General features: G+C 39.8%; 1 protein-coding gene and 1 long non-coding RNA gene across 7 annotated transcripts; one reads left to right on the top strand and one right to left on the bottom strand.

The window, feature by feature from the left end:
* Window positions 1–12,326: 12,326 nt before the first annotated feature.
* On the bottom strand, window positions 12,327–116,877 carry FRMD6 (FERM domain containing 6). Of its 6 annotated transcripts, XM_039320965.1 has the most exons (16): window positions 116,404–116,628; window positions 93,175–93,327; window positions 79,747–80,061; window positions 35,264–35,514; window positions 32,632–32,722; window positions 31,401–31,480; window positions 28,973–29,049; window positions 26,729–26,915; window positions 21,786–21,941; window positions 20,286–20,351; window positions 18,823–18,891; window positions 18,467–18,641; window positions 17,963–18,301; window positions 15,788–15,922; window positions 14,808–14,899; window positions 12,327–13,622 (listed from the first exon to the last, which is right to left on the bottom strand). In XM_039320965.1, the coding sequence occupies exons 4-16, from the start codon at window positions 35,360–35,362 to the stop codon at window positions 13,338–13,340; spliced, it is 1,851 nt and encodes a 616-aa protein (XP_039176899.1). In that variant the 5' UTR covers window positions 35,363–35,514; window positions 79,747–80,061; window positions 93,175–93,327; window positions 116,404–116,628; the 3' UTR covers window positions 12,327–13,337. The 6 variants fall into 6 exon arrangements, with proteins under 6 accessions (XP_039176899.1, XP_039176909.1, XP_039176918.1 ...); XM_039320975.1 differs by lacking the exons at window positions 79,747–80,061; window positions 93,175–93,327 and adding an exon at window positions 116,739–116,877 and having other exon boundaries at window positions 116,404–116,569; XM_039320984.1 differs by lacking the exon at window positions 93,175–93,327.
* Window positions 48,942–58,492, top strand: LOC120297872. Its single transcript, XR_005553911.1, has 3 exons — window positions 48,942–49,079; window positions 50,232–50,385; window positions 58,358–58,492. It is a non-coding gene; the product is annotated as an uncharacterized LOC120297872 (long non-coding RNA).
* Window positions 116,878–144,179: the final 27,302 nt, after the last annotated feature.

Here is a 144,179-nt window from a genome sequence, read left to right on the forward strand (position 1 = left end):
CACCTTCATTCCTGATAAATTCTTTCAATCCCACCATTCGGTCAGAACTGAAGAAGCTTCTTGGATGAGAAGGGAAATGTCTTCAGGAGGAAAAAAAACCCACAGAAAGTTCAGCTGCCTTTTGAAAAAGCACCTTTGGGATAACTCCGTGACAGGATTCCTGCTCAGGGCACTGCTGCTAGAGACTCATTCTGGGCAGAACATGTATTTTAAAAGACATAGTTTACACATAGTGTATAACAACAACAACAACAACAACAACTCAGGACATGGCTATCAAACATCAAAAACATCTGCCAGACTATCCCACCTCCTTTACATGGATGATCTGAAGCTGTATGGAAAAACATCATCTGAAATAGAATTGCTGCTCAATACTGTCCGTATATATAGCCAAGATATTGCAATGGAGTTTGGCTTAGATAAATTTGCCACACTTACTATCAAACAAGGAAAAATAGTGAAAACTGAAGGAATCAAGATGCCCCACGAAAATAACATTAAGAGTCTGGATGAGGAAGATTACTACAAATACTTGGGTATCCTTCAAGCTGACAACATCAAGCACACTCAAGTCAAGAAAAAGATTAGAGGTGAATACATCAAGAGAGTGAAGAAGATCTTAAAATCCAAACTCAATGGAGGACATACCATAAAGGCAATCAACACCTGGGCAATCCCAGTCATTAGGTACACAGCTGGAATAGTGGACTGGACTCAAGCAGAACTAAAAGCAATGGATAGGCAGACCAGAAAAATAATGACAATGAATCATGCCCTTCATCCACGCAGTGACATTGATAGACTTTATCTACCAAGGCAAATAGGTGGGCGTGGAATGCTACAAGTACATCAGCTGGTTGAAGAAGAAAAAATGGCTTTGGAAGAATATCTGAAGAACAATGATGAAGATGCACTGAAATTAGTATACCAGGAAGGCTTACTGACTACTGGAGAGACCAAACTGGCCTACAAGAAAGGCCAAATGAAGAACAGAATAGAGGCATGGGAAGACAAAGCACTACATGGCCAATACGTGAAAAAAAAATAGCTGGGAAAGCAGATAATAATAAGACCTGGCAATGGCTAAGAGCAGGAAAATTGAAGAAAGAGACCGAGGGACTAATTCTGGCTGCACAAGATCAAGCCTTAAGGCCAAATGCATACAAAGTCAAAATTGAGAAGACAGCACCAGACAGTAAGTGCCGCCTATGCAAAGAAGCTGAAGAAACAGTGGACCACTTGGTAAGCTGTTGCAAGAAGATTGCACAGACTGATTACAAGCAGCGGCATGACAAAGTAGCAACAATGGTGCATTGGAAGATCTGCAAAAAATATAATTTGCCTGTAAGCAAAAACTGGTGGGAGCATAAAATAGAGAAAGTCATAGAAAATGATAAAATTAAACTGCTCTGGGACTTCAGAATTCAAACAGACAAGCACCTGCAACATAACAGCCCAGACTTAACAATTGTCGATAAGAAAGACAAAAAAGTCTGGATAGTGTACGTGGAGACAGCAGAATAGACGAGAAAGAACTGGAGAAGATAACAAAATACAAAGACCTACAAATAGAAATAGAAAGACTGTGGCAAAAGCAAGCAAGGGTAGTACCAATAGTAATAGGCTCCTTAGGTGCAATCCCAAAACAACTGGAGCACCAATTGAACACCATTGGCATTGACAAATTCGCTATTAGTCAATTGCAAAAGGCGGCCTTATTAGGAACTGCTTCCATCCTGCGACGATATCTGTAATACCATCAAACATCCACATCTGCCTATTCCAGGTCCTGGGTAAGGACTCGATAGGCAGACAAAATGCCAAATCCAGTCTGAACATCTGGCTGACTATGCGATGATCGATAATAATAAAGTTGGAAGGGACCTTGGAGGTCATCGAGTCCAACCCCCTGCTCAGGCAGGAAACCCTACACCCGTGGTGGCAAACCTATGGCACGCGGGCCACAGGTGGCACGCAGAGTCCTCTCTGTGGGCACGTGCACTGTCGCCCCAGTCCTAGGCCTTCAGCTGGACTTTATAAAACCTTTTCGCTTTAGGCCTCCGCCACCATGTACAAAAAACCCCAAAAAAGTTCAATCAATCAATCAATTTCAACTTCTCATGGTAAAAAAAAAATCTCACAAAGTTGGAATTGATTGATTGAACTTTTTAATCCCACCCAGTCTGCCATTACCACCACAGCCACGCCCACCAAATGGGCCACGCCCACCCAATGGACCACACTCACCTCATGGGCCATGCCCACCCGGCACCCAACGATACATAAGTGGGTTTTGGGTTGCAGTTTGGGCACTTGGTCTCTAAAAGTTTCGCCATCACTGCCCTACACCATTTCGGACAAATGGCCGTCCAGTCTCTTTTTAAAAACTTCCAGTTTTGGAGCGTTCACCACTTCTGGAGGCAGGTTGTTCCACTGGTTAATTGTTGTCTGCTTTGAACTTAGTGAGATGCATGAATTCAGGTTTGTGGCTTTTTTTTGCTGTATGAACTCAGGCCTTGCAACGTCCGGACCCAACTAATTTATTAAACTTTTAAGAAGGTTCTCCTAAGATCAACTTGTATTTGGATGGGAAATTACTATGAAATGCCAGAGCAGTAGCTATGTTGGAAAGTAAAATGAAACCTAACAAACAAACACATTCTTGGAAAAAGGACACTTGGTAGAAATTTCATGGAGGTGGCCATAAAATAACCACCAATTCAAAACTATTCAAGGGCAGCTTAATCTTTTAAAAACCCAATTCCTTGCTTACATTTCCATCTAGTGATTGAAATTGAAATTGCAAAACATCAACTATCCAAAAGAGATTATAATAAAGGGTCAAATCAGAGAGGTACAGGTTTATAAACCTTGCCTCTTTGGCTAAAAAGAGGTCCTCTTTAACTCACATAATGAACCAGGCAGCCCTGAGGTTGGAGCAGAATATGCTGCAAAATAATGCTGTTGTTACTGTTGCAGCAGCTTCTCCCCACGTACCTGCCTCATTCTCAGATGGGATGGGAATCCTGGTGAACATATTGTATACCTTATGTGGATTATACATCTCCTGGACACCTGTGGATGTTCTCAGGTATAATTGGACTCATAGAAGTCACAAAATGGGCAACTTCCCAACAGCTTGGACTTGGACAACTAACACCCACGTTTCTTAGCCCTACTGAAGGTTAGCTTTGGCGATTTAGTCAAAGAAAGGACCACCAACTGTGAAAATTCATCACCTCTGAGTGGGTAAATGCTCCGTCTATGGACATACTACTCTGATTCAGTTGTTAGTTCAGGATATGGACTGGAATAAAATAGATTTAATTGATCAAATTAAAGAGGGACTTTATCTGATCAAAACCCGGCTCTTTAGAAAAGGCTGTCATGCTGGGAAAGGTGGAAGGAAAGAGAAGAAGAGGTTGGCCAGCATCAAGGTGGTTGAACTGAGTTATAGTGGTGATGAGTGCTCCATTGGGACACTTGAAAGAGCAGGCTAGGGATAGATCATCATGGGAAAAAATCCTTCTATGTGGTCACTAGGAGTTGAAAACAACTTGATGGCACAAAATCAATCAGCCAAAATCAATTTCAGAACTCACCAAGGACCCCTCATCTCAACCCTGAGCCACAAATATTTTCCTCTTATCAATAGCTGCTTCTTTCTCCCTTACCTGTCAAATATTTGGACTATGCTGATGTTTTTGAAAAGGTAGAACCAGGGATTCTTTCTCCATCCTCACAGATTCTGTGACTGTATTATCCATTCCTGGAGCTGAAATTCCTGCAAAATGCCACTACCTTGTGTCAAATATAGAGCTGGCTGGCCTGAAAGGCTTACAGATGAGAACTTACAAAAAGTTTTTATCCGTCTTCCTTCTTTTCCCCACCATGCCTTCTAACATTCTTATTTAGAGGGATGACTTCAGTATGCAGTTCATGATTAGTTCTCCTATATTAGAGATCAATAACACTTTCCGTTCAATTCTAAATTCTTGGAATTCTAATTTATAAAAGTAGATCTCAGGAGAAGTTACTATCCTAATACAAATGAAAACAGCACAAATATTTAATTGCTTTTGATAACTCATGGATAATAATCAGTAATAGCTTTTGGACAGATTCAGGCTCTATCACTCTCTATACAATTTATGAATGGTATTTTTATGATCATTTTTTGTTTTATTTGGACAATATGTTTATTTATTGTGTGCTACAGAAAACATTCAGACGTTCCACATTTTGGAGACTCTAGTTCAGGGGTGTCAAACTCAATTTCATTGAGGGCCGCATCAGCATTGCAGTTGCCCTGGGGGGGGGGGCGGGTGGGTGTGGCAGGGTGGGTGCAGCCTACTGGGTGGGCATGGATGGAGTGGATGTGGCCTATTGGGTGTGCATTGCCAGCTCTACATCGTTCGCATCAAGGGTACCTGTGGGGGCCTGGGCAGGAGTGGGACAGATCTGAGGGTCTCTGGCAGAATGGGGTGGGACCAGGGCAAGCGCCAAGGCATGGTCTATTTCTTCATTCCTCACAAAGGGTGACACCTCCCCAGCATGTACCCAGGGGGGCGGGGCCAATGTGGCAGGGGCTGGTTCCTTGCTGTTTCTAGACAGCCTTGTGGAGCTAAGACTGAATGCGTTTCAGCATAGATGTACATTGGCTCCCAGCCAGCCTGGGCCAGGGCCAAGGCAGTGGGGGCCGTTCCCTCACTGTTTCCAGGATGGCTTCGCGGGCCTCATGAAACCATTTCGCGGTCCGCATCCGGCCCCCGGGCCTTGTGTTTGATATGTCTGCTCTAGTTTTTAAATTAAATTGGATATAATTTGATCCAATTAAATGCTTCTGATCACCCTAGATTCCATTAAAGTGCAACCTATTATTTCCTTGCATCATCAGGGACATCTGGTATTCTCTGGGCTTTGCCAATTTTTATCGTAATTTACTTGTTTCTAATTTGGTTGCCCTAAACCAGGGATAGGCAACCTTGGCTCTTTTATGACTTGTGGACTTCAACTCCCAGAATTCCTGGGAGTTGAAGTCCACGAGTTATAAAAGAGCCAAGATTGCCTACCCCTGCCCTAAACATAAGTCTGACTCTTCTTATAAAGAAGTTCCCCTTAGGTGGGAATTGGACATCCAATAAGCTCGTCTTCTAGTCAAACAGGCTTTGTTTCCAATATCCAGATCTCACTGGCCCTTTTGTTAGTGGCAATTTTAAAATGCAATCCGAAGTTGGAGAACTACGCAAGGTGGCAAATAAGAGAGTTGTGTTAGATTTTTATGACTGTTTTTGCTACGGTTAAGTGAACCATTACAGTTGTTAAATGAATCACATGATTCTTAGTCAAATCCAGCTTCCCCCCAATTGACTTTGCTTGTCAGAAGTTGGCTAGGAAGGTTGCAAACGACAGTCACACGACCCGGAGACACTGCAACATCGTAAATGCAGGCCAGTTGCCAAGTATCTGAATTTTGATCATGTGACTTTGGGGATGCTGTGATGGTTGCAAGTGCAAGGACTGGTTGTAAGTCACTTTTATCAGTACTGCTGTAACTTTGAACGGTCGCTAAACAAATGGTTGTAAGTCAAGTATTACCTGTATATTTCTTTCCTAGTCACTCTTTCCAACTACAATATGAAGTTTTAAACAAGCTGATTTTGGCCTTTCAGCGATGGCACCCTCTCCTCAAATGTGCAGAATATTTGTTAAAAGTCCAGGCTGGCCACAAGGATTTGAAACGTTTCCAAACTTCTCAGATTCACATTGCACCAAACCCATTTTGCAATTCTTGTACAGTTGCTAATAGTTTGAATTCTGGTAAAAAGAAAATGAAAGATTTGCAGAGATAAAAATAGATATGAAAGAAAATGATCTGTAGGACGATTAGTTGGAGATGTAAAATAAATTAATGACAAAATGAAAATTTTGGAAAATAAGCCAGAAATCAAAAACAAGAGATGGAGAAAGTTTTGGCATTATTGAAACTAAGAGGAAAAGAATTTAGAAAAATTCCAGAAGATCATGGGGAAAACACTGTTATCGAGAAAACCAAGTCCCTAACTTTTGGATTGGGATAAAGATGACAAAGGGGCAGAGATTGATAAAGTTCATGGGATTAATACACAACTTGAAAAATTAAAGACATGTTCCCAGGGTCCGATATAAAGTAGCCCACTATACATATGTGTGAATGAATGCATGAATGAATTTTACTTCTAAATAGCCGAGATTCTGACTGACCAAGTGCCTGGCCAGAATAGTTCATAAATGTACATTATACTTTTGAAGCATCATCCTCAATCTTTTGTGAAAGGCCCACACTGACCAAGGAAACTATGGTTCCAGAAGTCCAGGCTATAGAGGGTAGAGAGCAGGAGTGTCAAACTGCCGGTCCACAGGCCAGTTGCATCATATGGAGACCGTGCCCACCCCAGCTCCGGCAATGTAAAAAACGTGATACGTTGTGACACATCACATGACACGGTGAGTTTGACACCTATGGTATAGATTAGAGAATTTCTTTGGAAGACTGGGGAGATTTTTTACATGTAAGGGAGGAGGGAAGCATATTCAGACTTGCACGATTCTGTTATTTTAGCTGTTTCAATTAAAAACAGCTTTAGACCCATAAGACATTTCTTCTTTAGTTTGGTCTACCTGATAGCACTAGCATCAGGAGGCTGCACAATGTTTTCCATGCTCTCTTCTCCAATTTCCCTTCACACAGATTCATGACTGCCTAAGAGGCAACTTCTGTACAGCATTGAAATGATTTTCCTTAACCATCAGGGTTCATAAGTACTGGTAATTCAATTGAAATGAAGACCAGAAGAGCGTCAGCAATGTAAACTGTGACTTTTATTGTCATTTCTTAGAACTGTACCACAAAAGGCGCACCACAAACTTTCTGCATAACAAAATACATTGGCTGCATTCCTTAGAGCTTGTTCAATTGCTTGCATTCCACTTTCCAAGAGGAAAGGCCTTTCATAGAAAGGAGTAAGTCATTCACTTGTGCTGTGGAATAGCTGCTGCCAGAAGATGAACTAGCAGCAACCATGATGGAAGCCAAAGACACCCCATACCCGCTAAAGTGTTCCCAGAAATGCAAAAGTATACAGTTTTATATAGAAAAATACAACACCATACAGCTCTGTTGGACAACATCTGCAACATTAAGAGCTTCTTTGAACTTCCTTGCGTTTAAACCACACTTGGCAAGAGTTCCTTCTGACATGTGTTGATCAAGAAGAATTGCTAGCTTCTCTGGCTGTAAGCCACAGCACACCATCAATGAAGTGGTGGATACCCCTTTTCAAGATGGTGTTCATACTTTCTCAATTGCCCACAAACCCATTCACATTGGGGCTACCCAGATATTGAAACCAATATTGGAATCAACAATACCTTTTAAGCAGAGTTACTTCAACCTTCCTTAACCTGGACATCTTTCACATATGTAGACCTTAGCTTCAAAACTTCTCAGCCAGTCATGCCCGCTGAGGAATTCTGAGTGGTAATCCATATATCTGAAGGATATATCGATTTAGGAAAGTCAGAATCCTTTGTGAATGAATGGAAGCAACCTCTTTATGGAGAAGAGGAAAAAGCACTGGAACTGGAAAAAGATTCTATTCTTTTGCAATAGTGGCGAATATCTGTAGCTCAGGTGTAGGATGAGGGTTTGTTTCCGAATGTTTCATTACCAGGCTAGATAACATCTTCAGCAGTGTTTAGTGGATGTCTGTGTCAGGGTGATGGACCAGGTGTAAGTCATCAGAGAGAGGCTGTACCTCCCCATCACAAGCCTCTCTCTGATGACTCACACCTGGCCCATCACAAGACCTTCACTTGACACTCCCACACCTGAAGCCCTTATATAAGTAGAACACTGACACAGACATCCCCTAAACCAGGGGTAGGCAACCTTGGCTCTTTTATGACTCATGGACTTAGACTCCCAGAATTCCTGAGCCAAGGTTGCCTACCCCTGCCCTAAACAATGCTGAAGATATTACCTAGCCTGGTAACGAAACGTTCAGAAACCAACCCTCAAGCTCCAAGAACGAACCTTCACCCGCAGATTCTATACTGTTGCTTATGAATATTTCTTGATAGCCATATTTGCTCAGCCTTTCCAGTTGACATAACTAGGGATGCTGCCAAGATTAGTTATTAGAAGCAGAGATGGGCGAAACATTGAATTACTAATTTACCAATTCTTTTTTCCATGGCTTAAATTTTCCTAAGTTTAAATTCAGCCTCCGAAGTGTCTGTCAACCAACAAGGAACTCCCGTGTGTACCGTGGAACTCACCAAATACAGTATATTTTTTTTAAAACCAACTTCCTCAGTTTTGTGAATCTGAGGAAAATGTTTTTGGTATATTTCCCAAACAATATGGACTCATGTGATTCTTTTTCACCAGTGCTCTTCTGCAGTCTAGTCAGATACTTTCACTGCAGTATTTCAATTACTACTGTTATATTATAAGCAATTAAATTTTACTTTGGTGATTTGGGGAGCTGCTCCCATCTCTGCTGCTTCTAAACCTGAAACAGACTTATTTCAATATAACGTATTGTTTTGAGTGATACTGTTCTTTAATCCATCCCAGAAAGTTTCACTCCATAAAACCTCTTTCATCCCACTGAACAATGACACTGGGGTGGTTCCCCCTCCCCCCTGCACACACACCACAAAGCAGTGACAATATGGGCCTCACTTTTGTGCAACACATCAGGCTTCTGGATGAGAACATCTTTAAAATCAGATACAAACACGAGACAAAAAAGGAAAATGTGCTGAAGCAGACAACTCAAGACTCAAATAAGTAGTATATGGCAGAAGTTTAAGGCAACCCAAGGAATGATAAATATGGTTTTAATACCATGTTCTCCTACCCAGCCAGCCTCATTTATCTGTTCACATGGGTCTTTATTTGATTTCAGACTATTATTTCACAATGCAAGTAGATTTGTGGAACACCAAATCTTAGACTGATATTACCTGGTATTTACAATAGGCAATTTTTTGGTGGTATACAACAGGTGAACTTCTAATAGCAATTCATAATCCAAGAATTGTGCTGGATTTGTTTGGGCTGGGACAGCTGGAAGCTTTTTTTAGTTTATCCAGTGTTATACATTTTATTATTGCTGTGCATGAAGCAAATTTTGGGTAGACTTGGGAGACTGATCAATCTCTCTGCATATACCTATGTGGCATTGTGAAAGGGGAGAACCCTTCTGAATTTATGTCAGGCAGCTGGAGAAATTCAGACTGTGAAACTGGGTCTCATCCTTTCTGACAAATATCTTCTTAAGAAAAGCCTTCTTTGCACATATATGGATGAGTCACTCCTGTCAGTGCTCCAGATGATGCAATAAACAGCTTAGCAAGTAGAACGGACAATATAACACATGGCAATATCACATTCCTTCAAGCTTGCATCATCCAACAGACCCAACATGACCTGCCAGATGGGAGAAAAGGTTTATCAAAATAAAGACCCATGGCACGGTGCTTCAGTGAAGGTAGACAATTACTAAGCTGTGTCAACCCACTGGAATTTATGAAGAGAAAAATATCAGTGCATTGGCACTGTAATTTGTACTGCTATCCAAAGGAAGCAGCAACAAGTTCACCAAAGATGTAAATATCTCAGTGCCCACATGCTGGCTACATTTTATCATCATCATCATTTGACAGCTGATTTATACAATCCTTACTGACCCAACAAAATACCCATAATTTGATTTTGGCATCACCTGACACCCCCCCTAAGTAAAATATTGTACTAATTTTTTAAAAATAAAAATATCCTTTGTGTATGTGTGCAAAGAGATACGTATATTTATATATATATATGTGTGTGTGTGTGTGTGTGTGTGTAATGTGTGTATGTTTTCAGTTAGAAAAATACCACATATCAAAATATGGCAATACTATGGCTATAATTACAAAATCTCACAAATATATATATATTTTTAAGGCAATATGCTATGAATCTTTTTACTTTGTTTGTGAATGCACTTCTCCCAATAGTGGCTGAAAATTACTGTGCCACTAGAACAATTCCTGATAAAGGAGAAAATCTGCCCCTTTCCCATCACAAAGAAGTCCATGGCTGCTGTCTTCTGAGACAGGAAGTTCTCCTCCTGAAAGTGCTGCAAATATGTCAGGAGGAGAATTTATCCACAAGTCATGCAAAATCTCCAGGTACCCTGGGACCAGAGATCAGAAAAGTTAGCCATCTAGAACACTGACAAGCATCGGGGTCTTCCAGAGAACTATACTATGGTCTAGGGCAGTGGTTCTCAACCTGTGGGTCGGGACCCCATTTGGGGTCAAACGACCATTTCACGGGGGTCGCCAAACAACACAGTCCGCTATTTTTCCCTCCCTTTTCCTTAGCTGTGCTACTCCCTTTTATTCTATTGGCTTTTGAAAGCCAATAGAAGAGACTCTCTTGAATAGAGTCTAATTTTATTGGCTTTCAAAAGCCAATAGGAATTGTCCAGGCTGTCTCTGCCCTGCTGAGCCCGCCAAAAGTCCCATTCTGCAAACGGTGCTGCACCAGTTGAGTAGTCCTCGACTTATGACCAGTTGAGTAGTCCTCGACTTATGACCGGTTGGGGGTTGCGGCATTAAAAAGGTTGAGAACCACTGCTCTAGTAGAAAATGTCACACACCAGCAAATGCTTTGCATGGCATGTTGCCAGCATAGGAAGACCTGGCTACTTCTATGTCCTAAAGATAAAATCTCCCTTGGGTTGAGCTCTAGGCTTAGTGATGCCACAGAAGCATCTGTATTATTTTCATGGGAACAAGCTGAAAGTGGTCTGCCATTGTGATTAGGGATGTTTTTGTATCTTCCCGGCCTATAGAATTTCTGCTGGGCTCCTTCTCAAATACAAACCAGGTCCCATGTTAACTAGTTTCAATCAAGGCTGATTAACTGCTGCCACAGAGTGGCCTACTGCAGGTGGTATTTGCATATTTCGTTTCATAGGAGACTGCAAAATAATTACGTGCAGATACATGGATAGTAAAATAAGCATTTGCTGTATGCATATATCCTAGTCTATTAAGTGCAAATCTTATGGACCTAACCAATGGCTGAAGGGACCCCTAAAGCACAACGGTAAAGAGGTAAGGAGGCAAAGATGGACTTCAAAACTCCTGGTGGAGATTGAAATCCTCAATTCTCTTGGGGAAGGAATGGAAAAAAATGTGTTGGTTATTGAGTCACACGTTTCTGATAGTCTGACACCCTGAAGAAGCAATATGTAAATATTTCTATTTTTTCCAATCTACTAAAAACAGGCAATTACTCATAATTCATTTTTAAGTTATAAATACTACACTGGATTTTTTTTTTTTTGCTAAGAGTACAGGGTGGTTGGATTCATATGTTGCTCTTAATTGGTAGCTGAATCAACCTACTCCTGGATTTGCAAAAAGCTGCTACAAACTAAATAAGGGATTCAGTTGTGAAATATGCTAACAAATAATAACAAATAATCAAGGTTAAAATTAACCAAGCTTTTGCACATTGTGCAGTTACTAGAAATAGTGTTGCGCAAGACCAGTCACAGTGCTGCAGGGAAAATGTATTGGATAGCATTCTCCTATCTCTGTTCTATGGATATTCCTTCCTTCTCCTCAGTGTGCTTAGACCAGGAGTAGGCAACCTTGGCTTTTTTATGACTCATGGACTTCAACTCCCAGAATTCCTGAGCCAGCCATGCTGACGGAAAAGGGAGAGGTTTCCAAGATGAGCCATGCTGGCTCAGGAATTCTGGGAGTTGAAGTCCAGGAGTCATAAAAGAGCCAAGGTTGCCTACCCCTGGCTTAGACAATGGAAGAGTTGACAGTCTTATAATGGAGCCGCCTAAAAAAGATCCCACTGTGATCTCCTCTTTGGAGATAGGAGGATGGCAGCTAAACGGAGCTTTTGTTACAATCTATGGCAGACATAAAATCAGAGCATTCCTCTTGAAAGCCACACTTGTTCATTGATCTAACACTGAAACAAGATAGAAATCTTTCCCCTTTCCAGAAAGGGGAAGAGGGACATTTCATGATACATGGAAGCAAAAGTTAAGTTTAAAAAAAAAATGGAGCAGGGAAGCCACGTTTGCAATGCAGAAACAACTCTCTCCTCTTATTATGTTCAATAGCAACAAAACAAAACAAAAAAACCAAAAAAGAAGCTGTTTTAACCATATGTAAAATGTGCATTTGCACGATTGTCTATACATGCAGTTTGAAAGAAAGGAAGCATTAATTTCTCTTTTCGAAAAGCACAGAAATCAAAACCAAAATAAAACATAATTTTATATTTTCAAAAATACATTAAACATATACTCTTTTCTGCAATGTGCATATTTTTATATTCACTCTCTCTCACACATGCTCTCTCTCTCTCTCTCTCTCTCTCTCTCTCTCTCTCTCTCTCTCTCTCTCTCTCTCTGAACTTAAGGTACTTTTGGTCAGCAAATCCTATTGCTACATCCTCATTTTTTTCCCTTTTGAAACAACAAAGATTCCAGAAAGTTTTCCAAACCATCTAACATCTGTTTGGGGATTTTTTTGTTGTTGTTCATTTGCTTGTTTTGGTTCAGGTTTTTTTTTTTTTGTAAACTTTACAAATAGCGCAAAAATATTCCATTTGGATCAAAAGTTTACATACTTTTTTTTGTGAGGGGGGAGATCACAAGATGGATTCATTGCATCTCAAGTTGCTTTCATCCTCTGAGCAACTTTTCTACACAGATATCCTTTGGGCTAGTTATTGCTTATAGCTCTGTCTTTGATGTCACCCACTTTGGAGGGTGCATTTCTTTGGCTTGACATGGCACAACCAATGGGAATGGAGAAGAACAACTAACGCGATTATTCTCACAAGGGGAAAAACTAAACTGCAAAGGTGATGCAAAAATCTATGGTATGCATAGCGCAGAAGAGCTCCCATGAAGCAAATTAAAAAAAAAAATACAAGAGATACGTCTATATTCAAAGTAAACATTGTGCATCCTTCTTGTGAAACAAAATGTTCTCCAAGTTGGCTGCTTTCAAAAGAAGAGACCAGGTCTTCTAAATCCAACTGATTTTTAACCCAATCAAATTCTGCCTCCCGGCAAACATTGATGCTGAAGAGCCCGCAAATAGGACAAGCTTTTATAAAAGTGCAACAGTTTACAAGGCCTTGATTTTTTTTTTTTAGTATCCTGGGAAAACCATTGAGCAGGGAAATTCCTGTTTGGCACACTAGTTTTTGGAACTGGAAACACTGTGTTGTCTTGCTATAGCACCCAATGTCAGCATCAGACAACAAATTCTGGAACATCTTCATGGGCAAGGTCCAAGGAAAAGTATTTGCTGGCTCTTTTGACGGGAAAAGCGTTTTGGATATTGATGCACTGCTGAGCTAAACAGCCGTTGCAATACAGACCCTCTTCAGCCAATCCATGGCCACACCCAAACGTATAACTCTGTGCTGTCTCTTGGCATAAGCTTGCCAGGCGCAAGAAGTCTTTTTGGTAGAGCCGAATGTCATCCAGACTTAGGCTGTGGCGATCAGTGGAGGTCCTTGGCTTCTGACAGATGCTCTGTAGAAAACAAGGAAAGTTTTAATTTGCCCTTCCTTATTCTGAGTCCCTCAAGTTGTATGGAACAACTCGCTTTATCTCTGTCTGGTAGGTTCTTTAAATACAATTTGATATTGATCAAAATATCCTGAGATTTTGTTGTTGCTGCTGTTGATGGCTCTTCAGTCTGACTGGGAAAAGAATGATCTTTCCCCAAATTTAGCCTCTTCTCTCAGGAGAGTAGGAACTTGAGAAGACACACAGGCTGAGTTCAAACAATACATTAAATTGTAAACATGGGCTGACAAAGCACAATCACTGTAATCACATCACATGTTGGTTTCAACATGTTGAAACTTAGGTATTGCATACAAAATTGTACATATTAACGCTCATCTGTAAATGACTTTTTTTTTTAGCTTTAATCATAATGTAATGTGTGCAAACAACCCCTTTAAACTTAATGTTAACTGCTCTAAACTCAATTGTAAAAAAATAAATTTGTGTAACGGAATTCTCAAAGTCTGGACTATCTTATCTGATTCAGTAATCTCAGCTATTAACTTTCACAGCTTTAATTCTAACTTAACTTCTGTGGACCTCACTCCATATGTATGGGGGTGTGCATAAGTGCACTGGTGTGCCCATTGTCCCTGTCCCATTTTGATTTTCTTATTTTCTTTGTTTGAATTCGTCAAACAATTTTTTGTTTGATGAATAAAAATAAGTAACAAACCTTATTTTGTGGGTGAGTCCTTCACACAACATACTAAGATAAAAACCATATTACTATAAGACACTGATCCACCAACAACTGAATTACATTTTAGCCTAGACTGACATATTGTGCAAACTCAGCCAAACAATTTTCATTGAGATTTTTGGATTATCCCAAAGCTTAAAGTGCCTGATAAGGTGCTTGTCAAGCAATAATCCGGTGTATTTGTTTTACTTCTCCTTTTTTTGCCTACAGTTAAGGTATTGTATTGCAAACAGACAAAAGTAGAAGACAGCATTAAAACATCATTGTGATGCTTGAAATGTAACAGACAAATGAAAACATATGGAAGGGATTTTTCTACCATTCCCAAAACAGTGGTTTTGTTTCCATTCCTTTTTATGACTAGCTGCCATTACAATGCTATATTCTGTCATGGACATCCACCCATTCAGTCTGATTTGGTTTTTCCCATCTATTTCACAAACCTGTGGCAATGAATCAATGCTCTGGCCACGAAGTTTTACCACTGTCTCTGAAGAGCTGGAAGTAGACGAATTCACTTCTTTGACAACTAATCCTGAGTTAGGTGACAAAAAAATAAAAACCAAAAGAGGTGAGATGTTTTCCTGATTCAATCAGCATGTAGTTTTCATGGTATTGTAAGTATTGCACAGAATACAGTACATTTAAAGTGTACTTTTGGCATTGGATTGCATTGTAAAATCATATGACTCTGTTATCTTTTAACTGGCCTTTACAGAATTCTAAATACGTCAATAATGAGTCAATGAAATAAACACAATTTTCCTTAACCAGGTGCTCTCCATATGTGCAGACTTCAATTCCCATGCTAACTAGGGATTATGGAAGCATTTTTCTGGAGGATCCTGTACAAGGAAGGCTGTCCTTGTTTAATGAAGAGAAGGACAAGGGGTGGCATGATTGCAGTGTTCCAATATCTCAGGGGTTGCCACAAAGAAGAGGGAGTCAAGCTATTCTCCAAAGCACCTGAAGGCAGGACAAGAAGCAATGGATGGAACAACCTGCCTCCAGAAGCTGTGAATGCTCCAACACTGGAAGTTTTTAAGAAGAGATTGGACAATCATTTGTCTGAAATGGTATGGGGTTCTCTGCCTGAGCAGGGGGTTGGCCTAGATGACCTCCAGGGTCCCTTCCAACTCTGTTATTCTGTCACCCTGAAAATTATTTGAGCGAAGATGGTCAAAATTCATCCTGATATGGCACAGTTTGGTATATAAAATACAAGATGTTAAAAATTAAGTCTGATACACCTACTCTGCTGGAAACTGCTAACGTGAAATGAATGGTTACTTCTTTATTTATCATTAAATAATTGATATGTTGCATGTATTGTATATATCTACATTTCTTTGAACCTTTTGTAATAGTAATAAAAATATTAGGGTTATTCTTTTGTTCCTTACAATAAACTCAGGTATATTACCTGAATGTCCATTAAACTTCCGGGCCATCAGCATGTCCTCTGTGATGTAAATGCAAACATCAGGATTGACGTCATCCATAGATGTTTCGCTTGTTGGCTCAAGATCTCGAGGATCATCAACAAGCATCTCTATTTCTGAAACAAAGAGAGAATAAATGCCAGGTGAGAGGAGGAGCTGGAACAGCTACATTGACAAGACTGTGGGTACAACAAAGCATCATCTCATCTTTACAATAGCTATAGATGAATTTGAGAGATCCAGACAAAGCAACACTACTTTTTTTCCTAATGGTTTAGGCCCCAAAAATCTAAAGGGGGAGTACAAGACATAGGGTGCCTTTTCTTTTGTTCCCAGAATGAAAAGCAGCTGCGGAGGCAGCAATCAAATGCAGAGAAATAACAGAGGAAGCTGATGCACATCCCCCTTTTCCTTCTAGGCTCTTTGTCCCACCAGCTGCAGGACAGGATGAAATCCACATGGAAAGGATTAGCACGGGCCATTTCTTCACTCGTGATAACTTCCTTCTGGCTTCCACCAAACTTCAATAAAAATAAAAAAGGAAGAAAACCTGACACCTACTGGGAGAATGCTGGCATGTTTTGTTCATCTTGTATTTTCCCACTCTTTAATCTTGAGAATACAGCCTGTGTTATTTTTAGTAATAGGAAATACTAAAGAGATAATGACATAGAAGCCAAAGCAGAAGAAGGATGCAGGCCATTGGTTCCTCTAGCTGAGCACTGTCTCTACCAGCAGTTTTCAAATCTTTTCAGGCAGTGGAAATTGATAGTTAAAAATGCCACAAAACTCTAATCAAGAGGCAAAGCTCTAGATAAAAATTGACTGTGTTCAAAAATAAACCCCATCAAGTTCTTATGCATCCATAGGTTCTTGCAGAACACAGTTTGAAAAAAAACCTGGTGTATATCAGTCCCGCAAAGATTGGTGGTTCCTTATAGATGTGTTGGACTAATATCCAGAATCCCTTTGGCATCCTGAGAAATTATGTGAGTTGATACCCAGCATATCAGAAAACTGGTTATGCTAATTGGCAGTGGGTCTCCAGAAACTCAAGCAGAGAAAAGCCATTCCCAAGGCTGTTGCAAAATTGCTTTTCAAACTTGATATTTTGAATTCATTGTTTTAAATTTTTCATTGTCTTTATTGAACTACAATTAACAAACATCAAATAATTTTGGTCACCATGATATTGGGACTCTAGAAAGATGTTGAGACTCTAGAAAGATAACAGAGAAGAGCAACAAAGATGATCAGGGGACTGGAGACTAAAACATATAAAGAACGGTTGCTGGAATTGGGTGTGTCTAGTTCAATGAAGAGAAGGATGAGGGGTGACATGATAGCCATGTTCCAATATCTCAGGGGCTGCCACAAAGAAGAGGCAGTCAAGCTGTTCTCCAAAGCTCCTGAAGGCAGGACAAGAAGCAATGGATGGAAATTAATCAAAGAGAGAAGCAACCTAGAACTAGGGAGAAATTTCCTGACAGTTAGAACAATTAATCAGTGGAACAACCTGCCTCCAGAAGCTGTGAATGCTCCAACACTGGAAGTTTTTAAGAAGAGACTGGACAACCATTTGTCTGAAATGGTATAGGTTTCCTGCCTGAGCAGGGGGTTGGAGTAGAAAACCTCCAAGGTCCCTTCCAACTCTATATCATCATCATCATCATCATCTCCAAAATGCATAAAGAAAAAAATATAAAATATATATTTCTAAATCAATAGATGATATAGAAAATACAAAAACATCTACATTATCAACCTTGTGAACTCTAAAGCTTCCTCCTTCCATTATGTATTCAAGATGGACAGTGAATAATATGTAAGGGTGTAGGTCTATACATATGTTGTATATAGTATGTTTTAAATGTGTGTTATATATGTGTACACTTTGAGAGGAAGCAACTAAATTTCATTTTTAATGTGTGCCATTGTGCCCACAGGGAAAAAATGACAATAAAGGTTATCTAATCTAATCTAATCTAAAAAGTAAATAAATAGGCAGTACTGTACATGAACAAATTTATCATCCATGTAAAGTATTACTATATTCCATATTCTGGAACTTGAATCCCAATTCAGGAAGCAAACAAACCAACAAACCCAAACTCTACATTTACTGGCCAAAGAATGAACCAAATATGGACAGTTACCATCCTCCTGAGAGGAGTCCTCCTCCAGGCGTTCCTTCTCACTGCTTTCTACTCCAGAGGTATGAGAACTACCATGACTGGTCATAGAGCTGCAAGCTCTCAGCTGGCGATGGACAGCAGCCACCATGAAGTCCTCCTCAGCCCCCCGGTCCCTGGGCTTTGGATCAGTCTCAATTCCAGAGGTGTGGGAGCTGCTATGGCTCGCAGTTGAGTGGCGGGAGAGACGCTTGTGCTTCACACTGCCTGAACTACTTCCGCTGGCTCGGGAACGCTTTTCCAGTTGATCCATATCAAGGTCCAGGGCATCGCTGATGTAGGACTCACGATATTGTTTTTTCTCTGGAAGAATTATACATGAAAGGTAACCCACCCATACTTAACCTATGCACCTGAACTGTTGGCTCAGAACGATGAAGCCTATGTATAGCTTCATGTACAGTGGGTGCTATCATGAAGTCAAGAAATGAATATATTGTTTCAAATTGGCAGAGATGGGATCGCTACCTTCATTCTCCTCTAGCTTCCTGATCTGGCGTAGGAGTGGTTGCAGGTTCATGTAAAGGCGATGGCTATTGCTCAGGAGTTGCAGGAGATGCTGAGATCGCAAAGGACAGCCAGTGTAGTAGGTGAGCTTGCGAGCAGATGGCAGGCCATCAGGCAGAATCTCAAATCTCTTGCCCTGCAAAGACAAGAGACATGAAGTTCACCAAAGGACAGAGGCGTCAGTTTAGCCTGGCTTTGTAGGGCTTTTCTTGAAGTTCTGTCTCTGGTTATCTCCATCTCACCGTGTTTGTCATATTATATATGGTATCAAAATGCCTTCACTAAGGAGGATCCAACTTTGGTATTTTCCTACTCACCACAAATACAAGTTTTCCTACGTTTGTCCAAGGGAAGTCATACAACAGTTGTCTTTCACTGTTTATATTCTGAAAGAGTGAAGGGAAAAAAGGTAACCTGATTATGCTCCACTTATCTTAGAAAGTATACAGCTGAAGCAATGTGCCCTGCTCACTGAATTCAGCCACCATTTTTCATTTCATAAGTCAAAAAGAAAATAGATTCATGAGGTTTTCAAATGATTTGCTTGACATGATGCTTGTCACATTGCATATGAGGTACTGCTTGTGCTGATTAGATTGGACTGGCTGATTAGATTTGGCAGATAACTTTTTTTTCCTGTTAAGAGCTGCATTATCCTAGGGATAGACAGCCAGTTTGGTATAGCGGTTAAGCTAGAAACTGGGAGATTTTGAGTTCTAGTCCTTCCTTAGGCAAAAAGCCATCTATAGTAGGTGATCTTGAGCCAACATCTGGAATGTTTGCCCACTCAGTTACCAGCAGGGTATAAAATAATGCAGAAAGCCACATTCATTCAGTTTGTATTTTTTATTTCTTTTTGGAATAAAAAAATATTTAGCATAAATACTCTTTTCCAATTTTCCTCTAAAACAGCAATTCCCAGCTCTTCAGGTAAGTTGGTTAAGAGTAAGGCACTAGTTCAAAGTCATCCAGTGAGCTTCCATAAATGGGGTGGATTTGAACCTTGTACTTCACCATCTTAACCAGAATATCATACTGGTATATGCTTCAGGTTAGGTTTGCATATGAGCTACAGAATTTCAACAATGGAATTATGACTCTTTTATTTCTTGTTAAATTTGTTTGCTGCCCATCTTGCCCTGGGGCTACTAAAAAGATGAGTGGAGGGGCATCAGGAAGCACGGCGGAGGGGGGGGGGAAAGGTGGGCTTTACTCTATTTATTTACATTATTTACTCAAAATGTTTAATTCACTTAGATAATAAGCTCTGCAGAATTGGGTTCAGAGAACAGTATTTTTAACAACGACAACAAAAAATCCTTCTATTGAATAGGATGTAGCACGCTGGAGCACTTTTCCAGTGCTCACTTTGCAAAAACTAGGCCGAGAAACATCTTCCTGCTCTGATACGCTGTTGCAAAAAAAGAAAAAAGAAAAGATTCAGCTCAACAGCAGGAGGATGCAACATTTTCCAGATGAAAGCTTTGAGTATGTATGGAATGCATGGTGTGGCGGACAGGACCCCCAGAATTATTTCATTTCATTTTAAAATTAAACCCAATATTGTTCTTGGGTCAGACATTTAATACTTTCAGAGTTTTAAAAAAAAGTAAATTTGGAGGTTACTGGGTCCACATCTAAGGCTTTGAGGAATTACGTAAGACCTTGGGACCACAGCTTGTGCACCTCTGCCAGAATCCTGGAAAAGAAATGGCCTCAATCATGTCTGGACAGGTAACTGAATGGTCTGTACCAATAAGTCAGTTATGGAAACATGTACCTGGAATATCTGGATTCCCTTTGTGGTAAGCCCAAGAGAGAGGGAAGCCTCAATTTCTTTCTTGTCCTACAAGAGAGAAAATACACTTGCATTATTTTCTCACATAATACAGTTGGCTGACATATCAATGACAACCTAGCTGTACACATATTCACTAGCTGATTGAGGAAAGAAGCATTCCTATATCAAGACCCAAATGAAAGGAAGATTTGAGGGTGGTTTTTTTTAGCACTGCAAGAATTGGTTGGACCACAACCATATAATCCTCAGAAAGACCAGGATGAAGATGCAGGAGTATAACTCACAACTTCATTCTCTTTCAGCATCATCCCTTTGGCACCTCCAAAATTATTTTGGAGTAGGTGAGATCAGCATTTTGAGCTTGAAGGGTTTTCTTACTTTTATTTTGCTTTGGAGGAGTATTTGGAGGGAAGGCTTAGCTTTCCAACAAAATAGCTAGATGACACATACGGCAGCATCTCCTGCTTGCTTCCTACAAACCACTAGCATTTGGAAGTACACATCTTTGCAAATAAAAGCTCCATTTAACAATTACAGCTGTATTTCAATATACCCTAAACACAATTCAATGAATGCCAGTTGAGCAATGAATGTATCATTCTAAATGGGGTAATTTTGGTTTCTTAAAAGACTGCACTGTGTAATTCAGTATCTAGAAAATATCAGTATTTTTTCAATATCTAAAAAAATATCCACTCCCAGCATACACTATGTCATTATAAACAATCAGAGACTGTTTCCAATCCTGGCTCTAATATTTGGGATGTGCACAGGTAAAGAAATCCATAGTGGAGCCCTTGAATTTGTAAAAGTCAGGTCCTACAGAGAATTTCATCCCAATGACCTTGAACAGTTCCAGCAAAGTGGGACTTATGCTGCTATTGGGCAATGCATTTCAATTATTTGAAAAATATTCAGCAAGCTAACGTATCACTCTCTGAATCAGGTTCTGGATAGCATTATCTTCTTAAATGCAAGATGGGAAATTAATTCTGGTCCGTTCCTATTGTTAAGTCATCTTTCCTCTGAGCTGTGCACATTACTCAACTCACTGAATAATCCACACTCCCATTGTCATTTTGAAAAACATTTCAAACATTTGCTTGCAAAGCAATTACTAAAGGATCATGATTACATCCAACAAAGTTAGTGCCAGTCCAGGTAACATCCTCCTGAATCTCAGCTGCCAGGCAGCACAATGCTCACAACTTAAGAATTCACCGCACATCTTTATCACCAGTTTTTGAAAAGAAGCTATTAAAAAAACTGTAGCTTCTTGACTTGCAATTTAAAATGTGCCTCCAAGCCTACCCTCAAAAGAATTTTATTTTATTTTATTTTTATGATGTGAAAGATTTGTAAGATAGGTAAATGGTTAAAAATTACAACTGGGAGGCATCATCCCGTTAAAAAGGTGAGAAACTGCTAAACAGTGGTCACTTTACCCAAAGATTTTTTTGCGGTAGCCTCATTCCATACCTTGTACAATCTATAATAATGGACAGCTACATCATCCAACCGAACAGCTTCCTTGATGTACTTAAGGTGGGCTTCAGAGGCAGTCAGAGCACATTGGTCTTTGTGCATGATGGGGATGTGTTTCAGGATGTAATCCTTCCCTCTCTTGGCCACCACCTGTCAGGAAGAAAATTACATATTAATTATTAGGATATGGGTTCATAATCTCAGGCACTTAGCTGTTCAACTATCTATTTAGTCAATTTATATGACTCTGGGTGACAGTATTAAAAAAGTAAAAGAAATGTGTACAAAGATTAAAATACACAGCAGCCAAAGAAACCCACAACAATCATTAGCACAGCCAGGAGACATCCCCCTTTGCACACTGATTGCAACCTTCCCTGCTCCAGATGACTTGGAGGCAATGAAAATGGTGCTTATGCATTTCCTGGGACATTTTAGGCATTAAAAGATTGTTCTATTTCAGAATAACCAAGGGGTGAAGAATATAAAAACAACTCTGTTGAATCAGGCTAAGGCTTGCCTTAATTCACCATTTTGTTTCTTAAAGTGGCCAACCTCTGTGAGTTTGAAAGTGGGAGATGAGACTATGCACACCATCCACCACCGTTTCCCTTCAAGTAATATTTGATAGTATGCAGCCCTTAGCCCAGATGTAACAGTGGGTCTACAAGACTAATAGATCTATCCTCTACAGCTGTCTGTACTAACGGACGCCTATGGCTTTCAAAAACAAAGCAAAGGAGAGGAGATATTAAAATACTCCAGGGAAGGTGGCTCAAAATGGAAACAGCGAGTCAACACTGTTGAGAGGTTATTATCTTCTTACCTGGCAAGTTTACACCAACAGTTGCCTTGGGAGTTGGCAGAACTTGAAAAGAGGTCAGTTCACCTACTAGGAAAGCTATCAAACCATGTTTCCATTGCACAATAGGAAGGTTTCACCACAAGCATTTGGTGCATGAAGCTGCCTTATGCTAATGTGCTACCTTGCCATAAATCAGTCTTTCTCAACCTCAGCACCTTTAAGATAGGTGGACTTCAACTCCCAGAATTTCCCAGCCACCACTGGGGCCATAATTCCAGGAAACCTGCCAGCCCAGGCAAATAACTGCTGCTATGAATTCTGAGCCTGTAGCCCCAACATATCTGCAGAGCAGAAGGCTGCATCTGCAAAAAGCAGGAGACATCCTTCCAGCATATGCCATGTTTTTTTCATAGAGACCCCAGAGATATTATGTTTTGCATTTAATAGCTCATTTGCTACCACGGGATACATCACCTCTCTAAGTAATTGTTAAACTATTCTTACTGTTATCAACTTTCCAGGAAATTAATATATTATTCCATAACATGCATCTTGGAATAACAGAGAAAAGATTTGACTTTCTTCTCTTTGTATAGTTTCTAAAAGTTGCATTTTAGATTTCCCCTCCGATAATTGTCCTGCAGTGAAATTACTCCTTCCTCTTTCTGCTACCTAAAAAAGGGATCAAAAATTTGGGATGCAACTATGAAGTCATTTTAGCATTGATTAATAGTATTTTCACCTTGTGGAAGGAATGATGGGCTCGGCTGCTGTTTTTGTTAGGTACAAACTAGCAATATTGTTTTGTTTGATAACTTTCTAAATTTTATCACAGAACATCCTAAGAGGTTTGTTTTTTTTTTTTTTTTTGCATCATCCTATCAAAGAATTTGGTGAAAGTGACCTTTGCATGGCTCTGGGTCTGCTGCATCAGTCAAATCATTCACCAAGGTATCAACAGCCTGGTGCTATATTTGAGTTTTAGAGATGCCTGTAGGTGGCAACTTAGCAGATTTGATCTAATACAGTGGTTAGAACACTGGACTGAGAAGATGAAGGTTTAAATTTACTCCAATCACAAAAATTGGGTCAGTTATAATCTTTTGGCTTAACTTACTTCACAGGGTTGCTGTGAAAATAACATTGGATTATGTAATGTATGTATTTTGTTGTGAGTCATAGAATAAAAGATAGGATATAAATTTTAAAAATGTATCTGGTCTCTACAAAGAAATGCATATGATGATTATCCAGATAGATTTGTCTACAAGATGGTAAATTCAAGGATGATGATAAGAAGCTGGGCCATATTTGGAAAGTTGGCTCCTTCCCCCTTAAGGCAGGCAATCTGAAGGCAATAAAAACAGTTAACTGACTCCTTCTCTGCCTCTTCCACCCATGTTGCTATACTGCTATACAGGCATGAATGTCTCTGTTATGCGTTCCCCATGACATCACCCTCTCTTTATAACTAGAATCTATTCTAGGGATGCCCACAGCTGCTGCATCTACCACTACCAAACATTCCAGCTGAAGCATTGGCTGCCACAATCACTTAGTACCACAAGGCACAGCCAGGGAAGATATTTTCACATGCTCACAAACTCCTGTTACCCCATCACTACTCTTTAACTCCAAGCAGGTACTCTCATTTCATGGGCGCCAATTTTCTCTTCTTCACTTACTATCCCCTGCCTAGCTCATACATTATCCCAGAAACATGGGTAACCACAGGTTACCTCTCCTTCCTGAAACTATGAATGATTTCTCTGATATGGTTACAGTTAACCAACTTAAAAAAGACAGCCCAATCTCTAAACCAGAGGTCCCCAACCTTTTGGGCACCAGGAACCGGTTCCGTGGAGAGAGGTTTTTCCGCGCACTGGAGGGGGTGTGGTTTTGCGTGCTGCTTGCATTCTGCAGATGGGGCTTTGCTTGTTTGTGCGGACCTGTTGCTGGCATGCCACGACCCAGTACCAGTCCATGGACTGGGGGTTGGGGACCCCTGCTCTAAACTACCTGCTTCCCTGGGGACAAATATCCACATGAAGTAAATTATGATCCAGAGCAAAGAATCATATGCATAAATAAAAACATCTTGCCTCTGAAGCAAGGGTAGCACATGAGGTTCCACTACCTGACAAAGAAGGGGATCTACCTCTCTCTTACACATCACAGCTTCCATATCCTCTCTCCAACATATAGCACCATCAATATCTCCCTGTGATGATTTTCATTATTTTGGAAGCGTGTCCCAGATACAGCATTCCAAATGAAGTTATTTTTATTGTGAAGATAAAATTAAAAGAGGAGATTTTGTTTGGAATACCTGGCACATTCAAACTCCTTGTCAAGCTAAACCCAAAAATGACATAGAACAATACAGCCAGAGTTCTGTTTGCTTACAGACAATACAAAATTTTTTGCTAAACTAAACCCTTACTAATGGATATACTCTGGGAGATTCTATGGAGTAGCTATTCTAACTGTCTCCTATCCAGGTCTGGGCTATGGTGGTTCTTGTCTCATCCTCCTCCTTCCAGGGAAATTGCTGCTTCACTGTAGTCCATCAAAGCACCCACCCACCCTCTGCAGGCACCATTTCTCACACTATTTTTGATTCAGAGGAGTTACTTCCAGAAACTGGTGGGTGCTACCTGGAACTGCAGCCCAGAGGAGGTTCCATGTGGCCCAGAGGAGAAACAGAATATTCCAGAGACTGCAGCCGCTGAATGGCTGTTGTCCCTACAGATGTTTTTGACAAAGGCTTCACAGAAGACTTATGCATGCAGAGCACATGTTTTTTTTTCATATACAGACAGCCTTTGTTTAATAATGGTAACTGGGACTCACGACTCCATTGTTAAGCAATGCAGTTGTAAAGCATGTCACACGACTGCAGTTGCAGCAATCTTATCAATGTTAGGTGAATTCCGCAAGGTTGCTGTGTCTCACGTGATCGCCATTTGCGACTGCCTGCTGGCTTTCCCACTGACTTTGCTTGTCGGAAGCTGGCAGTGAAGACTGCAAATAGTGATCATGTGACCACAGGATGCTGTGGCCATTGTAACTGCGAGCTGGTTGCCAAGTGTCCAAATCATAATCACGTGATTGTGGGGATGCTGCAAGGATTACAACTACCAAGACTTGCCATATGTCCCCCTCACTTAGCATTGTCATCACTTTGAATGGTTGCTGAATGAGCAGTCATTCAACAAGGACTACCATAGAATATTCCATCTGAATCCCTGACATTTTTATTCAAAAGGATACAGGAGTAGGTGATGGTGAAAGTCCCTTCCTATAAATTTGGAGAACTGTTATTATGCTACCAAACCAAACTTGATTACATGGACAGGTGCTCTGATGTAAGGCACATTGCACCTTATTCCTCCCTCTTATGACAACTTCTTCAGTAAGTAAGGTCCAAAATATTAGACTTATAATTTTCAAATTGTACCCTCACAAAAGCAAAGTTCTTTTATTATCACTGAGTTTCCCTTGTAAAGTACTGTTTTAAGGACGCTCTCATTTTCTTTATAACATCTCTTAATTCACAGAGATCCAACAGGCCTCAACAATCAGCTTGTTTTAGAATTTTTTGCAACATACCACCAGTTACTGGAAAAAGCCAGGAAGCCCTAAAGCCAATTTTACAACGTAACACCTCAACCTTATCTATAGCTTCTGAGTTCTTGTCCAGCTGATTTGAAAACCATACAAGCTCTTATTAATATTGGTCAACTGGAACAAACTCCTTTGGTATTTCTGTCCTTTGCACAGTTGCTATCACAATTGCTTCAAATGGCTAAGCACATCGACAGCAAAGTTGACCAAACAGCCATATTTTCTTTTCCATTACAAACACTAAGCAGGGAGACTCAGTGGCCAAATTTCTGCAAAAACCAACTTGGCTCTGGCAAAGCTGAAAAAGTCTACTGTGATCTTCTACATTTTATCCAGCTACTGGGGACACTGTCCAACTCTGTACCGAAACAGCATCTGCTGCCTGAAATGTTTCCGGAAATGGCCAACCCTGCCCCCCTACAGGCTTCGTTTGTGTTTCAACATTCAGAGTAAACGAAAAACATGCCCTTGAAGACAAGAAGGTGGTCTTCGAAGGCGTCCTTACCCATGCAGGAAAGTATGCCTCAGGTTCAAAGTATTTCCCAAAATGCTTGTTCCTTTTGAAATTGCCCAGGTCAGCCTGCAATGCAAAGGCTGCTAGGAGGAAATAGGCCTCTTCGCGCAGCATGCACTGAGAACGTAGGACTTGTTTCCTCAGATGCCAGTAATAATAGTAGCATGCAGTTCGGTCACTGGACAAAGGTGAGAAGATGAAAAAATAAATAAATACAAGAAGAAAAAAATGAGGAAATGTTTCAGAACATGGAGCAAATCAGCAAGAAAACCAGAGATAAGGAGCACACTGTATGAGTAGTGCTGGTCTCAATTGGCAGTTTTTAGATCAGAGGTGTCAAACTGTCAGCCCGCGGGCCAGACATATCATGCTGAAATCACAAAGAGCATTTTAACACTTAATTTTAGCTGGTTTAAGGCTTTATCAAAAGTTTGGAAGAATAATATACTGTATATGCCGGCGTATTAGGCGACCCGGCGTATAAGACGACCCCTGTCTTTATCGCTGGGTCACCTTCCTAGAACGTCGTCTTATACGCTGGAAACTACCAGTATTTCCGGCGTATAAGATGACTCGGCGTATAAGACGACCCCCGTCTTTGGCGCCGAGTTTAGCGCTTCTGGAGGTCGTCTTATACGCCGGCATATACCGTACCATCAAAATACTTTAAGCCTAAGGTGGGTAGAGGAGTTGGGGACCAAAACATCAAGAAGGCCACTGCAACGACACCACTGAGCTCACCATTTTGACTTTTATGTGCACCCTTTGGGGTAGGCCAGGTCAGGAAATGGACACCATAAGAAATAGTGGTTTTGTGTTATATCAATATTTTTATCGATAATATTTATTGACAATATTTCTCGGATCTGGCCACTTTAAGACATGTGGACCTCAACTCCCAGAATTCCCAGCCAGCATGTCGAAGTCCAAGGTTGAGAAACATTGATAATAGAATCTTGAAGTCTGGCAGTGTTTGCCCTTCCATCCCTCTTAAACCAAAGAGAGTCAAGGTGTTTCTTTCTTAGGCCTTCCTATTTTCCCAGGCTAAGCTTATGTTTTTCTGAAGGTAGCTGCACATTTTTTTCAAGGCCATCTCAGCTCTCCCCTACATGTTGACTCCTTGCTATGGAAGCCCCTGCTGATGTGAATTTCTTCTTGCCATCACTTCATTGCTCTAACATTTATCTTGCTGCTGCTTATTCATCTTATTACCTCTCAGACCGTTTTATTACTTTATCAAATTTAGGTAAGCCTTGAGAGGGCTTTCATCTTCAATGACAGCCTGCAGATATTTTAAAAAGTTAAATAGGACAAGTTATCTTGATGAAAAAAAATCATGCCAATCTCAAAGAGACCCATTGCTGAAGATCTGGTAATATGTCAGTGCAACTTTTCCTAGTCTATGGCCTCTGTATATTTATTGGGATTACATCTTTCCAGATTTCCTGGTAGAAAGCTGAATGAAGTGATCAATAAGCTAAAATATTATTTAACATGTGGACAATTCTGAGCCCCAATATTTATTTTTTTGCAATCCTCTAGTACAAAAGTGTGTATAGTCCAGGCCATGGTTTTCCCAGTTGCAATGTATGGCTGTGAAAGTTGGACCATAAGAAAGGCTGAGCGCAAAAGAATTGAGGCCTTTGAACTATGGTGCTGGAGAAGACTCCTGCGAGTCCCTTGGACTGCAAAGCATTCAAACCGGTCAGTCCTAGAAGAGATCAACCCCGACTGCTCTTTAGAAGGCCAGATCCTGAAGTTGAAACTCAAATACTTTGGCCACTTAATGAGAAGGAAGGACTCACTGGAGAAGAGCCTAATGCTGGGAAAGATTGAGGGCAATAGAAGAAGAGGACGACAGAGAATGAGATGGCTGGATGGAGTCACTGAAGCAGTAGGTGTGAACTTAAATGGACTTCAGAAGATGGTAGAGGACAGGAAGACCTGGAGGAACGTTGTCCATGGGGTCGCGATTGGTCGGACACGACTTCGCAATTAACAACAACAACAACAAGTACAGGGGTAGGCAACCTTGGTTCTTTTATGACTCGTAGACTTCAACTCCCAGAATTCCTGAGACAGCATGGCTGGCTCAGGAATTCTGGGTGTTGAAGTCCACGAGTCATAAAAGAGCCAAGGTTGCCCATCCCTGCTCTAGTATAAAGGCTTTGAACAGAACTCTCTGATGAATACACATTCTCTCCACTCTTCGTAATTTGGCTTCCTGAAACTTACCTGATCAAGCGACCATTCTCCACATAATACTGCACTCGAAAGTGAATGACCATTGGGGGACCAAACTGGTCTATACCCTGCAATAAATAGCAAATATAAATGTCAGTTTCCAGACTGAGCAAAGGGAGGGCCATAAAAAGACCTCTGCTGGATCAGTCCAAAAGTATATCTAGTCCACTTTCTATTCCTGCAGGGGCTGCTGAGATGGCCCTTTGCAACAACCTCTTGCTTGTGTCCAGCCTTTAAAGAATATCTCCTCTAATAACCAACAGTCAGCTACATCCCTAATGATGAGTAATCTTTATCCAGAAACCTGAGATCCTATTTTTTCTAATTATTCTGTCTGTTTTTATAAGGAGCACCAGCTGGAGGCACACTATGATAGAGAAACAGAGCTGGCTAAATTGCAATCTTCTTTGCCAAGGAAATTGGCAGAAGTGTGCAGGAACACACTGTTTACAACATTTTGTCCATCAATTAGCAATTGGAATGAGACCTTAACCCAAATTTTAGATTATTCTCCACCCCAAGTGATGCCTGAGCTTCACTCTTTGGTCTTTTGTCTGGATACAGCAAAGGAAAGTGACTTGAGGGAGGGCGTGTAGGTCAAATCTCACAGGACTCCAAATGTTAATTTCATGAGATATTCCCCATACTACTTTTAATTTATCTTGGGGCAAGCTCAAATCTTTCTGGGATCTCATTTCATAAATGAGAGCCGAGATCTCTGAAGCGTCTGGCACAACTGACTGATTTATAGGTTATGTTCTTTACTGTGTCATTTGTTTTGGAGTGCATGATGTTACTACATTTTTATGGTAACTGGACTTGAGTCAGTTTTATGAGTGAGATGGGAAATCAGACTGAGAAATAAATAAATTGTGGAATTAGAGAACAGGGAACTTTTGGTTAATATTTCATTTCTTAGAAAATTGCCTATCAACTTGAGATTACTTGGCTTCTATTTATTTAGCATCTTATTTGAGCTGAAAAAAGGAAATAAAAGTGTCTTTAAAATGGCTCTTATATTAAAGCTGCTGGCTGTTTCATTGTAAGACCAGTGGGCCCAGTGGGGCCCCAATGCAATGCCCAGAAGTAACAATGTGTCTTCAAGACACGCTCTTGGAGTCCTTTAGGCTTCAAGCCATAACAACTTTCATTAGGATCCTTACTATGTCCAGAAGGGGCAGGACTTACTAAAAGATGTCAAAGATCACAATTTTAAAAATTAGCATAGGCTAATTTATTTGGTTTAATTTAGTCTACTGCTTAAAGTAGTATTCTAGGCCATGATGATATAGTGGTTAGCATGCAGTCCTGCAGGCTACTTCTGCTGACTGCCGGCTGCCTGCAGTTTGGCAGTTCGATTCTCACCGGCTCAAGATTGACTCAGCCTTCCACCCTTCCGAGGATGGTAAAATGAGGACCCAGATTGTTGGGGGCCATATGCTGACTCTATAAACCTCTTAGAGAGAGCTGTAAAACACTATGAAGCGGTATATAAGTCTAAGTGCTATAGCTATATAATAAATTTTGGGGTGGATATTCTTGTCTGCTTTTTTGTTGCCTTCTGTGCCATCATTATGGTTTTCCTTTTGTGAAGAGGCAATTTTCTCAAATTTCACCTTTGCTCACTGGCCAAAGAGCTTGAGCTCCTCTGAGCTAATTCAAATCATTTTGAAGGAGACTGTGATGGAGTTGAATTTAATGAAGGTGGCTGATAAAAATGCTCCAAGGATGCCCCTTCCTGAACAAATCCCTTCCTAATTGCTGCTCATTCTCTTGCTGAATCATTGAAAGTTGGGTGGCATAAAAACTTAAATCCTCCTCCTCCTCCTCACCACTACTAGGCATGTAGAGATTTTGTAGTTTTTGCAATTTTCTCAATTCTCTGACTGCTTCCAAAGACATTGCAGATATATGAGCAACACTAGGAACCACACATCTATAATGGCCCAGCGGTTGATACAATCTCACTAAGGTCACAGATGTCCAAGGATACTGGCTTTTACTTTTAATACATATAATTAGGACCCTGTTGATGGGCTTGTGATGAAAGAGTATATTCATACACACAATAAATTGATCCCCATTGTAGCTAAGAACATTCAGTATTTTGGACTTTGAGTTCATGCAGAAATTGCCTTTAGAAATTGAACCGCAACTTGTGTTTCTCTCTCAAATGTTCACTGTGGGAGAACCATCACTGTGAAGTAACCCCAATGCTGCACTTGTGTATCAGATAATTGACAATGTTAGGCGGCCCTTCTGCTAATGCCTCACATACAACATATGGTGGGGTGAATAAGGCTAGAGTGCATAAAACTACTAGCCACAGCAATGGCAAAAAAAGGCAAGTTTGTGGTGTAAATAGGCAATTGTTCCGTACTTCAATCCTCCTGACCACAAACCAGAGTGGCACTCCTACCTTACTCGCTTCTTTCTTCCATTCTTTTGGGCAGTACTTGTAGAGCTTCTGGGATAATTCCATATATACATGCTCATTATCTGCCACAGAAAGGGACAAGAAGATTGCATTTTGTATGCAGGCTGAGCAAAGCGTTTTCTGACATTCTTTTAAAAACAGTAACAATGATGCACTTATGACTAAGGAAAGCCAAACTTATAAAAGCTGCTTTTGTGGACCAGCTGAAGCATTTCTACTGAGAGAAAAAAAAAAGATAGAATTTCCTCATGAGCTTTCCTTCAGGAAATTGACATTTTAAAAAACGGCATTCAATAATTTATTCTTCTAGCACAACTTGTCCATTTTTTTAAAATGTTGCAAAAATTGCATATTTGCATATCTATTGCAAACACTATAGCAAGGCTAATGACATTCTTTTGTTTGCTTAAGAAAGTTTGATTTCTTAAGGAGAATCCTGATAGCTCAATGTTTCTATACTTTTACTCTGATACGTCTATGGTAAAGGTCCAAGTAGCAAATTATTACCTATTATCTATTCAAGGACTCTAGTATTTTATTTTATTTTTAGAAACAATTATAGTTTTTGCAAGGTATGTCAACTTTAAGTTGTAGCTTCAGCCCATTGCTTCAGTTTATAATCAAAAATATTGATCAAGTTTGCATATTTGGTTGGCATAGTTTACTTAATTTATTAAATAATGAAGACTTGTTTTGGTTCATGTAATGCACTGAGATTTTAAACCAAATGGTTAGATTCTTACAGTGGTTAAGCCAAAATCAAACAAACTATGATACATCTTAGTGAGACTATGTATCTAGCCTCTGATACTTAGTCCAGGCAGTCACTTATCTGGTAACTGCCTGGACTAATCCCTGCAATTTTCTTGGCAAGATTTCAGAAATGGTTTCCCATTGCCTCCTTCCTAGGGTAGAGAGAGTGACTGGCTCAATGTTATCCTGCTACATTTGTGCTTATGCTAGGACTAGATTTCTGGATTTGTAGCCTGGTAGCTTAATCACTACATCAAGCTGGCTCTATGATACTGATTTATTGTTATGTTATACTTGAAAGTATTACTTTATAATTCTTCATCAATTCGATTTTTCTGCAGCAAACAAATATCGAACAATATCAAACCTGTGCAAAAAGCAGAGGTTTAACAAAGATCAATGACCCAAACACAAAGTTAGTAGAGAATTACAGAAATAGCATTGTTTCATTTAGACTTACTTTGTATCACACTGAGCCCAAACAGATGCCCATCCTTCAGCCTTAGCAGGTCACAAACTTGGATAAGTAACTCATGGCACAATATTTTAACCTACAGAATGCAAAGGAAAGGGGAAATAGTTCAATCTGTAATTACTTTAGCAAGAATTTCAGGGGAAATTGCAAGGAAAGTTATTGTGCCATTACTCTTATTTTTATTAAGGAACTACAACGATCAACATAAAACAAGAACTACTCAGGTAGGTAAAATACCACAAACTCAGCTTACCGTATTTTCCAGCGTATAAGGCGACTCGGCGTCGATTTCCATGCCTAGAAAGTCATCTTATATGCCAAAAACTACTGTAATTTCCAGCATATCAGGCAACTCGGCGTAAAAGACGACCCCCAACTTCGGTGCCAATTTCCACGCTTTAGAAAGTCGTCTTATACGCCGGAAAATATGGTATTCAAAGACCTAGCAAGCTATGGCCAAAGCAGGCTGAATTATTTATATAACAAATTACATAAAAGCAAGAGTCCCCTAGGCTTTCACAGCTTGCTAACTTTTGCTGACTTCATCTGACAAAATGCTACTCATTAGAATTTATCTAATCTTTCTTCTTTTTTAACTGATAACAAATAAAAACTAGCAAAATCCATCACACTGAGAAGTCCTCAAATCTTATCTTTTGCTATTTTGTATGCTTAATTTAAGAATTTGGACTTAAATTGAGATTTAATTGTGAGGAGCTAGGGAAAAAGAAGGCACCTGCTTACATGTATCAATTTGGTGCCAATTTTGATAAAAGAAGGTAAATAAAATACGCCACTGTGACATTATCTCATTTCCAGCAGGTCTCTCTTGATCCTGCAAGATCTTGTCAGGAAGGCACTAAGCCAAACTTAGTAACAAGAAGGGAAAAAAGAGCAGTGTAAGCATCTCTTAAAAAACAAACAAAAATATACAGAAGAAGAGGATGGAGAGTGGTCCAATTAGGTTAAAAAAACATAGGATAAAACTCTAATTCCTAAAAACTCACTGAACTGAAGAATAATTTGGCCAGGAAATGTAGACATTTTTATATAGCAAAAATGGAGAATACTTATTGCTTAGGATGGAATTTCTTGGTTTCTGGTGTTCTCTGATCTTGGTGTTCTTCTGGCAGATATTTTATTCTCAGATTAGGTGAATGTTACACAGTCTAAGAATAAAGCATCTGCCAAAAGAAAAGTGAATTAGAAGAACATCAAGAACCCAAAATTTTACGCAACACCAAACAATCACGATATTAAACTCAAAGCCTCCTATTTCCAAAAACAAATCTGTTCTTATTGCTGAGCTGGGATAAACAACTTCTGGAAGAGAAATGGAGATATGGTAAGATAACAGCTGCTTTCTTTTTTCTTTTTAGTTGACAGAGTGTTTTAAGGACAGCAATGAGACCATGAAGAGCTAGAAAAGTACTCTTATTTTCAAAAGGCAATTTGTGGAAGTCAGCAATGTCAGGAGCATTTGTGGAAGATGAGTTTCAGCCATCCTAAAATGTTTGCACTGGCTAAACAATTTGGGTGATGGATAGATTTATCATTTGCCTTCTTAGAGGTAAATCAGATTTTTTTTTTCATCAGATAAAGCAATGCTGGATACCTTCAGCTTGACTGAAGAGCATCCTGGGGGCAGAGGGGAGAAGGGATTAAAAAAAAAAAAGGAAAGCCAGTTTAACCCTTTTTCTCCCCACAAATTTATCAATACAAAACTGTACATTAACTCCATTTGCGGTTCTTCCCAAACATAAATGATGCATTTTATTTCTTAAACAGAAATCAAGGGATGGGTATTAAAAGCAACAAAAAAGCTAGAAAGAAAAGAATGACAGAAGTATGGCTTAAGAGCAAGACTTAATATTGCTGCAGTTTCACAAAAATACAGATACAGGAAGTCCTCAACTTACAACAGTTCATTTAGTGACTGTTCAAAGTTACAACAGCACTGGAAAAAGTAAAAGCAAACGAGAGCTGGAGGCACAATGTTTTGGGTCTCGAGAGAAGCATGCTGGAGATAGTAAGATGAATCAAAGTAGCATTAAGTGCAAAACTGACAAAACTGTGAGCAGCCTCCAGAACTCTCAAAGACTGGCTTTCAGGTAGTCCTTGCCTTACAACTATTTGTTTAGCAACCATTCAAACTTATAATGGGGCTGAAAAAAGTGACTTACAACAGTCCTCACACTTATGACTGTGCAGCATCCCCATGGCCATGTGATCAAAATGTCAGTGCTTGGAAACTGGCATGTATATTCAGGATGGTTGCAGCATCCCAGGGTTTTTGCAACCTTCCCAAACAGCTTCCAACAAGCAAAATCAATGGGGAAACTGGAATTATTTAACAACTGCATGATTCACTTAACAACTGCAGAAATTTGCTTAACCACCACCATAAAAATATTGTAAAATTAGGTAAGAATCACTTAGCCTAGCAATGGAGATTGTGCTATGGGTCCCAATTGTGCTTATTAGTCAAGAACTACCTGCATTAAGATTGGAACATAAATCACCAAATTACCATGATGCAGTTTTCTGCTCTTACATAGGTTGTGTGTTTAAAGAAAAATAGATATTCAGACACTCCCATGGGTGACAGTTCACTCACATTGATAATGATGTTGAGGGAATCGTCATTGGGGAGGAAAATACAGACACTTCGTCGGTCCTGCATGATTCTGTTATTGTGGAAGTTCAGTTTGTTCATTGTGTTCCAGCCCCTCTCTGTAAATGGATGAGTGAGCCACTCTGAGACTGTGCAGGACACTCAGGGGCACAGCTGTCAATAGAGAGGTTCTCTTTGTCACCCACGGCAGAGCAGGTAGGACAACCCGGCATTTCTCCCCACAGGCACCATGGCTGGAAAGGAAGAGAAACAGAGAAGACGTTAGACCCTGCATAGCACAAGGAAGGGATAGAACGATTTTGCCCACTTCGACAAACTAAAGGATGCAATGATCAAGCTAAGATCTGCTCCCTCTTGTATGATGCAGCTCCATTCACTTTGCATCAATGTCCCCAAACTATCGTTGCAATCCCCTCCATCATTAAATAGGTATTCCAAATAACATAGGGCTGTCTACACTTGCACTAGGTCAGGGGTGGGGAACTATGGCCCTGTTATGACTTGTGGACCAACTCGCAGAATTCCTGAGCTAGCCATAGGCCTGATGAAGAAAGATGATAGTGTCAGGAAGGCACTGACAGGACTCTAAGCTCAGTTATCCTTGTAGTGAACTTGTCAAAAGAAATTTTCCCAACATGGTGATTTCTGAGCACTTCTTCCCATGGTTTGTTAGACTTCACTTGCCTTAATTTCTTGCTAGCATGGCAATTTGACTATGCTGGTGATGGGGAAGAGGGTGGGGATGGGAGCTGAAGTCTCAACAAATCTAGGTTGGAAAATAAGATCAAAAGTGTGGTAAATCCTAGATTATTTGCTCATTCTGAACAGATTAGAACAAGTATGCTCCAAACCAGTTGCTTTGATATTTCTATAATTCTTTTATTAATATTAAGGACGACACTTCAATTGTCAACATTACTTCTCCCCTTTCTTTGAAAATTATTTTCTGGAAGAAATTTAAAGCCAAGATTATTATGAGCCTTTTGGATTCAGATACTTAAAGAGCTTAGTCAGCCAGCTATTCACTACCAAAACTAAGTATGATAAGCATTAAACTACTGACTTCATCTGAAATAACAGGAAGCCCACAATTATGTGGGTAGACAGCTTATGTGATTTTGAAATCTGCCTTCTCTAACTTGGCACTCTGGGTGGCAGGGGATTGAAAATCAAAGTTTGGGGTCCAACAGATCCATGGAGCACTAGGTTGGAGAAAACTGTCAGAGCCTCCAAAAGAAATCACTGACCTACACCAGAAAATGGGAAGAGACATTCCCTTTGCACTCACCAGGCTTCACAACATGAATTTTAGAGTTGTCACAACATTGCAAGGTATCCCAATGTATAAGCTATCTTGAATCATGTCTATATGGGCTCTTGACTTTTAGTTAAAGCTTTGCTATAGATGGCAGGTTTCTAATCTCATCGTTCTTGTGCTGAACCTTGTCCAACAGATTAATCTGCAAGATCATTTACTCTACAATTTTATTTCTTATTACATTTGACTTCTTTAAAAGGCAGGTTCAGATGCTACAGTCAATCCCAAAATGCATGAAGAGGATAGCAGAATCATAAGGATCCTGACCGTAACTTCCTAACATCAGGATCTGAAAGTGAGAATGACTCAGGATCAATAAATTCCGATGTGAGAATCAACTCCAAAATAAAACAATATTTGTAATACATCTCCAAAATGCCCCAAAGTTTATTTACAGTATGAGCCAAAAAACTATGTTGCCAGTGTTTAGGTCTAAAGTTGCAGGCCTTTAAAGGCCAAAGACTTCCAGACAAGGTATTGTTGCGTTGCCAGTTGCTTTGTAAGTTGTGAATCAGCACTGAAGCATCCCTCTTGCTGAAACCTTGTTGTTTTCTTACATGTTTCAAATCTTTTTGTTGCAATAGAGATTGCTATCTGAATTGTTAAACAATAGAGATTGCTATCTGAGTTGTTAAACAACCATTTCACTAAGATGTGTCACAGCACATGAGCTTTCATGGATCTCAGTTCACTTCATTTAATATGTATTTTGATCACTTGCTGCTAACTCTAACTATAGCACTACAGATTGCTTCTTTGATTCTGACCTAATGCAAAGGCAAATCAGAATTATTAGCAATATCAATCACATGCGAGTATCTTGCTGTCTGCTGTTGTCTGTCCCCTTAGCACTTGATGGCCATGGCAGCTACACCCTTCATTGGCCATATATTAGGCCGGTACTAGAAAGGGCTCCTTATGCTACAGCAGTGGTTCTCAACCTTTTTATACGGTGACCCCCGGTCACACGGACGCGGCGCGCATGCGCGGCCCCCTGAGGAGGAAAAATGGCGGATCGCGTTGTTTGGCGACCCCCGTAAAATGGTCGTTCGACCCCAAATAGGGTCATGACCCATAGGTTGAGAACCGCTGTGCTACAGGTAACAATATTTAGATCAGGGGTGGGCAATTAATTTTCCCAAGCAGCCACATGAGAAACTGAGACTGTTGTGGAGAGCAGAACTAATAGGGCTATGAAGGTGCATAGGCATGCACTCATAGAGGTGCAGTAATTTTTTTAAAAAATACCAGTTGCCTTCAAAATAAAAGCAATGTAGTTGTATTACAAGCATGGTATACACTTACTTACCTTTGATTTCTAATTTCTGATTGACTTCATATGGGCCAGATAGGGACAGCAAAAGGCCACATGTGGTCGGGGGCCATAAAATGCCCAGGTCTGATCTAGTTCCTTATTCACTCAGATTCTCCACTGCAATAGAGGGGGTTCCCTCTACAGAACTTCTGTTGCATGTCAACTATATAATTCTCTGGTACTTACCATTTTGCCAATGGGGAAGCCTAACACTGAATCCCTATAATATGTTTATTCCTAACTTCCTTTGTGGATTTGGGCCTCCTGAACTATTTTGTAAAGCCCCAATAACAGAAATATTTTTGAACTATGAATTAAATAGTAGGATGAGAAAAGATTGCTTTGATGGAAACATTACCTAGGCAAAAGAGATGCAACTTTTTTAAAGACCAGAACAATGAGCTAAGAGACTCAGGGCAGATGCCTCCCTAACGGGAGAATAAGAAAGTGGAGGGGCAGGGTATAACATAATCAGACTCGCAAGATTGTTATAGCCAATCTCAATAGATATTTTTGCTTTCCTGTGGAGCCTTATTTCCTGGTCTTGTCTATCTAGTGAGGGCGACAGCTAAGATATAAGTCAAATCAGCTGGCTGGCCCAATTAGGGATTTGAAAACTTATAGTAAGTATACATAGACCAACCTTCTTCCTCCAATTTAGCACTCTCCAAATTGCAGACTGTTTTGAGCATTGCTGATGATATAATTGGTGTGCTAGATCGCGCAAGAATGAGATCAGGTGAGCTTACAGTGATGACATAGTAGGGGTTCCTACAAATACCGTAACAAGCAGGAAAAGGTATGGTGCAGGCATTGGGGAGGTTTCTGTGTAGAATTGGATCATGCCTTCAAGTGAGGTTATGTCATAGGTTCTTTTAATTTATACCCACTTTGGTGGATCAAGACAGAAAAAAGCTAACACACATATAGTCCACATGCTCACATACTATTACTATTCATTCTTCTCCATTCTTCCCCACTGCTACTGTTACTCCATCAACTACTTCTTATGAGTATTCCTAGAGAAAAATCTCTTCCTCCTCTCTTTCTCCCCCCCATCCCCTCAGCTGTTTTGCAGCAAAGCTTTTATAGTTAACCTTGTCATGCAGCCTCTGGGGAGAGGGCTTAAAGAGAAGGGCGGCAAGCAAGCACAGGTATTGGCAATTTTCTTTTTAGGCAGCCTACTCTCTCACAGGCTGCTTCTGGTGTATCAATTACTTACTCTCCAATACCAACCCTTCATGAGCTTCTGGACCAGGGGTGTCAAACTGCTGGCCCGTGGGCCGGTTTCATCATACCGGAGCCGCGCCCACCCCATTGCCGGCAATGGCGAAAAAGCTCCGATATGTTGCGCGATGTCACGTGATATCGCGAGTTTGACATGTCTGTTCTAGACCTTGTCCTCGGGTTGGTGTTACAATTTCCAAGAATATTAGTCTTGCCCTGGGAAAGGAGTCTGGTGCAGCTTGTGAGTTCAATGCCTCCAGGGTGACCGTAGGCTTGTTACAAATAATTGCAGCCCTAACATATGTGAGAGGGTACACATTGGACCTGAACTTTATTCAGAGCAGATGAGACATGATCTGAAAATAGAAGATTTTAACATCTGCCCCTGTCTATCGTCAGCTTATTTCCTCATTTAACTGCACATCATGGACCTTTATAAGGTGGGTAGACTTATTCAGATAGTCTGCCCCAGTTTATTTTATTTTCTATCTATCAAATTTCTACATTGCCCATTTCACCTAAGTGACTCTTACTGGATGGATCCAGAGGGTTTCTAGAAAATTCTCAAGAAGTTCCCTGACAGTTTGATGGTCAGTTCTGTCACTTTGTCTCATCAATGGAGCAGAGACAGCCAGAGGGTCGAGGAGAGGATTCCAGCCTGGCTTCTGCCTGACTAATTTTGCACATTCCTGAGTTTGTTGAAGAAATGATTATATTTATTCATTATATACTTGTTTTAATAAATGTCAAAATGTTGAACATTTTAAAGGAAATTAATGACTAGAATGTATTCCACTAATTGTTTCTGGGGGTGTCCTCAATCTGAGTGGATAAAATAACATTTTAAAAAATGGATGTATTTTCTTGCTTGACACAATCCATGCAGTTATTTGTAAGAGCTGCTCTGTTGGATCAGATCCCATTCATCACCTTCTAATATGGCATACTTCCTGTCAGCAAAGCCAGTTCCCACCTACAGCATCTTCAGAGCCTCCCACGGCCATTGCTGAAAGAATACAAAGCTTCTCCTCATTGCTGTTATTTTGGTCCAATGATGATTTGATGACTCTAGAAGCATGACAAAAATTAAATCTGCAGTCATATGAGTTGGCTTTAAAGCACAAGAAGCAGATTTTCAGAATGCTACTTTCTGTAATTCAATCTTCAACAGACATGGGGGGAAATGCAAGAAACATACACACACTACCACACTAGAATTTTGGCTACTCTGTCCTTTCCTATTTCAAACAGAAGACTGACATTCGCATCTGAGAATCTCAATTGGTTCTTTTACTTTTGTGCTGTGTTCCTGATAAAAACATTATGGTCATCCCCAAGATAGAAATCTGCCTTTAAGCAATGGGAGAAGAAAGATCCTAATTCATAGGGAAATATTGAGAAGTATGGTGGCTTATGTGGTTAGGATACTGGGTTGACAATCAGCAAGCCCGCATTTGAGACCCAGTGCTATTGAGTGATGGGGTGAGCTCCCTTCATTTTCTACCACTCTGCTGACCCAGAAGTTCGAAGTTGGAACTTTAATTCATTTGTTGGCTATCTAACCAGGTGGGGATGACTTCATTATTCATAATATTAATAGTATTCATTATTATTAAACCATCATTACTCAAACACCAATGCAAAGTGGTGAAATTGCATCCTGCCACTTTTCTAATCCTCCAACCTGCTCCCAATCACTCAATTTTTTCTTTTTCTTAAACCAGCTGGGCTGACTTTCTTCCACTTTTTTTTTTAATTTTTCCAAGAATATCTAGGAGGCCAACATGAGGCCTAGATGATTTGTTGCAAGTAATGATGTTTGGGGGAAGCTTAAAGTTTTATTTGAAACATTCTTCACTTCTCCTTTTTTAATTAAAATGATATTTTAGAACTAGTCCTCCAGTTCAATATTTCCTCCTCCTGAAGTAGAATTGTATTTAAACATACCTGTAATTTTCAAATGCTCTGAAGGAAAAAACTTCTGCACTACCGTTGGCATAGAAAGCGAAGGAGAACGTGGTATTTAAACTAGAGGCTGCATAGTAATCTTTTTAAAAGGCTCTTTTCTCTTTGGTAGTCAGACTACCTGCTGTGTTTGCTCACCTTCTTCCTTTCCCTACTAAGTAAATTATAATGTTTCTGCCTTTTGCCTAAGGATAAGACACCGTGTCTGCCGATGGTGTTTTAATAGCAACTCCAGCAACCCAACAAAATAATTAAAGAGGAAACCACACCCCCCACCAAAGCTGGCAGGGTAAACTAGTAAGTATAAACAGGCAGCAAACCCCACACGGATTTGCACTGGTGATGAAATGTTTGAAAGGAAACCACTAAGCTCAGAGAGCATCCAGACCTCCATAATTCAAACCCGAGTTACAGATATTCTCTTCTATTGAAAATAATCAAAAGCCAACAGAGGTACCTTAATACATGAAAAAGAAAATCAATGTGAAGGCTAAACAGTGGTTCATTAAGATATTTGATATTTAGTCGACCTAACCAACTGATATAAGAAAGGATATACTTTAAAGTTTTAAGAACTCTTCTTAGGCAAGTTGGTAAGGGGGAAAGGGAAGGGAAGAAATCCTTTTACAGATTTTTACAGCCATGTCTGTATCAGGCCAGATTGTCTAATGGAATGATAAGGCGCAAAGATTTACAAACTGAGCTTTAATGGGGATTTGCACAAAAGGTTATATACTCTTGGGAAAGGTTTTATGGCCTGGAGATGATGAACTTTGACTACATATTTTGAGTAGGGCTGATTAGCCTTGACCATCCTCTCCCCAGCCCCATTTTGCTTCTGAAAAGTGACTTCTGTTTATGAAAATAAATTGTTTTCTCAAACAAATCAGCCCTCTGTTCTGCTATTCAGGACTGGGAGTGCCTGCATAGCCCTGCAGACAAGTACCAGGTGGTATTTCTACAGTACTAGTCCTTTAGTCATAGGTAAAATGCTTAAACCCGGTTAAGAAAAACTGCATTTTTTGTGAAAGCAGCAATCTCCAAAAAGGAGTTTTCAATTATGCAAAAATGTTGATGATGCAAATAATCTTCCATTGTAGTTGTTAGACAAGGTCCAGCTGTTTTAAGGCATCACACCTGAGCTGGACCCAAGGTATGTTTTCTGCTTTGGAACTTAAAAACTGCACATCTCAAATCTCCCTTGCTATCCTTTGAAACTGGACTGTGTGCTTCTGAGGCAAGAAGAGTCTCTTTTCCTCTGTGTTGATCTTGACTCACAGGTCCAGGTACTGTCACTCACTACTTTCTAAATAGAAGGTTCTCTGATAAGAAATTGTCCTGCTAAGGATAAATGTGACACTCCAGGTTCTAACATAGGTGCTGTCACCCATGTTTGAAAGGGGGAACTTGTTTCTATATGCAAATCTCAGAAACTATCAATGGGAAGGCCTGACTGAGTAGTATAGGTCCGTGGTGGCGAACCTATGGCATGGGTGCCAGAGGCGGCACTCAGAGTCCTCTCTGTGGGCATGCGGGCCATCTCCCCAGTCCTAGGCCTTCAGCTGGGTTTTATAAAACCTTTTTGCTTTAGGCTTCCAGCGCCGTGTGCAAAAAAAAAAAAAAAGGTTCAGTCAATTTCAACTTCTCGTGGGAAAAAAAAAGATCTTGCAAAGTTGGAATTGATTGATTGAACATTTTAGTCCCACCCAGTCTGCTTTTACCACTGCAGCCTCGCCCACCCAATGGGCCACGCCCACCCAATAGGCCACATCCACCTGGCACTCGAGATGCATAAGTGGGTTTTGGATTGCAGTTTGGGCACTCAGTCTCTAAAAGGTTCACCATCACTGGTATAGGTAGTCCTTGACTTACAACGGTTCATTTACAATGGCATTGAAAAAAGTGTTTTTCATCCTTGTGACTGTTGTAGCATCCCCATGGTTATGTGATCAAAATTCAGACGCTTGGCAACTGACACATATTTATGATGGCTGCAGTGTCCGAGGGTCATGTGATCACCTTTTGCGACCTTCTGACAAGCAAAGTCAATGAAGCCAGATTCACTTAACAACCGTATTACTAATTTAACAACTGCAGTGATTCACTTGTGTCAAGAAAGCTTGTAAAAATGGGGCAAAATTCACTTAACTATCTCACTTAACAGAAATTTTAGGCTCAATTGCAGTCGTAAGTCGAGGACTACCTGTATGTGTAGGCTCTATCACATCTACTGAAGCTGATATGATCTCTAATGATCCATTCTGAAGCTTCGGGGCCTGATGTACTGAGATTTACAATGTTTCTCCAAGTCCAGTTTTCTTTTCCATTCACGTAAGGAGAATGGAAGACACAACAGAAAGAAATTCCTGTGCAGATAGATGCTCTATCACACCAATGTCCGGCAAGAGTTTACTGATTCCTTAATCATAAGCTATTTCTGCATTCTTCTTCTAAACGTTCCATCCTCTTTTCTGAAGCAGTGCTTCAGAATCAAAAGTCTCTGCATCTTGCCGTTGTTTATACTGTTTAAAATCAGCATTTATATAAAATCATCAATCTATGCAAGCAAGATCAGTGTTTCCTATTTAAAGTCACCAGTCTTCACAAACCCCTCACTTGAACGCTACCGGCTGTTGTTTCTTCAATCTGTCATCACCTTTTATTCTTATTTCATAGACATTTCAACTTTTCTTCCTTGTCAGTTGTGGCATAACTGTATACCAAAAACAAAAACAAAAAAACCCATGTCCAAGAAAATCTGGGCATAGGACTCTTAGTATTATATGCTTAATGAAATAGGCTGAATGAAGAAATGTATAATCCATGATCATGACAGTAACAGATGCAAACTTGGTACAGACAAGACTTTTGCGAGTGATATTTGTGCTTCATGTTTGGTTTTGCTAGTTTTTCAGTCTTTAAGGCCTGAAACTGGCATGACTGTGATGCTATCAAAGAGAGTGGGATATTCATGTCAGGGTTCCCCTCCCCCCGACTTTGAGGGCGTAAGGGCAAAGATTTGCACATTTTTGCCATCCTGTTACTCCACACTCAATGAGAATCAATGAAAATCAGTGAATAATTTGGAGATGCTCTCATAGCTGCAAAATGAAGGTTGCAGCAATATTCAAATCATAGACAACAGATTCCTCATCTATGAATGATCATGTTTGATCTGTAGCATGTTTTCAGTAATTATTTTCCAGCAAAATCTTGTTTTGACAGAACGAGAGTGAGTAAGAGCAAGTGAGAAAGTGCTAATGCAACACTGTAGTTATAACAGAACTGACTACTAGTACATTTCTGGTTCAAATCTTGCTCAGAAGTTCCATTCCTTTTTAGTCTCATTCAAATATTGGCCGTGAATTTTCTACTGCTCTCATTTTTGGTGTGTATACATGCAAATACACAAGCATGGAAAAATTGGCTCTTACAGATATTAAGAAAGTTATAGTCTGGTGAATTACTTGGAAACCTTGCAAATCTGTCTTTTAAACATACACACATGAAAGAGCCAATATATGTTTATGTATCTTCATAGTAAACCTGGGTCTGTGACGCTACAAAACATCATTAAAAGATTGAAATCCCTAACAGTTATTTGACTTCTTTTTCATCGTGTTCAGACATGCTTCAACTTATTACTTAATTAGACACTAACTAAACAAATAATGGCTTCCCCAGTTCAAGGTATTGATGCTAATGAATAAAAATACCAGTTCTAAAGAGACATACCTCCCCCAGCATCACCAACCCAGGCAGAGAGATATATTAGGTAGATCTTGCCCACAATTCTGTTTCTGATTGTGGCCCATGGTATACTAACTTGAGATAGGCAAAGCCCAGTAGTGGGATTCTAATAATAATAATAATAATAATAATAATAATAATAATAATAATAATAATCTTCACTCTCTTGATGTATTCACCTCTAATCTTTTTCTTGACTTCAGTGTGCTTGATGTTGTCAGCTTGAAGAATACCCAAGTATTTGTAGTACTCTTCCTCATCCAGACTCTTAATGTTATTTTCGTGGAGCATCTTGATTCCTTCAGTTTTCACTATTTTTCCTTGTTTGATAGTAAGTGTGGCACATTTGTCCAAGCCAAACTCCATTACAATATCTTGGCTATATATACGGACAGTGTTGAACAGCGATTCTATTTCAGATGATGTTTTTCCATACAGCTTCAGATCATCCATGTAAAGGAGGTGGGATAGTCTGGCAGATGTTTTTGATGTTTGATAGCCATGTCCTGAGTTATTCAGTATTGTTGACAGAGGAAACAGTGCAATAACAAATAGTAATGGTGATAATGAATCTCCTTGACTCAATGGAGGAAATACCATAAAGGCAATCAACACCTGGGCAATCCCAGTCATTAGGTACACAGCTGGAATAGTGGACTGGACTCAAGCAGAACTAAAAGCAATGGATAGGCAGACCAGAAAAATAATGACAATGAATCATGCCCTTCATCCACGCAGTGACATTGATAGACTTTATCTACCAAGGCAAATAGGTGGGCGTGGAATGCTACAAGTACATCAGATGGTTGAAGAAGAAAAAATGGCTTTGGAAGAATATCTGAAGAACAATGATGAAGATGCACTGAAATTAGTATATCAGGAAGGCTTACTAACTACTGGAGAGACCAAACTGGCCTACAAGAAAGACCAAATGAAGAACAGAATAGAGGCATGGGAAGACAAAGCACTACATGGCCAATACATTAAAAAAATAGCTGGGAAAGCAGATAATAATAAACCTGGCAATGGCTAAGAGCAGGAAAATTGAAGAAAGAGACCGAGGGACTAATTCTGGCTGCACAAGACCAAGCCTTAAGGACAAATGCATATAAAGTCAAAATTGAGAAGACAGCAACAGACAGTAAGTGCCGCCTATGCAAAGAAGCTGAAGAAACAGTGGACCACTGGTAAGCTGTTGCAAGAAGATTGCACAGACTGACTACAAGCAGCGGCATGACAAAGTAGCAACAATGGTGCATTGGAAGATCTGCAAAAAATATCATTTGCCTGTAAGCAAAAACTGGTGGGATCATAAAATAGAGAAAGTCATAGAAAATGATAAAATTAAACTGCTCTGGGACTTCAGAATTCAAACAGACAAGCACCTGCAACATAACACCCCAGACTTAACAATTGTCGATAAGAAAGACAAAAAAGTCTGGATAGTGGACGTGGCAGTGCCTGGAGACAGCAGAATAGAAGAGAAAGAACTGGAGAAGATAACAAAATACAAAGACCTACAAATAGAAATAGAAAGACTGTGGCAAAAGCAAGCAAGGGTAGTACCAATAGTAATAGGCTCCTTGGGTGCAATCCCAAAACAACTGGAGCACCAGTTGAACACCATTGGCATTGACAAATTCGCTATTAGTCAATTGCAAAAGGCAGCCTTATTAGGAACTGCTTCCATCCTGCGACGATACCTGTAACACTATCAAACATCCATATCTGCCTATCCCAGGTCCTGGGTAAGGACTCGATAGGTAGACAAAATGCCAAATCCAGTCTGAACATCTGGCTGACTGTGCGATGATCCATAATAATAATAATAATGATGCCGCCGCCTGGAGATGAGAAAGAACTGGAGAAGATAACAAAATATAAAGACCTACAAATAGAAATAGAAAGACTGTGGCAAAAGCAAGCAAGGGTAGTACCAATAGTAATAGGCTCCTTGGGTGCAATCCCAAAACAACTGGAGCACCACTTGAACACCATTGGCATTGACAAATTCGCTATTGCAAAAGGCGGCCTTACTAGGAACTGTTTCCATCCTGCGACGATATCTGTAATACCATCAAACATCCACATCTGCCTATCCCAGGTCCTGGGTAAGGACTTGATAGGTAGACAAAATGCCAAATCCAGTCTGAACATCTGGCTGCCTGTGTGATGATCCAATAATAATAATAATAATAATAATAATAATAATAATAATAATAGTAGTAGTAGTAGTAGTAGTAGTAGTAGTAGTAGTAGTAGTAAGGGACCTTGGAGGTTCACATCTAAATATGTGAACAACCAGTCCTCTGTGTGGATGCTGCTTCCGGAAGTCCATTCTGGGCCTGGGCAACAAAAAATTAGCTACCAGTTCTGCTGAAGTGGCGCAAACTGACTGAATCACACCACTGGCAGAACCATCCACTTGGCAGAGCCCTGACTGTGGGACTTCCTATTTTATCAGATATAGATGGAGCCAGATGAAAACTCTCCTTTCCTGTCAGATTTAAATATTTGATGCCTTTCATTTGACTGTCTTCCTTTTCATGTATTATTTGTTGACACATTACATGGTTATTGGCTTTTATTGTGCTTTGAATGTATTTTTGATTTTTTTTTTATGATGAAAGGACATAATAATTTTTATAAAACAATTCATCTGTTAAAAAGTACTTAAGGGAATCTTAAATGTCCAATCATAGAATCTCTTGTCTCTTTCAGAATACCTTTCCATTGCAGTAGTTAGATTTTAATGTTCATATACAGATGTGATCTTTAAACCTCTACCAGAAAATGCCACCACAAAGCTATCTGCTCAAGCTTGTCATATTGGAACGATAGATTTCATATAATTAGACCTGAGATATGTTTGTTTTAAAATAATTAAGAAATCTATGGAGACAATAGTTTTTTTAAATTTTCTTTCCACATTGAAATAGCTTTGATAAATGGAAGTATCTCAATTCCAACAAGCAACAACAACAACAAAAAAACCTAATGTCATTAGATGCATTTTTCGCAATGCAGACTCAAGGGGGCTGGAAAGAAAGAGACTGCTGGAATCAGGGAAAATTCTTTCAACCATCTGCTTTTCATTTTCACAAAGAAATCTTTGATTCCTTCATGCACAATAAACAGCTAAAGTAGCCAAACTCTCCCCCTCAACACTGTGGTAGTGGTAGGCAAAAATCCTGCTGCAAACTTTTCTACAATCTTGGTGATCAGGAAAGGAACCTCCAAGTTGAGATGTTCCTTGGTCTATCTGTAATATTTCTGCTCCTTTTTGGGCTGGGAAGAGTTACTCACTGAAACTGCCCTTGAAACAGGCAAATCCAACTCGTATCTTCAATATATTTTTCAAGCCTACCCAGTTTTTGGCAGGGGAGCAAAAGGCTCTTTCCATTTCTCCTTACAGAAATGGCCAACCAAAGGGCTGGTGGCAGTTTTCCTCCGATAACTGCAGAGCCCTTACTGTATATTTGTGCTGGATGGGGCAAGGAAGCAATTCCCTTTGCACAAGACAAGAGTCAAATGAAAGCCAGGAGCAATGAACGATCATGCCCAATTAATCTCATTATTAATAGGCCTCTACTGATAACTGCAGTCTGGCCATACACAGAGAACTTCTGAGATTGGCTGCCTGATGCAGCATATTAGAAAAGGAGCACCATTCTGGCCACTATTATCAAAGGGCCCAGAGTTTTAGTTTATATGCAGAGGCAGAAGGGGGAAAAGAGTGAGTGCGATATTTCAAATTCTGGTAATCCTAAGATTTAGATACATTTGGGTAGCATGACAGAAACAAGAGCAAAGCATGGTAAAAAAATTTAGCTTTGTGGACACCGAAGGGATTTGACTTGGCAATTACTCAGCAGGAAAGAGATCCTAGTGTCATGTTGGAAGAATTATATGAATATTTAAACGCTGCTCAAGGCAGAGGTGAAGCAAGTAAATCCGAAATGGGAATTATTAAGAAAGGCTGAAAATCAGAATGCTAGTATTATGACATAGATCTATGTCGAAAAGTTCTTTAGAAGTAGGACGTTCCACAGTCAGTGAGTCAGAGCACTGATTCACCAAGGCCAATAAGATCCGATTATTTGCTCCTGGTGCATTAAGAAGGATGCCGTGTGAGAGGCCTCCTTCCATGGGGGCAGCTCTCTATGGGCAGATCGCGCTTTCATACTAAGCATTCCAACACAGTCCTTTCAACTGAAAAGCAGGTAAGCTCTGTTTTCTAACAGCATGAGATTTTTTTTAAGACTGCAAAGGAGGAGATACTCTGGATGACTAAACTGTAGCTGACAAGTCCTTAAATTACATGTCCTAAGCTTTTTATGTTAAGATCAGTCGATCAAAAATGCTGAAGGAGATCCAAAAGCCTTAGATAACACCAAGCGTTGTAATTTAGTCATTGGGAATTAGTGAATCAAAGAAGCTTTATAAAACTAAAAGAGGCAGAATTGAACAACTCTTGTTTTGAATTTCAAAGGCACTTTGAGTTTTGCTTCTACAACTTCAGCAATGATACTGTGCCAAGTTGAACGTCTTTTTTTTCCCTTCCCAAATCCGAAGCAAAGCTTAATGCCTTGAGAATGAGAAGTCGGACATTAAGACATTTATCCCTGGTTATTAGAAAATGATCTTCCAGCTTTTGACAACACTTCTTGCAGAGGCTGCCGTATCTATTCAACAGAATAAAAACTAGGATGAGAGACTATTTACCAATTTCTTTAAGATGTTCTCAACCCAGTGCATTTATGCAGTAGACCTCCAATGCAACAGATAACCCCAATAAATCCGATTAAGTACTCCCTGAAAGACTGTCTCTTATAAGCCAAAAGGAGTATTGTATATAAAAAGTTATCAGATCTACAGCATATGTTAGTAAGTGTGTCACCTATGGAATCCAACTTTTGGCTTTCCAGATACATTTGGTTGACCAAAGTTAAACCAGGAGGATTTCTAGACTAGATGCAACTTTCACCTGATCTAAGAAAACACTTGAATTCTGGTTAAGACATATTTTTAAACCTTCTATATAGATTAAACAATACAAAAAAAAAATAGCCTGAAGGAGAAATTCATTTGAGAGACAGCTTGCCATAAAAACACATTTCTCCCAAATCCAAACCCATTACTTTAGCCACTATATCACAATGAATCAGTGCAGTGTACCAGTGATGTTTAAAAAAAAATGAGGAACATCTGGAAGTAAATCCTGATTATTCTGCTTTTCTGTGAAGTCTATGTTTTCTTTTTCTTTATTCAGAGAGGCTATATATCTCCCCCTTTTCAATATTCAAATAGGAAAAGGTATTGATACTTTCTGTAAAGAAGGATGATAGATGTCTGTACAAAATATCTCATTTCAGGCATTGGATTATCTTGCAGACTGTGATAGCCTACCCAATACAGCTTCCTCCAGAATTTTTGGAATACAACTCCCAGGAATTATGGTATTTGGGAATTCTGGGAGTGATAGTTCTACTACACGAAGGAGTAGACTCTGGCATCTTTGAAGAAGTGGTAATATGTCATCAACGTATTTTCAAATTGAGATTATTTTAGTTATTGCGTAAAAGATTAATTTGAGGCTGAAGCATTCTTTATCTCTGCCCCAGTAAGTTTCAAAGATAAATGAATTATAAATTGCCTGGAAACTTTTCTGTTATCTACTAGTCAAAAGTAATATGATGGCAATCAAGACAATAAGAGATGAATGACCTTTGCCAGATATCAACAAAATTAAATGTCCCATCACCCAGAAAGTTCTGAAAACTTGGGGAACAGAAAGAAAAACCCAGCTCTTGAACTGGCACCCCCAAATTATTACTTTTCAGATTTATTATGTCAGCTCCCAAAATCTCTATCAGGGTCAGTGGCTGAAATCCAACACATCAGGAAGGTACCAGATTCCAGAAGAGAACTTCAAACAGCATAGTTGAAGACTCAGCCTTCTTCTTTATGAACTACCTGAAATAACCTCAGGGAACATACATGGCATTCCCATTCAGTTTGGGCTCAGTGCAACAGAAAAAGCTACCACCACAAAAATGAGTTGGAAAGTTTGCCGACATTTTCTGTACTGCATCAACTACAAGCTGCTGAGATTTATTTTGCTTCTTGTTGCCACATGCCATGCAAAACATTTTGCTCTCTCCATGGAAAAATGTTTGACTGATCCCCAGGGATTACACAAAAATCTGGAAGGGGCTCCTAAGCAGAGAGACCACAACTGCTGATGCTTGTGCTGCTTGTGCCAAAAGCATCTTCTGCTTCCTGTTTTAGGTTAAATTTAGGAGTCTGGCTTCCTCGGGATTTAAAATAGGTATGGCAATCAGTACGGCATGCACCATACTGGATTTGTTTTCAAACAGCACTTTCTAATCCTGTTTTTTAACAACTGATGAGAGATGAAAAGAAAACTAGCTTGCCCTGTCCTTTGCAACTTTTATAGATGCTTGCAACCAGGGAAGCCATAGATCCAAGATTCAGTCCTTGTATCCACTGACATTACAATGCTTGGATTTATAAGGCTTTGGCTTGTCATCATATTGCTTCCAATAATATTATTGGAATATCAATTATTAAATACTACAGTGTTATTCTGTAGTTACTGCCTGTACTATGTGTTTGTGCAAAAGATGAATGGAGATGTCTGACAAGGCATTCAGGAGATACGGTAAAAAAAAAAAGGAAACATTTGTTCTGGAATAGTTTATGCAATGAGAAGTATCAAAAGGAAGATCTTCAAGAAGATTCAAGCAATGATTCTCAAAGCAAGATGGTTCACATATGAAATGGATGTGGGTTAGCTTAACAGAAAAACACCAGGAGGCCTATGAAGGGTAGCAAGTTGGAACTGAACTTGCCTTACTGGAACTGATAAAAGGGAATGAAAACTGTACTATTTTGAAGTCACCACACAGAATGAAATGCAATGCCTGGTAGACTTCCTGCCTCAGTTCTGACACTGAAGCCTAGCTGGATCAGCTTAATACACACTGTAGTAAGTATGAATGTACAGTGTGTGTGTGTGTGTGTGTGTGTGTGTGTGTGTGTGTGAGAGAGAGAGAGAGAGAGAGAGAGAGAGAGAGAGAGAGAAGGATTTAATGCTTTTAGTTCAGAATATGAATAAAAATTATCAACTTGCATTTTTTTCTTCATGTCTGAAGTCTCTAATAAGTCAAAACAGAAGGAAAAATAAAGAATCTCACTGTGACACCACCACTCGTCCAATGTGGCAGCTACTTAGGCAAAGATATTTTGTAGAAACCCAAGGATGCCAAGGGAACATTTTCTCTACTTTTAAACATTGTTGTGCAGGAAGAAAAGGGAGATTTTAAGAAAAATCCAGGGTTATGAAAGAAAAGGATTACTACTAATATCACAGCATGTATGTTGGTAAGAGAGTTAATCCACCCCACTCTCTCATGTAACATTTCTGTTGGTTGCAATACATGGGAGTGTGTAGGTATTCTTTTTTTGCATAACTGCAGATTTTTCTAAAAATTTCCTATCCCTTCGAGCACAACAGTGTTTAAAAGTAAAGGAACATCTTTTCTTGACGTCCCCTTGGCTTCCTCTAAAATATCTTTGCCTAAACAGTAGAACCCAATTTGCCATGTGAGCTTTGGTGAATGGCATAATGAGGTTTTTTTAATTATTCTTTCAGTTCTGATTTATCCAAAAACGTCCTCCCTAAGAAAATAAGAGCTAATCCTCCTCTTTTCATGTGCTGTTCTCCTTGAATAGCTTGCCCATCTTCTTGAATACCTCATTGCCTATCCAATGACAAGGGATACCAGGAAAAAAAATCTTTCAATGATGCCAATAGAACTTCTAAGTTCAAGGCCACATAGGAGAGGAATTCCAGAATTGAGAGAGGTGGATGGGTTAACCCTCTAACCACCATATATGTTGTGATATTCCCAAGAGACAATTCAGCTTAAGGGAACACCCCAAATTTCCTGTTACCATCTATATCAGTATTCCTCACACTTAGCAATTTTAAAGCATGTGGACTTCAACTTCCATAATTCCCCAGTCATCCAAGATTAATCAAAGTTCAGCTAATCAATCACCCAGTTTCCAAAACCATCCAGTCAACACTTTTTGGAAGTACATGAAAGCTGAGGCTGTGACCTTGTCTGTCCCTAGACTCTGATATTAAAACATAATAAAATGAGCATTTATTTAAGATGGTGGGAATCTCTCTAAAAGGGCAAATTTATTAATTTTAAAGATAACTGACAAATACAAACTGATGAAGCTTCTTGGATAAGAAGCAAAATGTCTTCTTCCTCAAGAAAAAACAGTCTTTTGAAAAAGCATCTTTGAGACAGCTATGATCTGGAATGACTAAGAATCTCCACAGCCATCAATTTTAAAGAATTTTTCCTTCTTTAAAGAGGACTATTACAAAGCTTCCAGGTCGAGATCCAGTATGAAAATCAAGAACTGCAAGGAACAAAGAGGAGGCTGATTTGTACTGTAGGTTCATACTTTTGCATTAAAATAATTGTTACCCATTTGTGTTTAATTAATGCCCTTTTCTATTTAATGGCTAGTAATTACTTCTACTTTGGCATCTATATTAGCACATGTAGATGTTATAAAAAGTGACATCTTTTTTGTCCTCATTTTTGGTGATGCATAAACTGCCACCCTAAACTCCACCCTGACCATTCCATCAGTTACAAACCAACTCACATCATTTCACAGTCTACCAGTGGAAAAAAACAACTCCAAGAATAGCCATTACAGATACCATAATCAAACATATGAAGAGTCCCACTTGTCAAAAAAACAGAACAAAAGGAACAAATTAAAATGGAAAAGGACTGAGTAAAAATGTAGATTTTTTTTGCTTGCACAAAAAGGGTAGAGGGCTTGCATATCTTTCTGAGGAGCACATTCCATAATTTGGCTGCTTTCCCCAAAGCATCTGGAATGAAAGAACCCAGAGGAAGGATCTTCTCTAAAAACTGAAATGTTTGGGGACAATATCTGTCTCAAATCAGGAAAAGCTTTGATGGATGGAAACTTCAGTAAAAAAAAAAGTCAAGAATCATCTCTAACACACATTACCGTATATCTCATCCTACAGATGCCACATGTTTCTGTCATGCAGGAAAGTGACATATATTGACTAGAAGTCTGAAGGACAGAATTAACAGCAGAAATTTTAAGACACCCCAATACAGCTTTTATAAAGGCTGGGTCAGTTGTAAGAGAAGATACAGAAATGCAGAGATAAAACATCGAGACATCTGGGTGGTTAATGTCAGCAAAGAAGCCAACCAGTTATGATGTGCAAAAATTTGGCTTTGCATTCTTTGGAATGCTCTTTAGAAAGAATTGGTCTGAAGGCAGTTGTGGGAGGGTGGATGGTTTACTGCACTTTCCTGCACTTTCCAACTCCTATCCTCAGCTTGCTTGCTTGTAATAATCATTAGTATAAAGACAAGCATTTAAACTGTACTCCTGTCATTCAAATTGATGGCCAGACTTTTCCCACTGATTGGTCCTAAAACTTTGCAGTTAAATTGGACTTTGGAAAAGAGTTTTAAGTTTTAGTGTTTAGCAGTAATTTCACTACTAAGCATCTAGTAATTTCTAAGCACTTTCCTGTTGTTCTAGCTTCACGTTCATAATCAAATGTCCTCCAAAAGGGGAGTCAATGGCAGCCCAACCTGTATTTGCAATTCAGGGCATTGTGGGTGAACTTGAACAACTGGCTTAATTGAATAAGCCATCAGTAAATGAGCAAAGGATAAGTATGCTTTGTGACTGTAGCCAATCCTTCCTTCAATTAATTGAGGGCAAGCTGTTTAGAGCGCAGCTGCAAAAATTCACTATAATAGCTGAAGCCAATTTACACATGCAAGAGAATTGGAGGATGTAGCTGTTGCTAGATTGCACCCTTTGAGACTGTAAGAGAGATGACAGCATTGCATGTTTCTGTGCTCATGTTTCTCTACTCCTATAGGTATAAATAATTAGCATGTCAGCTTAGTTATCACCTGCAACATGTTTTTAATTAAAGAAAAGTTGTTTACTGTTCCATAGAACCATCTAAAATACACCTGATAATATAATACCTGACAATGTGGCAGGTGTGTATGTGTGTGTAGATACACACACACACACTCACAGAGTGGGTTTTTTTTTTATACTAATTTCCTAACTCCAGTGGCAGTGATGCAATTATATCATCAGGTCAAGACTGAAATGTTTATCACTTCTTGGGGACAGAAGACACTTAAGTATACAATTCTGTAAACTCACTTAATTCTAGAACCTCTGAGAAAATTGAAAGGGAAAGGAACATTAAGCTCTGCAGAGGTTTAATAAATCATTTTTCTTAATCAGGGTTTTAAAAGCCTCCAAATGGCTCCAAAATTAAACATATAAAACCGTACTTGCCCATCACAGCACTGTAGATATCATGCACATTCTTCTTTGGCCTTAGGAATCACTGGGAAGTGGGGGAGGGTGGAGGGGTTTGGGTTGGGTTGGTTTTGGGGTTTATATTGCAACTTTTACAAAACTTTTCAATAAAAAAAAGGAATCACTGTCAAATAATCTCAGGTAATAAATTGTACACAGACGATGCCAGCCATGATATTTTGTCAGATTTTAAGTGCATTTTTCAGAAAAATGACTGAAATGAAGCAGGATTTGGCAATCTGGCAATATTTTGACCCACCTGTGAAATTTGGGCAGTGTTTCACTGATTGGGAATGCCTTCAAACATGAGATCTCCCCTATTCCCACAGATACTGCTTTGACAATCACTGCACTATGTAAAATGAAATGAGATTATGGGGAACAATGGCTATTTGTGCAACTATTGCCTGGCCTTCAAAGTTGCCATTCAAACTGTTATTGCCCTCATCAGAATTTAATCCTCTACTGGATGCCAGATCTGGAGAGGATAGAATCTTAGCCAAACAGCAGCTTCCCTCCAGTATAGGAGGCCGCCTTGAGAAGAGTTTCTGGGGACAGAGAGAGAAGCATTTCCAACAAGATTTAAAAAAAAAAAACCTTCCAGAAATAAACAGAAGCATTCAGAACATGTGCATGAGAGAAAATATGAGCGGGGTGGGGATCAGGATGACATACTGTCCTGCAACAAAGCTATGAGATAACAGGACAGTTATGCGACCAGTGCAATTAATTAAAAAGCATTTGCCAGCCAGCAAAGATGGCTCATCTGGCCTCCAAGAAGTCAGTCGAGGAGGAGGGAGAATAAATCAGATGATTCAAATTTTCTTTGAGAAAAAAAAATTGGGGAAAACTTCCTATTTCATTCCAGGTGTCTCAGTAGGTGAAGAACACTGTCAAACTAATCTTGTCTGGTTGCTCAGATAATTACCTGCTGTCTTTCTATTAACAGTTTATCTTATAACATATGGCAATGAATCCCAACCAGTTAGCAGAAACTGGCCCTGGATCCCAGTTCAAGTTCCACAGGGCTCGCATGGAACTTACCCACAGAAGGCTTAATCCTTCCCTTTCCTGCCCTTCCTCTTTCCCTGAAAGTAGCTTTAGACTCCTAAATTTACTGGAGATGACACATCAGATACCCTGGAGCAGATCTAAGGGATGCCTGGTGGAAGGAAAACTTGCCTTGCCAACTATATATACTGTATTTCCTCTTCTAGCAACATTACCAGATACAAACAGAAGAAAACATGCCTGTTAATGGCAAAGAATCTCTTAACTTCATTACACACTACTAAAACTGGTGTCCATTCAATTGTGTGTAACCTTCAATTGAGTGAAACGGTGCATCATAGGGCAACAATTTTTGAAGTAACATACCTCAAATGAGCTAACGTACAAAATGAGTTCAAAATCTTGGACCCATGACTCCCACTGGATTGAAATTTGGCAGTTGTGATCACTTCAGTATTGCTGTGCCACCGCACGGCCATGATCAGTCACAGTCATGTGATCACTATTTCCAACGCTTCCTGTCAGTTTCCTACAAGGAAAGTCAATGGGAAGGTGGCAAGAAGTCACTTCCACTGATTTATTTTGCCCTCCTGTGGTCATTCTATATCTCTATTTAGATAAGGGTCATGGATTGTTACTAACTGCTGATTACAGAAGGTAGGCAATGTGAGGATTCCGTATTTTGAACCTATCTTCCAATGACAGCAGCTAGCATGCAAGGATTATGGGATTCAGAATCTAAAACCTCTAGTGAAAATAAATTGCCCACCTATGGTTTAATAAATAAACTAGTTGCATTCCTGGGCTTTCACATGTCTTTATCCTCTAGTAAAGCAGAGGAGGAATGAGGAACATTTTTTGTACAGCCTTTTCTTCTCTTGCAAATTGTGTCGGGCAAGCAAGACCCTCCTCTCATTTTGGAGTGAAGCCTCTTTCTCAAGCTTTAGGGCTCAGTACAGGGATAAGTCTTGAAACTGGAAAGCCATTAATTTCTCCCCCAATTTCTTTATAATAAAAAGCTCCAGTGGCTGAAATAATCAAGCCTGGTATTGTCTCCCACAGTGGCCATCTGGATGCTCCAGGGAAACCTAGAAGACAATAGTACCTTCAGCACAAATTTAGAAGAAAGCTACTTTTGTTAAATCGTATTCTAGGCTGCTTGGATGTAGCTCTTAATGCACCACAGATAAATTAGCAAGTGACTGTTTCCAAATCAGTCATGTTAAACACAGGCAATTTATCATTAGAAGTGTGTATCGACTCAGATGAGACAAAGAGTCTATTAATCCAGAAAATATGTTTGCACAATTAGCCAGCCAGATGTTTCCAGAATATCTTTAAGACCTTAAAGCAACAAATCTAAGCTGCTACCCCAAAATGTCATTCAAAATTGTACTACCACTAGCCATAGATGTAGAATTGAATTATAACAACAAATGGCTTGGATAATCTCAACAAAGCTAGATAAGGAAGTACAAATGTGCCAGAATTTCACATTCAATATCTGAAGTATTTTTTTTCTCCTTTCTAGATCAATTAATCAGTTAATTTCACTGATTTATCTTAAATTCTCATATTAATCAAGTAAGTGGGAATGATATTTATATTCATTATTGTCTTTCATCAAAATGCACCATAAGCCTCTAAGGGACCTGTGTGCAAGATTTCACACACACACACACACACACACACACACACACACACAAAAGGGGAAGGTGATACAATGCTGGTTTCATCAGACTGGCTGGTTTGAACCTCCCTTCCAGATGCTGCTTTGTGCACCTACAAAGAGACCCTTTTTGAGCCAGGATTAAAACCATTTTCCTGTACCTATACCTAATGATCAAATTATGGTTGGCCCGTATACATTTTTCTCCTACAAAATTGGCTTCCATTTCCCCATATTTAACATAGAAGGACCTGCAATGTTATTTCAAATCTTCCACGGTACCACTTTTGAGTTGATTTTATTGAATGACAGAAAGTACAAGTGCTAATTTTTGTTTCCCTTTTTTCCTACACTTTTATTCTGAAGCCTCCTTGGCTGTCCACACTTTCCAATCTGAAAAAGCTCAGTGGGAGGAGCTTCCTCTTGGTGCCTTCATCTGGAGAGCTGGACTGAAATTTGAGAAGCCAAGGAAGCTGCAAATTGCCGAAGAGAGGATTGTAGGTAATAGGACTAGGAATACGTGGTCCACTAATCAAAATAGGTTTTTTTTTTTTGAATTCTCTTCTCTTTTGAAAGAAATTTCCAAAACAAATAGTCATAAAACTGAATGAGCACAGCAGAAAAATCCGGGGGGAAACAATTGACATTGCACTAGTTTAAATTGCATGGTATGAGCAGTAAACATAAATCATCCTTTCTAGTATTAGCAATATCCAACTCTGTTGTACAATTATCATTGTTCCCAGTCAACATGGCCACATTGTATGCAGATTACAGGAGTTGTACTCCAATATATGAGGAAAATAGAAAATTCAGAATTGCTTCTTAGGTCTGTGGAACAGTTTTAAATGTTCCTCTCCTCCCTAATCACATCCCTTGCCCTACCAGACTGTTTATTCATTTAAAGTCCTCCTGATCACTACTTTGGCTTCTCAGAATGGCACCATCAGGCTTCTGTTGTCTTTTCTTTTGTTTAGACTCCTCTGCCAGGAGCAGTAGATGTCAGAACTGATTTTAACTGTTTGCTCCCCTGATCCCAACTGAAGCCAAACCTACCAGTTGCTCTGGGTATGGAGGCAATGCTGTCAACTCCAATGGGATTTAACATTTTACATGTTCCAGTCAGGGACATCTGAGATACACAATGGAACAAATTAAAAAGCTTCCGGCCTAAGGCTTCTGAAGAGATGACCTCTCAAAATAAATGTGCAGAAATTTATCTGAAGCATTGGGAAATCCACCCACAATGGAACTTATTTTATTCACTTTTTCCTTCTTGTCATCCCTCCACCCTAAACTAAGCTTCCATTCTTCTTGAAGTAGTGACTTGGTTCTTAGGCTATAGAAGCCTACACAATCTTATTCACCAAACATGCTCCAAATGATATCTTCCTTCAATTCCAGCAGCAAAGTCAACTGATGAAGAGCCATGCAACATAATAGGCAGAGCAGAAAACCTAGGCCACTTTTTTAAAAAAAAATAGGTATATTAAGTCTACTGGACATTTACATGTTGAAGGGAAATCTTAAAGCTGTAATGGACTGCAGGTTGATCCTGAATCAACTATATAAGCAAGTGGCTAAAAAGGTAAGGTAAGTAAGGTTTCCAAGTCACAGAAAACAATTGTTCTAATATGTTCTACTAGTTCAGCTTCCAGTTCAAGTATCCAGATTTGATCTCCCATTTTAATAAGGATCTCAAGAAACTGAAACTAGTGCAAAAAAGGCTAATGCAGACAATCAAAGGTTTGAAACTCAAATCCTATGATGAGATGCTGAGCATCATGGCAGAAGATGGAAACAGCATAACCATCTGCCCAGAAAAGATTGTATTGTATTGTCTGTCACTGTATTGACAGACAGCATCTCAAGAAGAAAGAATTATTAAGAGAATAATCCTAGCATTTTGTATTCCATTAAGGTTGCTTACATGCACTCAAAATTCTAGTGCTGACCAGAGATCCCATGGTTAGGATTTCTCCAAGAATAGCCTTCAGACTGATTGCGTTATGTTGTATATTAGAAGCAATCCATTGAAAAAAGTCACTTATATCACAGTGGCAACATTTCAGATATAGATATGATAAAATTCAGCTCAAATAGCTGTACTTGGAAATCCACCCCAATTCCATAAATACTACCATAAGGTATCCCTGAAAGATCCCAGTATCAAAGCTTTAAAATAAGCCATATTCAACTTTAAGGCCCATTTTAATTCCTGCCTGTCTCAAACTACATTGCCTATTGCTTCATATTTTTCATTGTGAATACTAGTCATCACAAAAAAATGCATGAAGCCAAAATAAGTTTGGAGTTTTAGGGATACGCAAATATGCTGCATTTATTAGACAGGGGAGAGGAAGAAAATATGACAAAATTCCCTGCTTAGAAACTACCTTTTTCCAGGAAGGAAAAACATCCTTTATAGTATCCAAAACAAACTTTAATAATAAACCAAACAAAACTTTCTTCACTTTCAAAAATCTGCCCAGTTTCCAGCACATGTAAAAAATAAAATGGAATTGTGATCATTTGTAATTGACATATTTTCTACATCTGGTCTGAATTATTCTTTCATAACACTGCCTTGCATATAATAAGGTAATTGCTTGCAGATTTAGATTTTTTTTCTTCTTTAGAACTTTCTCATAAAAAGTAAGGTTTAAAAGGAATAGAAATGAAAGATAAGCTATGCCAGTGAATCTGGATCTTCCATCGTTCAAGCCCTACCGAGCCCTCTTTTCAAGGGCCTGAATCTCACCAAGATGGAAGCATAAATGACATTCATGTTTTCAGACCATCTATCATTATATAATACTCTGATGAAGGTATAGCTCCACCAACTCTTCTGTTATTTGAAAAGTCTGAAGGCCAGAAGAGAAGAAATTACATACATAAGCCACACGGTTTCTTAGTTCAACACGATCCAAGAAAAAAATACACCTCAGTATAATAATTCTGATGCAATCAAAATGAGCTGCTACAAAATAAATTTTGCCCACATAAGCATAGACTTGTTGGTTCTAAAATATGAGATTCCTTTTCAATGGAAACTTTTTTTCTACCTGTATCTGTATACAGGGATTCCCAACTTATACATTCCTAACAAGAATTACATTTACTGAAATTTTCTGCACAAAATACCCAACCAATTTCAAAGCTACTTCCATAGCAAATGCACTTATCTCCTTTTCCAATACTGCTACAGAATAATTATGTCGCCTTCTCTGGGTTACATGACAAAAAAAAAAAAAAAAAAAGCTCACTGGCTAATTAAGCACATACAAACTTCTAGCTTTTGAACATTTGGCTGGCAGGCTCTGGATAAAATACTCTGCTGACAAAATAACTTTTTTTTCATGGGAAATTTTTCCTTTCTGTTCATTAAAAGCTTTTTTTTTACCATGATTGATCAATAAAACTGCACTGATGTCTTTGGCATAGTATCATATGAGTTACAGCAACATTTTCAACCTAATGCCCCTCCAAGTATGCTGGATTTAAATTCCCATAGTTCCCAGCCAACATGGCTAGTACAGCTGGACAATACCAAGTTACAGAAGAATGTATTGCTGGAAGACATCATAGCCTATAAGGCAGACTCACGTTGAGGGCTTTCTTATTCTAGCCCTTACGTATTATTAGGTATTATTACCTAATACTGCATCTTTTGACTTTTTCAGTTTAGTGCCTGAGCCACATTATTTTCCAACATTACAATATACAATCTGTTATTTTTCCCCCCTTTCGTTCTCTATCAAAAACCTGGATCTCATCTACCAGTGGAGACAATTCTTTCCAAAAATGGGGGAATTGGACAGTACATGTTTACTTTTCCTAGTTATCCAAATGAAATCCAGAAGACGTTTAGTAGAGTTCAATCTGTTCCTCCTTCCTCAAGCTATTGTTCTTTTGCTCCATCTTAAAATTCTGATTGTGACAGCCTCAGAGCTTCAATAGTAAGTTTTTTCCTTTTCCTTCCTTCCATCTATGTTTTTGCAGCATCACGTCTGAAAAAGAGACCTGGATATTTCAAAATCTTACAACAATTTGAATATATTCAGTATTTTAAAATATTGCCTGACAGTAGATTTCTGGATTCTTTCTTATGAACCAGAATGGCTTAATTATTCTATTTCTAATCATGATTTGACTAGGATGAGACACTAGAGAAATAGTTTGGGCTAAAGATTAAGGTCCTAGAGTAGGATTGAGGAATTCTAAATTCTAGTCCTGCCTTAGGCAGAAAACCAACAGGGTGACTTTGGGCCAGTCTTTCTAAGTCCTGGACAATGGCAAATAATTTCTGAAAATGCTGCCAAGGAAACTGCATGGATTTGTTCAGATAGTTACAGCATACACACGCGTGCACACACACATGTGCACACACACACGCACCAATACAGAGAACAAGATACTGTTTAGAGCATCCCAATGCATACATCCATGTTTTAGTAGGTCAATGTCGTCATTATGACATCAGAAACCACAAAACTATTCTCTATACTCATCTAGCTTAGCCACAAACACATCTTACAAGAGAAGAAACAGACATTTCATCAACATAAGGCATTTGCAAATAGTAGTTTAGATTCTTCATTTAGATCTGGATGTTTGCTATTTTTCAAGTATAAAAAAAAAGAAAGCAGAAGAAAGATACATGGAGACACATAAACCCAGCATAGCTATTGCTTCAAAACTTAAAGTTGGCAAACATGAAGAAGCTGGGGAAACAGATGGGATTCTTGCACAACTCCCATGCACCCAAATGGACTAAATATGGTATATAGAACCTGACATAAAACAGAGATCTTTTGTGTTCATGCAATATAGTACAATAAACTGTAGGAATGGGTGAAGCCAAACCATTTCAAGATCAAAATGCTCCATTTTGGAGTTTGGTCCAACTATTATTCCAGGAGTGTTAAAACACCTGTTTTACAAGTATCATCGGACAATGGTGAAAATACCTGTTTTCTAACAAAACAGTTTAAAGTCTAAGATTGAAATGTATCTGGAATCAGAAAAAATATTTTTGAACTTCACATAGCAGTTCAGTACGCAAAATACCTTGTACACTTCTGACAGATTTACTCACAATGTGTTTGTTTCTCTACAGTCTTTCTGGTTTTATGTTACCTCTTTGCTACCTGGTTTCACATTTCTTTATTATCACCTTTTCAGGTTGCTTGTTGTTTTCCCAACCAACGTGCCATGAGCACAAAGAGCTGCTTACACAGCAAAAGGCATTGCAGACATGAGCAAAAAACAAATATGAATATTTTGCTAGTCCCAGAAGGAAACAGCAATAAAGCCAAACATTTTTATATTACTGAAGCTTTCAACAATCCAGAAAGTCTGTGTGAAAACTTTGAGGTACATTGAACAGAAGCGTAATGCAGAATGAATTGTGGCTTATTCAGTAAATGGACATTGAATAGTTCAGTGGTGGCGAACCTATGGCACGGGTGCCAGAGTCAGCACTCAGAGCCCTATCTGTGGGCACAGGTGCTGTTGCCCCAGTCCTAGGCTTTCAGCCTGGTCTTATAAAACCTTTTCGCTTTAAGCCTCCGCTGCTGTGTGCAAAAAAAAAAAAAAAAAAGTTCAATCAATCAATCAATTTCAACTTCTCGCGGGGGGGAAAAAAGATCTCACAAAGTTGTAATTGATTGATTGAACTTTTTAGTCCCACCCAGTCTGCCATGCCCACCCAATGGGCCATGCCCACCAATGGGCCACACCCACCCGGCACTCAACGATGCATAAGTGGGTTTTGGGTTGCAGTTTGGGCACTCAGTCTCTAAAAGGTTTGCCATCACTGGAATAGTTTGTCAATCTATAGGTCCATTACACATCTGAAATAGGAAGACATAGGATATCAGTTTTCTGGACTGTCCCAAGGATCTTCTGTGATTATGCAACTTGAAATCTTTGGGACAAAAGACCAGAAATTGATTTGAAAACTTTTGATAAGCAGATCTTTTCCAGAGAGATCTAGATCCACAGATGTAGCAAAATGACATACTACAATACAGAGATATTGATAGCACAGGACATTACCACTTTTAGATATCAATAGAACACATTGGTTAGTCATTTTCATTGAGCACAAGAATGGCAGAAATCATGGAGAGTTTAGGATCATATTGCATTTCTTTTTAGAATGATGTGTATACCTCCTTCCATAGCAGAGATATTGTCAGGGTTCAGCTAGTGCGAGGTTGACTGGTTAGGTTGCAAGTCTTCATTGTTTTTGACTCTTTCCATAATAATTTGCATGTCAATTCTAAGATATCTCAGTGGTCAGGACAAAGGACAACCCTTGAACCAATGAATTCCTAGAGAGCAGAAGAATGCGAGAACAATGTTGCTGGGGGAGATCAAGGTCTTTTAACCCAGCAATAGCTATCCATCAGCCGCTTCTCAAAAACTGGGCATGAGCATAACTGTTATCACACAGAACCTGGGGCTCAATATCAGTCAAATATCCTCTCTTGACAGGTTTGTCTATATACATTAATACGGTCATAAAGAGGAAATAAATGGCATGACAATGAAATGTAACAAAAACATCTTGACAATTCTATTAAAGCTGTAATATATGAAAAATAAGCACAATCACCATTCACAAATGAGTTTGTGTTAACACTAGCAAGAGATAGGACACTGCAGATTAAGTTCACACATTGCACTAGGTGATAATAAGATTTACTTGTTTTTAGCTTAGGATGTTGCATGAAATTTCTATCTTCAACATATCATGGTTCAGCTTGATGAATGAACCCCACCTGGTGTCTGCATAATAACATCCTAATACACAGAATCAATCTTCTTAATCAAAGGCTAAACTATTATTTTTCAGGTGTCTCTGTATAATGTCTTAGTTCAACATTACCACATCTTTTGATGCCAAATTGACACAGCTACTTTTTCAACAGATGAAAAGGATATGCTGGGAAGCCAAAGTGCAACTCAAATGCAGTTTTTCTACAGTGTTTATTTGAAGAGCAGTAATGTTGTTTCAGAAGTGGGCCCCAATTATTGCTTCTAAAGACTATAAGGTCTCCTACACTCTTAATACTGTATATAAAAAAAATCTGCTTGGTAATTGTGACAACATTCTTGCAAAGTAGGATCAGATGAAGAACTAAAGTAGATGATGCTTTGCGCATATCTAACCAGTAGATCTATAGCTGGCATGAAATTAGAGTAATTTCCATTAAGACTAATGCTGAGTTCAATACATCCCCATTTTCCCACCCACATCAACTCCTACAAGTAAAGGCAAATAGCCTAACCTCTCTCAATATGATGTGCATAAGGTAAGTTGGCCTACAATTCACATGACTCCCTACCTGCATGGCCAATGTAGTACAACAGTTGCTTTGAGGCTAACAAGCTCCAAACTTCAACTGTAATCTAGTTTGCTAAATAAGGATGCTTCTACTATTATCTACAACCGGGGTTATCAAATCCCAGTCTGTGGACCTGCACCAGTTCGCAGCATGCCATAAACTGGGCACTCAAACAAGTGAACCCCCATTTGCGGGATTCGGGCAGCATGCAAAACTACCCCCCCTTCCAGTCCATGGAAAAATCTCTCTCCAAGAAACTGGTCCCTGGTGCTCAAAATGTTGGGGGGCGCTGATCTACAACACTTCAGAACTTGTTATGGTCTCATAGTTCAACAATCATCAGGTTGAATTTGAATTTAAACACAGAATAAACCTTAGAAATACGAATAGAAGAGAGTAACTGGTAATCAGGGTTGAACCATGGAGTCCTTCATGATCTTGGAATATAATTATTTGCTTCCAGACGTTTCATTCACAATTAAGATGTTAGTCAAATAATGAAATGTCTATAAGCAAGCAACCAAGCTTAGAGTGCACCAAGAACTCATAGGACCCTAGAAATGTAGAGAGGAGCTTTATTTGAGAGTCCTTTGAAGGGCTCTTATGTGGCTTAGCAGATTAAACCTCAGCACTGCAGAACTGCAACAGGCTTTTCCCTCTGAGATAGGGACCTATTTCAAATAGAAGTACAGTAAATGCTCACCCTTATCAAACAAGCCTCCAGAACTCTGTTAAAGGGCCAGTCTCAGAGTCTCTAGTAATCCCTCAGGGCAACATCATCCATCTTTCTTATCACTGGACTGTTGAGTTACCCAAAACAAAACTGCTAAGATATTAAGCATGGCTGGGAGAGAAAAGTATTGGGGGGGGGGAGAATGAGGTGCCTGGATGCCATTCTAGATCATGCACACACAAAGCTGCTTATTTTGATTCTGACTATACAATCACAGAGTTATATACACTCAAGTCCCATCCCTCTGGAAGAAAAACACTGACTTCAAGGCACTGTTGGAGTTCACCCCTTTCTTTCAAACAAAACTGAATGAAGCAGTTGAATTCCAGCATTAAAGGGGGAGGCCATATCAGTTCCCATCAAGCCAAAGGAGATTTTTGTTATTTTTTTTGCCAGCTCTGGCCTTTTGTGGAAAAGTCCAGTTAAGTTCAGCTTAGCTCACCGTGTACTGCAACTTTTGTGAAACAGTTCCTAAAGGTTTAGTAAGTATCTCTTTGCTTGAGCCATTATGAGAGCCTCTATTTCTGCTCCACAATTTCCCCGGTGGGTGGCGGAGTAATTGTTCAAGCAGACCCATGTAATACTTGAGTCCCGGCACACTGATTTGAACCATCCACCTTCCAATCAAGTAAACCTTCATTCTTGCAGCTGGAGAAAGCGTCCTGCCCACAGCTGCTGACCCTTCCGCCCCCGCCCCACACTTCCCCTCCACAGAATCTGATTCAGACAACCCTGTGTCTGAAGAGAGAAAAGACTTCGAGAGCTTCTTGCAAACACCCTCCCCCCAACACACACACACACACACACACACACACCACCATTCTCCGTCCAATGGTCCTGTCGACTGGAGATGCTAGGAGTTACCGTCCGCACCTCTGAAAGGCACCAAGCTGGAGCCCGCCAAGAGGAATCCGCTGGCCTCCCCCTTTCTTTCTGGGAAAGCGCACTCCCATGAGAATCGCCGAGACGTTTCGGCAGCCTCAGCCCCCCTCCCCACACCTTTCCGGCCGCTATTAAAAGCCGTCAAAGTTTAGCTTGCCTCTGGAGAGTGAACCCTAATCTTGCTGGCCAACACGCCTCCCCTCAAGCCTGCCCCTCTTTGGAGCCCCTGCCCAGAAAGGCAGCTTCCCGACGCCCCTGCCCCAGACACGCAACCCAAAAGGCGGCCCCTTCGCGCGCTTCCCTTCCAAAGAAAGCCGAGTTTGGCCGGGAAAACGCGGCGGGGGCACCCCATCCCGCTCGCCTTGCTCTTTCTTCCTCTCTTCCTCTCTCTCTCTCTCTCCGGCCCGGGCTCTGCATTCCTGTTCAAAAAAGAAGCAGCCGAAAGGCGCAGGGATTCCCCAAGCAGCCCACTGAGCTAGCTGAGTTCTTACCTCCACCAGGAAAGGAGAACGGCTTCCTACGGCGGTACTGCCGCGCCTCCTCCCCGTACTCTTTGGAGAAAGCCCCGGTTCTGTTTCGCTGCGGCGGCTTTTTTGCCTTCCGCGCTGGTGCTACTCTTGCTCTTACAAACCGCTCCTCCCTCCGCTCTGTTCTGGAGCCGACTGGAGCCTCAATCACAACACATGGAAAGAGCCAAGCTGGGGACCATACCAAGAGCCGCTGGTGGGGGTGGCCGGTGTTTTGCGCTCCGCATCGTCCTCCCTGCTGCAGCGGAGTGGGCCGCGCGCCAGATCACGGCATATCAAGACCGCCTCTGAGATCCAGACCCTCCTAAGCTAGCATTTGGCTAGGGGCAGAAAGGCGCTCCCTGTGGGTCTTTTTCTGTGGCTTCCCCTCCTCTTCCTCCCTTAGTACAAACCTTTCCCTAGCATAACATTCTCTTCTAGGAGAATGAGCGTCACCCACAGCTATGCAGCAGCTGGGCAGGATTCGACAGCCTAAGAAGAATAGGTGCCCGTGTGTCCGAGGTGGTGGCCTCGGTCCTCAACTTTTCGACCCAAGACTTCGAACCTTCCAAATTCAACTCTTGGGGTCGTTATGGAATCATGAGTGAATGATATTCTGCAACAAGAGGAACTGTTGTTACTAGTGCTCCAAGACCTTTAGGGATCGTGGTGGGAGTTCGATTGTTAAGGAATGAGATGTTGAGTGTTACATCAGTTAGTAGATCTGTGCAGTGGTGGGATTCAGCCAGTTCACACCAGTTTGATAGCTAATTTTTTTGTTGCCTAGACCCAGAATGGACTTCCAGAACCGGCATCCACACAGGGAACCGATGTTCACATATTTGAATCCCACCACCAGACCTATGTGTGAATATAATAGTAGCTATGAACAATATGTTTGAGGTCTATGGAGATTCTCTGTCATCCAGGTCATGGTAATCCTAAAGATGCTTTTTCAGGAGGCAACTGGACCTTGTTTTTCTTGCGAAATGTTTTGCTTCTCATCCAAGAAGCTTCTTCAGCTCTGACTGGATGGTGGGGAAATGGAAGGATTATATTCCTTGCATACAGCTGGTCATTTGCATTCTTAGAGAGTCATTGAGGCCATTTGGAGGCTTATCTGTGTCTTCAGGGTCACCTGAGTAGTGCAAATTTGTATGGAGCCTTTTTCTGCCCTGTGTCCCTTCACTGTTGAAGACAGGCGCAGGCTGTTGGGGATAAGTCTGTATTGTCTGCATCTCAAACTGAAGCGCAAATGATTCCTGTAGTCTGCAATGTTTTCTGGAAACCCGTTCATACTCCTGCACCATGACTGAGAATCACCAAAGATATTTAGCTATGTACTTTGGGATGAACACCCTTCAAATGGTGCAAACTTTGCAAACTCATTAATGGTTTGCATAAGAAATGATCATTAGGCAAATAGTCCTTTACAAAGCCAGCTATACATCCAAAGAAAAGGGAAGCAACAGAGGAGAATTTGGAGAATGTGTTATTTAGCAAATGAAGTGGAAACATCCTAAAGTTCCAAAATTGTATATTTTACTCTATATTTTGCACATACAGTACTTTTTATTTATTTATATCCTGCCTTTATTTTTACAAATAACTCAAGGTAGTCAACATATCCTCAGGTTTCCTGCCTGAGCAGGGGGTTGGACTAGAACAGGGGTCTTCAAACTCGGCCCTTTTATGACTTGTGGACTTCCAGAGTTCCTCAGCCAGGCATGCTGCCTGAGGAATTCTGGGAGTTAAAGTCCACAAGTCATAAAAGGGCCAAGTTTGAAGACCCCTGGACTAGAAGATTCCAACTCTGTTATTCTGTTATATTCAACACAATTTCCTCCTCCTATTTTCCTCCTATTTTCCCCACAACAACCCTGTGAGATGAGTTGGGCTGAGAATGATATCCCAAGGTCAGCCAGCTGGCTTTCATGGCTAAGAAGAGACTTGAACTCACATTCTCCTGCTTTCTAGCATGGTGTCTTAATCACTAGACCAAATTGTATAATGTTTTCAGACCAGAGATCAGCCTTATAAGATGGGCTTAGTAAGAATCTGAATTCATTTGGCTGGAACTAGTCTCATCACATCTGGATTCTGGAATAGCCTTTGTAGGGAAACCCGCTTGGCTGACATATAAACTCTTTTTATGTTTGATCTGCTCAGGTGTTACATTTTATTTTTAATGTCTTTATTTCACTGTTTTGGCTGTTATTAAATTGCATTTCTTATGCTATTGTTTTGGGAGAATGCCTTTTTAATAGCCATAGAAAACTTCCTTGAAGCAGTTTAACCGAAATAGTTTTATATTTAATTTTCTCTAAAATATTGATAAACCAGTATTATTCCCCTATTGCAAAGAGGGTGCTGAGATGAACACTCCAACCTTATATAAGTCTACTACTTAGAAGTAAGTCTTACGTAGTTGAGTGATGCTTCCTTTCAGGGAAGAAGATAAAGCGCTGCAATTTTATGTTATAATTTGTAAACGTTAAGTCTGAGAATAAGTCTTGCTTGCACAGGGAAGACTTGCATTGGCAAAAGCTGAGCGGTGAGGTTACAAAACAAATTACTGCAAAGGGATGGGATATTCACCAAACTCAGCAGTATGTGTTTCTCTGTACAGACTCAAAAAGCTGCATTTGCAAAGCAAGTTAGGTTGTCAGCCATGATTGACCAACTATTATGGCTAATGCAAAGTTAAACCTTATGTTTTAGAGTGCTATATGAATCAGATGATTACACTATATTACTTTTGTTCTGATTTAGTGTGTTTTGTGAATATACCTATTTCAGTTTCTAAAGCAGAGATTAGGAATATGAATATGAATATTCTTTATTGGCCAAATATAATTGGACAGACAAGGAATTTGTCTTTGGTGCATAAGCTCTCAGTGTACATACAAACAACAAGGTGATAAGTCATAGATCATAAATTAGCACAGTGGTTTTCCCTCTGGGCAACTTTGAGATAGGCGGACTTCAAATCCCAGAATTCTCTAGCCCAGCGGTCCCCAAACTTTTGGGCGTCAGGGACCAGTTCAATGGAGAGAGTTTTTTCCATGGACCGGAAGGGGCATGGTTTCATGTGCTGCCTGCATCCCGCAAATGGGGGCTTCGCTTGTTTGCACGGCCCAGTTTCTGGCATGCCGCGGCCCGGTGCTGGTCCACGGACTGGGGGTTGGGGATCCCTACTCTAGCCAGTATGCTGCAAGGAAATTCTAGGAATTGAAGTCCAGACATCTTAAAGTTGTTGAGGCTGAAGATACAGGTTTAGCAAGTGTGAACACACCTGCAGTAAACTAGAGGCAGAATAAGCCAGCAATTCTACTATACATGGAGAGAGAAAGGAAAAAAGTGATATGTTTATAGGAAAACATAAAAATGTAAGGAGGAATAGGCTGTAACTCAGCAAGATTTGTTGAGTATATGTAACTTTTAGGCATTCTCTGCAGAATTACTCTTCTTTCCCTCTGGACAATCTGCTCTCCCCTCACCCCCTGTTACAACAACTTACAGTGTGTAAGAAGGAATTATTTTTTATATAGAAAGACTACTATAAAGGCCCAGGTTTGCTCATACGAGTCCCAGGCCATCTAGATAAATCCTAGCTATTTACCCGACTACATGGGAACTGTAATAACTGGAACTTGGAATCTGTATTAGTGAATCTGGGGCTAGCATTTGTACCCACTAGTAGTGAAACAAGAAATAGAAGGCAACAAGAAAAGAAGTAATGGGCATGCACTTTATTTAAAAGTAAGGGCCACTTAATTCAATGCCAGTAACTACCAGATCCTACAATGTTTGCATTTTGAATACATTCACTAATGAAGAAATGTGGCACATGAGGATGCAGGTGAATAACAATGCAAAGTGCTTCCTACAGATAAATCTCCAGCCATCATCATCATCTGAATTAAAAAGATATGGTCACACCATCCTTTATTATGGATGGATGGATGGATGGATGGATGAAGAGATAGATAAATAATGTTATGTATAGGAGCTCAGTAAAGAAAATGCAGACTGCAGTAAATAGTATTGATGAGTTTCAAAATTCAGGAAAACATTTGCCTGAAATGACTCTCCCTGGGCTTTATGCTATGCTAGGTCTGCTCAAGTAGAATGGAAGGTTTTCTGCAGGGGCAGTCAGCTGCCCTCTGTAATTTTGGCCTCTGTTATTTAAAGTTTTTGTATAATTGCATCCCAACAATAGTAAAGTGAAAATACAAAATCCAATGTATAGGGAGTGAGGAAAATAGTTTCTGCAATTGGGAGCGGGGGGGGGGGGAGTATTGCATAGTAAATTCCCACCATCAACAACTGTGGTGTAATTTTTCCTTTCCTCTCCCAGGGTACTGTGCAGCTTATTGTTTCTAAACATCTTGCCGTTTCTCATCTTGCAGACCTACTTCTTTACAAGACACCATTTGAAAAGGATGGGACAGTCCCCAGCTTACTTTTACTTGCAGTGATTTCTTTGGAGCAGTGCCTGGTTTTGTATTTTGCCTTTTATTAGAAACTAGAGTTAAAGAACTTGTACTCTCCAGATACTGCTATGGTAAACTCTCAGCACTGGACGGACACTCTCTGACTGAGGTTAGGAATTGTAGTTCAGCAAATACTTCATAAAAATAATCCCTTCTCATCTATATGGGTGGTGTGTAACTTCCTCAATCTTAGGTCTTCTACTAGAGGCCCAGGAGTTTGAGGGTTCTGGCTATGAGCTTAGCTGTTCCTAGCACTGAAGTCTTCTGGACAGAGAGCTCTGATGTCATTACTGGGATCTGTTGGAGCCACTCTCAAGGCTTAGGAGTCACAGCCCCCATTGCTTCAACCACACTGGGATCACTTTGGCCTTTACTTTCCACATCCTCTCCAGTTCCTCCTTCAGGCTCTGGTACTTCTCCAGTTTCTTATATTCCTTCTTCCTGATGTTGTTGTCACTTGACATTGCTACATCTATCGCCACCACTGTCTTCTGGTTTGTCTACTACACAATGTCTGGTTTATTGGCCAGTACTTGCCTGTCCGTCTGTATTTGGAAGTCCCACAGGATTTTAGCCCTCTTATTCTCCACAACTTTTTGTGGGATCCCTTCTCTAGACTTAGAAGATTCTAGTCCATATTCTGCACAAATGTTCCTGTACACAATGCCAGCTACTTGGTCATGTTGTTCAGTGTATGTTGTTCCTGCTTGCAATCGTGCACCCTGACATGATGTGTTGGACTGTCTCTGAGGCCTCTCTGTATAGCCTATACCTCACTGAACTCATACTACTGGGAAGGGTGATTAGAAGGAAGCTGTGGCTCTTAGCTTTGATCATAACTATCATCTTGGGTTTTTTCATTCTCCCCAACGTATGACCCTGAATATAAAGTAGATATATTGGGCTGGGTTCATTCATCATAGTAAATCAAAAGTTCAGTGTATTCTGGACACCCAAGCAATGCAGTTTGTAAAACATGGGGTTTGACTATTCTTATATGAACCAGATAAATATGGTTGATTCAGCCAGATACTCTAAAAAAAATTATAGTACGGAATGATGTGTGAACCTAATGACTGGATTTGGTAAGGGAAATTGATTCAAAGGAATAGGCAAGAGAAGGGTAGTGTTTTATACATTATTAAAAAGAAGTTGGCATAGTATTTACACATGGTAAGAGATATTAGATGAAAATTTGGAATCATCACTATAATGTCAACATTATTCTGTCTTTTCCTTGCTATTATTAAGGAGAACTAGGAGAAGATGACCATCTCTGGGCCATTCAGTCTTGTACTATCCAGGTGTTCGTTTTCAATTTGGCAAATTCAGAGCACCTTGTTCTTTCTTTCTGTGCTTGACCTTTTAACCAGACATTAAGCAGACTAGCTTTTAAAGAGATGAGGGAACTTTTAACAATTCCAATGGAGAAGTATTTGTAACGTAGTCAAGGCTTGGCTATCCTCAGAGGTGGAAACTCTATGACTAAGAGAAATAAAGGAGAGTCAGGAGAAGGTTTAGGGGACGAAGGAGAGGTGGTGGAAGTAAAGTTATGCAATGAAAGACAAGAAAACCATTGAGAAACAATACTAGGAAACCTATCAACATTTCAGTAGAAAATGGCAAAAACATGTTAGAGGTGGAATTCATCATCGTTTGAAGATGAAGTTAAATGGTAGAAACTATAGAAGAAATGGTTGTGCTAGTGACAAATATGATCAATAACTATGCGTACCTCTGGTACTGATATTCAAACACAATTTCATTTATATCCTATCTTGCCTTTCCATTCACATGGGCCTACATGGCAGCCAAAAGTTCCTACTTTCCTGTATACAGGTAGTCCTTGACTTAGGATCACAATAGAGCCCCAAATTTCCATTGCTTAGCAAGACAGTTGCTAAGTGAATTGCATTTTGTGACTTCTGTTGCCACAATCGTTAAGCAAATCACTGTAGTTATTAAGTGAATAATGTGGCCATTTAATGAATCTGGCTTCTCCCATTGACTTTGCCCGTTGGAAACTGACTGGTGATCACATGATCCTGGGACAAGCAGTTGTCCTAAATACATGCCAGTTGCCAAGTGCCTGAATTTTGATCACAAGACCATGGGGATGCTGCAATGGTCATAAATACAAAAACCGATCATCAGTTACTTTTTTCAGTGCTGTTGTAACTTTGAACGGTCACTAAATGACTCTGTTCAATTCCCCCCCAAAATATGAGCAGCTTAGAGAAATAATAAAGTAAAAGAAAAAACCCCAAACCCAACAATAAATCAATGTCCTAATAGAGAAAACAGTCCGAATAGCCATGATCACCTCCTATAGAAAGTGGGGTGACGATATTCATTACCAGTCCCCCATTACTTGGCAAAGAACATTAAATTGTTGCAGAAAACAAAGCAAATCTGTAACCTAAAATCCCAAGGACTCCAAGGATAAGTAATAAATGAAAAGGGACTAGATAGATGTTACTCATGTTTAGAAACTCAAGAGAACAAACAGTTTGGGCACATCACATGAAGAACAGCAAGGCCAGTTCCAGAAGTCCGAACTTTATAGTCCAAAAGCACTGTAGCTGTGGTTGAAATGTCTCATTTCGGAAGCATTCTTTTTAACAGTCCCCTCTATAAAAGAAAAGTTACCCTGAACTGAACTCTAAATGATGAGCTTAGCATCTAAAAATTTGAAAAATACCCTGATGATAACAGCAGTTCGGCTGTACTGGCTACATTGGGACAACAGGCGAAGCCCAGTTAGTCAACTAACTTTGATTCCTTCTTTTCTCCAAGGAAGGTGGCTGAGCATATTATAAGAACCCTGTCTGTGTGGTTAAAGTTTGTGTGAAACCAGACAGTTGGGTTAACTGAGCAAAGGCTCAGGGCTAAAATAAATTTTGAATTGTGATGTGAATGCAGGGTGCACCTACTATCCCAGGCAGCAGCATTCCTGTGAATTAAGGAATTAATCTCTCCTATGTGCAGAATGAGTAGGAGCTAAAATCTTAATAGCAAGGCCCACTGTGAGAGACGTTCTCCTCTCTCCCATAGGAATAGGAATAATATTCCTATTCATTCCATTCTATTTGTCATAGGTTCCCTGGTTGCAAATATGCAACTGAACTTCTAAATCTCATAGGTATGGAAAATTGCTTGTGTAGTCCTGGAAGTATCTTTGAGAGCAGCAAACAGAATCTCCTGTTATAGGCCAACAAAGAAGACTGGATGAAAAGCTTTCTTGGTCAATTTGCTACACATTCCATTCATACTCAGATCAGGCTGCAACTTCCTTCAGGCTAGAAGATACAGTTTTTTAAATTACTTACATGGGATGCTATGACTTCACTCAACTGGATTGGTCAATGTTCATTGTTCCAGTTCTGGGGGATAGTAGACAAGGATTTTAGAAGTAAAATGAATGCCTTAAGTCTCTGCGGTACCTAAGTCACACGTACTTTATATACACCCCAAACATCCCACAAAAACAATATTTTGCCTCTGAAGGGTCTCTGGGGGCTGTAAAATAATTGTCGAGTGTTATGGATTGTGCAGTTGTGATTCAGGAAAAAAAAGATGGATTATATTCAGTTTGCCATAAGAAAGAATGAATGGAAGAGATTCCCCAATTGTATGAAATAAGATGCATAGGATTTTTTAGGAATGGTGACACACCATAATGAAGGTGTCCTATATTGTTATATTGCTTTACAGTAGAGTGACTGTACCATATTCTGACTTTTCTAGAAAATTATAGTATCAATTCAGGAGAGCTGTCTTCCCCAAAAATGCTTTCCAGTTCTCTTGGACCTCAATTCTCCATTTCTCCAACCTACTCATGCTGATTAGGAAATATAGGAATTGAAGCCCAAGACTTACAAAACTGAAAGCCCTAAAAATGTTACCTTTACAATAGGCTGTACAGCTGGACAATATGTAATACCACATTGGGCATTAGGCTGTTTTATTATTCTTCTTCTATTGTGCTTTTATGTTTTACTGTATTACAGGTCACCTAGACTCATTTTGACAATTGATATCAGTTAGCCATTCTTATCAGTTGAGTTAGTAAATAGATTAACCAATGAATAAACACATCCAGAGGACACCAGATTAAGTATGACTTGGTTAAGATAAACCTTGTCTCACAAAAGCAAGGCCTAGTCTCTCTCTGTGGAGTGAGCTAAAGGTATTATTAGGCAGAAGACCCACTTTAGACTCTGTTCTGAACCACAGCAATCCAATTTTAGCAGCCACTACATCCAGCTTTGAAGTGATTGTTTTCCATTCACTCTAACATCATACAAGATTTAGACAGAGGAAATATCTTTGAAAAAAATGAAGCTCCCCCATAATTCTACCCCCATTCTGCAAAGGACATATGTAAAACATCCTTTCCTGTGAAGGTGATTTATTCTTAGAGACCTGGTGAAAGCTTTAGGATGAAGGGGAGGTTGGGGTTAATTGGTGCTGCAGTCACAAAGTGATTCATGGCTCCCCTTAGAAGTGGGAAAAGTAATGTTTCACTGAGAATTCCATGGGGAAAAGGGTCCTCTGATTATTCAGACAGCAATTTCTCCAACTCTCTGAAAAAGTGCAAGAGAGGGGACATACATGCATATGAACACAACCCATATTACAGATAGAATAAATTTTCACTGGAACGCCCAGCAAATAACTAAATAGTAATTTTTAAAAATGTGACTATGCCAGCAGTGCCCTTCTGCCCACCAAGCCCCAGCAGTGCACAATGTGCCAACTTCCTGCAACTCAGTTCTTCCAACTTGTGCAAGAACAAGTACCATTCTAGCTGGTGTATGTGTCAGGAATTGTAAACTGAACACTTTTGGAGATTCTAGATTGAAAAAAAATGGAGTATAGGTAGTCCTCATTTAGCAATCATAACTGGGATCAGCAATTTGGCCGTTAATTGAAGTAACTACCAAGTGAAGCCACAATTGTGCTTATGTTCTTACTTCAGCTTTCCTTTGCTTTACAGATCTGTGACTGTCATAAATGTAAGAACTGGTCACAGAATTACTTTTTCATCAGTGCTGTAATTGTGAACGGTGACTAAATGGGGCATGTGTACAAAAGCACGGCAATCCAATGTTTTTATGCAATTTTTTTTTTAATCGACAGAATCTATTTTGGGATAAATTGGTTGCCTACAAACACACTTTCGTTGGAGCAGCTGAAGGAAGCCTAGCATCTTACCTCAGCTGACAGAGAAACAAACCTAACCGATCAACATTAAGAAACAATTTTTATAATTTGTGCTGATGTCACCAGTAGTGATCAAGATGGATGAGGAACAAGAAACATGGTTTAGAAATGAACAGTTAGAGTTCTAGCCATTGAAGAGGTTTGTTTTTGTTGGAGGGTTTGTTCCCTATGGGATTCTCATCCACAGTCCTTCTATCTCTCAGCAAAACAGAATCCAAATGACAGCCAAGGGGGCTGTTTGGGCTATCATAAAACTGATGGAGTCTAGGTCAAGCCGAAATTTAGTGAAGCACTCAGCTCAGCTGCATTTGACTCATTAGCTACCCTCCATCTCCTGGGAGTATTAAATACAGCGCAGAGTCCAAGGGGATATTGCCTTGATACCATATTTGTTGTATATATTTCAGCACAGACATCGGAGGCAACTCAGGTCAAAGGTAATGGTCTTATTCAGAGTTTTTCTGTGCCTCCTGTTCCATTCTTTGAAGTCCCCGTGGTGAGTTGCTGAAGTCTGCAAGCCCAATTCTAGATGGAAGATTACCGAATGTATCCATCCACCACAGAGAAAAATACTGTGGTTTCATAAGAATGACTATAGCCAGTCCTTACAACCATTTGTTTAGCAACTGTTTGTAGTTACAATGGCAGTAAACGTGATTTACAACCAGTCCTCATACTTATGACCATTGCAACATCCCCAAGGTCATGTGATCATAATTCAGGCGCTTGGTCACCAGCATGTATGTACAATGGTTGCAGTGTTCTGTGGTCATGCAGTCACCATTTGTGACCTTCCCAAAGCAAAGACAATGGGGAAAGCCAGAACTACAACTACATGATTCACTTAACAACCATGGCAAAATTTATAAAAATAAGGTATGACTTACTTAACAACCTCCTTGCTTAGCAATGGAATTTCTGGTCCCTATTGAGGTCATACATTGAGGATAACTTGTATGCTATTATTCCTTCTAGAAACACTGGGAATTATAGTTTCAGGGGGAAAAAACTTACCATTTTACTATTTTCAACAAAGCAGAGTACCTGGGCTTTTTTTGGAAAAGCTATAAGAAAATATATTGGCACAAACTTATTTGTAGCATATATTTACTCTTAGTCCATACTGTTTAGTTGCTCAGAGTCGATACAGAAAGTGCTACTAATGTCAATTTCTAGTAGTTCCTATAGTGTCTGGGTATGACAGAAATACTTTATATATATTTTTTATTATAGCTTCTTATAAAACATACTTTCCCCACCAGCTTTTTACAACAGGGAAAACAACTTCTGTATCTACAATAGTCTCCCAGTTGGAGCACAAACCAAGTATAAATCATTAACCTATCCAGGGTCAATGAACACAGCAGGATGTTACAATCAATCTATGCCACCCAGAGTGATTGCATCAGTGAGGTGAACGGCATATAAATTTAATAAATAAATAAAATCTATCATGTCAACCCTGAACTGCCTCAGGAATAGGTAACCTGCTGTCTACCATTAGCTAATGAAAAACACAACAACAACCTGGACTGCTATATAATAAGTCATGGCATGATATATGCAGTCCATACAAAAGAAATACCATCTATAATGCCAAGCATTTATATGCTGACCATATATTTCCTCCCAGAAAATTAGATGATTTTCTACAATAGATATTAAATCCCCAGACACCAAAATCCCAGTGGCAACATGCACAGAGCTGACATAATTAGGATATTTGTTTGACTACCAATAGTGATAGGCTTGCCTTCTTTTGAAGGAAAGAATAAGAGCACCATTTGAGGCAGCAGCTCCTGGAAAGGTATTAAAACCATGTGCTATTACAAGATGTTTTCCCTTCATGTGGCTTTCAGATATGATGGAAGAACCCATCCCAACCCAACGTTGGAGTAAGATTCAACTTACTGTACTTCAGGTTTTAAATATGGAAAGAGAAAGAGGTGTTGTCCCCAGCAAAAAAAGGGATTAAACTAGCTTCAACAACCTAGTTGATATTAAAAACATGGTGTGATGTTGACCTGTAGTAGGGGTAGGTAACCAGAATGCAGATCTCAAGGGCCAACCTCAGCTACCACAGTGTTCAAAGATTCCACCACCAGAATTTGATGATTTAATGGGTGATTTTCAACAGTTTTCTTAGTAGAAAACAAGTAGCAAAATAAAAGAGGAGATGGATGTGCTAAGCTTATGCAAGACTAAACACACCAATTTTTATCCTTAAAATCCCTAACCTATCCCCAAAAGAGAAATATTGTTCCTTGTAGTTCCCAGACCAATTTACTTTTAAAGCTCAAAAGGCCCATAATTGCTTTTGACTTTCTGGAATAGATTAAGGGAAGTTAATACCATACAGTTTTTCAAACATATGTTCTACGGGCCAGACGTATATTTGACTTAATGAAAGCCTCTTGATAAAATACATCTTCTTGTATCCTCTGCTGATGAAATGATGTACAGAGGAAATAGAAATTGCCTCCAGCAGTGTGTTTCACTTGATGGGTTTAGCTAGATAGTGCACAAGTAAGGAAAGCTTATTAAAAAAATATTTTACCTGTATATGCAGAAGTCTAATGAAGTCTATGCAAAATCTCATAGCATTGGATCCTATTTCTTGTCATAAATGGGTCAGCCAAATGCCTCTATGTAGAAGTAGCTTTGAAAAACTCTGTCCTTTCAGTAGCTTTGAAAAACTCTGTTTTCTGGTGGTGTTATCAAGATATAGAAGCTCAGTGAATCTGAAAGTGAAGATGAGCTTTGGATGTGTCTTTCCCAAATGGAAATGGTCACTTGCAGGAAGTGTCTTTCACATCTGGCATTGCCCCTTGAATCTTCGTTTGGGTTTTTTTTTTTTTACATCACCAAGGAACTGTTTTGACAAAACATAACATTACCAAGTGAGAATATAAGGAGGGCTATCATTTAAATTTGAATATTATCAAGCTTTGGGGGGTTACTGGGCATATTTGAAATTCTGAAAGATTTTTTTGAGATCATACTATAGCTGTCATAGAATGTGACTGTCATTGTGAGTGTATACCAGTGACGACAGATCCATATCCCAAAACAGCAAATGATTGAGTTCATAAGCCATCTCATAAGCCAGGGCTTTTCAACCAGTGGTATGGCTTTTCAACCAGGTACATTGGCACCTGGCAGATGGTACGTGACCATCTTATAAAAGTGGTAGCGGAGCCCTGAAGAAGCACCAATCAGCTGGAATGTTGCAGCATCTCCAGGGTCTTGTGATTTACATTCAGATGCTTGGCAACTGATTCATATTTATGATGGTCACAGTGTCCCAGGGTCATGTGAAGTGACCAAAACCGGCTGCAACCACCCAGCAGATGGGGAAAATAAAAACCAAACACCCCCCACCCCACTCCCACTGCCAATCCTCAACAGAAATGCTCACAACAATGAAAACCTCAGACAGGAAGAAGAGTGCCGCAGGGTGGGCAGGCAGGTGTCTTGGTCAGCTGTGGCTTGGGGGGGGCACTTTTTCAGTGCCATTGTAACTTCGAACACTCACTAAGCAAACTGTTGTAAGTCGAGGACTACCTGTACTTTATCACTTTTTTCCTTTTTTTTTTAGTCATCAAGTTTTTAACACCTTGCTAGGCGACTGGTGGTACTTGGATGTTGCCATATCCTAAAAGTGGTACAATGGGTGAAAAGATTGAAAAGCCCTGTCATAAGCCATTGAAGCAAACGTATTTAAAGTACAATGAAATGGAAGAAATCGTGGGACTGTCATAAACCATTATGAAGGAACCAGCTTTGTGTTTTGTGGACATAAAAAGTAATGTTTGTGACTATAATTTTTCTAACCGCCCACCTCCAGTGGAAATTGTCTTCTTTATAAATCATGATAAAGGATCAACTAAACCAGGGGTGTCAAACTCAATTTCATTGAGGGCCACATCAGCATTGCAGTTGCCCTAGGGAGGAGGAGTGGGGGTGTGTGGCCAGGGTGTGTGCGGCCTACTAGGTGGGCATGGCCAGCTCTACATTGTTTGCGTCAAGGGTGCCTGTGCGGCCTGGGCAGGAGTGGGACAGATCTGAGGGTCTCTGGCGAAGGGGGTGGGACCGGGGCAAGCGCCAAGGCATGGTCCATTTCTTCATTCCTCACAAAGGGTGACACCTCCCCAGCATGCACCCAGGGGGCGGGACCGACACAGCAGGTGCTTGTTCCTCACTGTTTCTAGACGGTCTTGTGGAGCTAAGACTGAATGCGTTTCAGCATAGATGGCCACCACAAAATTGTACATTGGCTCACGGCCGGCCTGGGCCAGGGCCAAGGCAGCAGGGGCCGTTCCCTCACTGTTTCCAGGATGGCTTCGTGGGCCACATGAAACCACTTCGCGGGCCGCATCCGCCCCCCGGGCCTTGTGTTTGATATGTCTGAGCTAAACAATTCAAGCATATGCATTAAGATAAGTAGGCAGGAAATTAGACCTGTGTACCTCCTATGTATGTTTTCTCAGAAGTCAATTTATGGAAGAATTAAAATTTGGCTTTCTGGATCAGGTCAAGACCCATCTTCATCTAGAATTTTCTTTCACACAGTGGTGAACCTGGTGCTTCTGGAGGCTTACTAGCAGGAAGTGGAGACATAGGAATTCTGCTGTTCTCCTGAAACAGGTGTTGGGATGTATGTGATTCCCAACTCAGGGGTAACAGAGAGACTCAAAAACCAGTACTTTTTGACTGAGCTTCCTTCACAACTTTATCCAATCTCCCTTTAAATTCATCCAAGATAATGATCACTACCACATTTTGTAGTATTGAATTTGACAGGTTCATTATATACTATGTGAAAAAGTACTTTCTTTTTTCTGTTCTAAATCATTTCTGTTACTTTATTGTACTTCTCCTTGTCCTAATATTTTAAGAGAGGGAGAAAAAGCTGCCTCTGCCCCTTCTGTCCTTGTTGTGCCTGATTTTATACACCTCAACCACATCCTCAGTCACTTTTGGTTTTCTTTAAAAAGAAAGTCCTAAACTTCAAGGAATTCAGAAGCTCTCATTTAAGCATGCAAAAGAATGCTACTCTAAATGTAAATTAATGTATACTATAGCCAAACTTAGAACAAAAATGAGTAAAAAAATTGCAGGAACTCCATTTAACACAAAACTTTCTGTAAACCACACCTTTTTCTATAAGTCTCTCTCCTCTTTTTCCCATTGAACAATGCAATCCTTCATCATCTTGCATCAAAATGATTGTCTTTTTACATTATTCACAACTGATTTGACTTTGACTTATGCAAAAATCAGGTTTTACAAGGTTTTCTGGAATGGGATGGTTATGCAAGTTGAGAACTCCCTGTACTCAAAATCTATTAAGATTACTATTTCATTATTACTGTAATATTAAAATTAAAACAATGCATAGAAAGGTCAACAAAAAGCAGCAGCTCTCAAAATCATGAAGTAATCAAGGGCCTTTAGTGATGATGTTAGTGGGAGGAGTCCAATGTCTCTTTGCAATGAAACAGAACCTCTGCGGTGCATTTCTCAAAACTAAACTTGAAAGAAAGGCCTTATTTGGTTAAGAAGCAGGACATCATAGTGACAAACTTTAGAGCATGTGTGTATAACTTTCCACCCCAGGAAAGGGCTAAGTGAGGCCATCAGGATTTCAGGGTGGCCCCCAATGTCTGTTGATATTTTGTTTGTCCATCAAATTCTTATGTCATCCATCATGCTGCTTTCTTGCTTTATGGTGTTTGTGCATGTGTGTTTGCGCGTGGCCATGTGCGCAATAGGCAGAGTAGATGTACTTGTGAGATGTGAAAAGATTGGTAATTGACTGAAATGTGAGAAGATCTGGATCACAGTAAACCAATTAAAATTAATATTAACTTCTGATTAAGTTCTACTTTCACCTCCATACTTTTAAAAATCTATTGGTGGCCTCACCCCCTTTTGCAGGGGGCCTCATAAATAGTGTTCAAGGAATTTTCTGTACTTCTTTTTGAGAGTCAGAGATGAAGAGACTACTTCAAGCAGAGAGTGATAGCTTGTAAAAGAGAATCAGTTTTCCATGTTAAATGATCTGTTTCTCCTCTTTCTGTATGGTACCCTTCCTTCTCTACCGAGTTTTCCTTTTGGCTAGTGAGATTTGTGTTGTAGTCATTAGTTAAATCATGTCAAGATGTGTTTTATAGCTAGTCATCACCAGTTATTAAAAGCTATAAGGGTATATTTCAGAAAGCACTCTCATTGCTCAGTAATGAAGTCATGTTTTTAGCTATGCACTATGAAAAAGACTAGAGGAAAGAAAGATCCTTTGATAACCAACATTTTATTTATCACCACACCTGGGAATCTAAATTGTCACTTACACACTTTGCTCCAGAGCCAAAATGGCTTTACATAGTAAATAGGTTTACATTGGATCTATGAGTATGGTGAAAGAGGCACAATCAAAATGTATATTTTAAATCAGTGTTTCTCAACCTTGGCCTCTTGAAGATGGATGGATTTCAATTCCCAGAATTCCCAAGCCAGCAACAGGGAATTCTGGGAGTTGTTCACCCATCTTCAAGGGACCAAGATTAAGAAACAGCATTTTAAATGATTCTAATTAAAATCTGGTTGCCTTCCTTCATTTGGAACTTCTTTTGCTAGCCAAGAAAAGAATAAAGAACACTTTTAAGACCATAGTCCCCAAAATAATTCTTTGACATCAGCATAAGCCCACAGCCTTGAAAATAGTCAACTATAAGAGGTGGCATCAGGGCTCCATTAGTATTTTTCCACACCAGTAGAGAGAGAGAATTCTTCAAGAGGTAGGACAGATTTCCATATTATAAATGTGCTACCCTGTTTTGACATTCAATTTACTGCCACCCTTTGGCAACTATTCTTCTGAGTCATGGGTTCAAACACAACACTGTGATTCATACCCAGACACAGAACCCATGCAGAAAACATTTGCTTTATTGCAAGAGTGAAATTTGTGCTGATTGGGCAGGTGGACAGCTATTAATGAAACTTTCTACTTACTTGTTTTGTTTCAATTTTTTTTCAGCTTGTAGAGGTTTATACAGTCAGGCTTACTTTTTATGCTGACTTGTGTTTCTAAGAAGCCATTATGCTTGCAAAGTCTTCTTATGAAAAAGGCCTTGCAATGAAATAACAGGAAGCGTAGGACCACATTTGGAATGTGTACCATTCTTGTCACTCTGTCTCAAAATATCTGTCTGGTAAGAGTAGATTTGAGAAAGAGAGAAAAGGAAGGAGGGAAGTCTGCATGAGTGACTTATAGCATTATCTAGTCACCCATTTGTGGTTGTACCAATACAACTGTAATGAGGACAGATTTGTAACACGTCAGCTTTGGATAATGCTGTGCAGATGCTATAAGTCAAGGAAATTTTCTGTGAATTAACTGACTTTCTTAATTTGGTGTCCTTCAATTACATTAGATGACAATTCTCAGAGTAATAAAAAAAAGTCAAGAATGTGACCGCAATGTTAAGGTCAAAGTTTGCATAGCATGGTCACCATCTTCACCTTTTTAATAAAAAGGTGGATGGCCCTGACATCTTGTATAATTTTTACTCACTGGGGATTTTGTACTTTTGATCCAGCATTTCTGGAGAGTATCAAATTAAGTATTGGAAGACTGCTATTACATCACTTTTAATTCTTCTCTTCATTAGACTAGTTTGTGTAAACTGTACACTATCCAGAATCAAAGTGAGATGGGCAGCTATGTAAATTCAGAAATAAAAGTTGGAATTATTCTCCTGTTGGGCTTTTCATGGGCGTCTGTTGGCCACAGAATATTGTAGAACAGCATATTGGACTGGTTAGCTTTCTGGTGTGAGAAAAGGGCTCTTTAATGAGGACTAAGACACACAGAGAAAATATCTTTGCAGTTGATGACTCTCCTGATATGGTGATGGCTGCAAAATAGTGACAACGAATTGCACACTATTGGTCAAATCTAGCTCCTGGTGCCTTTCATTAAAGCTCTTTTTTCTTCTGGTCAATATAATGCATCTGTCTGTGGGTTGTTCATAATGTTGATTTCCAACTTGAAGGCAGCCAGCTGTCTGCCATACCCCTTATCTCTCCGTGATTTCTAGAAAGTGGCTTTGGATGAAATGGCCCCAGGATAAACCTAAATTGTTTTATAGCCCATTGGCAATGGACTACAATTCAAGATTGTGTGGCAGAGTTCAATATTGGTACCAACTGATTGACACTGACCTGGCATCTTTTCCAATGCTGTTTTGAAAGTACTTTTCTGCTGAGTTTATTGGCTTCTTGATTGTTGGGTTGCTGTTAATGGTTATTATAACTCTTTATTGCTTATTATTAAAATTATATTGATTGTTTTGTTATTACTAAAGCTTTAATCATGTTATTGTTTTGATGACTGTTATTATAAAACACAGTAAACTGTAAGAGTTAGCCATATAGAAGTGTCATCAATATTCTTAATAATAACTGCACAAGAAACATACTAACATTTAGCAATGTTTTAATTCAACCTCCCAATTATATCTCTATCAGCCAGCAACCAATCAATTACATCAGAAAATAAGGTTTCAAAACTGCCCTCCTGAACAGACTGAATTTTATTTGTGAGTAATAAATTAAATTATTTATCATTCTATCTTACAAGAATAAAGCAAAAGGAAGCTTACTTTAAAAACTGTACCCATCATTCCATCATTACAGCCTTGCAAACTGTAACTACAGTACAGTTGTCATTAACTTCAGTTAGCTTAATGCAGTGTTCTCAAACTTGGCAACTTTAAGTTGTGTCAATTTCATGCTGACTGGGGAATTCTGGGAGTTCAAATCTACCCATCTTAAAATTGCCTTGTTTGAAAACCACTGGCCTAATGGTTACTATAGGATGACACATCTGGAGTGTGTTTGAATTGAATCTGCAGCATTTCAATCCAGTAAAAAAAAAGTTAACTTTTCATTCTGACACAGTAATAACAAGATTACTGTTCATAGGCTCTATGCATTATCTGCTCCAATTTATGGTCCTGATCACCACCTCCCCCCCCCCATTCATTATGCTAAAATTCAGGGTCAAATTGCAAAAATCCAACAACCAGATTTTTCATTTTTTAAAAAAACTCTAAAATAAATGTGCTTAGTCTCTTGCTAGACTTCGTGCTCCTGTTTTCACTTTAACCTTTCCAAACTATCCATTGAAACTGTTGATTAGAACCACTCTGAGAACACTACCGGCTCGTCACCCCATCCATGTAATCCTTAGAGGCTGGAAAAGACAATAAAATAAAACTGTCCATGCCTAATTTTTATTTTTATTTCCATCTTTCACCAGGTTCTTCATAATAAACGCCAAAAGCCAACTGCCCTCTTTCCCATTCTGTTTCCTGATTGCTACCTTTGAGTTCTTTCATCCAGAGGTAAGTAACTGCACCACATTCCAGAAGCAGGTAATTTTTTAAAAAAGTGTTTGGAAAGCAGCGATACTGCAAGAACAATGACTCACTTTATATATGTGAACCAGTTTGTCAGCTGGTCATTCACGTGGTATGCAGTCAGGAAATGAAAGCAGGGAAGCCCCTAACCTTGCTAACTCTCCAAGGGAACTACTTGCCCTGCCTGGCTGGGCAGCTCATATCTGTGATGTGCTAAGACACATTTTTACACGATTGTATTCTGTAAGAAAAGACTACAGTAATTCTGTCCAATTCAGTTGCATTTGAATAATAAATCTGAATACAGGCAGTCCTTGACTTACAACGGTTTGTTTAGTGGCTGTTCAAAGATACAATGACACTGAAAAAAATGACTTATGATCATTTTTTAAACTTACTGCCTCTGCTTAGGACCACAACATCCCCATGGTCTTATGATCAAAATTTAGATGCTTGGCAACTAACTCATATTTGTGATGGTTGCAGTGTCCCAGTCATGTGACTTTGAAAAGAAAGTTAGTTGGGAAGCTAGATTCACTTAACAACCATGTTACTAACTTAACAACTGCAGTGGTTTACTTAACAATTGAAAGGTTGTAAAATGGGGCAAAACTCACTTCACAAAAGTCTCAATTAGCAACAGAAATTTTGAGCTCGATTGTGGTCATAAGTTGAGGACTATCTATAATTCCCATCTCATCCCTGACCCATCTCATCTCACCTCATCTCAAATCCCCCATTAAGTGAATCACAAGATTGTTAAGCAAATCCAGCTTCTCCCATCGACTTTGCTTCTTGGAAGGTAGCCAGGATGGCCACAAATTGTGACCACAGAATGCTGCACCTGTTGTAAATGTGAGCCTGTGCTAACTGCCCAAATTATGATTAAGTGGTTATGGGAGTGGTGTGATGGCCATAACTTTGAGGACAAGTCGTAAGTCGATGCTTTCAGGGCTGTTGTAACCTATTGTAATAAATAAATAAAATAAATAATAATAACATCTGGTAACCTATTAAGGAGCAGGAACCCTGATTTCTTTTTCATGTTGTCTACTTTCCTACTCTCCAGAAAGGGTCCTTTTCTAAAATTATTGAATTGTTCTTTTTCTTTTATTTCTTTCCTCAAAGAACTTTGGGGAAATTTTTGCAGTCTGCAGACTTTCTAGAATTTGTCATAATGCTGAAACCATGCAGTAACTTCCAGGAATAATGAGGCTGCAACATCTCATATATTTATCTCCTGGCAGTGAGATGGAGGATCCCAGCTCCAGCAAAGCAGAGCCTAATTTTGTTTACATTGGTGGAAAGAATAGGAGTGGAGTACCAGCAGAGCTAGAGAAATCCATTCTGAACACAGTGGGGCCCTGAAGGCATATTACAAACTTGGCACAATCAAAATTAATGGAGAATGAAACATTTCCACTGACTTCCATGAACTACAGAAGTAAATGCTGTATATAGCTGATGGGGTGGGATATTCTTGGTCATATAGGACCGAGGATTAAAAGTGTTCATGATATGTTTTGTAACCCTGAAAGATTGTTCTTTCTAATAACCCCCAACAGACCTGGTTCATACTAAACAAGAACACCATTTGCTTTACTGTGCAGGAATCTTAAACTCAGAGGTACATTTCACATTTTTAAGAATGTGTCATGAATTTGGAAAGAAATTGGCAGCAATTTAATTATTCACAAGATGGCTGCCACAGTGGATGGGGGCAATCGCATAAGGCCCATTCACCAGGGGCATGGCTCCTCTATACCAGTTGACAACAACGAGCTGTTGTTTTCACCGTCTGCTTAGGGACTTGCACAGGGCATGGTGAAAAATGGGTTTGATGCAGCAGAAACTCTCTTAATGCATTCCATACTCAAAACTCAGCGGTGAATGTTTAATTTTCATATACAGAAACAGTATACAGAAGAAGCCTGTGGGGCAGTATATGAAGATACCTGTATTCTACCCACAAGGAAACTTTACAAAGCATTGAAATTAGAGTTTGTTCATCCTTCCCCCATTATGGTGCCTTTCAGATAGAAGTCATAGTCTGGGACATCTAGAAGGCATCAAACAGGGGAAAGTTGTGTGAGTGGAAAAACATCTAGTCTCCAACCTCGGTAACTTTTTAAGACTCGTGGACTTCAACTCCCAGAATTCCCCAGCCAATATAGCTGGCTGAGGAATTCTAGGAGTTGGTTCACAAATCTCAAAGTTGATAAAGTTGGAGATCCCTGATCTAGTGGATATGGGGTTAGGATTAATATTAGGGTTAGGGTTAACTTAACAAAAGAAAGGAGAGATCAGTGGCTCAAAATGAAAGTGGCAGAGCTCTGTCAAATTTTGAAGGAATGTTAGATGCACAAATGGTAACTGAGCTCTGGAGAGCCACATGGTAAAATAAACAGGATTGAAAGGTCAACAAATTTTATTTGGGCAAAAAAGAGCTGCAGGTTTTCACATTTATCAGGTTGGGTTCAGGACTGGTCCAAAACATTTTGCTTTAGAAGAGAAGCAACAAATGGTTCCTCATCCCCACAAATCAAAGTGCATAGTGCCAAAAGGGCTATGTTAATTTGGCTCATTGGGCAGAAAATCCCACATTCATGTTTTCTCATCCAGGGCAGAAAAATGTTATAATAGCAAGTTAAATAACTGAATAATTTGTTGTTCTTTCCCAGTGCCCAGGCTTTGCTATCTCCTTTGACTGAATGATAGAGCTGTTCCTATTTACTGTACGTTTGGGAGGAATGGAAAATGCAGCCTGGGTTGGTCATTCAGTGTGATTATGAAGTAGTTAGCCAAGAGTGAGGGGGATTTGCAACCACATTTGCCTCTCTCCTCAGCTGTAGCAGGGTGGGAATAGCTAAAACATTGCTAAAACATTGTTTTAACAATGAAATACAATAGCATGCTAATGAAAAACAGGGAGAATAATAACATCTTAAATCACAGAGGCCAAGAGCACAAATAGTATGAAAAAAAAATCTCTCCACTGTGAAAATAATTAACATAGTTGTGTATGTTGTAAAAATTCATCAAAGGGCTACACATGAAGATTTGAAAAGCAAGAAGGCAACTGCACAACAGAGAAGCAATCCAACCAACTTCTGTAGTTGGGAAGGTTTGTTTTCTATTCTTTGAATGTGCCTCTAATGAAAGCTCACTCTTTTGAAGCTTCCTTTGTTAACATTCACTTAAAGGACATTAGCTAAATTGAAACTTGTTAAATTAGTTTAGTGTGCAGCTGTTCTTATGGACTATTGATGCTGACTGTCAGTCCTCACCAATCCGTGCTAAGTGCATTAAAATTCCATAGCCCAGAATTCACAGCCAACACATCTGGAAGATGATAGGCTATGATATGGGATGTATATACAGCATTTGCAAAATATTGACTATAATCCCAATGTACAATCTTATATCTATTGTTTTGCATCTGTCTATGAAGTTGTCTCAGTAAGCACCCTCAATTTTATTACCACAGCAAAATGTTTGGCTTTTGATTGAATGCTCTGACTCTTATAAACTAGAATGGAACCATTCTATTTTAATTATCTATCTGCTGCAAAGATTGCATTTATGTTCATTGTACTGTTAAGTGGAAGCTTCTCTCTCTGAACCCTCAGGGAATCTATTTAATTTGCCAATGATATTTTACAGATCAAAGGTGAGGCATGTGCTTTGGAATGTCAGAATGGAAATATTCTTAGAAGATCTATTGCTTTATTTTGCATTAATATTGCACTGCTGTCTGATTGATCTTGGGCAGTATTGACATCTTGCTATAAAGAACACTTGCAATTCAATAGAAAAACTGAGATTTTGGATAAGAAGAATGGGATAAGCAACAAACACACTACATAAAAAGGAATTTATATAACTTTGTTGATATGTTAGAATCCAAGGGAAATAACCAAGACTTATCTCATCCTAATAATCAGAATGCTTTCCAAAATACTGTACTACCTTTATAACATTCAGTTGAAAGGCAGAGTACTGAGCCACATTATCATCAACATATAAAAATATTTGTTTTATTTATATATTATCAACTACTTTGATATAATGGTTAGGGTATCAGGCTAAAAATTGGGAGACTATGAGTTCTACTCCTACCTTTAGACACAAAGCCAGCTGGGTGACCTTTGTTCAATCATACTCTCTCACTTTAAGAAGGAGAGAATGGCAAACCACTTCTGTAATCTTGCCAAGAAAACTGCAAACTTGCCCATGCAGTTGCCAGGAGTCAACAATGATTCAAAGGCATTAGGAGTGCAGTTTGGTGTAGTGGTTAAGGCATCAGGCTGGAAACCAGGAGATCATGAGTTCTAGTCCCACTTTAGGCACAAAGCCAGCTGGGTGACCTTGGGCCTGTCACACACTCTCAGCTCTGGAATAGTAAACCATTTTCCAAAAAAACTTGCCAAGAAAACTATGTGGACTGATCCAGGCAGTCATCAGGAGTAAACCATGACTTTCAGGCAGAAAAATATCTACACAATTTCAACCAGCTGTGGGGTTCAGCTGTGGTGGGGTTTGTTATTAACCTGGCAAATATGGCATCTTAGCTTTCTAAGCAAAAAATAGATGTAGGGTTAATGCTTTATTTTATGGCAGCTGAAGATCATTATGATAAGGGCTAATCATGCCATGCCATCAGGTCTACATTTTTACTCTTTTACTCCCCCCCTTTTTTTATTCCTTTTGAGTTGTTAAAATAAAATTAAAGTAGATACTGGAGACTCAACATGCTTTCTTTATCGTATTTTGGAAACCAAATGCTGTCAAAGGAGTAGAGCAAAATCTCAGATGCCACAAAGTGTCAAACACACCATCCACTCCTATTGTATAGACTGGAACACATTCACAGGTGCAACTTCCTTATCATCTACAAAAGGATTAACAGAGGGTTCCTTATACTTCCCAAGGGTTACATTTAATCTTTTTGCCACTTCAGCTTGTTGATGTCATCAGAAAAATCTATTTTAATTGCCTGGGAAAGCTTCTTTCTAGAAGCCAGAATAGAAAGTTGTGATAAAAGTTTTATTGTAAAAAAATTCCTTGGGTTTTATAAATGTGTTCTGTAAATGAGTAATTCATACAAGAAAGTTCCTGCCTTAGCACACAAAACACCTGTAAACTGATACAATAGAAAAACAGCATTTGCTCCAGATGTTTCATTTATTGATCCTGACATGGTTTTTGAGTTTTTAATCTATCACATGGGTGTCAAACTTGCCACGTCACATGATGTGTTGTGACATATCATGACTTTTTTTGTGGCACGGCCTCCGCATGATACAACCAGCCCACCAGCTGGCAGTTTGACACCCCTGATCTATCATAAGGCTTGCTCTGGAGAACATCATTAATACTCAAGGTTTCTCACTAACCTTATGAAAAGAGTAATCTGAATAATAAAATGTAATGAGAAATAAACATTTCTATGGATGTTTAATCTATTTCCTCAAACTGACCTTGAGTTTCATTTTGCCAAAATTCAAGAGTTTCAAAGTTTGTGAAACTTTCCTTCCGAGGTAGCTCACATGAAGCAAAGCCATTTGCAGTGATGAATTATTTTCTATCACTGCTGCAATGCCAAGGCTAGAGCCTTGTAGATAGGGAGCATCTGAGCCATATCTCATTTAGCCATAAACCTAGTAAATGTGCTGCTGATACAGACTCAGAATGCTCAGAGCTCCTACCAATTCATCAGTCTATCCCAGCCTCAAGTTACAAACTCTTGCAGAATGTTCCTCCCGGCAAAGGATTTGATAAGTGGGTTATATGACCCTTTGACTCAACTATGTAAAGAAATGTATCTCTGGAAAGTAATGAAACTCTCTTTAAAAGCAGCATGGTTCATTTTTTGGGACCTCATGTGTTATGTAACAACCCCATAGGCCTTAGTGTACTGTATGAATGCAGCCTTTCTGTATGCCTTGAAATACATATGCCTAAAAATGTAAAATCACTTTCAAAAGTGCTTGGACCTCCCTGCAAGATTTCTTCCATCAGATTTCCTTATGTACTTAAGCATTTTCCTCTATCATATCCTTCAGTATGCTTCACTGAAGATGATGATGATGATGATGATGATGAGGAGGAGGAGGAGGAGGAGGATGAGGAGGAGGAGGAGGAAAAGAATTGTAATGACAAGGCCCACTGCAACCCTCTTGATGTACAGGTAGTCCTTCAAAGTGGCAATGAAAACAGTGACTTATAATTGGTCCTCACATGTATAATCAACCTACTATTCCCAAAGTCAGGTGATCAAAATTTGGGTGCTTGGAACTGGTGTATATTTACGAGGGTTGCAGTATCCCTAGGTAATGTGATCACCATTTATGACCTTCCCAGCTGGTTTCCAACAAGCAAAGTCAATGAGGGTAACTGGACTTGTTTAATAACTGCACAATCTACTTAACAACTGTGGTGATTTGCTTAATGTCCAAAGCAAAAAAGGTGGTAAAACAGGGCAGGACTCAGTGAACAATCAATTTGCTTAGCAATGGAAATTCTGATCCCAAATATGATTGTAAGTTGAGGACTACCTGTATCTGAATTGGTTCAGGGCCCCAAATCTTTCATCTCTCAGGTTTGTGCAAAAGAGCTGATTCGTTGAAGATCAGTTCATATTAGCCCATCTGAAGATTAATGCCAGATGAAGGAAAGCCTCCCGCAACTCAAGGAGAAATGGATGCATTCTGCAATAGTAAAACATCCATTGTAAATAAAAGGTCCTTTGAAGCTTTGATTTTAAGTGAAGATTTGAACCCCCAGATGAGTCTCTTCCCACTCCTGCCTTTCAAGGGACCCCCTAGGACTCCAGCTGAAAAAGGCAAAGTTTTACCTAAGTCCCCTCTAGATTGGAACAATGGGAAAATATGTGGCTAAAAGATTTGAAATTTATATTATTTTATAAATAATATAGTAAAATGCTTGGTAAAAAAGAAGAAGGGACATTTTACCATGCTTGGTAAAAGCATTTTATCATGCTTTTCTATTCTGCTGCCTCTAGGTATTGCAATGTTCACTATCCAGACATTGTCTTTGTCTTTCTTATCAACAATTGTTAAATCTGGAGTGTTGTGTGGCAGGTGCTTGTCTGTTTGAATTCTAAAATCCCAGAACACTTTAGCTTCTTCATTATTATTATGCACTCTGGGTTGCACAAGCATAAACTATGTCTAACATAAATTAAATAGTGGGAAAAGTTGCATACTCCTGGTTTGCTACATGAGGCCTTTTTATTGACTAGAGTAATCTCCATAGTCCCAAAATTCTGGAAGATCTGACTGGAAAATGTGGTCTTAGATAGCAAAGGGCTCTTATGTAGCACAGCAAGTGTGTGCAACATTTCTCCCATGGGTACTAGTAAGATCTTCCTTGGCTGAGAAAAATACTTGAGAAGTGATCTGGAGTTAAGTCCAACAGCTTCCCTGGAGTTCTTCCCATATCCTGACCAAGCAGTTTTGCAAACAGCTCCATTCAAGACAGAATGATAGGTTCAGAGGCAGCCATGGCCCATCACGAACATTTTGGCAGGCAGGCCACAAACTGAGCCAAACAGCTGGAAAGAAAACAACAAAGGAAGAGTTTTGTCCCCGTGTTCTCCTAAAACACAGCAACAGAAAAAAAACAAGAGCTGACTTTTTCAGAACTAAACTTTCTGGCCAACAAGACAGTATCAGGGGTAGGGAGGGGGCTGAATAAAAAAACTGTAATTTCTTCCATTCCCATCTGCCTCAAAGCCACAAAATGGAACTTTGGAGGACAAAATAACATTCCATCAGTGATAGTCAGAGGGCAGCTGCTGGATGAGGGTGAGGTATTATAGTCAGCAATCCCAATTCAGCCCATTATTTTTGCCATGCACTACTTGAACTCTATCAAACAAATTTTTTTCACACTCCTAGAATTATGGTTTTTTTTAAAAAAATATTTTCACTCTGGTATACTATCTCATTGAACTTTACTTTCTTCTTTGTCTTTACAGCTGCGGAGCAGAGTTCCCTCTTGGATTTTCTATACCTGTAGTCCTTGACTTACTAACAATTCATTTAGTGACTGTTCAAAATTACATATTGCATCTAGTTTTCGTTGCCACAATATAAAAAAGATGTTGAGACTCTAGAAAGAGTACAGAGAAGAGCAACAAAGGGGGGGGGGGAACTGAGGGATAAAACATACGAAGAACAGTTGCAGGAATTGGGGATGTCTAGTTTAATGAAAAGAAGGACTAATTGTGACATGATAGCAGTGTTCCAATATCTCAGGGGTTGCCACAAAGAAGAGGGAGTCAACCTATTCTCCAAAGCCCCTGAAGGCAGGACAAGAAGCAATGGATGGAAACTAATCAGGGAGAGAAGCAACCTAGAACTAAGGAGAAACTTCCTGACAGAACAATTAACCAGTGAAATGTCTTGCCTCTGAAATCTATGGGTGCTCCAACACTGGAGGTTTTTAAGAAGAGATTGGACAACCATTTGTCTGAGCAGGGGATTGGACTAGAAGACTAGAAGACCTCCAAGGTCCCTTCCAACTCTGTTCTTCTGTTATTGCCTAAATACCACTATATGTTCATGCAGTTAATTCAGAACAAAGTTTATGATCAATCAGCTTGCATAAGCAACACTTTATAAGCATCAGGGAAAGAGATTTTGTCAGATAGCTAAGCCAGAAAGAAAGAAAGTATAGATTTAGTTATTAAAATTTATTCCTTTCCTCCTGCAAACTGGTAAATTTACATAGGCAAATTTGGAACAAATTGTGACAGCTGGCTGGACTCAGGCCCTTTCTGTGATGATCTCTACCTTCCAAGACTTTTATAAAGAGGCCAGAATCTTGGAATGAAGTGAAAAACTGAGACAATTCAGGTTACAATGGAATATTTTCCCTTTGTTGCCAGAGACTCTTATCTCCCAAGGCACAAGCTTGAAAACATAATCAGTAAAGGAACTACAAGACTTGATGTTGCTATGCTTTAAATAATGGGGTTATTGAAATTTGTATTTCTTGGCTTGAAAATATGCATTTCAGCAGCTTACTATGCTCACCTCAAAGAAGTACAAGCAAGTTTTATTACGGTCCAACAGTTTTTCTTTGGGTCAGATTTTAAGTAAAATTAATAGCCAAGTCAGAAAAAAGTTTGCTTATCTCACCCATTAGCCCTCTTCTTCATGCCCCCTCAACTTGTTCCAATAGCAAGAATAGAATTTGGGGGGGGGATCTCTGATTTAGTAGAGGAGTCTGCACCCAACCACTGCCAGGAATGTGAGGAACTTCAGTTTACTAGGATTGTAACTCTTAAGTTGTATTGGGAAATGCATGTTTCCTGAAGCCACTGGCATAACTCTATAGCAGTGTTTCTCAATCTTAACAACTTTAAGGTGCGTGGATTTTAAGGCATGTGGACTCCATAGCAATATGCCAGACCTCAGAGAAGGGAAAGAGTTTTCATAGATCTATAGAATTGGAACCAGAAGAATAAGCTAATACCATGCTTGGCAGCATACAAAAGTACAATTTTTTTTGCTGATTTAATTATAATTTATTAAATTTATGATGGCCGCCCATATTAGGAGAATCTAGTCAGCTTACAGCATCCAGATATATAATTAAAGACAGAAACACCACATAAGACAAGGCAACCCAGACTAAAAACAACTATATCAATAAATACAATAAAAACACAAAAATAATGGGGTTCCTCAAAAAGATTAGCCCTGGACCTGGGAACAGAGCCAGATCCTAAGGGTCTTCTGGAACCCTAAGAGAGTGGCCATCATATGCATTTTGGGGAGAAGCTGTTCCAGAGGGCAGATCGGTGACAGAGTAAGCAATTTTCTCAGCCCCATAAGATGATTATGTTTAATTGTCATCTTTTAATTGTTTAATTGACAACAGGAGTGCATCCACAGTGCTGAAACAAACTAGGCAGTCAGAAGAAATAGGAGATAATACAGTAGTGGCCAAGATTGTGGAAACCTTTTGGGAAAAGCGTACAGTAGAAATGCCACCTTTGGTTAAGTTTCCACCAATTCTTCTTCTAATTTCTTTATAACTGTAGCCTTGTTCACTTAATAATACTATTTTACATCGCTTTCTGGGCAACCAGTCAACTCTTTACACCATTACTTTAATTTTATTACATTTTACAAGCTCACTAAATGAAAGAACAGAAAAAACCCCAACCAACTTGATAGCGATCACATAACACACTGACAAATGTCCTCCTCCTGGCTTCAATACATGACATCAATAACTGAATCCTACTGTGACCTGATTGGCTCATTGTCAAAACAAGATGGCACCTGATTGGCTCTCTAAACACTCATGTTCATTAGCTACAATCAGATGAAGGAAAGCTACCTGATATCAACCTAAGCAAGTTGTGGTTCCTTTTTCTGGTTATTTGGCTATAACTTTTCATAGAATACAGTACAGATAATTGAACAAACTTTGTTGCATTACATTCTTGATTAAATTATCTTTCCATTGATATATAATTTTATGGTACTACTCCCCCCAAAATGGTGTTATTAGCCATCAAATCTCAAATGTAAACTTTTCCCAAAAGGTTTCCACAATTTTGGCCACTACTATACTTGGGTGCACTGAAACTCAGTAGAAGGCAAAGCTCCTTAATCTAGAATTGTCTCCTAGAGCCTCTGGGAGGCTTCTATGCAGATGATGATGATGACAATGGTGGTGGTCGTGGTGTGATGCTAATGATGATGATGATGATTTCCTCCATCACGTATTCCTCTGATATTCTACTTCAGCCATTGGTGATTCCTTCAGATGTCATAATATTTTTTATAGTCCTCAGTTGTAAACATTTGTCTTCCAGAGGATAAACAATTGCAACTGTGATTGATTTACCTCTGCGATAAATCAAACTATATGTCTTTCATTTTCTTTTTTTTAGATTCAAAAGCAAGGAGACTGAGCTGAAGGGACTTGAAAATACTTGGATTTCCACAAGGCATACTTGGCTTCTCTGCCTCTTTTTCTTGTAATGCTGCTCTGGGTGGCACCAAAGGCACTTCCAGAGCCAGGTGTAGGCTCATGCTCTCCCTCTTCAGCCTCCTTTTATTTTGGATGTCATTACTTCCTGTCCTACTTGTTTGCTAATCAAGTCAAGACAGAGAAGCACAAGGCACTCCTCTCTCCAATTATCAGACTGAGCCACAGGTCGCAAGGCTTTGGCAAGGGTGTGTTTTTATGCACATTCTTTCTTCCAAGGTTCAGCAACTCTGTGCCTTGAGAAGACAAAAGAAGGCCAACTCATTTCTTTTGGAGAGGGCAGAGCAGGTTGCAAAGCACAACTAATTTGAAAAGAAGCCAGGAGACGATACTGGAAAGACAAGCTAGGAAAATGCAATCTGGGGTGGTCTGTATCTTTTCAGAACCTGCAATGATTTTGTTTGGAAGAGTTCCAGAAATCTGGAACAGAGGATTGATAGATTGCATTTACGTATAGAGACTTTGTATATGTCTTCCGAGAAATCTCTTTTTTTTAAAAAAATGCAAATTTCCCTGCTTTGTTCCTTTCCCAATAAATTTCTCTGACCCAGGATTTAAAACATAAATCCCACAATGTAAACTCTTTTTAAAAATGCATCAACTTGTTTGCACAACATTATCAATAATGTTAAGACAAATTTTTGGTACACATTAGCAGAAAATGAGAAATGCCAGGGGACCTGATCTAACATTAGCATTTTTATTTCTGTGACGACCAAAGGGAGAAGCCTGTCCAGTTTTCTCCCCCAAAGGTCTAGCAAAATTCTCCTCTGTTCTAATTTTATATTAGACCCTAACCTCTCTTTGTTTTCCACTATTGACTAAGGAACTCAATCCATTGAGACATTGTTCTTCCTAAAGTGCATAGAAATGCCATTATATTCTAAGAGTAGTCAGAACTTCAGAATATGATGCACAAGTGTCTTATAACATGAGGCTGCTACAATAATATTTTTCAAGGGACAACGCGCTAAAAGAAATAGTTCTGACAGACCCATAACTGAGAAAGTGGAGGAAAAAACAAGCAGCTTGACAACATCCCTTTGAAATTGCTTTTTATGCTTTTGCTGTCAATGAGACACTTTTCCAAGGGCCCTTAATATTTTAATGCTGACATAATCTGTTCAAATTTCTAAATCCTCTCAATAGAAGTGAGAATTCTTAGTGGCTGAAATGCAGTTTTGCTGGTGAATTTAATCTCAACCAGTCCAACTGCTTCTTTGAAAAGAAGCTATTATAAAAATAAATTGCACTTGCTTCACGTAGCCCAATCCTTGTAGCGAATCTCACCTTTGATTATTTCCCAAACCTGTGTGGTTGATCTCATAACTAAACACATTTTGAATAGTACCTTTCTTCCTCAAGAGCTATCTATCCAATATGGTTTGTTAAAAGGAAAGAGGGCATGGACCTTGCATCAAACTGGTAGAACTGCCAACCATGGATAATCTGTGCCTCTAAAACAAAGTTTGAGTTTGCCCTTTGCTGATGAGTGATGATGATGATGAAAAAGTTATTCATTTAGTTGTGGTGATTCTATGGATTAGGTCTCTCCACATCTTCCAATTTTGCACTGCTTCTTTGAATTGTTCTGTGGTCTGGTTGGTGTCAGCTTTGATGGTGTCCAGCAATGGTGTTCTTTGGCAGTCTGGTTTCCTTTTGCTGCTTACTCTTCCCAGCATAACTGCTTTCTCTGGTGAATAGCCCTGCATGTTATGGCCAAAATAAATGAGATGCAGTTTTCTGATTTTTCCCTTCCAGTGACTTGTTTGGTGTTAGGTGTTCCAGTACTTGCTTGTTGGTCACCTTTGCTGTCCAAAGAATATGTAGGAGCCTTCTCCAGCATCACAGCTCAAATGAGTCTTTTTTTCCCCATCTTGTTTTTTTAAGATCCAGTGTTTACAACCATTGGTAGCTACAGGGAACTCAGTAAAGCAGACTAAGGGAGCAAGTGCAATTTATTTTTTATAATTGCATACACACACAAAATTTTTTTTTTTTAATAATCGCAAATGCTTAATATTTTATCAACTACATATTGTCTGGGTTGCAACATTGAACTTACTAAATACATGTTAAATTCTGTTCTCTCTCCCCCATTTTTCTAGCCATTGATAAAAGGCATCCCACATTCTAAAATATGCTGAATCTTTTTTCTCTTTCATTTTCAATGTCAATCTATCCATTTCTGCACAATCTAAGATTTTTTTTAATTAACTCTTCTTCCGTTGGTAAATCTTCTTTTTTGCTTCTTTTCAAAAACCAGTCCCCTCTGTTAATCATAAAGAATAGTGTTTGTTAACCTCAGCAACTTCAGCTGGGGATTTCTGGGAGTTGAAGTTCACACAGCTTAAAGTTACTGAGGTTGAGAAACACTGTCTAGAAGATCAGTCTCTGAGTATGAAGAACTAATGCTTCTACAGAATATATGATTATACATTCACATGAAGATTTCAATCCCATATGCATGGGATGAGATACTATAATCAAAACTTGCACAGAATGCCACCCATAGTTCCAGCATAAATTAATCTAATAGTATGATGACATTGGCTTCCTATTGGCTTCTAAGGATAGATCTTAATGGCTTTTTTTTTGTCCACCACCTGAAAGTAGTCTTTCATTGTTGGCCAAACCTCCAACAAATCCCTAGATTTAAGAATTGCCACAAACTCAACATAAGAAGCCACCAGTAGATTCTCACATGCTATAATATCCACCCAGCCCAGGGAAGGAAACTGTTTTGATCTGATAGCTCCTCCTAATTGTTTCCATTAGAAAGATTTTCAAAGAACAAAGCTTTGTGATTCCTCTATGGAAAGGCACCCTGCCTAGTTAGTGGGTTGCAATTTACCCAGCCAGTCTGAGTCATCTTGAGGTAAGCCTTTTTTGGCCTGAAGAATCTTCCCCGCCTATTGAGGACATCTCCCAGTCTCCCGATAACCTACTTATTAACAAAACTTGATGACAGGATTCTCTGTACAGCCCACTCACATCTGGTAGCGGAAAAGAAAAAAGTGTAACTACCATCCCAAATATGTTTGGTATCATCACTTCATTGTTGACTGGTTTGTTCCAAGAGGTTTTATGATCAACATCCTTAACAAGTACTGTATAGCCAATGGAACATCATATCCTATAGCAGTGGCCCCAAACCTTTCTGGCTTGGTGGCCTGGGTGGGTGGGTAGGAGTGGTGATAGTTTCCTGTGAGTGGCAGGCATACGTGTGCAAGCAGCCATCACTCACATGAGGGGAGCTTCATGCACTTGCACACGCTCACCCAAACAGGCCGCAGCCTAGGGGTTGAGTATCCCTGCCCTACAGGGAAGAAAATGGGCCATAAATTGAAATAATAAACCGAAAACATATTCTGGATTTCTGTATTTTTTTCCTTATTCTTTTTTTTCTCTAGGATATTGTCCTAGAGATTCTCAGAAGTTAATCTCATAAACCAGTAAAATCATTTTTGAAATGTTGTGTGCATATGTATGTGTCTGGGCTGCTGTGTAGAAGTATATGAATGTGTTGGAATGCATATACTTTTCAGGTGTTAGGCACCATTATGCAGTGGACACAATCCTTCATCTGTTATCTTACTTTTTAAACATTGCCTGAAATCTCATGAGATTGTGTTGTATTGCGACAATTTGGTGATTTCACTGCTGAGATTTTACATGATCTCATAAAAAAGCAAAACAAAACAAAACAGAAATTGCACAAGATTTTCCAGGTTTGTTTTCTCATCTGACACCTTCTGAGTGAAATGATATGTGAAATCTCAGATAAGAACCACAAAATATTTTTAGATATGATGATCTTGCATGTTTTTAGTCATTTCAAATTTATGTTTAGAAGTTTGCTTTACAATTTAGAGTATACATATATTAATATGGAGAAGATGGTGATACATGCACCAGAGTCACAATGCCAAATCAACTTAGGCTTCACATTAACTCACTGGATGACCTTGGTCAAATTCTTCCCTTCCAATATCTTTCCCAGTCTGGCCCTTTTCAGAATCATAATCTGCTATGCTGCTTTAGGAGGAAAGGTATGAGGGGCTTAGTGGCATAAATGTCCCCTTTTCAACTGTGCTTCACACAGCACATTAAACCTTAAACTCACATTAGAAAAACATAATTTCTATTTCTTGTAACATAGAATTTTAGAATCTAAGTTGGAAGATGCCTTACAGGTCATCTGCTCCAACCTCTTGCACAGTGTAGGAATTTACCAACCATACTGCCATCTAATCACCATTTTAAAATTCAATTCAAGAGAAGTCCAATATTTTTCTTGGCAATCTGTTCCATTGCTTAATAGCTCTTTACCATCAGGCAGTTCCTCCTAATATTCAGTCTGAATCTATTTTTTTAAAAAAACCAACTTGTTGGTCCTTGCCTAATTGCATCTGAGAAAATGACAATATCTCAATATTTGTAGCCTGCTATCATGTTTTTCTTTCCCATTTTTGCAAACTAAAAATGTGCACCTCCTTGAGCTGTTCTCATAGGGCTGAGTTTCCAGACCCATTGGCTGTGGTCTGTATCTCCTTCTAGCTTCTCCATGTCCCTTTTAAAGAGGAGTACCCAGAAGTGGACAAGGTGGACCAAAGGGTCTCTAACTAGTTCAGAGTATAAAAGAGCAATTGTGATCTAGATGCAATGCTTGGGTTAAAGCAGCTGAAGATTGCATTGATCTTATTAGATCAGTGGTTCTCAACCTTTTTAATGCCGTGACCCCCAACTGGTCGTAAGTCGAGGACTACTCAACCAGTTGTAAGTCGAGGACTACTCAACTGGTGCAGCACCGTTTGCAAAATGGGACTTTTGGCGGGCTCAGCAGGGCAGAGACAGCCTGGACAATTCCTATTGGCTTTTGAAAGCCAATAGAATTAGACTCTATTCAAGAGAGTCTATTCTATTGGCTTTCAAAAGCCAATAGAATAAAAGGGAGTAGCACAGCTAAGGAAAAGGGGAGGGAAATGGTGGACTGCGTTGTTTGGCGACCCCCGTGAAATGGTTGTTTGACCCAAATGGGGTCCCGACCCACAGGTTGAGAACCACTGTATTAGATGCTGATATTGCACTGCTTGCCGATGATTAGATGATGGTCCATTGGGACTTGCAGATCACAGTAAACAATAAGTCATACCAAACCTTTAAAAGATGGCCCAATTTACATAAAGAGCTGAGGGTTCCATGATACACTGAACCACAGACTACCTAACCTTAGTTCAACTTAGCCCATGATTTTAGGATTTCCCTAGCATTTCTTCCAACCAGGGTCTACACAACCATTTCCAATAGATATATAGATACATACATTTTAAAAGTGTTCTCCTTTCTATTTGCCTGTTTGTCAGTCTGCATATGTCTATCTGTCTATTTTTCATCTGTCTGTCTGTTCTCAAAGTTATAACAATGGAAGATAGCTGTAGCAGGTTATAGATGTAGCTGGCAGCAGCAATGGAAAACATCTTTCTCCCCCTGGGGAATGAGGCACCTGGTGGGAGCAGAGCCAATGAAGCCTTCAGGAAGGAAGGTGAAAGGTGTGAGCACCAGGGCCAATCCAGCAACACATTTCCAGCATTGCTGGAAGCTGAGTAATGTTGTTTGCATTTCTCCACTCCATTTCTTTAGCCTTGGGATGCTGTTATACACCATTCGCTGATGTTGACTCAGGCATGGCAGGGGGAGGGGAGGGGAGTCAAGAGCACAAGCTTTTACCTAAAGCTGGCTTCCAGTGCATATAATTTGGAAATTCCCTCTACTGAAGCCAGGCCTTTAAGTCATGCCTTCAGTGGGAAGCAATGGAAACATTTTCCATCAGGAAACATGTTTGGAGTGAAACACATTTAGAATGAAAATGCAATGGTGGCCATGCAAGTTAAGGGATTTTGGTTCCCATATAGGGATGACAAAGACTGTGTAACCAGACTGTCTTTTTGTGTTATGTAGGATGGACACTTCTCTATCTCCAAAAGTCAAACAAATAAGTAAGCAAGTAGATATTAACATTCTTATAAGGGAATATGCCACCAAAAGCAAGAGCACTTCTTTGCATAATATGCATAAAACTCTGACATGATTTAGATATATCAATGGAGACTTAAAAACAATTGCTAGAATTTAAAACACAACACATTACCATGGCTAAAAAGGCTCAGTATAAAATATTCTATATTTCCATGTTTGGTGGATGATGAATTTAATGTTTTGGCTTGAGTCAACCTATCAAAATGGGGCTGCATGCTTCTAGTTTGCAGTTGGATATGAGATTGAAGATTTTGTTTTTCCAGGTGTAAAATCTCCTTAAAATGTTTAAATTAGTTCAAGTTAGACCTGGCAACCACATGGAGGTGTCCATCCCATATTCTTGGCAACAGCATGGAAGTATTTACCATTGCTTTGGTTTTGTTGAAGATAAAGAATATCTTGCTAAGAACACCTGTTATATTAGATTTATTTATTAAATGAAATTGCAAATCCAACCACATCTAAAGTCAGGTTTCACAATGGGAAGTTTTGCAAACTAGAATGGTGCAATTGTTATGAGAATGAATGATAAAATTATTGGATCAAATCGTGTCCCTTATCAGATCCTATTGGCTCAGGAGGCCTCTATGGATTCAGAGAGAGAATGATGGAAACTCAGATATCTCTGAATGAAATTGAAATCCAAGGAACTCAGTGGTCAAACCTCCTTTACAGAGATTCTTTGAATGTATTAAAGTGCATGATTCCCCTAAATAGGAATTCATCATAGATTCTTGGTCTTCCCTCATTGGAATTTCTATTTTGTCCCTGTCTTGTGGATGCCCACCATGAGATGGATGCAGAAATTGCTGCAATATATTAAGAGAATGGGTATTAGGAATTAGAGATTTTTTGGAGTTGGGAGGCTCCTTGGGAATTATCTCCACTGCTCAGTGCAGAGTCTACAAACCACAGCCATAATACTCCTGACATTAGATACTCTATGCCTATTTGGGATGGTTCATTGAGCAATTTAATAAGAGCAATATTTCCCATCACTCATTCCACAACCAGCCTTGAAATATGCTTTTTAAAGAAATCTGCAATCTAGCAATTATCAAAATGGACATGGTTATGAGGCAAAGCAGGATTCATGTCATTAACTGTTTGGCAGGAATCTTAATAAGGGAGGAAGCAAGTTTCTGCAAGCTGAATGAGGTGAGGTTCATTCCCCTGGCTCCCTGCACTTCTGGAGCTCATCAAGTGGTATTTTGCCCAGTGGGGATCATGAGACCTATGGAATGTCTTCCTGGAGTTTGTCCCAAGCTCTTTGAATAGGGTAAGAGTGAAATGGAAAGGGAGCCCATCCTGGCAATGCTGCCAAATTGAGAGATGTCAAAAGCAACTTTACAAGTCTTTATATTCTCAGTATTTCCTGATTGTCCCTTCACTATCATTTAATGAATCCAGAGCTTTATGAGAGTTTCAAATGCAGTATGTTGATGTTCCTCACTTCAGTCAGCAATCTGTGTTCCCAAGAGCAAGTTCTTGTTCCAAAAGTCCAATGAGTAATTAGGAATAACTGTAAATACTCATACATTTGAAAATTACCATTTGGAATTAATGTCCAGAGAGATTAAGGTGATCAATTAGGACTGGGAAGAATCAGCCCTACCCTCAACCATGTAACTGGATGTGAGAGATAGTACCACACAGAGGGAAATGGTGTAATGACTAGAGTGAACTGGCAATTTGCCATGGAGGAAGGGGGCAAGACAAGAGGCAGCATAGCCTGGAGCTGGATAGGAGACTGAGAAAGAGAGTTAGGATAGCCACTCCCTAGAATCTCTCAGGGTATATCCATTAGGGTGAGAATAATTATCATTTAGTCTGGCAAGAGTCTGTCTATTGTGTGTAAGCAAATAAAAAAACTGAACACTGGTTGGATTGTTTTATGAGCTATTGCTCTTTCATAACTTCACAGGATAATTTCTGTATGCTGGGGGAGAGGAATTAGGTGATAGAATGTTATGTACCTTGCCTTAAACTACTTGAGAAAAGATGGAGTATAAACCTACCAAACAAATAAGTGCTTGAGCAGAGGGAAGAAAAGTTGAGATAGAGTGGCAGATATAGGTTAGTTACATGATCACTTTCATAAGAAAAAGTATATATTTTTGTCTGTTTTTCTGCACTACTTACAAATATTCTGTTCAATAGTTTGAACATAGTATATTTCCAGCAACATTAGTGGTGAATTCTATTTATTTACAAGCTTCTTGTTTGCCAAAGCACACTCTTTTTGGGAAACTGTAGCTGTTAGCCTGCAACTATCCAGTCCTCTTAAAGAACCATGTTTTTTATTGAAGTAGAAACTCTTTCTAAGGGAGATTTAAGCATTTGGATCATGTGCATCTTCAGTAAATTGTGCACTGGCTTCATTCTTCTGATTTTGTTTCCATTCATCCAAGAGTCCCAAAGGTGCCTTTTCAAGAGGCAATTGGACTTCCTTGTTTTTCCTTGAAGACATTTCACTTCTCATCCAAGAAGCTTCATCAGTTCTGGATGAGAAGTGAAATGTCTTCAAGGAAAAACAAAGAAAGTCCACTTGACCCTTGAAAAAACACGTTTGGAACAACTATGACCTGGATGATTTGAGAATTTCCATAGACATTCATCCTGGAGGATGAAGAGATATTTATAGCTGATCCAGCACTATAAGGTAGGGTTGTTAAAGCCTCTTGTAAGGTCAGATTAGCACGGTGTGTGTGTGTGTGTGTGTGTCCAGTTCAGGGAGACTTTGTTCGTATCTGAGATGCCTTTAAGAAAAAAAACCATGAATATGCAAAGCCCTTTTATTTTCTAGTAATGATAGTGTATGGAAATGTTGGCAGGCAGTCAGGTTTTCCAAATTAATAGTCTTCCTTGTTATTTTAAGATTTTTGTCCAACCTTGTAAGCCACCCAGAGTTGCCTTGTGGTGAGATGGGCAGCCAACAAATTAGTAACTAATACAAATAAAATAAATAAAAGCTATATAAATAAGCCAAGATTGGAAGTGGGCAGGGGATAGGCACTTAATGTTGGCTATGTTGGCCAGGTATTCTGAGAACAATTGTAACAACTGAAAGTGCCAAGCTGTTCCAGAAACCACGTTCTCTAGAGTGCTACTATATAACCTCTGATTAAATATTTTTCCCCGACTTTAATTTAAATGTAAAGTTCTTCATATTTCTATGCAGGAGAAATCTTGTTCAGTGACAAACAACCTGGACTGGAAAACTCACTGCTTTCATTGCCAGTGGCTTCCTCCATGGAGGAGAGAGATTGCAAAATATGCTTGGAGACAGAAACCTGACTGGATTTGTTGGCCTTCTGCTAAATAGGCAAGAGGAAAAATATAATTTAGAGGGAGGAGTGCCTTGATCGCAGATTGTTGGCATTAATAGCTCTTGCTATTGCCTCACTCCAAATTTGATGTATTGCTGGGTCTCCCAAAACAAGGCATCAATAAGATCTCTGGTGAGACACTGTAAATTTGGGAGCAGAGTTTGTATATAGATACAAGAGACAAATGGTTTGTATACTGCACAACTACAAACTGGCTACATTGTGGAAACATACACGAATTTGCACAAGACCAAACCTTCACATGTGTTGGGACAGCAACCCCCAATTCTCTCTCTCTTTTTCTTTTCAACTTCACAACACAACAGCTGCTGTATTTTCTGGAAAGGCCACTCTTGTCACTGTCACTGACAGAGACAATTTGTAGATAAATGGGAGCTTATATGCCTTTGGGTCTGCAGATGAATTGCAATATTAAATTTGAGTATTTTTATAGCTTCTGCATTATTCCCAAAGTGTGGCCGTATATTGAGAGATGATGTAGGAAGACTTAACTCTCTGGAGAAGCTATAATGCTGGGAAAGATGGCAGGAAAGAGAAGAAAAGGATAACCAGCATCAAGGTGGACTCTGTTACTGCAGTGATGAAAGATCAGGTTGAGGACAGACCCTCCTGGAGAAAACCTATTTAGGTGCTCACTAAGAATCAACATCTTGAAGGCACATAATCAATTCTCATCTGATTTGTTTCTAAGGGTACTGTGTTGCCCTTAGACCTGGGTTCTGTGGAGGATATAAATTCCATGAATGAATGAAGACATAAATGAGCGTGCTCAGTGTCAACATTACTGCATAGCACCAAATTCACTAGTCCAGTCTGCTGTACTTGCAGTATTTTACAAAACCCCCAAACCAGGAGGAATACCACTGTACCATACTGGGTAGCCTCTATCTGATAAAGCTTATTTAAAGAAAGAAATAATAGTGTTTAAGAACTCAGTCATGGTGTTGGAAAGGATCTTATCTATCGCTAACAAACCATGGAGGCAGAAAGGATCTTGTCGATGATTAAAAGGTAATAGGGTTATTTGATAGGATGTGATATAGGCTGACTCCTGTGGATGAAAGAAATCTGTTTCTACAATAGCCCTGCAGACAATTATTGAGTGCCATCACAATGTTGAAAATCTACATTATCACCACAGCTTCTTAAACTTTAATTGAAATCTATTTTGGTCATATGAATCTTATATACAGTATATTCAAAAATTCTTATTTGAATTAGGATGGGGAAAATTTAATTAGGCTTGTGTTGGACATGAAGTTAGCCATTTGCACTTTCAGAGCAAAAGTGTTTTATGCTATATATACTGGTTTTCTTCCATGACCATCACATTTCCATTTTCTATTCACTACCATAACCCTGTAGGATGAGGATAGAGTTGAAGGTAGACTTGCACCTCTGGATCACATTCAACATATGATCTACAAAACCACACTGGCTTTATTTTGTAATTCAATTGGGCTCATCCTGAGGTTGCATCCTCTTCAAAAATAGTTTCTTAATTTCAAAAAGTGTACAAAGTGCAGAAACATGTGAAAAGTGTGTAAAAACAAGTGATTACATAAGGAGAAATTGTTTGGAAAAGTATCAGTATTAGGCATGTATTGCCCACTCAATCTGCCACAGTAAAAGAGAAGGTGGCACAGATCACATTATGCATAGTAGACTTATTTCATTCCTTGAAACTGGGTTCTTGCCTAGGGGAAGAATTTGCTTAGGCACTCAGAGATTCACAACATTGGAAGGTAAACACTCCTGGACAGTTGCATCATGTCATTACAATGGGCCGGAAATGTTTCAACTGCACATTTCAAATCCAAGGAACACTGCTGCCAGAAAACCCGAATGCCATTATTTCAGAGGCATTTTAATATCTTCATGGGGACATGAAGGCGGATGCCCCAAGCTACAAACCCCTCCTTCCTGCAGAGCTTCTTGGAGTACGAGTTTGGTTGGTTTCACTTGCCAGAAAACATAAAGAGCTGCTCTCAGCCCACCTACATGCAAAGATCTGCCATTCAGTTTTCCTTCATTTCTCTCCCCATTGTTTTCAATACGTTCTCAGAAACTGGTGAACTGGAAATATTGCAAGGAAGAGACCCCATAGGTCACACCCAAGTGATTCCCATCATTGCATCACTGGCCAGGCTGAATGGGATCAGCAGGAGTTGTAGTTTAAAACATCTAGAGAGTACTTTGTCTCTTAGCTAAAACTCCTCACTCTTTTCAGCCTGGGTTGCCAAGTGGTAGGCTGACAATTCCACATATACTGTAGCAATAGCAATAGCACTTAAACTTATATATCACTTCATAGTGCTTTACAGCACTCTCTGAGCAGTTTACAGAGTCAGCGTATTGCCCCTAACAATCTGGGTCCTCATTTTATCAACCTCGGAAGGATGGAAGGCTGAGTCAACCTTCAACCGGTGAGAGTCGAGCTACTGGCAGTCAGCAGAATTAGCCTGCAATACTGCATTCTAACCACTGCATCACCAAGGCTTGTTTATGGAGACAAACTGCCTGCATCCCAAGATCACCATTATTAGACAAGGACTGGGAAGATTCAACATCAAGTTCACTGTCAGCCATGAAAGTTCACCAAGAGATTTTGGCCGTTCACTCCATCCTACTTAACAATTGTGGAGAGAATAAATTGGTAGGAGTGATCTCATGGAAGAAAGGCAGGGTATAAATCTAATGAATAAAGGAGTACATTAATCCTCATCCCTCCATGGTGTTTCTTTGTGGTTGCTTTACTCTTAACAAAGAGAAAGGAAGGGACTTTCAGTGGGTTGTGGGTGAGGGAGGGAAATCTCTCTGCCTATTGTCCTGGTCCAGATTACTCAATTAACAGTGATTAGTGATGAGGAATAGCAGATGGGAGTCTCATAGGTTGTCATGGGTTACAAGATCAGCAGCAAAGGAATTCCCATGTGTGTTTCACACTGAAGTATAATATCCCAGGTCACATGATTTTTAAAAGTAACTTCCCAGGTTGTTCAATTTCTTCTCCAGAAAAATGGTCACCTTTACAGTTCTGCAACTTTGATATTCCCTCCTGGTTCATTTATTCTGACTTTGTGTTAATAAAAAAGGGCAATAGCTGCTGGGAATCGTATTGACCCACACATGCCTGTCTCGCATTTGGTTGGGCAGGGCAATACTCTCATACACAATCCTTTTCATTTGCCCCCCATGAAAGGAATACACTTAATTAAAATGTCATTCAGAGTATTTCAAGGTAGCAAGAACATTTCAACTGGGGAAAACAGTGGGGCTTGGAAGGACTGCTGAGTTGCAGTTTTAATGGCTTGTAGGAGTTTCACATATTCTAAGTATTCTTTTAGTTCATGGGCTTTTCCAAATGACCCATAACATCAGAGTTGATGAGTTATGCTTGACAGATCTTTGAAACAACAAGCCCATAGCTCTCATGTTTTTAAGCAGTCAACCATTATCAATGAATTAGTAGCATCTGTTTTTCTCTCTCTCCCCCTCCCTTTCTCTTTTTCCTCTCTCTCTTTCCACCTCAGGTTGATGCCTAACAATCATAGACAAGGTGTAGCTTGTCTAAATGCAATTTGTTGAAAGAACTAAATGCAATATGTTGAGAGAACTATCAAGGGGAGATTCTGATCATGATAATTTTGAGGTAAAAATAAGATGGTGTCTTTTTTGAGAAGATGTCTATTAGCTGACTGGAATGACAGTTAAATTTTATCCCAGCAGTATCAATGAAAGAGTTAATCCTCAAAACTAGATGGCAACTTAGTTGAGAAGCAAACTGCAGGTTATACCCAACTATTCCTTTTGTCTAGGAGAACATCTGAAAGTTTATGAAGCTACCCATTGTTCCCACCACTAAAAATGGATAGCTCATTCTCTTCAATAGAGGGGCAATTTGAATCTTTTGGCTGAATTCCCTTCTCTTCTGTCTCTCCCTCTCCCTCTCCCCCTCCCTCCCTCCCTCCCTCCCCCCCCTCTCTCTCTGTGTATAAATCCCTCCATATAAAACACTAATATGCCAGGATGAAAACAAGTAACATAGCATACTCTGTGACCTGCTTTGAAATATTTGTTTCAATGAAAGAGTATTAGGTACCTCCCCTATAGTCTGCAGGCTGATTACTTCAATAAGAATGTCAGTTATGCCAACACTTCATTTCTGTGGGTAATTTTGCAATATGATTGCAAGTGGGACCATTGGACATCCACCCTATATTTGCATCCTCCAGCTGGAGACTCTCTCCCTTCTCTTTTTGTCCATTGAATTACTTCAACAAGCCAATTGGAAATGATGGATGAAGGCCAGTATTGTGCAACCTCTAGAACGTTGGGAAATTTTCACTGGATGCTGCATAATGCTGGATGCTGCATTCTGGAGGTTGCTACGAACCCCATTCATTAGATTTTGGGAAATTACAATTCTTAGCCAATGGTTATATTGGAAGGAATTGATAGATGTTCTGGTCCCAGAAAGCAGAACACATTGCTTTGATGTCATTACCTGGCATTGCCATAAAGCCAACCAGAATGAAAGCAATTCTCTCTGCCTTTCCTCTGCAGGCTGCTGTGAAGTGACAAAATAAGGAAAAGCATTTCAGCTCAGCTGTATGACAGAACCAAGAATTGTGGCAGTGCCCAAAGGAAAGACTTAGAAGCACTAATCTTAGGAGAAAAAAGATTTTTGTTTAGAATGTGCTGAAAATATGAACTGACTTAATTTTGCACTTCCTGAATCTAGTAAACAAACAGAAATTCAATTATTCTCCTATATTAGCCTTTCACAAATGTGTGCAGTGCAATTTTTCAATAAAAGTGTATACTTTTATTTGCAACTGAGAGGAAAAAAATATAAAAATTTATATATATTTTCATCCAGAACTAGAAAAAATATCACCACTACTATGTTGCATATTAATGGAGAACAACCCCCCCCCCTACATTTTTAGAAAGAACATGTTAGAAAGTGAAGTAGACCTTTCAAATAATCATAGTTCCCCCTACCTTTTGACTTCCTGATATGCAAACATTGCTGGATGGAGGCTATTGACCCGTGTTGCTAACATCTAGAACAAGAGCTATGAGATTTGTACAAATCAAGATTTGACTGATTGATCATGTACCATCAAATCATTGTTGACTCCTAGCAATCATATAGATAGATTTTCTCCAGGATGATCTATCTTCAGCCTTGTGCACTCACTGTTGCTGTAATTGATTCTGTCTACCTCACTGCTAGTCATCCCCATCTTCTCTTTTCTTTCTCTTTTCCAACACCAGATCCTTCCATGGTGACCTAGGTCTTTGCATATTATGTCCATGTATGATCTTCTTCAAGTGAAAAGTCTATTTAATTTATTTGAGGATCAATTGGTTTTGTTTTCTTGGCTATCCTTGGTATTCCCAGGCATCTTCTCCATCACAAAGTTCAAAAACATCAATACTTTTTCTAGATTGCTTCTTCAGATCTAACTTTCACTTCTATAGAGGGTCACAGGGAAAATCATTGCCTACCCATTTCTGATCTTTACCTGTCAATACGCAGATTTGAGGGAGCCACTATTTTGAGGGATTTGAGGGAGCCACTATATTCATTGTCTTGTGTTATGAGCTATTTGTGTGAGTTAACCTCTACCATCTTTACAAACTGGTATAAAATATTATAGAAATTACTTTTATATGCTGGGTTGCCAGACGTTTGAACGAGATACCTAGCAGATAAGAGAAAAACAGCTACCAACTGAGATAGACACTGAAAACAACAGTTAAGACAATGTAAAGTGATTAGCATGTACAACTGCAGAGAAAAATGGGAGAAGGGACCAGTGATAATTACTAATTATTAGTTAATTAGTTTGATAATTGAAGCCAAATATACAGATGTTGAGTAATTGGCCTTCAAAATCTGACCTTGTATTTCCACTATTTTTCACATTTTCTTCTTTATTTTTTTTCCTCTTAAATTATTAGCAGTTCATTTGACTGTACAAGAAGATGTACTGATGATGTTACCTAGTTTGGATAATAAAACATCTGCAATAAAACAACCAAGCTCAAAGAGTATCAAGGACCCCTCTGTACAATGTTACCTGAATATTGGGTGTATTTAAGTCTAGCTGAATATTGGATGTATTTAAGTCTTTTATGTAACAGGACATGTCTCCCCCCACTTCCCCTGAGGTAGCAATAAAAAACATGATGAAACAGAAAACAGTATAAAACTCTCTAATTTTACATTATTTAAAGGGTAAATGAAATGAAATCAAAAGTAAGCTCTTGTCCTGATCTCGACCAGTACTTTCTTGGAATATGATCTGTAGCACACCATTCAAAAGTCGAGGATGCACCTCAATCTGAAAAATATATACCTCTTTTTAAGCCTTATCTTAGATTTCCCCCAATCCAGTGTTCTTGTGATGCGCAAGTCTTCAACCACCAAACTTCCATGTCATCACTTCAACACATTTTGAAGCAACAGATTGCTAAAATAGGTTACTAATTCTTTCCTTTCCCAGGGGATTCCAGCTTTGAACAAAGGAAAGGCTGTACGGAAACTAAGGGCAGACTTTAAGATGCGTGAATTTCAACTCCCACAATTTCCCAATCATGATGGGATTTGAAACCGACACATCTTAAAGTTGTCAAAGTTGAGAAACCCTGGGCTAAAATACTACATATAATGATTAACCCAGTCTGAGCTAGCCAGCCTGAAGGATTTTCCCCACCCCACCCCACCCCACTCCACCCCTTGCCTGTAATTGGTCCCCTTCTTAGCACATAATACAGCCTTGGCAAGACAGCTGCGTCCAAGCTGGAGACAGTTTTGCCAGGGTTGTTGACAAACTGAAGATGGTTTGGGAAAAAAAGGATCTTGAAAAATTATGGGTTTGGAATGTTTTCCTGCTATTGAGGCCTTTCCAGTTGTAATTATATGTTGCATACAGTGCAACAGACAGTCCCAACATTTTGCAAGCTCAAATCCCAGACTCTTCCCAGGAGAAATTTAAATTGGCTCTGGGACATAAACAAGGCATGAACTTGGCTTCAGACAGATCCTTTTGAGAAGGGAGAGTGACATAGCCCCAAATGGACATTGCTTTCATATGTTTAAGCCCTGATTCTTTGTGATACTCAAAAAGTAGCTGTGCTTCCATTGCACAGCTGCCAATTCTTTCAGCACCAGACAAATATATCAACATATTCTTAGGTTATGTTTTAAAATGGATGCATTCTTAGTGCTGTATCATATAGTTAGGGGTATTTATGGTGGTGAGCCAAGTCCAAAGTCTCTGAGACGCCAATATTTCTTCCAGTCAAGAAAGCTACAGATTTATGTTCCAATTGTCACCATGAGACTTGTGACCCTCAGCCTCTCTCCTCCAGCTCATTCACCAAGCAACACCCATGTGACATGAATTACTAGCCTTGCATTTTCAGTGTAGAGTTCCATATCTGTGGACTAAACAATCTTCTTGATCAACAAGCTCTGAATCTCTGGCTGGGTTTGCATGGCAGATTTATCCATAGTTAACTATGTTAAGGTTTATCAAATTAACACATTTTTCTGGAATCACAGAACCCCACACTTTGTATCATTCATATAGGCTTGGTTAAAAAGTAGTTGGCTAATACTCATACAATGCTGCTTCCACAGCAATTGAATCTTGCCAATATTCATAGAGGAGGGGAAAAGATGGTGATGGCCTAGCTATTTTCTCTCCCATCTTCCTGTTTTAAATTCTAAGGTGTACTGCCTGAGGTTCCAGGAGATATATGTGTTCCTCAAAAGCCTCAAAATGATGCTCCAGAAATCTGTAAAACTGGTTAGTTATTAAGTTTAAATGTGACACAAGGGAGAAAGTATTAATAATAGCATTTAGGCTTACATGCTGGTCTTACAGCATTCTCTGGATGGTTTATAATATAGAAGCATTATTTGCATATTACCCCAAACAATCTAGGTCTTCATTTTACCAACCTTGGAAGGAGGGAAGCCTTGTCAGGATCAAACTGCAAGCTATGGGCAGAGTTTGCATGCAATACTGCAGCTTAACCACTGTGCCACCAGGGCCCTAAATATAGCACTAGAGAATAATCCTATTAATTACATTTAATTTTAATTAAATAAAAAATAAAATCAGGTTTAAGCTTTTACATGTCACTTATAAGATCAAGTGTAGCCCTGAGTCCAAAATACTCAGAGCTAAACAAAGAGCCTCACTGATTGCAAGGCACTTACTCTCTGCAAATATTATGCCAATTCTACAATGCAGAGGGTATTTTTTTCCATGCCTATTTCCAGCCTTTTTCTTAGGGATCAATGGCCTCTCCTAATATGTAAATATGTAAAAATATGTAAAATAGGACAAGCTGCTATTTTAAGATACCTGATGGACATCAAGGTCCTGAGGATTTGCAACTTTCCTCTCCAGCCACAGGGAAAATAAGCTGCTCTAACTCCTTAACTGCACTCTTTTTACAAAACCTCAAGGAGTTTTTTTCTGAGAAAAAAGACAAACTTTTCTTTCACATTAGACAAATTTAAGAAATTACATCTACAATTCATTGTGAGAAGACAAGTAAACTTCTTTTCATTAAAAGTAGACAAAGAAAAGATAACTTGTTAGAGACAACCCCCTTTAAATATGGATACACTGAGCCCAGGTCTGTGCCTTGATTCGCCATTCGCAATAGTTTTGATTGAGTGTTTTCAGCTTCTCCTCTGGCACATTGATCTCCACTGAACTGTCAGTCTTAAAGAAGGCGAGTGATGGTGCTTCACAAGTCTTTTCTCAAATTTGAGACATTTTGCTTTTTACACCCTATTTCTGTTCTCAAGTACTTTATAAAGAGGTCTAGCTATAACTATGTCAGAAAATGGAGGGAGACACATCTCTGAACATTCGTATAAAAGTATATTTTATCTCCAAACATGGAGTCTAAATATAAAGTAATACCTAAAACAGCATGATGTGCATTCTAGCATATGTCCCATTCCAGACCAAGCAAGCTATACACATGTCACTTTCCTTAAATGGATTGGAGCACTCATCAAATCAATTGTACAGATAATTTAATTAAAGATTATGGAACAATCTGTGCTTATCAAAAAGGATTACTAATTGCAATCAAGTTTATCTATGATGTTGCATATGCTGAATTTATTGCATTAATGTATACTTCTGCAGTTGATTCATTTTGGTTATGAAACGTCCATTTTCTATTTGCCATGAACGGATTACCTGGCTTTATGAGAAGCAGATAAAATATAAGACTTCAGAACTCTGAGAATCTGAAGGTTGCTGAGTATCCAAAAAGCGGTTCCTATTTAAAAAAAAAATGAGCTAGCTCTTTTCCTACCTGGTACCAGAGAAGCTTTGGTCTTCACAGTGGCTTCATGAATTAAATCCAGATTGTTGATCTGTTGAGGTGGGAACAATAACCAGCAGAAGTTTTCAAAATCTCCCTTGAAAGATAATGTCCTCTTGATCAGTCACATTTCCTGATAACTGAGAGATGTCTAGAGCTGGAAGGCATGGGAAAGAGAGGAAGGAGGTTACACAAAACATCTATCCCCATCTTTACTGCTAGCAGAGCATCAAATGGGGTGTTATTCAATGGAAATTACTGTATTATTAAGAGAAGACCAACCCTTTTCTGGTTGGCTTCCAAATTCTCATTAGGCATGTTCTTACCTGCTGCTGAGATGGCAATGTGGAACAGAAGAAGAAGATAGAAAAAGGTCGAGAATCCAAGCAGAGTTCAGGTGAAGCTGGTTTGGGAGAAGCATGATCCAGTCAGCTTCTGTGTTTTCAATGGGCTAAAATGAAAATAAAAGTATTATGCTTCCATAAGTGCTGTGTGTTTGCCTATAGAGTTAATTTCTTGCAATGCAGATTAGCAACTAGTAGGCAACTACAAATCAAGCTGGGACTTGTTTCCTCCAAAGAAGGGAAGGGACATCTGGGATTATGGAGGCTAGGAAGAATGTGGTTTGCTTAGTTATGAGCAGCATACACGGAAGAGTCAAACGATGACAGACACATAATTGCAGTTCCTTCATGTCTAATATCCTAAGATATCGTGTTCAAGGCAAACTCCTTTTCCACTGAGATCAAGAACTACGAAGTCACCCTAAGCAGCATTTGTTCTCTATATTTTTTCTGTATTAAACAATTAGATTCCAGAGCCACCTACTTAACATCTGCTTTTGAAATGCTTCTCTGCCTTGGAGGGTTTTCAAGTACATAGAAAATAGCCTCAGGAAGATGCCGGTGGGAAAGAGCCTTGCTCTATTTTGTTTTTCAGCACCTGCTTACACCTTTGTGAGTGGTACGCTTTCCATGAAGTCTATCCATCTCAGTTCTGTAAAACAGGAAAAATAGTGCCCTTCTCCAAGTGCATATATGAGGATGACCAAATTCCTGTTGATTCATATCTAATATCCCAAGATACTGGGCAAAGAAAGAATCCACCCAAATTTATTAGGCGGTAAAAAGAGGTGGCGAGAAATACTTTCAAATTTGTAAGACTCTGTTAATGTAGTTTTACAATAACGTAGAAACATCTGGTCATGTTTCCTGTCTGGCCTACTTGGGAGGCTGACATCAATGTTGCAAATTTGAAAGTATAAAATCTTCCACCATCTCTATTTACCACCTGATAAATAGGATGGATCCTCTTCTAAGTTTCTTTCTCTATCTATTATTCAGCTGTGGGCTACCTTCTCCCACCATTTTATCTAATTGTTCCTTACATAAGAATCTCTTCCCCTCATTCTCAAGATCATTTTTGCACACCATTATAGTTCTGTGTGCTCCTAGGATGGCCCACATTACACTCTGTTCTGAGGATTGCATCGGTTGCCATTTTGTTTCCAGTTGCAATTGAAGATGCTGTTTTTGACCTTTAAAGCCCTATATGGCATGGGGCCAGAGTATCTGAGAGATCACCACTTCACCTTTATGCCCACCCACATCAGGTCCAGCATGTTAACGGTTCCATCACTTAAGTCTTAACAGCTGGTGGGGTCTTTTCTGCTGTGGCACCCACATTGTGGAATATCATCACTCCCAAGGTGAGTTAGGCTCCATCCCAGCAAATCTTCCAGATGTCCTTCAAAATGTGGATGTGTCAACAAATTTGGAGATCTTAGGGAAATTGAGAACTGGTAAGATAGCTACATTATATGTAATATCAAAGATGCTCCCTCCTAGTCTTTTTAAAAATAATATTAATATATATTTATTATGAAATATTTTTTGAAGTTTGTTTCTTTTATGATCTCTTTCTATTGCCATTCAGCATCACATTTGGGAGATGGGCAGTTATATAAATGTGATAAATAAACATTGGGATTTCAACTCGTTACAATAATAAATTGATACTGTTAATTGATACTGTTAATCTATCTCATAAGTTGTCTGAATTTGCATAACTAAACTACTTTCCCCTCCCATCCTCCGCTACCATCTCATCCCCCTTTAAATCCTTTATCTGTTTAGCCACTACATGCATCTGATGATGAGCCGAGGTGGCACAGCAGTTAGAGTGCAGTACTGCAGGCCACTTTAGCTGACTGTGTTCAGCAGGTCAGTGGTTCAAATCTCACCGGCTCAAAGTTGACTCAGCCTTCCATCCTTCCGGGGTAGGTAAAATGCGGACCCAGATTGTTGGGGGCCATGTAAATATATATATATATATATATATACATTGCTTACTGGTGTACACCGCTTAGAGAGTGCTTGCACTTAAAGCGGTATATAAGTCTGATAAATAAATAAATAAATAAGTGAGCTATAATTCACAAAAGCCTTTGCCTTTTACTCAAAATGTGTTAGTTTGAAAAAGTGCTTCCAGATTCCTGGTTTTCAACTGTAATGTAGTGTAGTGCATCTGTACTCTAAAACTACACTGGGCCACACACATACATGAACACAGACCAAAATGTGAAGTAAATATTTGTTTATTTTAAAAAGCCTTATTCCCTGGGCATTATCTCATGGCCACTCAGCAGGAAATGATTTGGTTTCTCAATTCAAAATGCCATTTAAAATGCAAAACAAAACAGGCTTCAATGTTTTAATTATGCATTTCAAAGCACTGCGCTCCCTGATTCTTTGGAGATAAGAAGAAATGTCACAATAACTAAATCTGAAAAAAAAGCAAATGGAATCACTTGTAATTCCAGCTGCCATGAAAAAGAATCCATCCAGATCATAGAACAAAAATTTCTCAGCATTTTGCCAGAGGCATCATCATTCCAAAGGCTGTTTTCTTCCCTTCCCTTCTGCCTGTTCATACATACTCTCACAAACACACATAAACACACACAAACACACACACACACAGAGAGGTTTAATTAGCACTTTTTTGCATTTAGAATGGTAAATTCAGAGCAAGGAAATGGGTTCCACTGTAGAATATCAGAGCCACAGAAATCCTACAGCAAGAACAATTATTATTGATTTATCTTCCTTCCCTTGTAAAAATGCATTCCCCTGCTGAAATTTCAAAACCTTCAATTTAAGGCTTGATCCACAAAGAAAAACAATTATTTCTTTTTTTCCCATGCATTCAACGTCATCTTATAATCATTTGATCTTAATCCTCAATTGCTTTTGGTTATTTTGGTTATTGGAGCAATAAAATATGTGATGTCAGGAAATCCACACTTATAAAATATATACCTGTTCTGATAAAGGCATACAGATAGTCCTTGTTTAACCCCCACAATAGGGACTGGCAATTTGGTTATTAAATGAAATGGTCACTAAGTGAAACTGTGATACTGCTTATGATTTCATTTTAGTTTTCCTTTGCTTTACAAACCTGCACAGCTTATAAATGTGAGGCTTGATCAAAAAGTTACTTTTTCATCAACTACGACAGTCACTAAACAAGCCAGTTGCTAAACAAGAACTACTTGTATACTGGGCAAGTGACAAAGTACTATAAGGCAGGCTCAACAACAATGAGGTCCATTTAAGCTCACTGAACTCCTTCCTTCTCCCTCCCTCCCTCCCTCCCTCCCTCCCTCCCTCCCTCCCTCCCTTCCTTCCTTCCTTCCTTCCTTCCTTCCTTCCCAGATACCTTGAGCTGGGCTAAATTCCAGATTTATTCTCTATCAATAATATCCCAAACCAGTAAAATTCTGAAGAAATCCTTAATCTCCTAAAAATATTAGTATTCCCCTCAAGCTTTTTTTGTGTGGAGGAAGAATAATTTTCTGGAAATTGCAACCTGGATTCCAATACCCCATTCAAGTGAATCAGTGCTGAGCTGAAATCTGCCAACTCATGTCTAAAAGACATGGACAGTTTTAATCATTCTCCAGGCCAGACAGAATCGGAAAGCCTAAACTCACTGCCATTGGAAGCATCTTTTTTTCTCATGCAAGTGCTGAAAGATCAAGAGGATGGTGGGCAAGGAAGATGTGTTGCCTGCCATCAAGGAAGCTCCTGCACTACAGCTAATGCTCACTCTGTGACCACAACTGAGCTCAAAATTTCTGTTGCTAATCAAGACAATTGTTAAGTAAGTTTTGCCCCATTTTATGACCTTTCTTGTCACACTTGTTAAGTGAATCACTATAATTGTTAGGTTAGTTATACAGTTGTTAAATGAATCTGGCTTCCCCACAGACTTTGCTTGTCAGAAGGTCACAAAAAGTGATTACATGAGCAAGGATACTGCAACCGTCATAAATGTGAGTCAGTTGCCAAGCAACTGAATTTTGATCATATGGCCATGCAATGGTTGTAAGTACGAAAAACAGTCATAAGTCACTTCTTTCAATGCCGTTGTAACTTTGAATGATTACTAAACAAACTGTTGTAAGTCGAGGACTACCTGTAGTGATGAATTATCCTGACCAGCATCTTCCTTTTTTCATTGTGTGAACTAGAAAATTTTTGTGGTTTGAGGAACCTCTTTCTGATTTGAAATAATGAACTGGATGATTTTTTGCTTTAAGAAGGAAAAATGAAGTTGCTTTTCAATAAACGTGCATAGGATTAAGCAACAGAGTACTTTGGAGACATGAGATCTCCTGGGCCTGGTTTGGCTGGTCTTTAATGATTCCTCTTCCTGACCCGTGGGAAGAGGAACCCTCCTTTTGCGTGCTCTGTCCTTGGGAAGGAGAGTCCAGGGCAGGCACCACAGGCCCACATGCAGTGTATCTTGGGCCCAGTAATTCAAACCTTTTGGTCTGAGGCACAGGCCAAGAGATTTGAGCCAAGCAATACACAGATTCCAGGCAACGGCAATTTTATGTTGTGGAGACTCCAGAATATTTTTCTTCATTTGGCTGACGTAGGCGGTTTCCATATTTTGGCAGATTTGAATTGTGGTGAGGAGAGACTTATGCAATATCCTCTGGAATACAAGACACACTCAAGCATAAATCTCAGAGATATAAAAAGTCAGTGAGGACAAATGTGGGAGAGCTGAATTTTGAGGATCATCATCATCCCAACTAAAAACACTTTCAGCTTGATTTTCCCCATCACAAGAGATTGGAGGGAGAGGGAGAAGTTTGTTTGTTTGGTTTTTTTCCTGTTTTTGAAGAGATGGTTTTCATAATATAATATATGTATTCTATTTTTTCAACATGAAATGCATAGCATATTCATACTGTGAGATAGAATGACAATACTTTTGCTAGCAGTCTATGGATCTTTGTGCTGAGGGCAATCTGGAGAATCACCAGGGTAGCATGTTGGTATGTTTCTTTGGTGTTGGCGATGATGATTTATTTAATCTAGACACCACCCAACTACAAATGGACTCTGGTTGAGACATTCCTGGGTGCTGATGTGATGTACCTTTCCATCCTAGCAAGAATGTCACTCCTTTTTATTTGAAAATATAATAAAACTCCTGGGCAATAGCAGTTTCCTACTTTGGTTTGACCTGCTGAAGGAATCTTCTTCCAACAAGGAAGTGGACATCTTTTGGGACACCCTGCCTTCCAAACTCAAAATATGTCATTAGAAGATTACGTGCCCTAGGATATTTTTTTTCCTTAGGAGGGAAATTGCATGAATACGCTCCTGCTGGCTCTACTTGTATGGCCTACTTAGCTGTGGTTAATGTTACCCTGCTTTTACAAATGAATTTGATTTTCTGGTTTTAGAAAGTATCCTAAAGCATAAACTAATCAAACCAATTGGATTTACACAAAATGTTTGCCCAGATATAATTAGCTATTCCTGTATGCCATGCAAACATGTAGCCAGTGTGACTCCAATTATTTTCCATTACAAGTTGAGACACTGCAGCTTTCTTGATGGAACTTTCTGAAAGGTTAAGAATTTCTTTAATCAAAGATCAGCTTTTAGTAGTCTCCTCAAGAGAAATGCATGAGCACTCCTCTTCTCCAAAAGAAACTGTGGTCTCCAAGTACTGTAATTTAGTAATAGTTTCCTTGCAAACATTGAGGAATATGTGGCAGTTGAAGATACCTCTTCCCCCTCTTGGTTCCTCTCCTGAGACAGAGAAAACCCAGGTGATATATAGTAGTGCAACTGAAGCTTCAAGGCTCTGCACTGGGGTTATTTAGGAAGGGGGAGGTAATAGATCTGGCTCTGTTAAGCCAAAATGGAAAAGCATAGCGCTGACTCCTTGTTGTGGTTCCCCTTGTTGTAATAAGACAGAATTACAGAACACAGAATTACAGAACAACATATCCAATTCCCATAACCATTCATCACACGTTTTAGTCTCCAATTCCCTAACCATCTTTGTTGCTCTTCTTTGCACTCCTTCTAGAATCTCATCATCATTTTTGTATTGTAGTGTCCAAAACTGGATGCAGAATACCAACTGTGGTCTTATCAAGGCCTTATAAAACAGTATTAGCACTTCATGTGATCTTAATACTATCCCTCCGTTGATGCAGTTTAGGATTACATTGGCTTTTTGGGCAACTGCAGCACACTGCTGGCTCATACCTACAGAAAGTGTTGTCTGTTAGGATATCTAGAGCCGTCTTCTCAGTTCCTGCTGTTGAGCCAGTTACCTCCCATTCTATACTTGTGCACTTGGTTTTTTCTTGCCTAAGTATAAAACCTTACTTTTCTCACCACTGAACTACATTTTGTTGGATAGAACCTAGTGTTCAATTCTGTCAAAATTCTGCAGCTTGAGTCTCTCTTTTAAAGTGTTGGCTATTCTCCCCAGCTTGGTGGCATCTGCAAAGTTGATGAGTTTTCCTTCTATCCCTAAATCATTTATGAAGATTTTGAAGAATACTGGGCCTAAGGCAGAACTTCATGGTACCCCGTACATGCTACTTTGCATATAAATGTAGTTCTATTGAGGACCACACACACTGAGTGTGGTTGGTCAGACAGTTACACATCTATCTGGCAGTCATGCTGTCTATTCCACACTTTTCTATCTTACCAAGAACTAAACTGTGGTCTACTTTGTGAAATACCTTGCTGAAGTCCAACTACATGTTGTCCACAGCATTTCACTGGTTCACTAATTTAGTTACTTTGTCAAAGAATGCAATAAAGTTTGTCTGGCATGTTGTGTTTTTGACTGATCTATGCTGGCTTCCAGTAATAGCTTTGCTTATTTCTAGGTGTTCACAGATCCACTGCTTGATTATCTTTTCCAAGATCTTTCCAGGTATTGATGTCAGGCTGATTGGGCTGCAGTTTCCTGGATCCATTTTTTGTTCCTTTTTAAAAAATTGGAACCTTAATGAAGAGAAGGACAAGGGGGGACATGATAGCAGTATTCCAATATCTCAGGGGCTGCCATAAAGAAGAGGGAATTAAGCTATTTTCCAAAGCACCTGAAGGCAGGACAAGAACCAACGGGTGGAAACTAATCAAGGAGAGAAGCAACCTAGAACTAAGGAGAAACTTCCTGACAGTGAGAACAATTAATCAGTGGAACAGCTTGCATCCAGAAGCAGTAAATGCTCCAACACTGGAAGTTTTTAAGAAGAGACTGGACAGCCATTTGTCCGAAATGGTGTAGGGTTTCCTGCCCGAGCAGGGGGTTGGACTAGATGACCTCCAAGGTCCCTTCCAACTTTACTACTATTATATTATATTATATATCAGCTCTTGTCCAGTCCTCTGGCTCTTCTCCGGTGCTCCAGGATTTTTGAAAGATATGGTTCTGTGATTCTGAAATCACATCTGCCAGCTCCTTCAGAACCCTGGATAATAATGACTCCTCTTGTAGCAAGAGCTAAAGCAATTCACAGTATCTCCTCTTCTGCTAACTTTTTTTTATTGTAAACCACCCAGAGTCACTTAGGTGAGATCAGCAATATAGAAATGTCATGTATGTATGTATGTGAATTAATCTATGTATGAATTAATATCCTTTGTATAGAAGCAAAACCTTGTCAAATTGCAATTCTTATGAAATTTCCCAGATTTATCTCATTGTCTTGTCTGTTTTACTACAAAGCAATCAGTATCACAGCATTTCATTCTTTCTCAAGCACGTTCCAGCCCCAGTACTGGAGATCTGATGATCAGTTCCTGGAATCTCATTGCTAAACTCCAGTTAGATACTAGTCTATTTTATGGTGGTGTTTTGTTCTTTGAAAACTATGGGTAGGGATAAGAGCAGAAGGTCTTGCCCTCTTGAGGCCCAAGAGCATAGCTCTAAAATGTAGCCATTTTGCTCCTGAATTTCATTTGCTTGAGGCATTTGGGGAACGTGGGGGAGGAGTGATGGTTTAAAGATGACCATGGGAGAATTCTGTATCTCATTTCTACCCTTAAACCCACATTTGCAGACGACACCAAGCTGGCAGGAATAGCCAACACTCCAGAAGACAGGCTTAAGATACAGAAGGATCTGGACAGACTTGAACATTGGGCGCTAACTAACAAAATGAAATTCAATGGTGAAAAAAGCAAGGTTCTACATTTAGGCAAGAAAAACCAAATGCACAAGTACAGCATAAGTGGCACCATGCTCAATAGTAGTAACTGAGAGGGACCTCGGAGTCCTAGTAGACAATCACCTAAATATGAGCCAGCAGTGTGCTGCAGCTGCCAAAAAGGCCAACACAGTGCTAGGTTGCATTAACAGAGGGATAAAATCAAGATCACGTGAAGTATTAATACCACTCTTCAATGCCTTGGTAAGGCCACACTTGGAATACTGCATCCAGTTTTGGTCACCATGATGTAAAAAAGATGTTGAGACTCTAGAAAGAGTACAGAGAAGAGCAACAAAGATGATTAGGGACTGGAGGCTAAAACATATAAGGAACGGTTGCTGGAATTGGGTATGTCTAGTTTAATGAAGAGAAGGATGAGGGGGGACATGATAGCAGTGTTCCAATATCTCAGGGGCTGCCACAAAGAAGAGGGAATCAAGCTATTCTCCAAAGCACCTGAAGGCAGGACAAGAAGCAACGGAGGGAAACTAATCAAGGAGAGAAGCAACCTAGAACTAAGGAGAAACTTCCTGACAGTGAGAACAATTAATCAGTGGAACAGCCTGCCTCCAGAAGCAGTAAATGCTCCAACACTGGAAGTTTTTAAGAAGAGACTGGACAGCCACTTGTCCGAAATGGTGTAGGGTTTCCTGCCCGAGCAGGGGGTTGGACTAGATGACCTCCAAGGTCCCTTCCAACTTTACTAATATGAATATGAATATGAATTTCTGTATAAAAAGCCAAAATTTGCCACTTCTACTTCTCTCACAATGTCACCAAGAGGCATCATGTATCAACTTGTGAGTGCTCCAACACTGAAGGTTTTTAAGAAGACATTGGACATTTGTCTAAATCAGTGGTTCTCAACCTGTGGGTCGGGACCCCATTTGGGGTCGAACAACCATTTCACGGGGTCGCCAAACAACGCAGTCTGCCATATTTTCCCCCCTTTTCCTTAGCTGTGCTTGAATAGAGTCTAATTCTATTGGCTTTCAAAAGCCAATAGGAATTGTCCAGGCTGTCTCTGCCCTGCTGAGCCCGCCAAAAGTCACATTGTGCAAATGGTGCTGCACCAGTTGAGTAGTCCTCGACTTACAACCGGTTGAGTAGTCCTCAACGTACGACCGGTTGGGGGTCGCGGCATTAAAAAGGTTGAGAACACTGGTCTAAATTGTACTGGGTCTCCTGCCTAAGCAGAGGTTTGGACTAGAAGACTCCAAGGTCCCTTTCAACTCTGTTATTCTGTAAACTTGTTACTTACAACAGGTTTCTTAGCAACCGTTCTAAGTTACGATAAACATCCCAGGGTAGTTATGACCCAGTTCTGGAGTTCTGATGGCTGCCCCCCTGTGGTCACATGACCTCATTTCAGACACTCAGCAACAAATCTGCATTTACAGCCTTTGGCAGCACCACATGATCATGTGACCACATTTATGATGATTTTGTTGAAAACCAGCGTTTAGTTCTGGTTTTTTGGCAAAACCAGTCTATAGTGAACAATTGGTTCACTCAATGACCATGGTGTTTACTTAATGACCACCACAAAAAGGTCATAAAATAGGGTTTATTGTGTGGGTGACCTGGTTTATGACCATCATGAATTATGATCGTAATGGGCAGACTCTATTATGATTGCAAGTTGAAGATTGCCTGTAATGCAATTGCAATAATCTCTCACAATTTTGAAATCAACATTACTTTAGGTGTTGCACTGAAGATTATTTATAGAATGAGAAAGGATTACTGGACATCTGTCTTATAGCTGTAGGACTGTAGAAGTAACATTCTGATCCAGCAGGGATCTTCTTAGATTCCCAACATGACTCTGCTTTTAAAATTACTAAATGATAAATGATGAAATTGTCCATTTGAAAAATATAGTTCTCTTAAGGAATTGGAAGTTATAGTCAACAGTACATAAAAAGACAGTATAATAGAGAGCAATATATTTGAAAAGGTTTTATTTTGCATTTCAGGACAGCTTACTCCTGAAATAGAAGTCTTTGTAGTTACCTTGCCTGTCTTATAGTCAGTCAAGGAGGCTTATCTTTGAAAAAATATATTGAAAAATCACTGTTATCATTTAGAAAGGCAAAACTTGATAACTTATACATGCTTTTGGTTGGGCGTTAGTTTTACATTGCAATTTTCTTCCTTTTTCAAAAAGTTTTAAAGAGAACATAAAAAGAATCCAACATTGAGAAAAGAAAGAAAGAAGAAAGAAAACAAAAATGCCAGAAAAAGAAAAATAGAAAAAATAAGCAAATATGCTATAAAATTATTTCTTATTCTATTTCAAAAATCTCACATTTTTCTATTATCCATTTCCCCCTAATCATCAGAATCACAAATCATAAGTGCATTTTTTCCTTTTCATGCAAAAAGTCTATAGGCATTTCTAGTCAACCGTAAATGAAGATATTTTTTCCTCTAATCAAAAAAATTAATTTAGCCATCTCTGCCAGCATTGCATCTTTTACACTGTAGTTTTCTACCAACCTATCTAGGCATAGACTCAATTGAATGCAAGGTATTTACTTCAGAGAAGAAACGTATAACAGACTAGTTATGATAGCTTTGGAAGTAATGTGCAAGGCCATGCATTCCTTAGGCTTTTGTTTAATCTGACAGTGAGATTACCACCAAAGGTGCAAAGAGGAAAATAAAAGTGGGAGGAAAAAGAAACAGAGAGAAGATTAAACAAATGCTGATCAAGATACAAATTATCTTCTTTCCTGGAGATAGAAAGGTGTTTTCAAGGTAGTATTCCCAAATCAATTTATGATACTGAGTTCTTTTGCAATTTTCAGAATTTAAGATATTGAGTTCTTTCACAATTGGTCCCATCCCATTGCAATCCATCTGTAAGGAAAGAGAAGAACAAAGTTCTGGTGACTCCCATTACTTTGCTACAATTGTGTGACACGCATCATCCACATCTCTCCTTAATTGTAGACAACAGGACAGGTGTAAAAAAAGTCTCCCCATAGATAGGCAGCTTGCATAGCAGAACACTGCAGGCTGAAGCACTGGTGCCTACAGTTGCTTTGCTAAACAAGCTATCAGCCAGAACATGTTTTTACACATGCCTAGCAATCTTGTGCATCATATTTGCTAGCGTAGCCTTGGTTGAAATAGGAAGTCTCTTCTGGAGTGGGGTACCTCCCACACCAGCTGTTTTTTAAAGAAAGTATGTTTATGAGATGAAGTGAGTAATAGCAACCCAGGGATCGAAGAATGAGCAAGAATGAGTAAAGCAAGTGAAACTGACAAGCAGAGCACAAGAAAATATTGTGAGACAAGTAAGGGACAGGCAGATGAGCAAGACGAGAGAAAAGCAAGTGAGAAAGAGAGAAGAATGAGCGGACAAGGAAAGGCCAAGTGAGAGATTAAGAGAGAAAAAACCATAGAGAGAGAGGAATAATCTTCAAATTATCGACCACATGGTTGAGAAGTTACAGGTAAGACAGGAGAGATGGACAGCCCCACTCACACCACAGATCATTTCTGACAGATGGATCTGGCCACCTTTAAACTAGCCTTCCCTTCCAGCTCCAACACCGCCCCAAGTTAGTGAGAAGTACTAGTGGATTTTTCTCCCACTGACAGGAAATCCACCAACTGCATTCCTTAAGTTGTCACATACACTAAAGCTTTCAGGACAGCACCACTCATTTACTTTCCGATTGAGGCAGATTACAGATCAGCTGTCAGAACAAAGCATATTTATGATGGTGTTGCATATCTGTAGGATGAGGGTGGAGGTTTGTTCTCCCAGCTTGTGGGTTGGTTTCTGAACATTTTGTTACCAGGTTAGGTAACATTTTCGGCAGAATTTAGGGGTTATAAACAGAAGAACATTGACACTGACATTTTTCCTCTAATCAAAAAAAATTAATTTAGCCATCTCTGCCAGCATTGCATCTTTTACACTGTAGTTTTCTACCAACCTATCTAGGCATAGACTCAATTGAACCCAAAGGATTTACTTCAAGAAGAAACACATAACAGACTAGTTATGATAGCTTTGGAAGTGATGTGCAAGGCCATGCATTCTTTAGACTTTTGGTGGTGAGATTACCACCAAAGGTGCAAAGAGGAAAATAAAAGTGGGAGGAAAAAGAAACAGAGAGAAGATTAAACAAATACTGATCAAGATACAAATTATCTTCTTTCCTGGAGATAGAAAGGTGTTTTCAAGGTAGTATTCCCAAATCAATTTATGATACTGAGTTCTTTTGCAATTTTCAGAATTTAAGATATTGAGTTCTTTCACAATTGGTCCCATCCCATTGCAATCCATCTGTAAGGAAAGAGAAGAACAAAGTTCTGGTGACTCCCATTACTTTGCTACAATTGTGTGACACGCATCATCCACATCTCTCCTTAACTGTAGACAACAGGACAGGTGTAAAAAAAGTCTTCCCCTATTTAGCCCTTATTAACAGAAGAACATTGACACTGACATCCCCTAGATTCCTCTGAAAATGTTACCTAGCCTCACAAAGCATATCACCCTAACATACTTTTAGGCAGCTTTGTGGAAAGCTTATATTGAATGCTCCCACAGAGAAGGTAGTCTAGTGTATCTCCAGTAATCCACGAAATCTTATAAAGGTGGTCCTAATCCCACTATACGGGGCTTGGAACACTAACTCCAGTTCTGGAGAGCTCACTTAAAAAAAGGTATTAGTAAGATTGAGCAAGTCCAGAGACAGGTTGGTGCAAGGTCTGAGGGACAAAACATATCGGGAGAGATTGGAGGAACTGAATATGTACAGCCTGGAGGGCAGAAGGGAAAGCGGGGGGGTGGGGTGGGGGGGGAATCTGACTGAAACCTTTAAATATATTAAAGGTGTGAATAAGGTTCTAGAAGGTATTTCAATATTGAGCAAAATTCAAGAACACAGGGGCATAACCTCAGACTGACAGAAGGGAGGTTCAAAAGCAATATTAGAAAGTATTACTTCACACAAAGAATAGTGGAAGCTTGGAACCAACTTCCAGCAGAGATAGTGGGTCAATCATCAGTAACTGAATTCAAACATGCTTGGGATAAACACATGTCCATCATCCAACAAAAATTAAATTAAATAGAAAAAAATATCAAAGGACAGCCTTGATGGACCATTAGGTCTTTTTCTGCTGTTAGTTTTCTATGTTTCTAAAGTCATGTGCACCTCATTCCACAGAATGCCTCTTAATGCAAGGGCCCCCAACCCCCGGTCAGTGGACTGGTACCAGGCCGCAGCATGCCAGCAACTGGGCTGTACAAACAAGCAAAACCCCATCTGTGGGATGCAGGTAGCACACAAAACCACACCCCTCCGGTCTGTGGAAAAACCTTTCTCCACAGAACCAGTCACTGGTGCCCAAAAGACTGGGGACCTCTGTCTTAATGCATTGCAACATTGGGTGGGGCGCTCTGGCCCTTGTCTTGGGTAAATACTGTACTCCATGAAAGTCCATAACAGGAAGTCCTTCTGGAGATCCGTGAGTAGAGAACTTTCCTGTTGGAACTCAGTATTGACTGGATTCTACTATGAGAAACTTGATAGCCCAGCAATACTTTGCATTGCATACAAATAAACTTTGTTTCTGATCAGAGGTATGTAAAAAAGAGGGACTATTTGGATCATGCAATTGCAGCCTCCATCTTAACTACTGAAAGCTGGGTGGGTTGCTGATGATTTAATGAGGCAGGAAGTCAGTAAATATAAATGGCACTCCCATTTCTTCTTTAATCCTAAGACTGCCCCCCCCCAAGTGAAGATTATAGAACCAAGATGGTTTATTAATTTATTTATAACATTTATATAGCCACCCATCTTTCAGCCAACTCTGGGTGGTTCCCAAGCTTAACTCAAACCAATTAGGGCAGCTGAAATGTTTGATACCATCTGTTGCATGTGGTTAATTCCCAAGGTGTTTAGCATCACCTTTCTACCAAAGCAGGTTTGTCTCATTTTTGTTCTTGCTCTTTTGTAATATGTTCAGAGGAAGCTTTGTGCAAGATTTTTGATTAAAAGTGCTTCCACTATTTCACGTTGTTCACTCCAAGTATTATCAACATCTGGATATTTGCTATGTCACACTTATAATTCAAAAACTCTTCTTCATCACTTGTTCCATTGTGATTTTTTTCCCCACTGCATTTCTCAGGAATCATGTTTAACACAGATGATCAAAATACTTGGCTTAACACCCCCTCCCCCTTTTCTACTCATTTTAATGTAGAAATAGTACTTAATCATTTTAACATCCCATTCCCTATATTTGGAGTGGCCATTCTCTAATATTTCCAGGCAAAACATATCTTTGTGTGACCTGTGCCTGCCTATGTGCACACTTCAGTTCCTCTAACTGAATAGACCAAGCCTCTTTCAATCTGATTTACAAACCAGTTAAACTGGTTGGAAGCCAGCAGCCACCTGGATCTTAATTCACAATGCCTGGAATTTTCCCCAAATAATACAGTTAGGTTGCAAGCAGCAGTAGACACCCACAAGAAACTTTCAAATGTCTCACACCCTTCCCTCCAACTACCAGAAGGACATCTGTTTCTTAAAAACAATATTTAATAGCAGGCTTGAAGTCAACATTCAGTCTGCATAAATGTGTGGATTAATGCCTGTATTTCATGGCAGTGACCCTTGAGTTTTGCAGAAATTCTCTGAATGCTTGTGACGCAGTTCTGAGTTCAGAACCATATTTAAGGCATATGTAAAATGTGCACTGAAGAATGTAATACGTCTGAAACATTTTGTGAGGAAATGTATATATATGAATCTTTTGCAAACAAATGCATTCAGAAATTGAAATATGAATTTGCTGTTTTTTTTAAATAAAAATGCACCTAACTGGTAGATGGACACAGGATTTATGAATGAGCATATGTGAAATTAACATGTATTATATATGCATCTCTTCTTAACTGTTGCAATGTGTTTGCTTTTCTTTGGCTGACTGGAATAGCATAAGCAGATCAAACAAGATTAAACTTTGTTTTTTAATTCTCTTGTATACTGTTCTTTACTAGATATGCAACACAGCAACTTTTCATGGCAAATAAGGGTTTAAGTGTATGCCTGGGAAGATAACACCCTAGAAACTAATCTAAAGGCTTTAGATTTCGCTCTCTTTAGCGGAAGTCCAAACCACACATAGAATAAGCATATATGTTTTATATAAGATCAGTTCACCAGAGAGGCTGCTGCATGTTGTTTTCCTGAGTTGGCAGGAATTTGGCTCTTCAAGGATTCTTCCAGATCTATGGCTTTTTCATATCATAAACTTGGTGTCAGACTCCCTAAAGGCAGTCAAATACTTGGCTAATGCTCAAAGAGAGAAAACAATACAGCTAGGAACAAAATCCTTTTTGTAGCTCAGGATCTATAGCCGTTACAACAGCTGACAATCCCTGAGCGGCATGAGTCTGAACCAGAACATAAAGTCGCTCCTAATTCCAATACAACATCCTCTTTTCCCACGTCTATAATCGTGCAGTAGACTTCTCACCTGCCATTTCTCATATGAAGTGTTAATACTGTAGCAATTGCCTGGTTTCATTGTCCACATTCCTAATCACTAAGATTCCTGACTACCAGTATAAGAAAACAAAATTGTTAAAGAACTCATCATGTTGGACCATTTGACACAGTATGTTGAAACAATGGCTAGCATTAGCCACCCAACTCCTTTCTAGCTTAGGACTCTTCCTCATGGCTAAATAAACATGTGTTCCTCCAGTCTTGGAATAAAAGAAAGACATACTACATAATTTGTGCTGTTTCAATAACTGTAGTCTAATCTGTCTCCAGAACAAGGTTTACAAGTTTCCCTATCCTTATTGCTTTAATCTGTGATAAATTAAGAGCATCAGTTGGTAAAGTCCCCTGGCTTTATTTCCTTTTACACCTACCATCAACAGCTGACAGGAAAAAACACTATTCATTGTTGCAAGATGGGCCTGGGTAAGGATGGCCATGTGCTTGGGTCAGAGGCTTTAGTTGAATAAAACACTGCATGCTGGCAACCTGTCACTCAAGCCTGTTCCTGAACTAAGTGTGACTGAGTGGGAGAATAATCACATAACTCTTTGCAAGAGCTCCATCCCACTTCACTCATCTATCTTCCTCACTAATGGCCAGGCTATTTTTACAGATAGATTTACTGATCTTTCTATCCCATGAACTGAAAGGGGAACTGTTAAAACTCTTGTCACTTTCATACAGCTCCAAATATATCCCACGCTGAGAACTGTTGCAGAAAACTTTTAATGCACTCATTTGGGATGGAACAACAATACATCTCTTTTCTAGTTTAAATTGGGGGGACCTTTTTTTTTAACAGATTGATCTATGTTATTTTGAAAAATCACTGATTGTGTCCTTCATTATAGGTCTGGTGGTCTTTGAGAAGCCCACTAAACCAATATATAAGGGGAAAACTCATGCCTAGAGCAGCCTCAGCCATCCAATAGGAACTCAGCAGATGCCAGTTGCTGATAGTGTAGTTACCAAGAGTGTGAAGGATGCATCACAGACCATTTGTACACCATTTGTGTTAGAAAAGATGGGAAACATTAATTTAAAACTGGAAGGACAAATTTAGGCAGCCTCCATGTGGTCTGTGAATGGGACAGTGTTCTTTAAGTCTGCATGATGGCGATCATATGCAAGAATCCTCAAGTCTAGTGTGGTAGATAAACTCAGCCTTTTAATTGGATGTCCAGCTCATCAATATTCTGAACTTTGGACAGAATTGCCCTTTCATCTTGGCAGCCACTGCTTTTTGACTGCTGGGAGTGAATGATATTGCTTTCCCCTATACTGACTGGGTTATTCTAGGAGTTGGTCTATGCATCTTTAAGTGGACAAGGTTGAGAAACATTGGTCTTATATAATGCTGTGATATAGGCAGCACTAGAAAGGCCATTAATTCACTGCATTGATTGACTCTTTATTCCTGAGATGAGGAAGAAACAGGAAAAATTAGAAATAATGCAGCATAAACATAGGAAGATTGAAAAAGAACACAAAAAGTATGTATTGTCAGTATTGGTTGGAATAAGGAGAATGGTTTAGTATCCTGAAAAGCATATGAAGCAAATATATTCAGTAATTTTTGAACTTCTATCTCTTTCTTACCAGGAAAAGAAAAATGAATCACTAATTCTGGTTGCTGAAAATATCTCATGTTCCTCAGTGTAAAAAAAGTGAAAAAATGACATTCCTACATCAAAAGGTCCTTTATTTACAAGGATGTTAAAACCGCAAGACGATGAAATGCAATTGCATGAGCCTTGGGAGGTGGTGGTGTTCACCTTCCTTCAATGCTGTTGCTGCACAATTCTTACCTATGTGGGGTGCATGTAACTTGAAAAGGAATGTCTCTGTTTTTCTGTGTCTACAAAGAGTCTAGCACCTTCTGGCACTGATACCCTACTGGGATCTCACAGCCATATGCCATTACAATATAAATAATTCAGAACAGAAAGCCATCTGGTTCCTCAATTATGAATGAGTCCCTTTTATTTATAAATGGTTGGACTACTGGCTACAATCCCTCCGGGAGATTTCCTTTAATGCAAAACCTAGGATTATAGAACATAAAATCATATATTGGGCAGGACCATTTAGTCTATCTAGTCCAACACCTTGTTTCATTCAGGAATCCAAATTAAAGCTTTCCCAACAGATGGCTGTATAGTCTGGAATCAACACTTCCAGGGAAGGGAAGCCTACCATTTCTTTGGCAATTGGTTTTATTATTTCTTTATTTGTTCCATTTATATGGCCACTCACCTGACATGCAGCTCAGGGCAGTGTACAAAAAAGCAAATAGCAATCAGCAAAAGAATCCAGTATAACGGATAGCAGTATTCCAGTATCTGAGGGGCTGCCGCAAGGAAGAGGGGGTCACGTTGGTCACCAGAGCACCAGAGGGAAGGACGAGAAACAATGATTGGAAACTGATCAAAGAGAGAAGCAATCTGGAATTAAGGAGAAATTTCCTGACAGTGAGGACAATCAACCAGTGGAACAGCTTGCCTCCAGAAATCATGGGCACTCCATCACTGGAGATTTGTAAGAAGAGACTAGACAATCACCTGTCTGAGATGGTATAGATTCTTCTACTTGAGCAGGGGGCTGGACTAGAAGACCTCCAAGGTCCCTTCCAGCTCTATTCTATTCTAATGCAATATATTACACTGAGGCACCTCAAACCACCAGAAACAATCAATTATGAAGTTCTCTCAAACTCTTCTGACCTAATGCCGGGAGAGAATCCAGATCCTTAGAGCATTTAGGAAGGCAGGCAGGATCAAGCCATCCTGATATTAGGAGGAATCCGTTCAATAGAACAGGCACAACAACAAAGAAGACATATCTCTTGGGTGCTGCCAGATGCTGCTGCTTAAGTGATGGGACCTGGAGTGTATCATCCCTGTCAGGTCTTGTCAGATGGGCAGAAATCATTGGACAAAGGCAAGCCTGCAAAGAACAACACCCAGCTTCCATTGCTGAGTTGTTATTATTTAAGGGTTTTTTTTTCCCCTGATGCTCAATTAGCATCTACTTTCCCATAACTTAAGAGAATAACAGAATTGGAAAGCACCTTAGAAGTCTTCTAGTCCAATTCCCTGCTCAAGCAGGAAACCCTACACCATTTTTAAAAAGTGATTATCCAATCTCTTCTTAAAAGCGTCCAATGATGGAGCACCCACAACTCTTGAAAACAAGTAGTTCCTCTGATTAATTGTTCTGTCAGGAAATGTTTACTTATTTCTAGATCAGTTCTCTCCTTGATTAGTTTCCATCCATTGTTTCTTGTCCTGCCTTCAGGTACTTTGGAGAATAGGTTGACCCCCCTCTTCTTTGTGGCAACCCCTTAGATATTGGAACACTGCTATCATGTCACACCTAGTCCTTCTTTTCACTGAACTACTTACTCAATTCCTGCAATTGTTCTTCATGTTTTAACCTCCAGTTGCCTAATCATCTTTGTTGCTCTTCTGTGCATTTTCCAGAGTCTCAACATTTTTTTTGTGGCAACCAAAACTGGATGCAGTATTCCAACTTAAATCCACTATCCATTATGATGCAATTATGCTCATTCCATATCCACAGGAATACTTATGGATCACAAACAGAGCTCTGATTCAGAGGTGGAGGGGGGAATAGAAAGAATGGTTCAGATTCTGTTTCTGAGGAATCGTAGGACTCTTTTTATAAGGCAAGGATTTGCAAGCAATTACTTAATCCAGCATAGAAAACCTTTCTTTTTGTATATAAAAATAGTTCTACAAAACGAATCAGTGTACTAATAATATATGTCATTGTTTGGGGGAAGTTCAAAGAATGGTGTATTATCTTGATTAAACATGGCTATGTTATTATTCCCATATTTCCAATAGTAGGTTGAGTCTAAAGTAGGCTTGTCTAAATTTGAAGAAAGAATACAATGGCTTATCTAAGATTATACCACCCATCAGGTGATTTATTTATTTATTTCATACACATAGCTGTCCATCTGGACAGTGTGCAATCAATCATTAAAAGAAAATCATAACTATTAAAACACTTTAAAAATAAATAAAAACCAAGATAAATAAGATAATAAAACATAAGGTTGTAGGAGAACACTCATCTAAACACAATGGAACCATGGTGCAGGTTCCCCATATTGCTGAAAGAACTACATTTTAAGAACCTTCCAAAAAGCTAACAGGGATGAGGCTAACCCCACCTGGAGGTGGAGGGACTGATATTCTGGAGGGTAGGAGCCACAGCAGAAAAGGCATGTTATCAGGGTCCCATCAGATGAAGCTCTTTAGCAGATTGAACCTACAACATATTCCTGCTGCTGGGCATGATCACCTAGATAGATGTGATTAGGTAGAGGTGTCCCTCAAATAACCTGGACCCAGGTCATGTAGGGTGATGCCCATGGTCAACTTGGTTCCTATTTGCCTTTTGGGGCTGGTGTGGGTACCCCTCCACTACTCTGAACCCTGGGGACTCTCCTCCATTATTACCCTTTTTACTCCTCCCTATTGCTGCTCCATCATTGTATTACTACTGGGATTGGTAGATGGCTTCTCTCTGGCTGATGACATTCAGAAATGGAAGGGCAGCAAAGCTGAAGATTTAACCAGTCACTTTGCTTAATATGTAGTAGATATGCAGTGCATATACTAAAACTGGAAAGTTACAGGGATATGTGAACTCAGGGGAACATATTATACTGATATAGTTTTTACTAACTTAAGAACAGATGGATGATCCTTGAATTCAGCTGTGGAGAAAGACCTTATTTTGTTTCACGCATTTATATGTCTCCCCCTCTGCAGAGGGTTCTGAGCAGCTAACCAGATTTAAAAATATCCAGTACAAGGAAAATGATAAAAATAAATATAAAGAAGTAAAATGTGCTGGTCTTCAGAGTTTTCTTAAAGACTATTTGGAACAGGTCAAAATAAATATGGGGGGGGGGAGTTGTTCCATAGGGCAGTTGATGTGACACAACAACTATATCACCTATCCCAGTGGTGGCGAACCTATGGCACATGTGCCAGAGGTGGCACTCAGAGCCCTCTCTGTGGCCCCACATGCCATGCCCCGGAGATGGCAACCATCCCTCTTCAACCAGCCGTCCACTAACTCGCTGAGGTCCCACATGGCTGGATGCATCCCAGCACCCATGCGCTCCCTGGCTTCTGTATGCAGGGACCGATGGTGTCAGGCAGACCAAGACCCTGGCCTCACTTGGCCCTGTGACAATGGCACCCCTGCCCTGCCTCGCCTTGCCTCACCAAGCAGGATGAGCCTATTGCCCACTGCCCCACCTGTCAGAGACCCTCTGGATCTTCCCAATCCTGCCCGGCCCCCACAGGTGTCCCTCTCCATGAGCAACATTGAGGTGATCACGCCCACCTTGGCCACACCTATCCAATCTGCCATGACCACCACGGTCACGCCCACCCAGTGGGCCACGCCCACCCAGTGGGCCACACCCACTTGGCACCCGGTGATAAATAAGTGGGTTTTGGCTTGCAGTTTGGGCGTTCGGTCTCTAAAGGTTCACCATCACTGACCTATCCCATAAGGTAGCATTTGTTGGACCTATGGGACCTGAAAGCCCTCCAGCCCTGTTGGATCCTATAGGATGCATAACTGAAAGATGCAGCAGCAAAACAGCTCTGATTTATCTCTAAGGATTGTAAATGACCCTCCTGAGAATCTTGCCTCCTTTGCTTCACAACTGGAAGTAACACACAATTGTGTGTTGTTTTTGATTGTCAGATGAGAAGGAAGCCTTCCTGCTCCACTCCCTGTCTTCCTCTGAGTTTTAGTAAGCAGTTTTGAAGCCCAACTGGGTGATGTTATTTAGGAGGAAAAACAAAATGCCTTTGCTTTCCATTGAGACAGTTAGATGGGTTGAGATGTGACAGAGCTCAAGATTGAAAAAATGATATAAAACATTGAGAGATATACATTAAAAGATAAACTGGTAAAATTTATATTAACTATGTTTTTAGGGAAGGTCACATAAAATATAGAACCTCAGTATATTAGAGGAAAATGTAATGTTACAGATTTGTAAAATCCCCTGAAGTTGAATAAGTCTGAACAATTAACAAAATTATAAGGGTAGAATGCTTGAGGGAGGGGGCAGTTCTCCCTTTTCATCTTTGATGTGTTTCATTTGCATAGCCCCTCCCCTAACCCCCCACCCCAAACAGCAATGTCCGACAAATCAGCCAACCTAACTGGGCTGAGTATTTTCTAACTTCAAGAGTTTTCTCAGTTCAATTATTCACTCTCTGGCTTAATGGGATGATTTAGCTCTTAACCATCCCCATGCTTAATTTGTCTTTTAGTCCTGTTGAGTAAGTGCTCCAAAACAAGGCTGTTAGGCTCTATGGCTGATGTTTTATGCATAAACATTTATTTTTGAAATATTGCCTTTGGTGAGTAACCAGAAATGACTTTAAGACCTAGAACAGACATGCCAGCCCTGATGCCAGCTGGAAGTGAGGTAAGGCTTATTCACAATTCTCAGGAAAGACAGCTTGATGACACAGATGCCCACCAGACTTGCAGGGAGGTTGAGAAGATAAGCCAACTCATTCACTTTACAAATGCAACTCTTATAAATAGAAATCCATATTTCTGGGATATAAAACACTTCAACCTGCCCATCAATATCTTTGCTTTTCCTTTGTAGAAAACTGGACTCGTCCTTAGGATTCAAGATATTCAATCTTTATTCCAAGTACTTTGGCTTGTTCTTTTATCATTAGTGGCATTTTTATCTCACTTGAAAATGTGTGCACTTCAACTGCCAGAATTCCTCTGCTGGCTGGTTCAGAAACACTGATTTAAAGCCTCCCAGAACTCTAGTCTTTCTCACCTTGGTTGAACTACTGCACAACAAAGTAATGGTTGCACTGATGGACATTTACTTTTCACAAACCTCTTAAAACACCAACTTACCAACTGACCAACTCAAAGTGACCTCAGCCTTTTATAGCATTCACATGTGCAAAGATTCAGACAGGCCCATTTCCAAAGGTGTGTGATTGTACACTAGAATTTCATGTAGTGATACTATCGTATTTAGCAACTATTCACAATTCTAATGATGATGAAAAAGTAACTTTATAATTACTTCTCGCATTTATGACTTTTTCGTTCTGTAAAGCGAGGGAAAGCTGAAATAAGATCATAAGCACAGTTTAAGTTTCAATTAGTCTTTGCTTTGCTTAAAGCCTGAATTGTTGGTCAAAACAACGATCACCAAATAAGACTGTCTGTATTGTGTTGGATTGTGATCAAGGAGTTCTTGTGGCAACTGTACTTTCCACTATACAATCGAGTTACACTGACAATCTGGAGGCATCTGGTAACCAGTTTCATTCTTTGGGGGGGGGGGGTTTGGCTTTTTAGACATCGGTAACCAGATATTATTTTATGGGATTCAAACTTTCTATGGAAATTAAACTCGCAGATCTTTGCACTTCAGATAACCTCAGTACATTATCCTTAGCAGCTATCCAGATACTGCTGCACAGTGGTTGCAGGAAAAAAATAGACCCAAACTTGGTTACTTTGAGACACTCTCATTCTCAGCTCCACCTTCCTCATACAATAGTTGAATACCACTGAAGAAAGATGGAAGCATAATCAAAACAAGAAATAACAACAACAATGACACAGAATCCCACACAAGTTGCTACAATGCTTAGGCTTGTTTGCTTTATTGTTTCAGACAAACAAGTTGTGAAGTAGAGCTTTGCCGTGCTCATTATTTGGAAAAAAATATTGTTGGGGTTGAAACTTCAATATTGTTTGGAGCTTTTTCTGTATTGTTAGAAAGTGTTAGGACGGTGATTGACTTGGGCCATTTAAGCATCTGGATTAGAAGGCTCTGCTTTTAATATTCTGAAATATCCTTTTCCTTGATGCATAAGATTTACCTTGTAGCTTTTTAAGACCAGGTCATAATTCATGCATCCATCAGCCACTTTGGTGTTAGAATTCAGTTATTTTACATTCCGTTGAATTTCAAGAGCACCACCAGCCACAGTGTTGGTTCTTTCAACAAAGTACATTTGTTCTGTGCAAAAGGCTTCCAACTCAATGAATTTGTAACTATCCAGTCAGTGTAACTCTTCCACATTAACCAACTGAAAGCATGCTTTGCCCACATCTTTTTGGCAAAACAGTTCCAACATTTCTAGGTAGAGAAAACTTGGTGTAGGTGATATTTTTAGAAGAAAGCTATTTGTAAGAGTCCCGGCATAAACTACTCAGTTCTAGTGGAATGTCCCTTTACTGGATGGCTTGAACATTCTCCAGCATGATTGGATGGAGAACCCACGGATGGGTTGTCTTAATCTATCTGCTCCAATTAGACTAAGTCTGAAATTTAGTACCGCCCCCTCTGTGCCAACTGCACCCCAGTTTTAGACTTAGTCTCTTTGCCCCAAGACGCGTTTTGTCTTCGCTCCTGGAGCAGAAGACTGTTTAATTCTATTTAATTACTTAGCTCAGGCTATTATTATTATTTGTTATTTTATTATTGATTCAGAATCGATTATATCTAGAAGAAAGATCAATTATCCCAGTCTGAAGCCTATTCAGGCTGACAGACTCACAATCCTCTCCCTCTGGGGGGGGGAAAACTTTTCCCTTCTTTGTTTTCCTCAGTTAGGGACAGCAAGATCAAACCTTTGATTTAGGTCGTTTTCAGAGCCTCATCAAGCCTGGAGGGAGCCTTCCCAGGTCCCTCAGCCCCAGCAGAGAGCAGCAGGTGAGAATTTGGGCGCGGCCCAATTTTTGGAGCCGGGAGGGCCTGTCAGGCCTTGGATGACAGCTTTTCCAGCCGGCCTAATCACATGCCACCAGCTGCTTTAGGAGCCCAGGCGATTCACCTGAACGAGGGCTCGTTGCAGCTTAGACCCTAGGCCTCAAGGCCTTCTCCCAATTTTCGGAGCCGGGAGGGCCTGTCAGGCCTTGGACGACAGCTTTTCCAGCCGGCCTAATCACATGCCACCAGCTGCTTTAGGAGCCCAGGCGATTCACCTGAACGAGGGCTCGTTGCAGCTTAGACCCTAGGCCTCAAGGCCTTCTTCCAACGGCCGTTTTTTAGGGCGCGAAATTGGCGGCCGCCATTTTGAATTGCCTCCCAGCAGCCATTTTGGGTGTGGCTGAAGCCCCCGGTGGCCATTTTGTATGTGGGTGAGGCCCTCGGCGGCCATTTTGTGAGTGGCGGAAGTCACTGGCGGCCATTTTGTGGGTGGCTGAAGTCGCCGGCGGCCATTTTGTGTGGGGCTGAAGCCTCAGCGGCCATTTTGAGTGTGACTGAAGTCACTGGTGGCCATTTTGTGGGTGGCTGAAGTCACCGGCGGCCATTTTGTGTGGGGCTGAAGCCTCGGCGGCCATTTTGAGTGTGCCTGAAGTCATTGGTGGCCATTTTGTGTGTGGCTGAGGCCAGACTGCCTGGAACTTTCTTCTGAAGGCAGTATTACATCATCGGTGGCAGGATCGTCGAGAGAGCAGGTTCGACCGGGGAGGGCCGGATCGATCCCAAGTGATCGGGGTGCCCATTAACTCCCCGCCCATCCCCCTCTTGGGCTGAAGTATCTCTGTAGACTCCCTTGGTGAAGTACAGCGCCGAGGGGGGCGTTTTGCCAAGGTTGAGACCAGAGCAACTCATCATGGCAGAGAAAGGCACCGAGCCGGCCAAGAGGAGTCGCCAATCAGAGGCAAGTGGTAAGAGCACCACCAAGCGAGCCCGGCCAAGCAGGGAGCCACAGAGGGAGGAAGGGTGCCAAAGACTGAGAGCGGCCTCCCCAGATCTGACAGACACGATGGGAAGGTCTATTTTGGAGCCCCTTTCTTCGTACAGTGCCTCAGCCCCAGGGGCCTGGTCTCCCCCCAGGGGAATTCCTGAGTCAGATTCAAACCTAACAGTGGCTTCAGGGAGGGGTATAACCGGTCAGGACACCTCAGGGCCCCAGGCCACATTCACTCCCACTGCAGCAGGACTTCGCCCTCCTGAGAACCAGGCCCTGAACCCAAACCTCCTCCAGTCCATGATAGCCCAGGCTGTGGCTCAATTTATGGCCTCCAACACCACAGACACCCCCCCCAGGCCACGTATCATCCACAATCTCCAGATTTGATGGAGGATCCCTCATCGGATTTGGAATCTACAGGGGCTGAACAATCTGGCCTGATTTTGTTTGAGGACGAGGGCATCACTCCCTCTGACCCCACCCCTCCTGTCGGTCTCTTTGACCATTCATTCTTTAATTCCCTGCTACTCAGGGCCTGCACTAGTGCAAACCTCCCCCAAGAACAGGAGACCCCACCTCCAGGGGTCCCCACGCCATATACACCAAGCCCTCAGTCTCGCAGAACAATATTCCCTGCCCTCCCCTTTTTCTGAATATAGTTCAAGAACAATGGGAGAACTTAGGATCCTTCTTAAGCCCCGGTGCAGTAGAGAGAACATTATTCAATGTTGCCCGTTCCCTGGCCTCCCTATTGGAGATTCCTGAGATTAATGAGCCTTGAACTCATTGTCTCCCAATGTTAACATCCCTGGGGACATAAATGAGGCACTTAGGGCGGAGGATAAAAAGATTGACTCCGCATTGCGTAGTTCCCATCTGGCATCAGCCTGGGCAACAAGGGCAGCAACGTCCATGGCCTTCTTCGCTAGGGCTTCAGCCCTTGGGTTACGTGAGCTCCAGGACAGGATCCCTCCAGACCAGCTCAGAGCTCACCAAAATCTGGGTAAGTTAGTGGCTACATCCCAGTACCTAGCCGACGCTTCTCTGCACATGGCTAGATACACTGCCAGACCATCGCTGCAGACATCTCAGCACGAAGGTTCCTTTGGCCCAGGAATTGGCGAGCAGACACCAAGACCAAGTGGCGTCTGGCCTCTAAACCTTACACAGGTGGACATCTCTGTGGTAAGGCACTAGGACCATACTTAACTGAAGGTAAGGACAAACGTAAAACTCTGGTTAACTCATGTCACAGAGCAGTTACAGGAGGCTGCCTTTCGACCAGCTCCATCCTGGGACTGGGCCCAGGCATCCCTCTATTCCTTTCAGAGACAAGAACGACAGCAGGATCGTTCAGCATGCAGAAGCAGACCACAGATCCAGGCCAAGCGGCCCCTTCAAGACCGAGGGGCCGTTCCTCTGAACGAGGCAAGTGACCTCACAGTCTCACTTCCCATAGGAAGCCAGCTGGCCCCTTATTCCAGCACTTGGGCAGTCACCACTACAGATGCCGGCTGGTCCCTTATTCCAGCACTTGGACAGCCATCACTACAGATGCATGGGTGTTAGACACTGTCAACAGGGTTTGAGACTAGAAATTGTTCTCAACCACCTGACAATTCCGCTCTTGCCCTATCCCAACGAGCAGGTCCAGGGCTGACTTTATGTCAGATGCCATAGCTCATTTATTACAAATACGAGCAATTGAACCAGTACACAAGACCAAGAAGGACGAAGGTTTTACTCAAACCTCATCGTCATCCCTAAGACTTGGGGGGCTGGAGGGCAATCTTAGACTTGAAAGGTCTAAATCTTACTTGAGGTATAAGAAGTTTAAGATGCAACCACTTCAATCAATCCTGGCCAGCATCAGGCAAGGTGACTTTCTTACCTCAATAGACCTAA

This window comes from Crotalus tigris, unplaced genomic scaffold (genome assembly GCF_016545835.1).
Source record: "Crotalus tigris isolate CLP2741 ecotype Arizona unplaced genomic scaffold, ASM1654583v1 scf7180000017605.3043972, whole genome shotgun sequence".
Taxonomy (NCBI): Eukaryota; Metazoa; Chordata; class Lepidosauria; order Squamata; family Viperidae; genus Crotalus; species Crotalus tigris.

Coding starts and splice junctions, on each gene's coding strand:
- FRMD6 (XM_039320975.1), bottom strand. CDS start 35,362: ATGAACAAACTGAACTTCCACAATAACAGAATCATGCAGGACCGACGA. Junction 29,050..31,400: donor GGAAGAAAGAAGCGAGTAAG/GTAGGAGTGCCA, acceptor TATTTATTGCAG/GGTATAGACCAGTTTGGTCC. Junction 18,302..18,466: donor GAAGCTAGAGGAGAATGAAG/GTAGCGATCCCA, acceptor TAATTCTTCCAG/AGAAAAAACAATATCGTGAG.